The sequence below is a fragment of the Eucyclogobius newberryi genome, unplaced genomic scaffold, assembly GCF_026437365.1.
Source record: "Eucyclogobius newberryi isolate DKJ021-1_F unplaced genomic scaffold, fEucNew1.0.hap1 SCAF_6, whole genome shotgun sequence".
Lineage (NCBI taxonomy): Eukaryota > Metazoa > Chordata > Actinopteri > Gobiiformes > Gobiidae > Eucyclogobius > Eucyclogobius newberryi.
This window is the reverse complement of record NW_027316278.1, coordinates 3,221,900-3,358,227: the sequence shown is the minus strand read 5'-3', so window position 1 is coordinate 3,358,227 and position 136,328 is coordinate 3,221,900. Positions and strand designations below refer to the sequence as shown.

Below are 136,328 nucleotides of genomic sequence, written 5' to 3'. Positions count from 1 at the left end.
CGGATCGTACGGTTTTATCGACGGCACAGAATAAAAGCTTTGACTTCCTGATCAAACTGTCAAAATAAAACTACCACTAAACACTTTTCCGTCACCAGATTCTCCACGACAACAGCCTCATAACAACATAATCATAATATTAAAATCAAATTGAACGTATCATTTTCAACATGTCGTTCTCTTGTTAATTGTCATTTTTTTTGGCTGTTATAATCGTGCACGCCCCCTGCCTTCCCGTGCACGCCCCCTGCAGCCTCGTGCACGCCCCCTGCAGCCTCGTGCACGCCCCCTGCCTTCCCGTGCACGCCCCCTGCAGCCTCGTGCACGCCCCCTGCCTTCCCGTACACGCCCCCTGCACCCTCGTACACGCCCCCGCCGCCTCGTACACGCCCCCGCCGCCTCGTGCACGCCCCCGCCGCCTCGTGCACGCCTCCGCCGCCTCGTACACGCCCCCGCCGCCTCGTGCACGCCCCCGCCGCCTCGTGCACGCCCCCGCCGCCTCGTGCACGCCTCCGCCGCCTCGTGCACGCCCCCGCCGCCTCGTGCACGCCCCCGCCGCCTCGTGCACGCCCCCGCCGCCTCGTGCACGCCCCCGCCGCCTCGTGCACGCCTCCGCCGCCTCGTGCACGCCTCCGCCGCCTCGTGCACGCCCCCTGCACGCCCCCGCCGCCTCGTGCACGCCCCCTGCCGCCTCGTGCACGCCCCCTGCCGCCTCGTGCACGCCCCCGCCGCCTCGTGCACGCCCGCGCCGCCTCGTACACGCCCCCTGCCGCCTCGTGCACGCCCCCTGCACCCTCGTGCACGCCCCCTGCACCCTCGTGCACGCCCCCTGCACCCTCGTGCACGCCCCCTGCACCCTCGTGCACGCCCCCTGCACCCTCGTGCACGCCCCCGCCGCCTCGTGCACGCCCCCGCAGCCTCGTGCACGCCCCCTGCCTTCCCGTGCACGCCCCCGCCGCCTCGTGCACGCCCCCTGCAGCCTCGTACACGCCTCCGCCGCCTCGTAAACGCCTCCGCCGCCTCGTGCACGCCCCCTGCATGCCCCCTGCCGCCTCGTGCACGCCCCCTGCCGCCTCGTGCACGCCCCCTGCCGCCTCGTGCACGCCCCCGCCGCCTCGTACACGCCCCCGCCGCCTCGTGCACGCCTCCGCCGCCTCGTGCACGCCCCCGCAGCCTCGTACACGCCTCCGCCGCCTCGTACACGCCCCCGCCGCCTCGTGCACGCCTCCGCCGCCTCGTGCACGCCCCCTGCAGCCTCGTACACGCCTCCGCCGCCTCGTACACGCCTCCGCCGCCTCGTGCATGCCCCCTGCCGCCTCGTGCACGCCCCCGCCGCCTCGTGCACGCCCCCTGCCGCCTCGTGCACGCCCCCTGCCGCCTCGTGCACGCCCCCGCCGCCTCGTACACGCCCCCTGCCGCCTCGTGCACGCCCCCTGCACCCTCGTGCACGCCCCCGCCGCCTCGTGCACGCCCCCGCAGCCTCGTGCACGCCCCCTGCCTTCCCGTGCACGCCCCCGCCGCCTCGTGCACGCCCCCTGCAGCCTCGTACACGCCTCCGCCGCCTCGTAAACGCCTCCGCCGCCTCGTGCACGCCCCCTGCATGCCCCCTGCCGCCTCGTGCACGCCCCCGCCGCCTCGTGCACACCCCCTGCCGCCTCGTGCACGCCCCCGCCGCCTCGTACACGCCCCCGCCGCCTCGTGCACGCCTCCGCCGCCTCGTGCACGCCCCCGCAGCCTCGTACACGCCTCCGCCGCCTCGTACACGCCTCCGCCGCCTCGTGCACGCCCCCTGCATGCCCCCTGCCGCCTCGTGCACGCCCCCGCCGCCTCGTGCACGCCCCCTGCCGCCTCGTGCACGCCCCCTGCCGCCTCGTGCACGCCCCCGCCGCCTCGTACACGCCCCCTGCACCCTCGTGCACGCCCCCGTGAGCGCTCGCTGTGATTACAGTTGTTCCTAATGGTTCCATCTGTTTGAGCTCGATATGAATAAATGATAAAGATCATGAGCTCAGCTGCTGCCGTTTGGATGATGAATTATGGATTTACTGTTGGAGCCGCCGCGAGCGCCCGGAGCATTACTCACACATGTGCACCTGCTGGGGTCGGGGCCACCTGGGGGCGGGGCCCCGCACAGAGGCTTTACCTGAAACCAGAACGCCGTGAGAGCCAGTTTCACCTGCAAGCGGCGATGACGGGAAAGCCCCGCCCCTCACGACGATGTCACGGAGTCAGAGGTGTGATTGACAGGTGGATCAGCCAATCGCGCAGGTTTACGCAGAAACACCGGAGTCATTCATCTGAGGCGAGTTTGATACGTTCTAATCGACATCAAAGGAACTCTACTGATTGCACGGTTGTCTGGGGGGGAGGAGCTTGTGGAGGCCATGTGACCAGACAAGGAACATATGACCACAGACTTCTGAGGATGATTTAAAAATGCAAATATATTTAGGTTTGATAAATAATAAAGAAATGTATGAAAAGATGAGACAAAAGAAAAAGCTCTGTGCTCAGAGGTTGAGTCAGGTCTGTGGAGAGGCCACAAAAATACTTTATACTTTGTATTTAAGCGACGCAGTATCTCATCAGCTCCAAACCGAACGTCCAACACTTGTCGCTGCAATTTTGCTCTCGCTGCGTTCATGGCGAGACATGCTCCTCCCACAGAGACATGCTCCTCCCAGAGACATGCTCCTCCCAGAGACATGCTCCTCCCACAGAGACATGCTCCTCCCACAGAGACATGCTCCTCCCACAGAGACATGCTCCTCCCAGAGACATGCTCCTCCCACAGAGACATGCTCCTCCCACAGAGACATGCTCCTCCCAGAGACATGCTCCTCCCACAGAGACATGCTCCTCCCACAGAGACATAAGGAAACACCAGAGTAATGGAAGAAGAACTTCTAAAGAACACAACAAAGTCTGAAGAATAAAGTCTGGCGGTGATGCAACCAACATAAAACAACAAGATCAGACCCTAAAGTAGCTCCTCCCACAGACATACAGATCAGGCCCTAAAGTAGCTCCTCCCACACTCTCAAGTCTGATAAATGAAGCCAGTTTCACTCACATCGAGTTTAATCACAAACTCAATCAGAAATCCTCTGTAAATGTGTTTGTGTCTAAAATATGATGAAATTTAAGACGTTTAAACTGCTCTGTCCATTTTTCACGTTCAAACGTCCCAAATATGAGACGTTTGGACCGTTTTCACTCTGAAAATGTCTTAAAATGTCTTAAGTTAATACAACAGTTTACGTGAGGAAACGACAGAAGATTCACATTGACTTTAGTCCTGTTCTTCTGCAGCACTTTGAAGCTGCTTCACTCCTCAGCGCACACATGGGTCCTTGCACCCTCTGCTGGTCGCACACGGGTCCTTGCGCCCTCTGCTGGTGGCAGAAGCTCTGCAGACGTGGGCCTGTGGTGGAAAGCGTGAGTGGTTGATCTGGACGTCCCCCCGGAGCCCGCGCTCCGTCTCTGTGTGTGATATGACTGCGAGTGGAGGATAAAAGCTCCCGTCCCCACAGACCGGCCCATATCGGCCCATAAAGTCCAGGAAGTGTAAGCACTCTTGTGATTAAAGATTCAGCTGATGGATCTGGAGCGGGGCCAAATGTAGTGACCGCGTGAGCCTTGTGGTCCTGCCCCGCCCGCGCGGGCCTCCCCGGGCACGGCGGCCCAGACTGGACCACCAATGGACCAGATCGAGGCTCAGACGGCCCACGACACGTTCTTTAGATACGGAGATGGAACCTGTGCCAAACGTCACAGAAGAAGCACGTCTGTGATGTCATCTGTAAGCGACGGCCCACTGGGAACACGAAGATGATGGGCCCTTTTCCCCGCGAAGGGCCCTTTTCCCCGCGAAGGGCCCTTTTCCCCGCGAAGGGCCCTTTTCCCCGCGAAGGGCCCTTTTCCCCGCGAAGGGCCCTTTTCCCCGCGATGGGCCCTTTTCCCCGCGATGGGCCCTTTTCGAAGGGCCCTTTTCCCCGCGAAGGGCCCTTTTCCCCGTGGGCCCTGAAAACATCCGCTAAATTAGATTTGAGTTGTATTTTTAATCTGAACTCATTTTGTTTTTTGGAATGGATTTGTGTTTTATGCTGAGCTGATCTTTGTCTTTGTCACGGTTCGTGTTCTGCAGGAGCTGAATCTGGAGATCAATGTTTTTGGACCCGACAAAGACGGAACATGAAACTAAAACTTCACGTCTCGTTCTGTTCAGTCTCAGAGCGAGTTCTAGAGCGATAATCTCTGCAGCAGGTTCAGACTTTTACGTCCTGTAAATATGTGAGCGGAGGAAACCTCTGTGTTTTTAAAGTGTTTTTGTTTTAAAGCTAAAGGCTAACACAAATTAGCTTGAATATAAAACACACAAACTTGATTAAAGTTCATATTATGTAACGATATTTGAACATTATTGATGACTTTATTGCTGCAGTCGAGGCTCGTGTGATGGACCCGGTTTACGAGGACCCGGGGCCCGTGTGTGGACGAGAGGACCAGAAGTTCCATTTCAAGCAAATTGAAGTGTGGATGGTTTAAATGTGTTCGGTTCCTTTACAGAGTTCAGAGTAAATGCTCGTGATGGTCCATCGTTCACTCGTTAAAATCTTTAGACAAAATAACAAACGGTCTGGATCCTCGAAGACTCAAAGTACAGAACAGGTCGAGCTGGACTGTAGCTGGACTATAATATATATATATTTAGACTTCATGCTCGCTACAGTGCGCAGCAGTAAACTATAATCCGGAATAGATCTTTTCTTTATCTTCAGTAAAGACAGATCTAAATCTCTGAAGCAGATTTAGGCCCAATAGTTGTAAATGATCCTGCTCCTCATTTGTGTCGATTTGGAAAAATGTAAAAACACAGTTGTATCAATGCTACGTCCTGAAGGGACGATAAATATGCCTCATACAGGGTCGCACTTTCCTCCAAGGACGGTTTATAGTAACTTTCCAATGGTACATGCACCATAAACACACTATTACACGGTGTATAAGTCTAAACACACTATTACATGGTGTATAAGCCTTAAAAACACTATTACATGGTGTATAAGCCTAAACATTCTATTACATACTATTACATGGTGTATAAGCCTAAACATACTATTACATGGTGTATAAGCCTTAAAAACACTATTACATGGTGTATAAGCCTAAACATTCTATTACATACTATTACATGGTGTATAAGCCTAAACATTCTATTACATACTATTACATGGTGTATAAGCCTAAACATACTATTACATAATGTATAAGCCTAAACACACTATTACATGGTGTATAAGCCTAAACACACTATTACATGGTGTATAAGACTAAACACACTATTACATGGTGTATAAGCCTTAAAAACACTATTACATGGTGTATAAGCCTAAACATACTATTACATGGTGTATAAGCCTAAACACACTATTACATGGTGTATAAGCCTAAAAACACTATTACATGGTTTATAGGCCTAAACATACTATTACATGGTGTATAAGCCTAAACATTCTATTACATAATGTATAGGCCTAAACATACTATTACATGGTGTATAGGCCTAAACACACTATTACATGGTGTATAAGTCTAAACATTCTATTACATAATGTATAGGCCTAAACATACTATTACATGGTGTATAGGCCTAAACACACTATTACATGGTGTATAAGTCTAAACATTCTATTACATACTATTACATGGTGTATAAGTCTAAAAACACTATTACATGGTGTATAGGCCTAAACACACTATTACATGGTGTATAAGCCTAAACATTCTATTACATACTATTACATGGTGTATAAGTCTAAAAACACTATTACATGGTGTATAAGTCTAAACACACTATTACATGGTGTATAAGTCTAAACACACTATTACATGTGTATAAGCCTAAACATACTATTACATGGTGTATAAGTCTAAAACAATCTAGTACATACCAATGAAATTTCCCCATGTGGGACAATAAAGGAATATCTTATCTTATCTTATCTTACTATTACATGGTGTATAAGCCTAAACATAATATAACATACTATTACATGGTTTATAGGCCTAAACATACTATTACATGGTGTATAAGCCTAAAAACACTTACATGGTGTATAGGTCTAAACATACTATTACATGGTGTATAAGCCTAAACATACTATTACATGGTGTATGAGCCTAAACATATTACATGGTGTATAAGCCTAAAAACACTATTACATGGTGTATAAGCCTAAAAAATCTATTACATACTATTACATGGTGTATAAGCCTAAGAACACTATTACATGGTGTATAAGCCTAAACATACTATTACATGGTGTATAAGCCTAAACATATTACATGGTGTATAAGTCTAAACACACTATTACATGGTGTATAAGTCTAAACACACTATTACATGGTGTATAAGCCTAAACATACTATTACCTGGTGTATAAGCCTAAACACACTATCACATGGTGTATAAGCCTAAACATACTATTACCTGGTGTATAAGTCTAAACGTACTATTACATGGTGTATAAGCCTAAAAACACTATTACATGGTGTATAGGCCTAAACATACTATAACATACTATTACATGGTTTATAGGCCTAAACATACTATTACATGGTGTATAAGCCTAAACACACTATTACATGGTGTATAAGCCTAAAAACACTTACATGGTGTATAGGTCTAAACACACTATTACATGGTGTATAAGCCTAAACATACTATTACATGGTGTATAAGCCTAAACATACTATTACATGGTGTATAAGTCTAAACACACTATTACATGGTGTATAAGCCTAAACATACTATTACATGGTGTATAAGCCTAAACATACTATTACATGGTGTATAAGCCTAAACATACTATTACATAGTGTATAAGTCTAAACACACTATTACATGGTGTATAGGTCTAAACACACTATTACATGGTGTATAAGCCTAAACACACTATTACATGGTGTATAAGCCTAAACATACTATTACATGGTGTATAAGTCTAAACACACTATTACATGGTGTATAAGCCTAAACATACTATTACGTACTATAACATGGTTTATAGGCCTAAACATTCTATTACATACTATTACATGGTTTATAGGCCTAAACATACTATTACATGGTGTATAAGACTAAACAAACTATTACATGGTGTATAAGCCTAAACACACTATTACATGGTGTATAAGCCTAAACACACTATTACATGGTGTATAAGCCTAAACACACTATTACATGGTGTATAAGCCTAAACACACTATTACATGGTGTATAAGCCTAAACACACTATTACATGGTGTATAAGCCTAAACACACTATTACATGGTGTATAAGCCTAAACACACTATTACATGGTGTATAAGCCTAAACACACTATTACATGGTGTATAAGCCTAAAAACACTATTACATGGTGTATAAGCCTAAACATACTATTACATGTGTATAAGCCTAAACATACTATTACGTACTATAACATGGTTTATAGGCCTAAACATTCTATTACATACTATTACATGGTTTATAGGCCTAAACATACTATTACATGGTGTATACGCTTAAACATACTATTACATACTATTACATGGTGTATACGCTTAAACATACTATTACATGGTGTATAAGCCTAAACATACTATTACATGGTGTATAGGCCTAAACATACTATTACATGGTGTATAAGCCAAAAACAATCTATTACATACTATTATATGGTGTATAAGCCTAAAAACACTATTACATGGTGTATAAGCCTAAACATACTATTAAATACTATTACATGGTGTATAAGCCTAAACGTACTATTACATGGTGTATAGGCCTAAACATACTATTACATGGTGTATAAGCCTAAACATACTATTACATGGTGTATAAGTCTAAACATACTATTACATGGTGTATAAGTCTAAACACACTATTACATGGTGTATAAGCCTAAACATACTATTACATGGTGTATAAGTCTAAACACACTATTACATGGTGTATAAGCCTAAACATACTATTACATGGTGTATAAGCCTAAACATACTATTACATGGTGTATAAGTCTAAACACACTATTACATGGTGTATAAGCCTAAACATACTATTACGTACTATAACATGGTTTATAGGCCTAAACATTCTATTACATACTATTACATGGTTTATAGGCCTAAACATACTATTACATGGTGTATACGCTTAAACATACTATTACATGGTGTATAAGCCAACAACAATCTATTACATACTATTATATGGTGTATAAGCCTAAAAACACTATTACATGGTGTATAAGCCTAAACATACTATTACATACTATTACATGGTTTATAGGCCTAAACATACTATTACATGGTGTATAAGTCTAAACACACTATTACATGGTGTATAAGCCTAAACATACTATTACGTACTATAACATGGTGTATACGCTTAAACATACTATTACATAGTGTATAAGCATAAACATTCTATTACATGGTGTAAAAGCCTAAACATTCTATTACATACTATTACATGGTTTATAGGCCTAAACATACTATTACATGGTGTATACGCTTAAACATACTATTACATAGTGTATAAGACTAAAACTATTACATGGTGTATAAGCCTAAACACACTATTACATGGTGTATAAGCCTAAACACACTATTACATGGTGTATAAGCCTAAACACACTATTACATGGTGTATAAGCCTAAACACACTATTACATGGTGTATAAGCCTAAAAACACTATTACATGGTGTATAAGCCTAAACATACTATAACATACTATTACATGGTTTATAGGCCTAAACATACTATTACATGGTGTATAAGCCTAAACACACTATTACATGGTGTATAAGCCTAAAAACAGTATTACATGGTGTATAAGCCTAAAAACACTATTACATGGTGTATAAGTCTAAACACACTATTACATGGTGTATAAGTCTAAACACACTATTACATGGTGTATAAGTCTAAACACACTATTACATGGTGTATAAGCCTTAAAACACTGTTACATGGTGTATAAGCCTAAAAAATCTATTAAATACTATTACATGGTGTATAAGCCTAAACACACTATTACATGGTGTATAAGCCTAAAAACACTATTACATGGTTTATAAGCCTAAACACACTATTACATGGTGTATAAGTCTAAACACACTATCACATGGTGTATAAGCCTAAAAACACTTACATGGTGTATAGGTCTAAACAAACTATTACATGGTGTATAAGCCTAAACATACTATTACATGGTGTATAAGCCTAAACATACTATTACATGGTGTATAAGTCTAAACACACTATTACATGGTGTATACGCTTAAACATACTATTACATGGTGTATAAGCCTAAAACAATCTATTACATACTATTATATGGTGTATAAGCCTAAAAACACTATTACATGGTGTATAAGCCTAAACATACTGTTAAATACTATTACATGGTGTATAAGCCTAAAAACACTATTACATGGTGCATAAGCCAAAAAAAGCCTAAACACACTATTACATGGTGTATAAGCCTAAAAACACTTACATGGTGTATAAGTCTAAACACACTATTACATGGTGTATAAGCCTAAACATACTATTACATGGTGTATAAGTCTAAACACACTATCACATGGTGTATAAGCCTAAAAACACTTACATGGTGTATAGGTCTAAACAAACTATTACATGGTGTATAAGCCTAAACATACTATTACATTGTGTATAAGTCTAAACACACTATTACATGGTGTATAAGCCTAAACATACTATTACATGGTGTATAAGCCTAAACATACTATTACATGGTGTATAAGTCTAAACACACTATTACATGGTGTATAAGCCTAAACATACTATTACATGGTGTATAAGCCTAAACATACTGTTAAATACTATTACATGGTGTATAAGCCTAAAAACACTATTACATGGTGCATAAGCCAAAAAAAGCCTAAACACACTATTACATGGTGTATAAGCCTAAAAACACTTACATGGTGTATAAGTCTAAACACACTATTACATGGTGTATAAGCCTAAACATACTTTTACATGGTGTATAAGCCTAAACATACTATTACATGGTGTATAAGCCTAAACATACTATTACATACTATTACATGGTGTATAAGCCTAAAAACACTATTACATGGTGTATAAGCCAAAAAAAGCCTAAACACACTATTACATGGTGTATAAGCCTAAAAACACTTACATGGTGTATAAGTCTAAACACACTATTACATGGTGTATAAGCCTAAACATACTATTACATGGTGTATAAGCCTAAACACACTATTACATGGTGTATAAGTCTAAACACACTATTACATGGTGTATAAGCCTAAACATACTATTACATGGTGTATAAGTCTAAACACACTATTACATGGTGTATAAGCCTAAACATACTATTACGTACTATAACATGGTTTATAGGCCTAAACATTCTATTACATACTATTACATGGTTTATAGGCCTAAACATACTATTACATGGTGTATAAGCCTAAAAACACTATTACATGGTGTATAAGCCAAAAAAAGCCTAAACACACTATTACATGGTGTATAAGCCTAAAAACACTTACATGGTGTATAAGTCTAAACACACTATTACATGGTGTATAAGCCTTAACATAATATCACATGGTTTATAGGCCTAAACATACTATTACATGGTGTATAAGCCTAAACACACTATTACATGGTGTATAAGCCTAAACATACTATTACATGGTGTATAAGCCTAAACATACTATTACATGGTGTATAAGCCTAAACATACTATTACATGGTGTATAAGCCTAAACATACTATTACGTACTATAACATGGTTTATAGGCCTAAACATTCTATTACATACTATTACATGGTTTATAGGCCTAAACATACTATTACATGGTGTATACGCTTAAACATACTATTACATACTATTACATGGTGTATAAGCCTAAACATACTATTACATGGTGTATAAGCATAAAAACACTATCACATGGTTTATAAGCCTAAACATACTATTACATGGTGTATGAGCCTAAACATACTATTACATGGTGTATAAGCCAAAAACAATCTATTACATACTATTATATGGTGTATAAGCCTAAAAACACTATTACATGGTGTATAAGCCTAAACATACTATTACATACTATTACATGGTTTATAGGCCTAAACATACTATTACATGGTGTATAAGGCTAAACACACTATTACATGGTGTATAAGTCTAAACACACTATTACATGGTGTATAAGCCTAATCATACTATTACATACTATTACATGGTGTATAAGCCTAAACACACTATTACATGGTGTATAAGCCTAAAAACACTATTACATGGTGTATAAGCCTAAACACACTATTACATGGTGTATAAGTCTAAACACACTATTACATGGTGTATAGGCCTAAACATACTATTACGTGGTGTATAAGCCAAAAACAATCTATTACATACTATTACATGGTGTATAAGCCTAAAAACACTATTACATGGTGTATAAGCCTAAACATACTATTACATACTATTACATGGTTTATAGGCCTAGACATACTATTACATGGTGTATAAGCCTAAACATTCTATTACATACTATTACATGGTGTATAAGTCTAAAAACACTTACATGGTGTATAGGTCTAAACAAACTATTACATGGTGTATAAGCCTAAAAACACTATTACATGGTGTATAAGTCTAAACACACTATTACATGGTGTATAAGCCTAAACATACTATTACATGGTGTATAAGTCTAAACACACTATTACATGGTGTATAAGCCTAAACATACTATTACATGGTGTATAAGCCTAAACATACTATTACATGGTGTATGAGCCTAAACACACTATTACATGGTGTATAAGTCTAAACACACTATTACATGGTGTATAAGCCTAAAAATACTATTAAATGGTGTATAAGCCTAAACATACTATTACATGGTGTATAGGCCTAAACACACTATTACATGGTGTATAAGCCTAAACATACTATTACATGGTGTATAAGCCTAAACATACTATTACATGGTGTATGAGCCTAAACACACTATTACATGGTGTATAAGTCTAAACACACTATTACATGGTGTATAAGCCTAAAAACACTATTAAATGTTGTATAAGCCTAAACATACTATTACATTGTGTTTGAGCTTAAACACACTATTACATGGTGTATAAGCCTAAACATACTATTAACATGGTGTATGAGCTTAAAAACACTATTACATGGTGTATAGGCCTAAACAATCTATTACACACTATTACATGGTGTATAAGCCTAAACACACCATTACATGGTGTATAAGCCTAAAAAATCTATTACATACTATTACATGGTGTATAAGCCTAAAAACACTATTACATGGTGTATAAGCCTAAACATAATATCACATGGTTTATAGGCCTAAACATACTATTACATGGTGTATAAGCCTAAAAACACTATTACATGGTGTATAAGTCTAAACATACTATTACATGGTGTATAAGCCTAAACATACTATTACATGGTGTTTAAGTCTAAACACACTATTACATGGTGTATAAGCCTAAACATACTATTACATGGTGTATAAGCCTAAACATACTATTACATGGTGTATAAGTCTAAACACACTATTACATGGTGTATACGCTTAAACATACTATTACATGGTGTATAAGCCTAAACATACTTTTACATGGTGTATAAGCATAAAAACACTATTACATGGTGTATAAGCCTAAACATACTATTACATACTATTACATGGTGTATGAGCCTAAACATACTATTACATGGTGTATAAGCCAAAAACAATCTATTACATACTATTATATGGTGTATAAGCCTAAAAACACTATTACATGGTGTATAAGCCTAAACATACTATTAAATACTATTACATGGTGTATAAGCCTAAAAACACTATTACATGGTGTATAAGCCAAAAAAAGCCTAAACACACTATTACATGGTGTATAAGCCTAAACATACTTTTACATGGTGTATAAGCCTAAACATACTATTACATGGTGTATAAGCCTAAACATACTATTATATGGTGTATACGCCTAAAAACACTATTACATGGTGTATAAGCCTAAACATACTATTACATACTATTACATGGTGTATAAGCCTAAAAACACTATTACATGGTGTATAAGCCTAAAAACACTTACATGGTGTATAAGTCTAAACACACTATTACATGGTGTTTAAGCCTAAACATACTATTACATGGTGTATAAGTCTAAACACACTATTACATGGTGTATAAGCCTAAAAATACTATTAAATGGTGTATAAGCCTAAACATACTATTACATGGTGTATAGGCCTAAACACACTATTACATGGTGTATAAGCCTAAAAACACTATTAAATGTTGTATAAGCCTAAACATACTATTACATTGTGTTTGAGCTTAAACACACTATTACATGGTGTATAAGCCTAAACATACTATTAACATGGTGTATGAGCTTAAAAACACTATTACATGGTGTATAGGCCTAAACAATCTATTACACACTATTACATGGTGTATAAGCCTAAACACACCATTACATGGTGTATAAGCCTAAAAAATCTATTACATACTATTACATGGTGTATAAGCCTAAAAACACTATTACATGGTGTATAAGCCTAAACATAATATCACATGGTTTATAGGCCTAAACATACTATTACATGGTGTATAAGCCTAAAAACACTATTACATGGTGTATAAGTCTAAACATACTATTACATGGTGTATAAGCCTAAACATACTATTACATGGTGTTTAAGTCTAAACACACTATTACATGGTGTATAAGCCTAAACATACTATTACATGGTGTATAAGTCTAAACACACTATTACATGGTGTATACGCTTAAACATACTATTACATGGTGTATAAGCCTAAACATACTTTTACATGGTGTATAAGCATAAAAACACTATTACATGGTGTATAAGCCTAAACATACTATTGCATACTATTACATGGTTTATAGGCCTAAACATACTATTACATGGTGTATGAGCCTAAACATACTATTACATGGTGTATAAGCCAAAAACAATCTATTACATACTATTATATGGTGTATAAGCCTAAAAACACTATTACATGGTGTATAAGCCTAAACATACTATTAAATACTATTACATGGTGTATAAGCCTAAAAACACTATTACATGGTGTATAAGCCAAAAAAAGCCTAAACACACTATTACATGGTGTATAAGCCTAAACATACTTTTACATGGTGTATAAGCCTAAACATACTATTACATGGTGTATAAGCCTAAACATACTATTATATGGTGTATACGCCTAAAAACACTATTACATGGTGTATAAGCCTAAACATACTATTACATACTATTACATGGTGTATAAGCCTAAAAACACTATTACATGGTGTATAAGCCTAAAAACACTTACATGGTGTATAAGTCTAAACACACTATTACATGGTGTTTAAGCCTAAACATACTATTACATGGTGTATAAGTCTAAACACACTATTACATGGTGTATAAGCCTAAACATACTATTACATGGTGTATAAGCCTAAACACACTATTACATGGTGTATAAGTCTAAACATACTATTACATGGTGTATAAGCCTAAACATACTATTACATGGTGTATAAGTCTAAACACACTATTACATGGTGTATAAGCCTAAACATACTATTACGTACTATAACATGGTTTATAGGCCTAAACATTCTATTACATACTATTACATGGTTTATAGGCCTAAACATACTATTACATGGTGTATAAGCCTAAAAACACTTACATGGTGTATAAGTCTAAACACACTATTACATGGTGTATAAGCCTAAACACACTATTACATGGTGTATAAGCCTAAACGTACTATTACATGGTGTATAAGTCTAAACACACTATTACATGGTGTATAAGCCTAAACATACTATTACGTACTATAACATGGTTTATAGGCCTAAACATTCTATTACATACTATTACATGGTTTATAGGCCTAAACATACTATTACATGGTGTATACGCTTAAACATACTATTACATACTATTACATGGTGTATAAGCCTAAACATACTATTACATGGTGTATAAGCCTACACATACTTTTACATGGTGTATAAGCATAAAAACACTATCACATGGTTTATAAGCCTAAACATACTATTACATGGTGTATGAGCCTAAACATACTATTACATGGTGTATAAGCCAAAAACAATCTATTACATACTATTATATGGTGTATAAGCCTAAAAACACTATTACATGGTGTATAAGCCTAAACATACTATTACATACTATTACATGGTTTATAGGCCTAAACATACTATTACATGGTGTATAAGCCTAAACACACTATTACATGGTGTATAAGCCTAATCATACTATTACATACTATTACATGGTGTATAAGCCTAAACACACTATTACATGGTGTATAAGCCTAAAAACACTATTACATGGTGTATAAGCCTAAACATACTATTACATGGTGTATAAGCCTAATCATACTATTACATACTATTACATGGTGTATAAGTCTAAAAACAGTATTACATGGTGTATAGGCCTAAACATACTATTACGTACTATAACATGGTTTATAGGCCTAAACATACTATTACATACTATTACATGGTGTATACGCTTAAACATACTATTACATAGTGTATAAGCATAAACATTCTATTACATGGTGTAAAAGCCTAAACATTCTATTACATACTATTACATGGTTTATAGGCCTAAACATACTATTACATACTATTACATGGTGTATACGCTTAAACATACTATTACATAGTGTATAAGCATAAACATACTATTACATGGTGTATAAGACTAAACAAACTATTACATGGTGTATAAGCCTAAACACACTATTACATGGTGTATAAGCCTAAACACACTATTATATGGTGTATAAGCCTAAAAACACTATTACATGGTGTATAAGCCTAAACATACTATTACATACTATTACATGGTTTATAGGCCTAAACATACTATTACATGGTGTATAAGCCTAAACACACTATTACATGGTGTATAAGTCTAAACACACTATTACATGGTGTATAAGCCTAAACATACTATTACATGGTGTATAAGCCTAAACATACTATTACATGGTGTATAAGTCTAAACACACTATTACATGGTGTATAAGCCTAAACATTCTATTACATACTATTACATGGTGTATAAGTCTAAACACACTATTACATGGTGTATAAGCCTAATCATACTATTACATGGTGTATAAGCCTAAACATACTATTACATGGTGTATAAGCCTAATCATACTATTACATACTATTACATGGTGTATAAGTCTAAAAACAGTATTACATGGTGTATAGGCCTAAACATACTGTTACATGGTGTATAAGCCTAAAAACACTATTACATGGTGTATAAGCCTAAACATACTATTACATGGTGTATAAGCCTAAACATACTATTACATACTATTACATGGTGTATAAGCCTAAAAACACTATTACATGGTGTATAAGCCTAAACATACTATTACGTACTATAACATGGTTTGTAGGCCTAAAAATACTATTACATACTATTACATGGTGTATAAGCCTAAACATACTATTACATGGTGTATAAGCCTAAACATACTATTACATGGTGTATAAGCCTAAACATACTATTACATGTGTATAAGCCTAAACATACTATTACGTACTATAACATGGTTTATAGGCCTAAACATTCTATTACATACTATTACATGGTGTATAAGCCTAAAAACACTATTACATGGTGTATAAGCCTTAACATACTATTACCTGGTGTATAAGCCTAAACACACTATTACATGGTGTATAAGCCTAAACATACTATTACGTACTATAACATGGTTTATAGGCCTAAACATTCTATTACATACTATTACATGGTGTATAAGCCTAAACATACTATTACATGGTGTATAGGCCTAAACATACTATTACATGGTGTATAAGCCTAAACATACTATTACATGGTGTATAGGCCTAAACATACTATTACATGGTGTATAAGCCAAAAACAATCTATTACATACTATTATATGGTGTATAAGCCTAAAAATACTATTACATGGTGTATAAGCCTAAACGTACTATTACATGGTGTATAGGCCTAAACATACTATTACATGGTGTATAAGCCTAAACATACTATTACATGGTGTATAAGCCTAAAAACACTTACATGGTGTATAAGTCTAAACACACTATTACATGGTGTATAAGCCTAAACATACTATTACATGGTGTATAAGTCTAAACACACTATTACATGGTGTATAAGCCTAAACATACTATTACATGGTGTATAAGTCTAAACACACTATTACATGGTGTATAAGCCTAAACATACTATTACATGGTGTATAAGCCTTAACATACTATTACATGGTGTATAAGTCTAAACACACTATTACATGGTGTATAAGCCTAAACATTCTATTACATACTATTACATGGTTTATAGGCCTAAACATACTATTACATGGTGTATGAGCCTAAACATACTATTACATGGTGTATAAGCCAACAACAATCTATTACATACTATTATATGGTGTATAAGCCTAAAAACACTATTACATGGTGTATAAGCCTAAACATACTATTACATACTATTACATGGTGTATAAGCCTAAAACACTATTACATGGTGTATAAGCCAAAAACAACCTATTACATACTATTACATGGTGTATAAGCCTAAAAACACTATTACATGGTGTATAAGCCTAAACATACTATTACATACTATTACATGGTTTATAGGCCTAAACATACTATTACATGGTGTATAAGTCTAAACACACTATTACATGGTGTATAAGCCTAAACATACTGTTACATGGTTTATAGGCCTAAACATACTATTACATGGTGTATAAGTCTAAACACACTATTACATGGTGTATAAGCCTAAACATACTATTACATGGTGTATAAGCCTAAACATACTATTACGTACTATAACATGGTGTATACGCTTAAACATACTATTACATAGTGTATAAGCATAAACATTCTATTACATGGTGTAAAAGCCTAAACATTCTATTACATACTATTACATGGTGTATACGCTTAAACATACTATTACATAGTGTATAAGCATAAACATACTATTACATGGTGTATAAGCCTAAACACACTATTACATGGTGTATAAGCCTAAACACACTATTACATGGTGTATAAGCCTAAACACACTATTACATGGTGTATAAGCCTAAACACACTATTACATGGTGTATAAGCCTAAACACACTATTACATGGTGTATAAGCCTAAACATACTATTACATGGTGTATAAGCCTAAACATAATATCACATGGTTTATAGGCCTAAACATACTATTACATGGTGTATAAGCCTAAAAACACTATTACATGGTGTATAAGTCTAAACACACTATTACATGGTGTATAGGCCTAAACATACTATTACATGCTGTATAAGCCAAAAACAATCTATTACATACTATTACATGGTGTATAAGCCTAAAAACACTATTACATGGTGTATAAGCCTAAACATACTATTACATACTATTACATGGTTTATAAGACTAAAACTATTACATGGTGTATAAGCCTAAACACACTATTACATGGTGTATAAGACTAAAACTATTACATGGTGTATAAGCCTAAACACACTATTACATGGTGTATAAGCCTAAACACACTATTACATGGTGTATAAGCCTAAACACACTATTACATGGTGTATAAGCCTAAACACACTATTACATGGTGTATAAGCCTAAAAACACTATTACATGGTGTATAAGCCTAAACACACTATTACATGGTGTATAAGTCTAAACACACTATTACATGGTGTATAGGCCTAAACATACTATTACGTGGTGTATAAGCCAAAAACAATCTATTACATACTATTACATGGTGTATAAGCCTAAAAACACTATTACATGGTGTATAAGCCTAAACATACTATTACATGGTTTATAGGCCTAGACATACTATTACATGGTGTATAAGCCTAAACATTCTATTACATACTATTACATGGTGTATAAGCCTAAACATACTATTACATGGTGTATAAGTCTAAACACACTATTACATGGTGTATAAGCCTAAACATACTATTACATGGTGTATGAGCCTAAACATAATATTACATGGTGTATAAGTCTAAACACACTATTACATGGTGTATAAGCCTAAAAATACTATTAAATGGTGTATAAGCCTAAACACACTATTACATGGTGTATAAGCCTAAAAACACTATTAAATGTTGTATAAGCCTAAACATACTATTACATGGTGTATGAGCTTAAAAACACTATAACATGGTGTATAGGCCTAAACAATCTATTACACACTATTACATGGTGTATAAGCCTAAACACACCATTACATGGTGTATAAGCCTAAAAAATCTATTACATACTATTACATGGTGTATAAGCCTAAAAACACTATTACATGGTGTATAAGCCTAAACACACTATTAAATGGTGTATAAGCCTGAACACACCATTACATGGTGTATGAGCCTAAACATAATATCACATGGTTTATATGCCTAAACATACTATTACATGGTGTATAAGCCTAAAAACACTATTACATGGTGTATAAGTCTAAACACACTATTACATGGTGTATGAGCCTAAACATAATATTACATGGTGTATAAGTCTAAAAACACTATTACATGGTGTATAAGCCTAAACATACAATAACATACTATTACATGGTTTATAGGCCTAAACATACTATTACATGGTGTATAAGTCTAAACATACTATTACATGGTGTATAAGCCTAAAAACACTATTACATGGTGTATAAGCCTAAACATACTATAACATACTATTACATGGTTTATAGGCCTAAACATACTATTACATGGTGTATAAGCCTAAACACACTATTACATGGTGTATAAGCCTAAAAACAGTATTACATGGTGTATAAGCCTAAAAACACTATTACATGGTGTATAAGTCTAAACACACTATTACATGGTGTATAAGTCTAAACACACTATTACATAGTGTATAAGTCTAAACACACTATTACATGGTGTATAAGCCTTAAAACACTATTACATGGTGTATAAGCCTAAAAAATCTATTAAATACTATTACATGGTGTATAAGCCTAAACACACTATTACATGGTGTATAAGCCTAAAAACACTATTACATGGTTTATAAGCCTAAACATACTATTACATGGTGTATAAGTCTAAACACACTATTACATGGTGTATAAGCCTAAACATACTATTACATGGTGTATAAGCCTAAACATACTATTACATGGTGTACAAGTCTAAACACACTATCACATGGTGTATAAGCCTAAAAACACTTACATGGTGTATAGGTCTAAACAAACTATTACATGGTGTATAAGCCTAAACATACTATTACATGGTGTATAAGTCTAAACACACTATTACATGGTGTATAAGTCTAAACACACTATTACATGGTGTATAAGCCTAAACATACTATTACATGGTGTATAAGCCTAAACATACTATTACATGGTGTATAAGCCTAAACATACTATTACATGGTGTATAAGTCTAAACACACTATTACATGGTGTATACGCTTAAACATACTATTACATGGTGTATAAGCCTAAACATACTATTACATGGTGTATAAGCCTAAAACAATCTATTACATACTATTATATGGTGTATAAGCCTAAAAACACTATTACATGGTGTATAAGCCTAAACATACTGTTAAATACTATTACATGGTGTATAAGCCTAAAAACACTATTACATGGTGCATAAGCCAAAAAAAGCCTAAACACACTATTACATGGTGTATAAGCCTAAAAACACTTACATGGTGTATAAGTCTAAACACACTATTACATGGTGTTTAAGCCTAAACATACTATTACATGGTGTATAAGCCTAAACATACTTTTACATGGTGTATAAGCCTAAAAACACTATTACATGGTGTATAAGCCTAAACATACTATTACATGGTGTATAAGCCTAAACATACTATTACGTACTATAACATGGTTTATAGGCCTAAACATTCTATTACATACTATTACATGGTTTATAGGCCTAAACATACTATTACATGGTGTATAAGCCTAAAAACACTATTACATGGTGTATAAGCCAAAAAAAGCCTAAACACACTATTACATGGTGTATAAGCCAAAAAAAGCCTAAACATTCTATTACATACTATTACATGGTGTATAAGCCTAAAAACACTTACATGGTGTATAAGTCTAAACACACTATTACATGGTGTATAAGCCTTAACATAATATCACATGGTTTATAGGCCTAAACATACTATTACATGGTGTATAAGCCTAAACACACTATTACATGGTGTATAAGCCTAAACATACTATTACATGGTGTATAAGCCTAAACATACTATTACATGGTGTATAAGCCTAAACATACTATTACATGGTGTATAAGCCTAAACATACTATTACATGGTGTATAAGTCTAAACACACTATTACATGGTGTATAAGCCTAAACATACTATTACGTACTATAACATGGTTTATAGGCCTAAACATTCTATTACATACTATTACATGGTTTATAGGCCTAAACATACTATTACATGGTGTATACGCTTAAACATACTATTACATACTATTACATGGTGTATAAGCCTAAACATACTATTACATGGTGTATAAGCATAAAAACACTATCACATGGTTTATAAGCCTAAACATACTATTACATGGTGTATGAGCCTAAACATACTATTACATGGTGTATAAGCCAAAAACAATCTATTACATACTATTATATGGTGTATAAGCCTAAAAACACTATTACATGGTGTATAAGCCAAAAAAAGCCTAAACATTCTATTACATACTATTACATGGTGTATAAGCCTAAAAACACTTACATGGTGTATAAGTCTAAACACACTATTACATGGTGTATAAGCCTTAACATAATATCACATGGTTTATAGGCCTAAACATACTATTACATGGTGTATAAGCCTAAACACACTATTACATGGTGTATAAGCCTAAACATACTATTACATGGTGTATAAGCCTAAACATACTATTACATGGTGTATAAGCCTAAACATACTATTACATGGTGTATAAGTCTAAACACACTATTACATGGTGTATAAGCCTAAACATACTATTACGTACTATAACATGGTTTATAGGCCTAAACATTCTATTACATACTATTACATGGTTTATAGGCCTAAACATACTATTACATGGTGTATACGCTTAAACATACTATTACATACTATTACATGGTGTATAAGCCTAAACATACTATTACATGGTGTATAAGCATAAAAACACTATCACATGGTTTATAAGCCTAAACATACTATTACATGGTGTAAAAGCCTAAACATACTATTACATACTATTACATGGTTTATAGGCCTAAACATACTATTACATGGTGTATAAGGCTAAACACACTATTACATGGTGTATAAGTCTAAACACACTATTACATGGTGTATAAGCCTAATCATACTATTACATACTATTACATGGTGTATAAGCCTAAACACACTATTACATGGTGTATAAGCCTAAAAACACTCTTACATGGTGTATAAGCCTAAACACACTATTACATGGTGTATAAGTCTAAACACACTATTACATGGTGTATAGGCCTAAACATACTATTACGTGGTGTATAAGCCAAAAACAATCTATTACATACTATTACATGGTGTATAAGCCTAAAAACACTATTACATGGTGTATAAGCCTAAACATACTATTACATACTATTACATGGTTTATAGGCCTAGACATACTATTACATGGTGTATAAGCCTAAACATTCTATTACATACTATTACATGGTGTATAAGTCTAAAAACACTTACATGGTGTATAGGTCTAAACAAACTATTACATGGTGTATAAGCCTAAAAACACTATTACATGGTGTATAAGTCTAAACACACTATTACATGGTGTATAAGCCTAAACATACTATTACATGGTGTATAAGTCTAAACACACTATTACATGGTGTATAAGCCTAAACATACTATTACATGGTGTATAAGCCTAAACATACTATTACATGGTGTATGAGCCTAAACACACTATTACATGGTGTATAAGTCTAAACACACTATTACATGGTGTATAAGCCTAAAAATACTATTAAATGGTGTATAAGCCTAAACATACTATTACATGGTGTATAGGCCTAAACACACTATTACATGGTGTATAAGCCTAAAAACACTATTAAATGTTGTATAAGCCTAAACATACTATTACATTGTGTTTGAGCTTAAAAACACTATTACATGGTGTATAGGCCTAAACAATCTATTACACACTATTACATGGTGTATAAGCCTAAACATACTATTAACATGGTGTATGAGCTTAAAAACACTATTACATGGTGTATAGGCCTAAACAATCTATTACACACTATTACATGGTGTATAAGCCTAAACACACTATTACATGGTGTATAAGCCTAAAAAATCTATTACATACTATTACATGGTGTATAAGCCTAAAAACACTATTACATGGTGTATAAGCCTAAACATAATATCACATGGTTTATAGGCCTAAACATACTATTACATGGTGTATAAGCCTAAAAACACTATTACATGGTGTATAAGTCTAAACATACTATTACATGGTGTATAAGCCTAAACATACTATTACATGGTGTTTAAGTCTAAACACATTACATGGTGTATAAGCCTAAACATACTATTACATGGTGTATAAGTCTAAACACACTATTACATGGTGTATACGCTTAAACATACTATTACATGGTGTATAAGCCTAAACATACTTTTACATGGTGTATAAGCATAAAAACACTATTACATGGTGTATAAGCCTAAACATACTATTACATACTATTACATGGTTTATAGGCCTAAACATACTATTACATGGTGTATGAGCCTAAACATACTATTACATGGTGTATAAGCCTAAAAACACTATTACATGGTGTATAAGCCTAAACATACTATTAAATACTATTACATGGTGTATAAGCCTAAAAACACTATTACATGGTGTATAAGCCAAAAAAAGCCTAAACACACTATTACATGGTGTATAAGTCTAAACACACTATTACATGGTGTATAAGCCTAAACATACTTTTACATGGTGTATAAGCCTAAACATACTATTACATGGTGTATAAGCCTAAACATACTATTATATGGTGTATACGCCTAAAAACACTATTACATGGTGTATAAGCCTAAACATACTATTACATACTATTACATGGTGTATAAGCCTAAAAACACTATTACATGGTGTATAAGCCTAAAAACACTTACATGGTGTATAAGTCTAAACACACTATTACATGGTGTTTAAGCCTAAACATACTATTACATGGTGTATAAGTCTAAACACACTATTACATGGTGTATAAGCCTAAACATACTATTACATGGTGTATAAGCCTAAACACACTATTACATGGTGTATAAGTCTAAACATACTATTACATGGTGTATAAGCCTAAACATACTATTACATGGTGTATAAGTCTAAACACACTATTACATGGTGTATAAGCCTAAACATACTATTACGTACTATAACATGGTTTATAGGCCTAAACATTCTATTACATACTATTACATGGTTTATAGGCCTAAACATACTATTACATGGTGTATAAGCCTAAAAACACTTACATGGTGTATAAGTCTAAACACACTATTACATGGTGTATAAGCCTAAACACACTATTACATGGTGTATAAGCCTAAACGTACTATTACATGGTGTATAAGTCTAAACACACTATTACATGGTGTATAAGCCTAAACATACTATTACATGGTGTATAAGCCTAAACATACTATTACATGGTGTATAAGTCTAAACACACTATTACATGGTGTATAAGCCTAAACATACTATTACGTACTATAACATGGTTTATAGGCCTAAACATTCTATTACATACTATTACATGGTTTATAGGCCTAAACATACTATTACATGGTGTATACGCTTAAACATACTATTACATACTATTACATGGTGTATAAGCCTAAACATACTATTACATGGTGTATAAGCCTACACATACTTTTACATGGTGTATAAGCATAAAAACACTATCACATGGTTTATAAGCCTAAACATACTATTACATGGTGTATGAGCCTAAACACACTATTACATGGTGTATAAGCCAAAAACAATCTATTACATACTATTATATGGTGTATAAGCCTAAAAACACTATTACATGGTTAATAAGCCTAAACATACTATTACATACTATTACATGGTTTATAAGCCTAAACACACTATTAAATGGTGTATAAGTCTAAACACACTATTACATGGTGTATAAGCCTAATCATACTATTACATACTATTACATGGTGTATAAGCCTAAACACACTATTACATGGTGTATAAGCCTAAAAACACTATTACATGGTGTATAAGCCTAAACATACTATTACATGGTGTATAAGCCTAATCATACTATTACATACTATTACATGGTGTATAAGTCTAAAAACAGTATTACATGGTGTATAGGCCTAAACATACTGTTACATGGTGTATAAGCCTAAAAACACTATTACATGGTGTATAAGCCTAAACATACTATTACATGGTGTATAAGCCTAAACAATCTATTACATGGTGTATAAGCCTAAACATACTATTACATACTATTACATGGTGTATAAGCCTAAAAACACTATTACATGGTGTATAAGCCTAAACATACTATTACGTACTATAACATGGTTTATAGGCCTAAACATACTATTACATACTATTACATGGTGTATACGCTTAAACATACTATTACATAGTGTATAAGCATAAACATTCTATTACATGGTGTAAAAGCCTAAACATTCTATTACATACTATTACATGGTTTATAGGCCTAAACATACTATTACATACTATTACATGGTGTATACGCTTAAACATACTATTACATAGTGTATAAGCATAAACATACTATTACATGGTGTATAAGACTAAACAAACTATTACATGGTGTATAAGCCTAAACACACTATTACATGGTGTATAAGCCTAAACACACTATTACATGGTGTATAAGCCTAAACACACTATTACATGGTGTATAAGCCTAAACACACTATTATATGGTGTATAAGCCTAAAAACACTATTACATGGTGTATAAGCCTAAACATACTATTACATACTATTACATGGTTTATAGGCCTAAACATACTATTACATGGTGTATAAGCCTAAACACACTATTACATGGTGTATAAGTCTAAACACACTATTACATGGTGTATAAGCCTAAACATACTATTACATGGTGTATAAGCCTAAACATACTATTACATGGTGTATAAGTCTAAACACACTATTACATGGTGTATAAGCCTAAACATTCTATTACATACTATTACATGGTGTATAAGTCTAAACACACTATTACATGGTGTATAAGCCTAATCATACTATTACATACTATTACATGGTGTATAAGCCTAAACACACTATTACATGGTGTATAAGCCTAAAAACACTATTACATGGTGTATAAGCCTAAACATACTATTACATGGTGTATAAGCCTAATCATACTATTACATACTATTACATGGTGTATAAGTCTAAAAACAGTATTACATGGTGTATAGGCCTAAACATACTGTTACATGGTGTATAAGCCTAAAAACACTATTACATGGTGTATAAGCCTAAACATACTATTACATGGTGTATAAGCCTAAACAATCTATTACATGGTGTATAAGCCTAAACATACTATTACATACTATTACATGGTGTATAAGCCTAAAAACACTATTACATGGTGTATAAGCCTAAACATACTATTACGTACTATAACATGGTTTGTAGGCCTAAAAATACTATTACATACTATTACATGGTGTATACGCTTAAACATACTATTACATAGTGTATAAGCATAAACATTCTATTACATGGTGTAAAAGCCTAAACATTCTATTACATACTATTACATGGTTTATAGGCCTAAACATACTATTACATACTATTACATGGTGTATACGCTTAAACATACTATTACATAGTGTATAAGCATAAACATACTATTACATGGTGTAAAAGCCTAAACACACTATTACATGGTGTATAAGCCTAAACACACTATTACATGGTGTATAAGCCTAAACACACTATTACATGGTGTATAAGCCTAAACATACTATTACATGGTGTATAAGCCTAAACATAATATCACATGGTTTATAGGCCTAAACATACTATTACATGGTGTATAAGCCTAAAAACACTATTACATGGTGTATAAGTCTAAACACACTATTACATGGTGTATAGGCCTAAACATACTATTACATGGTGTATAAGCCTAAACAAACTATTACATACTATTACATGGTTTATAGGCCTAAACATACTATTACATGGTGTATAAGCCTAAACATTCTATTACATACTATTACATGGTGTATAAGCCTAAACATACTATTACATACTATTACATGGTTTATAGGCCTAAACATACTATTACATGGTGTATAAGCCTAAACATTCTATTACATACTATTACATGGTGTATAAGCCTAAAAACACTTACATGGTGTATAGGTCTAAACATACTATTACATGGTGTATAAGCCTAAACATACTATTACATGGTGTATGAGCCTAATCATAATATTACATGGTGTATAAGTCCAAAAACACTATTACATGGTGTATAAGCCTAAACATACTATCACATGGTTTATAGGCCTAAACATACTATTACAAGGTGTATAAGACTAAACACACTATTACATGGTGTATAAGTCTAAACACACTATTACATGGTGTATAAGCCTAAACATACTATTACAAGGTGTATAAGACTAAACACACTATTACATGGTGTATAAGTCTAAACACACTATTACATGGTGTATAAGTCTAAACATACTATTACATGGTGTATAAGCCTAAAAATACTATTAAATGGTGTATAAGCCTAAACATACTATTACATGGTGTATAGGCCTAAACACACTATTACATGGTGTATAAGCCTAAAAAATCTATTACATACTATTACATGGTGTATAAGCCTAAAAACACTATTACATGGTGTACAAGCCTAAACACACTATTACATGGTGTATAAGCCTTAACATAATATCACATGGTGTATAAGTCTAAACACACTATTACATGGTGTATAAGCCTAAAAACACTATTACATGGTGTATAAGTCTAAACACACTATTACATGGTGTATAAGCCTAAACATACTATTACATTGTGTATAAGCCTAAACATACTATTACATGGTGTCTGAGCCTAAACATAATATTACATGGTGTATAAGTCTAAACACACTATTACATGGTGTATAAGCCTAAAAACACTATTACATGGTGTATAAGCCTTAACATACTATTACCTGGTGTATAAGTCTAAACACACTATTGCATGGTGTATAGGCCTAAACATACTATTACATGGTGTATAAGCTTAATCATACTATTACATACTATTACATGGTGTATAAGTCTAAACACACTATTGCATGGTGTATAGGCCTAAACATACTATTACATGGTGTATAAGCTTAATCATACTATTACATACTATTACATGGTGTATAAGCCTAAACACACTATTACATGGTGTATAAGCCTAAAAACACTATTACATGGTGTATAAGCCTAAACATACTATTACATGGTGTATAAGCCTAAACAATCTATTACATGGTGTATAAGCCTAAACATACTATTACATACTATTACATGGTGTATAAGCCAAAAAACACTATTACATGGTGTATAAGCCTAAACATACTATTACGTACTATAACATGGTGTAAAAGCCTAAACATTCTATTACATACTATTACATGGTGTATACGCTTAAACATACTATTACATAGTGTATAAGCATAAACATACTATTACATGGTGTATAAGACTAAACAAACTATTACATGGTGTACAAGCCTAAACAAACTATTACATGGTGTATAAGCCTGAACATACTATTACATGGTGTATAAGCCTAAACACACTATTACATGGTGTATAAGCCTAAACACACTATTACATGGTGTATAAGCCTAAACACACTATTACATGGTGTATAAGTCCAAACACACTATTACATGGTGTATAGGCCTAAACATACTATTACATGGTGTATAAGCCAAAAACAATCTATTACATACTATTACATGGTGTATAAGCCTAAAAACACTATTACATGGTGTATAAGCCTAAACATACTATTACGTACTATAACATGGTTTATAGGCCTAAACATACTATTACATACTATTACATGGTGTATACGCTTAAACATACTATTACATAGTGTATAAGCATAAACATACTATTACATGGTGTATAAGCCTAAACACACTATTACATGGTGTATAAGCCTAAACACACTATTACATGGTGTATAAGCCTAAACACACTATTACATGGTGTATAAGCCTAAACACACTATTACATGGTGTATAAGCCTAAACACACTATTACATGGTGTATAAGCCTAAACATACTATTACATGGTGTATAAGCCTAAACATAATATCACATGGTTTATAGGCCTAAACATACTATTACATGGTGTATAAGCCTAAAAACACTATTACATGGTGTATAAGTCTAAACACACTATTACATGGTGTATAGGCCTAAACATACTATTACATGCTGTATAAGCCAAAAACAATCTATTACATACTATTACATGGTGTATAAGCCTAAAAACACTATTACATGGTGTATAAGCCTAAACATACTATTACATACTATTACATGGTTTATAGGCCTAAACATACTATTACATGGTGTATAAGCCTAAACATTCTATTACATACTATTACATGGTGTATAAGCCTAAACACACTATTACATGGTGTATAAGCCTAAACATACTATTACATACTATTACATGGTTTATAGGCCTAAACATACTATTACATGGTGTATAAGCCTAAACATTCTATTACATACTATTACATGGTGTATAAGTCTAAACACACTATTACATGGTGTATAGGCCTAAACATACTATTACATGCTGTATAAGCCAAAAACAATCTATTACATACTATTACATGGTGTATAAGCCTAAAAACACTATTACATGGTGTATAAGCCTAAACATACTATTACATACTATTACATGGTTTATAGGCCTAAACATACTATTACATGGTGTATGAGCCTAATCATAATATTACATGGTGTATAAGTCTAAAAACACTATTACATGGTGTATAAGCCTAAACATACTATCACATGGTTTATAGGCCTAAACATACTATTACATGGTGTATAAGTCTAAACACACTATTACATGGTGTATAAGCCTAAACATACTATTACAAGGTGTATAAGACTAAACACACTATTACATGGTGTATAAGTCTAAACACACTATTACATGGTGTATAAGTCTAAACATACTATTACATGGTGTATAAGCCTAAAAATACTATTAAATGGTGTATAAGCCTAAACATACTATTACATACTATTACATGGTGTATAAGCCTAAACATACTATTACATACTATTACATGGTTTATAGGCCTAAACACACTATTACATGGTGTATACGCCTAAACACACCATTACATGGTGTATAAGCCTAAAAAATCTATTACATACTATTACATGGTGTATAAGCCTAAAAACACTATTACATGGTGTATAAGCCTAAACATTCTATTACATACTATTACATGGTGTATAAGCCTAAACATACTATTACATACTATTACATGGTTTATAGGCCTAAACATACTATTACATGGTGTATAAGCCTAAACCTTCTATTACATACTATTACATGGTGTATAAGCCTAAAAACACTTACATGGTGTATAGGTCTAAACATACTATTACATGGTGTATAAGCCTAAACATACTATTACATGGTGTATGAGCCTAATCATAATATTACATGGTGTATAAGTCCAAAAACACTATTACATGGTGTATAAGCCTAAACATACTATCACATGGTTTATAGGCCTAAACATACTATTACAAGGTGTATAAGACTAAACACACTATTACATGGTGTATAAGTCTAAACACACTATTACATGGTGTATAAGTCTAAACATACTATTACATGGTGTATAAGTCTAAACACACTATTACATGGTGTATAAGTCTAAACATACTATTACATGGTGTATAAGCCTAAAAATACTATTAAATGGTGTATAAGCCTAAACATACTATTACATGGTGTATAGGCCTAAACACACTATTACATGGTGTATAAGCCTAAAAAATCTATTACATACTATTACATGGTGTATAAGCCTAAAAACACTATTACATGGTGTACAAGCCTAAACACACTATTACATGGTGTATAAGCCTTAACATAATATCACATGGTGTATAAGTCTAAACACACTATTACATGGTGTATAAGCCTAAAAACACTATTACATGGTGTATAAGTCTAAACACACTATTACATGGTGTATAAGCCTAAACACACTATTACATGGTGTATAAGCCTAAAAACACTATTACATGGTGTATAAGCCTTAACATACTATTACCTGGTGTATAAGTCTAAACACACTATTGCATGGTGTATAGGCCTAAACATACTATTACATGGTGTATAAGCTTAATCATACTATTACATACTATTACATGGTGTATAAGCCTAAACACACTATTACATGGTGTATAAGCCTAAAAACACTATTACATGGTGTATAAGCCTAAACATACTATTACATGGTGTATAAGCCTAAACAATCTATTACATGGTGTATAAGCCTAAACATACTATTACATACTATTACATGGTGTATAAGCCAAAAAACACTATTACATGGTGTATAAGCCTAAACATACTATTACGTACTATAACATGGTGTAAAAGCCTAAACATTCTATTACATACTATTACATGGTGTATACGCTTAAACATACTATTACATAGTGTATAAGCATAAACATACTATTACATGGTGTATAAGACTAAACAAACTATTACATGGTGTACAAGCCTAAACAAACTATTACATGGTGTATAAGCCTGAACATACTATTACATGGTGTATAAGCCTAAACACACTATTACATGGTGTATAAGCCTAAACACACTATTACATGGTGTATAAGCCTAAACACACTATTACATGGTGTATAAGTCCAAACACACTATTACATGGTGTATAGGCCTAAACATACTATTACATGGTGTATAAGCCAAAAACAATCTATTACATACTATTACATGGTGTATAAGCCTAAACATACTATTACGTACTATAACATGGTTTATAGGCCTAAACATACTATTACATACTATTACATGGTGTATACGCTTAAACATACTATTACATAGTGTATAAGCATAAACATTCTATTACATGGTGTAAAAGCCTAAACATTCTATTACATACTATTACATGGTTTATAGGCCTAAACATACTATTACATACTATTACATGGTGTATACGCTTAAACATACTATTACATAGTGTATAAGCATAAACATACTATTACATGGTGTATAAGCCTAAACACACTATTACATGGTGTATAAGCCTAAACACACTATTACATGGTGTATAAGCCTAAACACACTATTACATGGTGTATAAGCCTAAACATACTATTACATGGTGTATAAGCCTAAACATAATATCACATGGTTTATAGGCCTAAACATACTATTACATGGTGTATAAGCCTAAAAACACTATTACATGGTGTATAAGTCTAAACACACTATTACATGGTGTATAGGCCTAAACATACTATTACATGCTGTATAAGCCAAAAACAATCTATTACATACTATTACATGGTGTATAAGCCTAAAAACACTATTACATGGTGTATAAGCCTAAACATACTATTACATACTATTACATGGTTTATAGGCCTAAACATACTATTACATGGTGTATAAGCCTAAACATTCTATTACATACTATTACATGGTGTATAAGCCTAAACACACTATTACATGGTGTAAAAGCCTAAACATACTATTACATACTATTACATGGTTTATAGGCCTAAACATACTATTACATGGTGTATAAGCCTAAACATTCTATTACATACTATTACATGGTGTATAAGCCTAAAAACACTTACATGGTGTATAAGCCTAAACATACTATTACATGGTGTATGAGCCTAATCATAATATTACATGGTGTATAAGTCTAAAAACACTATTACATGGTGTATAAGCCTAAACATACTATCACATGGTTTATAGGCCTAAACATACTATTACATGGTCTATGAGCCTAAAAACACTATTACATGGTGTATAAGTCTAAACACACTATTACATGGTGTATAAGCCTAAACATACTATTACAAGGTGTATAAGACTAAACACACTATTACATGGTGTATAAGTCTAAACACACTATTACATGGTGTATAAGTCTAAACATACTATTACATGGTGTATAAGCCTAAAAATACTATTAAATGGTGTATAAGCCTAAACATACTATTACATGGTGTATAGGCCTAAACATACTATTACATGGTGTATAAGCCTAAAAATACTATTAAATGGTGTATAAGCCTAAACACACTATTACATGGTGTATAAGTCTAAACATACTATTACATGGTGTATAAGCCTAAAAATACTATTAAATGGTGTATAAGCCTAAACATACTATTACATGGTGTATAAGCCTAAAAATACTATTAAATGGTGTATAAGCCTAAACATACTATTACATGGTGTATAGGCCTAAACACACTATTACATGGTGTATACGCCTAAACACACCATTACATGGTGTATAAGCCTAAAAAATCTATTACATACTATTACATGGTGTATAAGCCTAAAAACACTATTACATGGTGTATAAGCCTAAACACACTATTACATGGTGTATAAGCCTTAACATAATATCACATGGTTTATAGGCCTAAACATACTATTACATGGTGTATAAGCCTAAAAACACTATTACATGGTGTATAAGCCTAAACATACTATTACATGGTGTATAAGTCTAAACACACTATTACATGGTGTATAAGCCTAAACATACTATTACATTGTGTATAAGCCTAAACATATTATTACATGGTGTCTGAGCCTAAACATAATATTACATGGTGTATAAGTCTAAACACACTATTACATGGTGTATAAGCCTAAAAACACTATTACATGGTGTATAAGTCTAAACACACTATTACATGGTGTATAAGCCTAAACATACTATTACATTGTGTATAAGCCTAAACATACTATTACATGGTGTCTGAGCCTAAACATAATATTACATGGTGTATAAGTCTAAACACACTATTACATGGTGTATAAGCCTAAAAACACTATTACATGGTGTATAAGCCTTAACATACTATTACCTGGTGTATAAGTCTAAACACACTATTGCATGGTGTATAGGCCTAAACATACTATTACATGGTGTATACGCCTAAACATTCTATTACATACTATTACATGGTGTATAAGCCTAAACATACTATTACATGGTGTATAAGCTTAATCATACTATTACATACTATTACATGGTGTATAAGCCTAAACACACTATTACATGGTGTATAAGCCTAAAAACACTATTACATGGTGTATAAGCCTAAACATACTATTACATGGTGTATAAGCCTAAACAATCTATTACATGGTGTATAAGCCTAAACATACTATTACATACTATTACATGGTGTATAAGCCTAAACATACTATTACATGGTGTATAAGCCTAAACAATCTATAACATGGTGTAAAAGCCTAAACATTCTATTACATACTATTACATGGTGTATACGCTTAAACATACTATTACATAGTGTATAAGCATAAACATACTATTACATGGTGTATAAGACTAAACAAACTATTACATGGTGTACAAGCCTAAACAAACTATTACATGGTGTATAAGCCTGAACATACTATTACATGGTGTATAAGCCTAAACACACTATTACATGGTGTATAAGCCTAAACACACTATTACATGGTGTATAAGCCTAAACACACTATTACATGGTATATAAGCCTAAACATAATATCACATGGTTTATAGGCCTAAACATACTATTACATGGTGTATAAGCCTAAAAACAATCTATTACATACTATTACATGGTGTATAAGCCTAAACATACTATTACATACTATTACATGGTTTATAGGCCTAAACATACTATTACATGGTGTATAAGCCTAAACATTCTATTACATACTATTACATGGTGTATAAGCCTAAACACACTATTACATGGTGTATAAGCCTAAAAACACTTACATGGTGTATAGGTCTAAACATACTATTACATGGTGTATAAGCCTAAACATACTATTACATGGTGTATAAGTCTAAACACACTATTACATGGTGTATAAGCCTAAACATACTATTACATGGTGTATAAGTCTAAACACACTATTACATGGTGTATAAGCCTAAACATACTATTACATGGTGTATAAGCCTAAACATACTATTACATGGTGTATAAGTCTAAACACACTATTACATGGTGTATACGCTTAAACATACTATTACATGGTGTATAAGCCTAAACATACTTTTACATGGTGTATAAATATAAAAACACTATCACATGGTTTATAAGCCTAAAAACACTATTACATGGTGTATAAGCCTAAACATACTATTAAATACTATTACATGGTGTATAAGCCTAAAAACACTATTACATGGTGTATAAGCCAAAAAAAGCCTAAACACACTATTACATGGTGTATAAGCCTAAAAACACTTACATGGTGTATAAGTCTAAACACACTATTACATGGTGTATAAGCCTAAACATACTTTTACATGGTGTATAAGTCTAAACACACTATTACATGGTGTATAAGCCTAAACATACTATTACATGGTGTATAAGCCTAAACATACTATTATATGGTGTATACGCCTAAAAACACTATTACATGGTGTATAAGCCTAAACATACTATTACATACTATTACATGGTGTATAAGCCTAAAAACACTATTACATGGTGTATAAGCCTAAACATACTATTACGTACTATAACATGGTTTATAGGCCTAAACATTCTATTACATACTTTTACATGGTTTATAGGCCTAAACATACTATTACATGGTGTATAAGCCTAAAAACACTATTACATGGTGTATAAGCCAAAAAAAGCCTAAACACACTATTACATGGTGTATAAGCCTAAAAACACTTACATGGTGTATAAGTCTAAACACACTATTACATGGTGTATAAGCCTAAACACACTATTACATGGTGTATAAGTCTAAACACACTATTACATGGTGTATAAGCCTAAACATACTATTACATGGTGTATAAGCCTAAACATACTATTACATGGTGTATAAGTCTAAACACACTATTACATGGTGTATAAGCCTAAACATACTATTACGTACTATAACATGGTTTATAGGCCTAAACATTCTATTACATACTATTACATGGTTTATAGGCCTAAACATACTATTACATGGTGTATACGCCTAAACATACTATTACATGGTGTATAAGCCTACACATACTTTTACATGGTGTATAAGCATAAAAACACTATCACATGGTTTATAAGCCTAAACATACTATTACATGGTGTATAAGCCAAAAACAATCTATTACATACTATTATATGGTGTATAAGCCTAAAAACACTATTACATGGTGTATAAGCCTAAACATACTATTACATACTATTACATGGTTTATAGGCCTAAACATACTATTACATGGTGTATAAGCCTAAACACACTATTACATGGTGTATAAGTCTAAACACACTATTACATGGTGTATAAGCCTAAACATACTATTACATGGTGTATAAGCCTAAACATACTATTACATGGTGTATAAGCCTAAAAACACTATTACATGGTGTATAAGCCTAAACATACTATTACATACTATTACATGGTTTATAGGCCTAAACATACTATTACATGGTGTATAAGCCTAAACACACTATTACATGGTGTATAAGTCTAAACACACTATTACATGGTGTATAAGCCTAAACATACTATTACATGGTGTATAAGCCTAAACATACTATTACATGGTTTATAGGCCTAAACATACTATTACATGGTGTATACGCCTAAACATACTATTACATGGTGTATAAGCCTACACATACTTTTACATGGTGTATAAGCATAAAAACACTATCACATGGTTTATAAGCCTAAACATACTATTACATGGTGTATAAGCCAAAAACAATCTATTACATACTATTATATGGTGTATAAGCCTAAAAACACTATTACATGGTGTATAAGCCTAAACATACTATTACATACTATTACATGGTTTATAGGCCTAAACATACTATTACATGGTGTATAAGCCTAAACACACTATTACATGGTGTATAAGCCTAAACATACTATTACATGGTGTATAAGCCTAATCATACTATTACATACTATTACATGGTGTATAAGCCTAAACACACTATTACATGGTGTATAAGCCGAAAAACACTATTACATGGTGTATAAGCCTAAACATACTATTACATGGTGTATAAGCCTAATCATACTATTACATACTATTACATGGTGTATAAGCCTAAACAATCTATTACATGGTGTATAAGCCTAAACATACTATTACATACTATTACATGGTTTATAGGCCTAAACATACTATTACATACTATTACATGGTGTATACGCTTAAACATACTATTACATAGTGTATAAGCATAAACATTCTATTACATGGTGTAAAAGCCTAAACATTCTATTACATACTATTACATGGTTTATAGGCCTAAACATACTATTACATACTATTACATGGTGTATAAGCATAAACATACTATTACATGGTGTATAAGACTAAACAAACTATTACATGGTGTATAAGCCTAAACACACTATTACATGGTGTATAAGCCTAAACACACTATTACATGGTGTATAAGCCTAAACACACTATTACATGGTGTATAAGCCTAAACACACTATTACATGGTGTATAAGCCTAAACATAATATCACATGGTTTATAGGCCTAAACATACTATTACATGGTGTATAAGCCTAAAACAATCTATTACATACTATTACATGGTGTATAAGCCTAAACACACTATTACATGGTGTATAGGCCTAAACATACTATTACATGCTGTATAAGCCAAAAACAATCTATTACATACTATTACATGGTGTATAAGCCTAAAAACACTATTACATGGTGTATAAGCCTAAACATACTATTACATACTATTACATGGTTTATAGGCCTAAACATACTATTACATGGTGTATAAGCCTAAACATTCTATTACATACTAATAGATGGTGTATAAGCCTAAACACACTATTACATGGTGTATAAGCCTAAAAACACTTACATGGTGTATAGGTCTAAACAAACTATTACATGGTGTATAAGCCTAATCATAATATTACATGGTCTATGAGCCTCAAAACACTATTACATGGTGTATAAGTCTAAACACACTATTACATGGTGTATAAGCCTAAACATACTATTACAAGGTGTATAAGACTAAACACACTATTACATGGTGTATAAGTCTAAACATACTATTACATGGTCTATGAGCCTAAAAACACTATTACATGGTGTATAAGTCTAAACACACTATTACATGGTGTATAAGCCTAAACATACTATTACAAGGTGTATAAGACTAAACACACTATTACATGGTGTATAAGTCTAAACACACTATTACATGGTGTATAAGTCTAAACATACTATTACATGGTGTATAAGCCTAAAAATACTATTAAATGGTGTATAAGCCTAAACATACTATTACATGGTGTATAAGCCTAAAAATACTATTAAATGGTGTAAAAGCCTAAACATACTATTACATGGTGTATAAGCCTAAACACACCATTACATGGTGTATAAGCCTAAAAAATCTATTACATACTATTACATGGTGTATAAGCCTAAAAACACTATTACATGGTGTATAAGCCTAAAAACACTATTACATGGTGTATAAGCCTTAACATAATATCACATGGTTTATAGGCCTAAACATACTATTACATGGTGTATAAGCCTAAAAACACTATTACATGGTGTATAAGTCTAAACACACTATTACATGGTGTATAAGCCTAAACATACTATTACATTGTGTATAAGCCTAAACATACTATTACATGGTGTCTGAGCCTAAACATAATATTACATGGTGTATAAGTCTAAACACACTATTACATGGTGTATAAGCCTAAAAACACTATTACATGGTGTATAAGCCTTAACATACTATTACCTGGTGTATAAGTCTAAACACACTATTACATGGTGTATAAGCCTAAACATACTATTACATGGTGTATAAGCCTAAACACACTATTACATGGTGTATAAGTCTAAACACACTATTACATGGTGTATAAGCCTAAACATACTATTACATGGTGTATAAGCCTAAACATACTATTACATGGTGTATAAGCCTAAACATACTATTACATGGTGTATAAGTCTAAACACACTATTACATGGTGTATAAGCCTAAACATACTATTACGTACTATAACATGGTTTATAGGCCTAAACATTCTATTACATGGTGTATAAGCCTAAAAACACTATTACATGGTGTATAAGCCAAAAAAAGCCTAAACACACTATTACATGGTGTATAAGCCTAAAAACACTTACATGGTGTATAAGTCTAAACACACTATTACATGGTGTATAAGCCTAAACACACTATTACATGGTGTATAAGTCTAAACACGCTATTACATGGTGTATAAGCCTAAACATACTATTACATGGTGTATAGGCCTAAACACACTATTACATGGTGTATAAGCCTAAAAATACTATTAAATGGTGTATAAGCCTAAACATACTATTACATGGTGTATAAGCCTAAAAATACTATTAAATGGTGTATAAGCCTAAACATACTATTACATGGTGTATAAGCCTAAACACACCATTACATGGTGTATAAGCCTAAAAAATCTATTACATACTATTACATGGTGTATAAGCCTAAAAACACTATTACATGGTGTATAAGCCTAAAAACACTATTACATGGTGTATAAGCCTAAACACACTATTACATGGTGTATAAGCCTTAACATAATATCACATGGTTTATAGGCCTAAACATACTATTACATGGTGTATAAGCCTAAAAACACTATTACATGGTGTATAAGTCTAAACACACTATTACATGGTGTATAAGCCTAAACATACTATTACATTGTGTATAAGCCTAAACATACTATTACATGGTGTCTGAGCCTAAACATAATATTACATGGTGTATAAGTCTAAACACACTATTACATGGTGTATAAGCCTAAAAACACTATTACATGGTGTATAAGCCTAAACATACTATTACATGGTGTATAAGCCTAAACACACTATTACATGGTGTATAAGTCTAAACACACTATTACATGGTGTATAAGCCTAAACATACTATTACATGGTGTATAAGCCTAAACATACTATTACATGGTGTATAAGCCTAAACATACTATTACATGGTGTATAAGTCTAAACACACTATTACATGGTGTATAAGCCTAAACATACTATTACATGGTGTATAAGCCTAAACATACTATTACGTACTATAACATGGTTTATAGGCCTGAACATTCTATTACATACTATTACATGGTTTATAGGCCTAAACATACTATTACATGGTGTATAAGCCTAAAAACACTATTACATGGTGTATAAGCCAAAAAAAGCCTAAACACACTATTACATGGTGTATAAGCCTAAAAACACTATTACATGGTGTATAAGTCTAAACATACTATTACATGGTGTATAAGCCTAAACACACTATTACATGGTGTATAAGTCTAAACATACTATTACATGGTGTATAAGCCTAAACATACTATTACGTACTATAACATGGTTTATAGGCCTAAACATTCTATTACATGGTGTATACGCCTAAACATACTATTACATGGTGTATAAGCCTACACATACTATTACATGGTGTCTGAGCCTAAACATAATATTACATGGTGTATAAGTCTAAACACACTATTACATGGTGTATAAGCCTAAAAACACTATTACATGGTGTATAAGTCTAAACATACTATTACATGGTGTATAAGCCTAAACATAATATAACATGGTTTATAGGCCTGAACATTCTATTACATACTATTACATGGTTTATAGGCCTAAACATACTATTACATGGTGTATACGCCTAAACATACTATTACATGGTGTATAAGCCTACACATACTTTTACATGGTGTATAAGCATAAAAACACTATCACATGGTTTATAAGCCTAAACATACTATTACATGGTGTATAAGCCAAAAACAATCTATTACATACTATTATATGGTGTATAAGCCTAAAAACACTATTACATGGTGTATAAGCCTAAACATACTATTACATACTATTACATGGTTTATAGGCCTAAACATACTATTACATGGTGTATAAGCCTAAACACACTATTACATGGTGTATAAGTCTAAACACACTATTACATGGTGTATAAGCCTAAACATACTATTACATGGTGTATAAGTCTAAACACACTATTACATGGTGTATAAGCCTAATCATACTATTACATACTATTACATGGTGTATAAGCCTAAACACACTATTACATGGTGTATAAGCCTAAAAACACTATTACATGGTGTATAAGCCTAAACATACTATTACATGGTGTATAAGCCTAATCATACTATTACATACTATTACATGGTGTATAAGTCTAAAAACAATATTACATGGTGTATAGGCCTAAACATACTGTTACATGGTGTATAAGCCTAAAAACACTATTACATGGTGTATAAGCCTAAACATACTATTACATGGTGTATAAACCTAAACAATCTATTACATGGTGTATAAGCCTAAACATACTATTACATACTATTACATGGTGTATAAGCCTAAAAACACTATTACATGGTGTATAAGCCTAAACATACTATTACGTACTATAACATGGTTTATAGGCCTAAACATACTATTACATACTATTACATGGTGTATACGCTTAAACATACTATTACATAGTGTATAAGCATAAACATACTATTACATGGTGTATAAGACTAAACAAACTATTACATTGTGTATAAGCCTAAACACACTATTACATGGTGTATAAGCCTAAACACACTATTACATGGTGTATAAGCCTAAACACACTATTACATGGTGTATAAGCCTAAACACACTATTACATGGTGTATAAGCCTAAAAACACTATTACATGGTGTATAAGCCTAAACACACTATTACATGGTGTATAAGCCTAAACATAATATCACATGGTTTATAGGCCTAAACATACTATTACATGGTGTATAAGCCTAAACATACTATTACATGGTGTATAAGCCTAAACATACTATTACATGGTGTATGAGCCTAATCATAATATTACATGGTGTATAAGTCTAAAAACACTATTACATGGTGTATAAGCCTAAACATACTATCACATGGTTTATAGGCCTAAACATACTATTACATGGTCTATGAGCCTAAAAACACTATTACATGGTGTATAAGTCTAAACACACTATTACATGGTGTATAAGCCTAAACATACTATTACAAGGTGTATAAGACTAAACACACTATTACATGGTGTATAAGTCTAAACACACTATTACATGGTGTATAAGTCTAAACATACTATTACATGGTGTATAAGCCTAAAAATACTATTAAATGGTGTATAAGCCTAAACATACTATTACATGGTGTATAGGCCTAAACACACTATTACATGGTGTATAAGCCTAAAAATACTATTAAATGGTGTATAAGCCTAAACATACTATTACATGGTGTATAAGCCTTAACATAATATCACATGGTTTATAGGCCTAAACATACTATTACATGGTGTATAAGCCTAAAAACACTATTACATGGTGTATAAGTCTAAACACACTATTACATGGTGTATAAGCCTAAACATACTATTACATGGTGTCTGAGCCTAAACATAATATTACATGGTGTATAAGTCTAAACACACTATTACATGGTGTATAAGCCTAAACATACTATTACATGGTGTATAAGCCTAAACACACTATTACATGGTGTATAAGCCTTAACATACTATTACCTGGTGTATAAGTCTAAACACACTATTACATGGTGTATAAGCCTAAACATACTATTACATGGTGTATAAGCCTAAACACACTATTACATGGTGTATAAGTCTAAACACACTATTACATGGTGTATAAGCCTAAACATACTATTACATGGTGTATAAGCCTAAACATACTTTTACATGGTGTATAAGTCTAAACACACTATTACATGGTGTATAAGCCTAAACATACTATTACGTACTATAACATGGTTTATAGGCCTAAACATTCTATTACATGGTGTATAAGCCTAAAAACACTATTACATGGTGTATAAGCCAAAAAAAGCCTAAACACACTATTACATGGTGTATAAGCCTAAACATACTATTACATGGTGTATAAGCCTAAACATACTATTACATGGTGTATAAGTCTAAACACACTATTACATGGTGTATAAGCCAAAAAAAGCCTAAACACACTATTACATGGTGTATAAGCCTAAAAACACTTACATGGTGTATAAGTCTAAACACACTATTACATGGTGTATAAGCCTAAACACACTATTACATGGTGTATAAGCCTAAAAACACTATTACATGGTGTATAAGCCTAAACATACTATTACGTACTATAACATGGTTTATAGGCCTAAACATTCTATTACATACTATTACATGGTTTATAGGCCTAAACATACTATTACATGGTGTATACGCTTAAACATACTATTACATGGTGTATAAGCCTACACATACTTTTACATGGTGTATAAGCATAAAAACACTATCACATGGTTTATAAGCCTAAACATACTATTACATGGTGTATGAGCCTAAACATACTATTACATGGTGTATAAGCCTAAACACACTATTACATGGTGTATAAGCCTAAAAACACTATTACATGGTGTATAAGCCTAAACATACTATTACATGGTGTATAAGCCTAAACAATCTATTACATGGTGTATAAGCCTAAACATACTATTACATACTATTACATGGTGTATAAGCCTAAAAACACTATTACATGGTGTATAAGCCTAAACATACTATTACATACTATTACATAGTGTATAAGCATAAACATACTATTACATGGTGTATAAGACTAAACAAACTATTACATGGTGTACAAGCCTAAACAAACTATTACATGGTGTATAAGCCTGAACATACTATTACATGGTGTATAGTCTAAACACACTATTACATGGTGTTCCCCACTCCAGCCCCGCCCCAGCCCCGCTCCCCGCTCCAGCCCCGCCCCAGCCCCGCCCCAGGCCCGCTCCCCGCTCCAGCCCCGCCCCAGCTCCTGATCTGGAGGAACATGAGACTCCGCCTCCAAGGCAGTGTTGAGAGGACACATTATAGACATAGCCTCAGCAAAAGAAACAAATGGAGAAAAAGCTAAAAGATCTGCAAGAAAAAAATAAAAACCATGCCAAGAGGGATGTTCCAAAAGCTACGATCAATTAAAAGACGAGAAATTAATGACTTCACAGGAAATATAAGTAGAAAATGCTCTTCACCAAACAAAGATCCAAATGTTCTAAATTCTTAAAAAGTAACAAACTGAAAGAACAATTTATAAAATATGGGACAAAATGACGTAATCTTAATTAAACTAGACCAAATTCTATCAACATTTGAATCCTTCTATAAAAAACATAAAACATTCCAGAAGATAAAGCACGTTTGGGTCAAAGGTCCATAATAAATACATTTCATAAATACTGAAAATACTTTAATTTCCCCAAAATGTAATTCTGTTACTTTTTCCTCAATATTACATAAAAAAAACCTTTAATGTCACAAATAAAGATTCTTTACATTTACAAAGGGCAAATATCAGGTAAAACACAAGGTTTAGCTGATCATGAAATACATTCACTTTAACTCGAGTCAAAGTGTTTCTCACGTGAGTAAATAAGATATAAAGATATAAAGATATAAAGTGTAATATAAAGAAGGCCGTTCTCCTTTTAAAGCTTCTAGATCAAACACTTGATTATGTCACAGAGCCACGCCCCCTCGGCCTGACCCGCGTGTGCGGTTCAGAAGGACAAATGTGGACGCGGCTAAACGCGGCTGAACGCGCCTCATTCTCTCTATGAATAATCTATGAGACAATGTTTTGTAAATGCTTTTCTATTGAGTCTAATGGAGCAATAACGAGGCCCCGCGCCCGTGGCGCCCGTGGCCCCCGCGCCCGTGGCGCCCGTGGCCCCCGCGCCCGTGGACCGGGGCTGGTGCCGGGCTCGGGCCGCGCGCGGGCCGCGCAGCTGCGCTCTGCGCCGCTCATCCGTTAAAAGCCTGTTAGCGGCACATTATTAGTGTCTGCGCGGCGCATGAATACTAATGACCCGCGGAACAATGCGTGCGCCGCTTGCGCTCGCTCCCGTCACGCGTGCCAGTCACCTGCCAGTCACCTGCCAGTCACCTGCCGCTCCCGCGTGAGCTCCAAAGCCCGTTAAAGCGTGACGCACGGCTCTGGCACCAAACGAGACAAAAACAGCGAAATAAAGAGAAGGAGCGTTATTAAAGCGCCATTATGGAGGGATTAGAGCACAAAGAGGGAGAGCAGCCGCCCGAGGAGCCGCCTGAGGAGCCTGAGGAGCCGCGAGGAGCCTGAGGAGCCGCCTGAGGAGCCTGAGGAGCCGCGAGGAGCCTGAGGAGCCGCGAGGAGCCTGAGGAGCCGCGAGGAGCCTGAGGAGCCGCCTGAGGAGCCGCCTGAGGAGCCGCGAGGAGCCTGAGGAGCCGCGAGGAGCCTGAGGAGCCGCCTGAGCCGGACACAGCAGCGGAGGCCCCGCCGCAACGCGCAACAGGCAACTCTGAATCTAAGCAGTCCTTACCCAGCATCCTCCTGGTCCTCAAGTTCTGCTTAGTCCCGGGATTGACGTGGTTAATTGATTGATTGATTGATTGATTGGAACGCTCTTGCCACGTGAGCTTCAGGTCACGCGCAGCGCGTGCACGAGCCTTTGTCAGGAGTATTTTCTTTGTGACTCTGTCCAGATCTGACCCTGGTCAAGTTCGACTATTAATGACCATGACGTCATCTCACGGGGTCATTAAAGACACAATAACAAATGTTATTATTATATTTGGGCCGTGTTCAGGTCAGATTAGAACTGTTATTATATTCAACTGTCATATTCACAATATATTTCAAATACACATTTCAAATATACATTTCAAATATATATTTATAATATATATTTGAAATATACATTTAAAATATACATTTTAAAATATACATTTAAAATATACATTTAAAATATACATTTAAAATATACATTTAAAATATATATTTTAATGGTTCTTTCGAGCATCAGACGCAGCACTTTTCTCTCTTGTGTTGAATACTAAAGAGGACATGAGAGACACGAGGGGACATTATAGACAACAGGGGCGGGGACATTAAAGACACGAGGGGACATGAGAGACATGCGGGGACATGAGAGACACGCGGGGACATGAGAGACACGCGGGGACATGAGAGACACGCGGGGACATGAGAGACAAGCGGGGACATTAAAGACACGAGGGGACATGAGAAACATGCGGGGACATGAGAGACACGCGGGGACATGAGAGACACACGGGGACATGAGAGACACGCGGGGACATGAGAGACACGCGGGGACATGAGAGACACGCGGGGACATGAGAGACACGCAGGGACATTATAGACACGAGGGGACATGAGAGACACGCGGGGACATGAGAGACACGCAGGGACATTATAGACACGAGGGGACATGAGAGACACGCGGGGACATGAGAGACACGCGGGGACATGAGAGACACGCGGGGACATGAGAGACACGCAGGGACATTATAGACACGAGGGGACATGAGAGACACGCGGGGACATGAGAGATACGCAGGGACATGAGAGACACACGGGGACATTAGAGCCTGAGAGAATGTTTAAGGCTCAAAGTGGCTCGTTTTTCCCTCTTTCTGTTTCTGAGAAAAAAGTTCAAATTGAAAACGCCCTCAAACAACAACAACATCATTATTACACACACTCTCACACACACACACACACACACACACACACACACACACACACACACACACACACACACACACACACACACACACACACACACACACACACACACACACACACTCTCACACACACACACACACACACACACACACACACACACAGACACACACACACACACACACACACACACACACACACACACACACACACACACACACACACACACACACACACACACACACACACACACACACACACACACACACAGACACACACACACACACACACACACACTCTCACACACACACACACACACACACACACACACACACACACACAGAGACACACACACACACAGAGACACACACACACACACAGACACACACACACACACACACACACTCTCACACACACACACACACACACACACACACACACACACACACACACACTCTCACACACACACACACACACACACACACACACACACACACACACACTCTCACACACACACACACACACACAGACACACACACACACACACACACACACTCTCACACACACACACACACACACACACACACACACACACACACACACACACACACTCTCACACACACACACACACACACACACACACACACACACACACACACACACACACACACACACACACACACACACACACACACACACACACACACACACACACACTCCTCCCTCAGGAGGAGGTGTGTCTTTATAAGGACCGCGGTGTCCGCGCGTCTATGTCACTTCTGAAGAAAACGTTCCAAAAAGCGCGTTTATTATTTTTATTGGAAGAATTTTTTGAGCTTTTATCACGTTGTTGTGGCCTTCAAAACCTGTCACACGTCCACCACCTCCAGCACCACCTCCAGCACCTCCAGCACCACCTCCAGCACCACCTCCAGCACCTCCAGCACCACCTCCAGCACCTCCAGCACCTCCAGCACCTCCAGCACCTCCAGCACCTCCAGAGCCCAAAACTCACCCTGAAGAGGAACCACTCGGCGCGCGTCTTTCCTCTCCTCGTCCCCGGCGCAGCTTCACCTCTTCCCCGGGCAAACCGCCGCGCTGACCCCGCTGTTTCGGTGCTCCACGCCGGCTCCACGCCGGGTCAGAAGGTCGGCCGTGCCTCAGCACTCTGCGGCCCGCGGAAGGCGCACCTGCTGCTGCTCCCGCGGGACTGACATCCATCACGCGCCACTCGAGCTCGTCACGCGGACAGGTTTGACTCCGTGACCTCGCGCCCGCGTCTCCCCCGCGCTTTCCCCGGGGGTCTTCACGGCGGCCGCGTGCCTCACACCGACGCCGCTCCACGCACCCAAGGCGTCCCCGGTCACGCCGCGATGGGCTCGGTTCTGCCCGGTTCCAGCCTCGGTCTCAAAACGCCCGGGTTCATGAAGCCGCAGCCGCAGCCCGTGGCCCCGCAGCTGTCCCTCGCTGACATCATCACGTCGGACGTCCTGCACAGTTTCCTGTACGGGCGCTGGCGGCACGTGCTGCACGGCGAACACCCGCAGCAGCACGAGGAGCGCGCCACGGCCCCGAGCGTGAGCCCCAAGACCGCGTTCACGGCGGAGGTCCTGGCGCAGTCGTTCTCCGGAGGTCAGTGTCCCGCACGAGCTCATTCTACAACTGCATCTCCTTTAGTCATATTTGAAACATTGTGACTAAAATGTTTGGTTTTGTGCGTGTTTATTTCACTCTGAATGCGGCACAAACACGTCAACAGGTGCTTTCCACGCGCGGCCTCACACACTGTTACTGTTATTGTCTTTAACTTTGCTTTTATTTGAATGTAAATTCATTATTTTTGTCTTCAACTTTGCTTTTATTTTAATGTAAAATTCAGTCTTTTATTATAAGACAATTAAACGAAATTCGTGTTCATAAGATGTCTCTCTGCGCGTTCAAAAAACACCGTTTGCGCCTTTTATTCCACAGACTTCATGAATGACGCAATGCGGTGGTTTAGCAGATGAAATGTGACAGAATATTTAAATGTGTAAATTGCTTTAAATAATCCGTTGCAATAATCATTTGTTGCTTTTTCCTCGCGGGGCCAGACTTTCCTTTTGGTCACGCGCGATCATAGAAGACAATTATTCCCTGATTACGATGACATTTTGACACCATTTTTCAACACACATTTTTAGCACAAAGAAAAGTAAAGACAATGCACCGTTTTTACATTTTTAAACACGGATCATTTCACCACGTTTGAGACGAAAGGCCGCGCGCGTTTGGGCCTCGGACGCGCGGTGCGGATTGGACAGAATCTTTGACCCGCGGGACAATATCCACTCGTGTGAATTAAAACACTTTTCTGAGGGTCTTGTGTCTGCGACGCGCGCGTGGGGGGGGGGGGGGGGGGCCGTGAAGGCCCCCGTGAAGGCCCCGCGCGCGCCTCTGACACACGCGATCATCTCAAACACATTTCACAGTCTGATTTTCACCTTTGAGTCAAAGTGCGCGCGAACATGACAACAACAACAACAATAATAACAATAATAATAATAATAACACGTAAACACCTGTTATTGCGGTTAATCGTTATAATCGTAGTTGTTGCTCACGTCGGGTTTGACGCAGTGAAATCGCGCACAGTTTTGCACATTCGTGTTCACACTTTTCTTGAAGTTAAATACAGAAGTCTAATCATAAAACACACTGTCTAAATTAAGAACATTTTATTCAATTAAAGTTAAATAAAGTATTAAAATTAAATTAAGCCCGTTTTCCAAGAGTTTCTCCTTTTAACTTAAACATTACATTCCGTGACCAGTGCTTTTCTGTCAAGATTCTTTTTCTTTTCTTTAAACATTTTTTTTTATTGTTTCATTGTTGCCACATAAATATATATTTTTAATGAGATTTTTTTTACAGAAAACACAACATATATTACATTTTATTACAAATAAAATCAGTCGCTTTTATTGGTTTAGGTGAAAAATCTGATCATGATTTTATACTTCTGTGACGTGAGTAATCTGATTTCCCTCTGATCGTTCACAAAGTGCAGTTTTGTCCAGGACGCTGGGGAAATGCACTAAAGTACATTTGTCTCTTGTACTTGTACTTGTACTTGTACTTGTACTTTCACACACCCGCGGGCCTCATTCCATCATGTCCCACGCGCTCATTCACACACGATGATTGGCTCTTAAACGCGCGCGCACCTGTTTGACCGCGGGGCTCATTTGGCTCCATTACCGCGTTAATCCCGTGTCCGCGCCCCCCTTTTAACCCCCGGCTTCTGATTATTTATGGCCTCTTAATGCGCGTGTGAAGGCCCCTCATGCCCGTGTGAAGGCCCCTCATGCGCGCGCGGCCCTGGCTCTTGTCTCGTGCTGCTTTTGTGCCACGTTTAATCTGCGTCTCGTTTACGTCGCGCCGGTTTCACGCTCGCGCGGGACCGTGAAATGCGCAGTGACGTTAAAAAGCTGTCGGCGGGAGGGGGTTTTTGTGTCGCGGGCCCCTCGCGGGCCCCTCACGGGCCTCGGCGCGGATTAACCTCGTGATAAGAATGTTTGAAATGATTTAGAGACGCGGGTCACGTGGTTCTCAGCGGGGCGCGGCGCGACCAGCTGCGTGACACAATCACGTGTTCACTCTTACAAGTTGTGGAGACAATGCCAACCGCCATAAAACAACAACAACAACAACAAAGAGGCTTTACGTGAGAGAACGTGAAGGAGAACGTGCACGTGATGGACAGCAGACTTCCGGCGGAGGGGGCGGGGCCTCATCTTTTACGTCATCATTTTACCAGAATTCAACTTTACGAAACTTCAGAGCGTCTTTTTTATCGACAAATAAATGAAGACGTTTCTATGGAAACATAATCAATGAAGAAATAAACTGTGAAAATTATTTATTTCTTTGATTCATGATGTTTTTCTCCTCCAGAAGTTCAGAAACTGTCCAGCCTCGTCCTGCCCAGTGAGGTCATCATCGCCCAGAGCTCCGTCCCAGGTACGAGGCTCCAACGAGGGTCCGGTTTAGACCCGGTTTAGACCCGGTTTGGACCTGGTTTAGACCCGGTTTAGACCCGGTTTAGACCCGGTTTGGACCCGGTTTAGACTCGGTTTAGACCCGGTTTAGACCCGGTTTAGACTCGGTTTAGACCCGGTTTAGACCTGGTTTGGACCCGGTTTAGACCTGGTTTAGACTCGGTTTAGACTCGGTTTAGACTCGGTTTAGACCCGGTTTGGACCTGGTTTAGACCCGGTTTAGACTCGGATTGGACCTGGTTTAGACCCGGTTTAGACCCGGTTTAGACCCGGTTTAGACCCGGTTTGGACCTGGTTTAGACCTGGTTTAGACCCGGTTTAGACCCGGTTTGGACCCGGGTCTCAGGTTCTGTTCTCTGTGGCAGGTGAAGGTCTGGGGATCTTCTCAAAGACCTGGATCAAGGCCGGAACTGAGATGGGCCCTTTTACCGGACGACTCGTGTCCCCTGAACACGTCGACCTGTTCAAGAACAACAGCCTGATGTGGGAGGTACGAGGGGCCCCGAGGGCCCTCAACGCACCTCACACACTGTCCTGGGGGCCAATGTACATCCTCATGGGCCACAGTAGATCCTCAGGGGCCACAGTAGATCCCCAGGGGCCACAGTAGATCCCCAAGGGCCACAGTAGATCCTCAGGGGCCACAGTAGATCCCCAAGGGCCACAGTAGATCCCCAAGGGCCACAGTAGATCCTCAGGGGCCACAGTAGATCCTCAGGGGCCACAGTAGATCCCCAGGGGCCACAGTAGATCCCCAGGGGCCACAGTAGATCCTCAGGGGCCACAGTAGATCCCCAGGGGCCACAGTAGATCCCCAAGGGCCACAGTAGATCCTCAGGGGCCACAGTAGATCCCCAAGGGCCACAGTAGATCCCCAAGGGCCACAGTAGATCCCCAGGGGCCACAGTAGATCCCCAGGGGCCACAGTAGATCCCCAGGGGATCTACTGTTTTACAGTTTGACTTAACAGAACGTTAAATCAAACTGTAAAAACTTAATTTAATGAAAAGACCAAATAAATGGATCAGATTTGGAAATAAACGCTCACGATAAAGACTGGACTTATTTAAAACAGGATTCTTGTTGTTGCTCAGGTGTTTAACGAGGACGGGACCGTGCGCTTCTTCATCGACGCCAGTCAAGAGGACCAGAGGAGCTGGATGACCTACATCAAATGTGCTCGAAACGAGCAGGAGCAGAACCTGGAGGTGGTTCAGGTCGGCTCCAGCATCTTCTACAAGGCAGTGGAGGTGAGCCCCGCCTTAGCCCCGCCTTAGCCCCACCTTAGCCCTGCCTCAGACCCGCCTCAGACCCGCCTTAGCCCCGCCTTAGCCCCACCTTAGCCCTGCCTCAGACCCGCCTCAGACCCGCCTTAGCCCCGCCTTAGCCCCGCCTTAGCCCCGCCTTAGCCCCGCCTCAGACCCGCCTTAGCCCCGCCTCAGACCCGCCTCAGACCCGCCTCAGACCCGCCTCAGCCCTGCCTCAGACCCGCCTCAGACCCGCCTCAGACCCGCCTCAGACCCGCCTCAGACCCGCCTCAGACCCGCCTCAGACCCGCCTCAGCCCTGCCTCAGACCCGCCTTAGCCCCGCCTCAGACCCGCCTTAGCCCCGCCTCAGACCCGCCTCAGACCCGCCTCAGACCCGCCTCAGACCCGCCTCAGACCCGCCTCAGACCCGCCTCAGCCCTGCCTCAGACCCGCCTTAGCCCCGCCTCAGACCCGCCTCAGCCCCGCCTTAGCCCCGCCTTAGCCCCGCCTCAGACCCGCCTCAGACCCGCCTCAGCCCCGCCTTAGCCCCGCCTCAGACCCGCCTTAACCCCGCCTTAGACCCGCCTTAGACCCGCCTTAGCCCCGCCTCAGACCCGCCTCAGCCCCGCCTTAGCCCCGCCTCAGACCCGCCTTAACCCCGCCTTAGCCCCGCCTTAGACCCGCCTTAGCCCCGCCTTAGACCCGCCTCAGACCCGCCTTAACCCCGCCTTAGCCCCGCCTCAGACCCGCCTCAGACCCGCCTTAGCCCCGCCTTAGACCCGCCTTAGCCCCGCCTTAGCCCCGCCTTAGACCCGCCTTAGCCCCGCCTCAGACCCGCCTCAGACCCGCCTTAGCCCCCCCTTAGACCCGCCTTAGACCCGCCTTAGCCCCGCTCTAGACCTGCGTTAGACCTGGTTTAGTCCTGTTTTGAAAGGAAACTGTAATGACAGGTGCACAGCTCCCTCTAGTGGATGAATATGAAAGTGACCTTGTTTTTCTATTTTAAATTACAATGACACTTTATATCACAAAAAGACAAATATTCAGAACTTTCGTTGGTATTTTTTAAATCCACGTTTTTGTCTCAGACGATTCCTCCGGATCAGGAGCTGCTCGTGTGGTACAGTAACTCACACACCACTTTCCTCGGGATCCCAGGGATTCCCGGAGGAGACGAGGACCACATCAAGAAGAGCAAGAGCGGTTAGTCCTGGTTTAGTCCTGGTTTATTAGTCCTTATTTAGTCCTGGTTTAGTCCTGGTTTAGTCCTGGTTTAGTCCTGGTTTAGTCCTGGTTTAGTCCTGGTTTAGTCCTGGTTTAGTCCTGGTTTATTAGTCCTTATTTAGTCCTGGTTTAGACCCGGTTTAGACCCGGTTTAGACCCAGTTTAGACCCGGTTTAGTCCCGGTTTAGTCCCGGTTTAGTCCCGGTTTAGACCCCTGTATAACCTCTGGTCTCCTGCAGATGAGTTCCACCTGGACCCGGCCACGCCCGGCTCCGCCCCGCTCCCGCCCGGTCTGAGCGTGGGCCGGATGCGCTGCGTGATCTGTCATCGTGGCTTTAACTCGCGCTCGAACCTTCGCTCGCACATGAGGATTCACACGCTGGACAAACCCTTCGTCTGCCGCTTCTGCAACCGCCGCTTCAGCCAGTCGTCCACGCTGCGCAACCACGTGAGGCTCCACACGGGGGAGCGGCCCTACAAGTGTGTGGTCTGCCAGTCCGCCTACTCACAGCTCGCAGGTACCGCTGTAGTCCTGTTTAGTCCTGTTTAGTCCTGTTTAGTCCTGTTTAGTCCTGTTTAGTCCTGTTTAGTCCTGTTTAGTCCTGTTTAGTCCTGTTTAGTCCTGTTTAGACCTGTTTAGTCCTGTTTAGACCTGTTTAGACCTGGTTTAGTCCTGTTTAGTCCTGTTTAGTCCTGTTTAGTCCTGTTTAGTCCTGTTTAGTCCTGTTTAGACCTGTTTAGACCTGGTTTAGTCCTGTTTAGACCTGGTTTAGTCCTGTTTGGACCTGTTTGGACCTGTTTGGACCTGTTTGGACCTGTTTAGTCCTGTTTAGACCTGGTTTAGTCCTGTTTAGTCCTGTTTAGTCCTGTTTAGTCCTGTTTAGACCTGTTTAGACCTGGTTTAGTCCTGTTTAGTCCTGTTTAGTCCTGTTTAGACCTGGTTTAGTCCTGTTTGGACCTGTTTGGACCTGTTTGGACCTGTTTGGACCTGTTTGGACCTGTTTAGTCCTGTTTAGTCCTGATTTAGTCCTGCTTTAGTCCTGTTTAGACCTGGTTTAGTCCTGTTTAGTCCTGTTTAGTCCTGTTTAGACCTGGTTTAGTCCTGTTTGGACCTGTTTGGACCTGTTTGGACCTGTTTGGACCTGTTTAGTCCTGTTTAGTCCTGATTTAGTCCTACACACCTCAGAGTGTATAAAGTTCTAAAGACACACTTACTCCTTTACTTTTATAAACCTTAAACTCGCCCTTAATAAAACTCCTCCCCTCCTCGTGTGAAGCTCCTCCCCTCCTCGTGTGAAGCTCCTCCCCTCCTCCTGTGAAGCTCCTCCCCCCCTCGTATGACAGAGGTCGTCATGTCCCTGAAGGAGCGACTGGACTGTGTCTCATAGAGACTATTTCTCTTCTGAATGTGCCGTTTATTCACCTCAATTATGTCCAAAAGAACGGAACAAATCCTCCCAAACTGAGTCCACAAAGACACAAGACGACATAAGACCATCTTTACACACAATGAGACACACACAAGACGACATAAGACCATCTTTACACACAATGAGACACACACAAGACAACATAAGACCATCTTCACACACAATGAGACACACACAAGACGACATAAGACCATCTTCACACACAATGAGACACACACAAGAGGACATAAGACCATCTTTACACACAATGAGACACACACAAGAGGACATAAGACCATCTTTACACACAATGAGACACACACAAGACGACATAAGACCATCTTTACACACAATGAGACACACACAAGACGACATAAGACCATCTTTACACACAATGAGACACACACAAGAGGACATAAGACCATCTTTACACACAATGGGACACACACAAGAGGACATAAGACCATCTTTACACACAATGAGACACACACAAGAGGACATAAGACCATCTTTACACACAATGAGACACACACAAGAGGACATAAGACCATCTTTACACACAATGAGACACACACAAGACGACATAAGACCATCTTTACACACAATGAGACACACACGAGGACATAAGACCATCTTTACACACAATGACACACACAAGACGACATAAGACCATCTTTACACACAATGAGACACACACAAGAGGACATAAGACCATCTTTACACACAATGAGACACACACAAGAGGACATAAGACCATCTTTACACACAATGAGACACACACAAGACGACATAAGACCATCTTTACACACAATGAGACACACACAAGACGACATAAGACCATCTTTACACACAATGAGACACACACAAGAGGACATAAGACCATCTTTACACACAATGAGACACACACAAGAGGACATAAGACCATCTTTACACACAATGGGACACACACAAGAGGACATAAGACCATCTTTACACACAATGACACACACAAGACGACATAAGACCATCTTTACACACAATGTGACACACACAAACACAACTAAACAAAGGGTTAGTCTGGACGAGGAGAAGGATTTAAATTCTGTAGCTGGACTTATTTATTTAAAGTGATAAACACATTTTAAATACACTATTTAACATTAAAACTCACTGACTTTGGAAAGAGGGGTCAGACAGGGTTGTGCTTGGTCCCCCCTGTTGTTCGCTTTGTACTTGGAACAATTGGCCCAGTTTATTAGACAATCGGAAACAATTTACGCCGTTTCAATCGATGGGGCGGAGCATGAACCTGCTGCTGATGATTAAGGGGCGGAGCATGAACCTGCTGCTGATGATTAAGGGGCGGAGCATGAACCTGCTGCTGATGATTAAGGGGCGGAGCATGAACCTGCTGCTGATGATGGGCGGAGCATGAACCTGCTGCTGATGGGCGGAGCATGAACCTGCTGCTGATGATTAAGGGGCGGAGCATGAACCTGCTGCTGATGATTAAGGGGCGGAGCATGAACCTGCTGCTGATGAATAAGGGGCGGAGCATGAACCTGCTGCAGATGATTAAGGGGCGGAGCATGAACCTGTTGCAGATGATTAAGGGGCGGAGAATGAACCTGCTGCAGATGATTAAGAGGCGGAGCATGAACCTGCTGCTGATGATTAAGGGGCGGAGCATGAACCTGTTGCAGATGATTAAGGGGCGGAGCATGAACCTGCTGCTGATGATTAAGGGGCGGAGCATGAACCTGCTGCAGATGATTAAGGGGCGGAGCATGAACCTGCTGCTGATGATTAAGGGGCGGAGCATGAACCTGCTGCAGATGATTAAGGGGCGGAGCATGAACCTGCTGCTGATGATGGGCGGAGCATGAACCTGCTGCAGATGATTAAGGGGCGGAGCATGAACCTGCTGCTGATGATGCGTTTCCTTCATGAAGTCGGTCCAATGTCTGATACAAAATGAACGTAAAAGACACTGAAGTTCTTTAGGAGGTCATAATAGCTTGACAGTTCTCAAAATGTGTGAAGTACTTTCATGTTTTATGCTTTAAGTACAAGTACTGCAAAACCTTTACTGATTTTGCACATGTTTCTGTGGTTTCTACGGTGACAAAAGTTCTTCTGGAGCAGCTTTGACTCTGTGTTTGTGTTTTTCAGGGCTCCGAGCGCACCAGAAGAGCGCCCGGCACCGCCCCACCTCAGAGGGGGGCCAGGGCGTGCACCTGGGGCCGGCGGGCGTGCACGTGAGCCACAGCACACCCCCGCCTCCTCCACACCCGGCTGTCCTGGCCCACCACCTCCCCACCATGGTCCTGTGAGAGGGGCCCGGTTTAGTCCTGGTTCAGACCCGGTTTAGACCCGGATTAGACCTGGTTTAGTCCTGGTTTAGACCTGGTTTGGACCCGGTTTAGACCTGGTTTAGACCTGGTTTAGACCTGGTTTAGACCTGGTTTGGACCCGGTTTAGTCCTGGTTCAGACCCGGTTTAGACCCGGATTAGACCTGGTTTAGTCCTGGTTTAGACCTGGTTTGGACCCGGTTTAGACCTGGTTTAGACCTGGTTTAGACCTGGTTTGGACCCGGTTTAGTCCTGGTTTAGACCTGGTTTAGTCCTGGTTTGGACCTGGTTTAGTCCTGGTTTAGACCTGGTTTAGACCTGGTTTAGACCTGGTTTAGACCTGGTTTAGACCTGGTTTGGACCTGGTTTGGACCCGGTTTAGACCTGGTTTAGACCTGGTTTAGACCTGGTTTAGACCTGGTTTGGACCTGGTTTGGACCTGGTTTAGACCCGGTTTAGACCCGGTTTAGACCTGGTTTAGACCTGGTTTAGACCTGGTTTAGTCCTGGTTTTTAGACCTGGTTTGGACCTGGTTTAGACCCGGTTTAGACCTGGTTTAGACCTGGTTTGGACCTGGTTTAGACCTGGTTTGGACCTGGTTTGGACCCGGTTTGGACCTGGTTTGGACCTGGTTTAGACCTGGTTTAGACCTGGTTTAGACCTGGTTTAGACCTGGTTTGGACCTGGTTTAGACCCGGTTTAGACCTGGTTTAGACCCGGTTTAGACCTGGTTTAGACCTGGTTTAGTCCTGGTTTTTAGACCTGGTTTGGACCTGGTTTAGACCCGGTTTAGACCTGGTTTAGACCCGGTTTAGACCTGGTTTGGACCCGGTTTAGTCCTGGTTTAGACCTGGTTTGGACCTGGTTTAGTCCTGGTTTAGACCTGGTTTGGACCTGGTTTAGACCTGGTTTAGACCTGGTTTGGACCTGGTTTGGACCTGGTTTGGACCTGGTTTAGACCCGGTTTAGACCTGGTTTAGACCTTTTTTAGACCTGGTTTGGACCTGGTTTAGACCCGGTTTAGACCTGGTTTAGACCTGGTTTAGTCCTGGTTTTTAGACCTGGTTTGGACCTGGTTTAGACCTGGTTTAGTCCTGGTTTAGACCTGGTTTAGACCTGGTTTAGACCTGGTTTAGACCTGGTTTGGACCTGGTTTAGACCTGGTTTGGACCTGGTTTAGTCCTGGTTTAGACCTGGTTTGGACCTGGTTTGGACCTGGTTTAGTCCTGGTTTAGACCTGGTTTAGACCTGGTTTAGTCCTGGTTTAGACCTGGTTTGGACCCGGTTTAGACCTGGTTTAGACCTGGTTTAGACCTGGTTTGGACCCGGTTTAGTCCTGGTTTAGACCTGGTTTGGACCTGGTTTAGACCTGGTTTAGACCTGGTTTAGACCTGGTTTGGACCTGGTTTGGACCTGGTTTAGACCCGGTTTAGACCTGGTTTAGACCTGGTTTAGTCCTGGTTTTTAGACCTGGTTTGGACCTGGTTTAGACCCGGTTTAGACCTGGTTTAGACCTGGTTTAGTCCTGGTTTTTAGACCTGGTTTGGACCTGGTTTAGACCTGGTTTAGTCCTGGTTTAGACCTGGTTTAGACCTGGTTTAGACCTGGTTTAGACCTGGTTTGGACCTGGTTTAGACCTGGTTTGGACCTGGTTTAGTCCTGGTTTAGACCTGGTTTGGACCTGGTTTGGACCTGGTTTAGTCCTGGTTTAGACCTGGTTTGGACCTGGTTTGGACCTGGTTTAGACCTGGTTTAGACCTGGTTCAGACCCGGATTAGACCTCAGTTTTGGTTCAAATGGTACGTGAAGTATTGTTGTGCCTCTGTGTGTACTCAGTGTACTGCATGTTTGAAGTACATTTGTCCGTTGCATGCTTCAGTGCTTCAGAAAAGTCATTTGTGACACTGCAACTAAAATGTTTCCATCATCACAGGGTCAAGTTTACATTTCAGCTGCAGCTCTAAAACATATTTCATTATTTAAAAGATTTTAAAACTTTTAAAAACTCCAGTGTTCTGAGTTTGAGGAGTAATACTGAGCTGGTCCAGCAGAGGGCGCACAACGCTCCCTGTGTTTAGACCTGGTTTAGACCTGGTTTAGTCCTGGTTTAGTCCTGGTTTAGACCTGGTTTAGACCTGGTTTAGTCCTGGTTTAGTCCTGGTTTGGACCTGGTTTAGACCTGGTTTAGTCCTGGTTTAGTCCTGGTTTAGACCTGGTTTAGTCCTGGTTTAGTCCTGGTTTAGTCCTGGTTTAGACCTGGTTTAGACCTGGTTTAGTCCTGGTTTAGTCCTGGTTTGGACCTGGTTTAGACCTGGTTTAGTCCTGGTTTAGTCCTGGTTTAGTCCTGGTTTGGACCTGGTTTGGTCCTGGTTTAGTCCTGGTTTAGACCCGGTTTAGTCCCGGTTTAGACCTGGTTTCGTCCTGGTTTCGTCCTGGTTTAGTCCTGGTTTAGACCTGGTTTAGACCTGGTTTAGTCCTGGTTTAGACCTGGTTTAGTCCTGGTTTCGTCCTGGTTTAGTCCTGGTTTGGACCTGGTTTAGTCCTGGTTTAGACACTTTCATGTTCTGATTTTTGTGACTAAATTATTGTCATGTTTTATCGTGACCTTTCACCCAAATTGGGCCTGAACAAACTAAAAGTTTCTGTTTTTTCTCCGTTAAACGATGACGTCGCCGCTGCACGTGTCACTCAAACTGTCATTTGTACATTTCAACATTGAAACATGTGAATAACAGAATGTGAACATCACTTTAATGTTTTACAGTGATTCACCATGAATGAAATATGTGTTATTGTATTAAAGATTATAATAATAGTAAAGTATTCAGTCTCTGGCGTGTTTTTGTGCGACTCAAACTGAGCCGACCAAAGACTTAATCACATCATCAATTTTATTACTTTAAAGAAAGTGTTTTGTCCAGATTTTTCTCTCTGTTCCAGACTCTGATGATGGAATAAAACTATCTCTAGATTTAGGTAAAGGGGGCGGGGTTTACCGTGTGGTGCCTGAGGTTCCTGTACAGGTCTTATACTGAGAGTCATGTGGTGCCTGAGGTTCCTGTACAGGTCTTATACTGAGAGTCATGTGGTGCCTGAGGTTCCTGTACAGGTCTTATACTAAGAGTCATGTGGTGCCGGGGGTTCCTGTACAGGTCTTATACTGAGAGTCATGTGGTGCCTGAGGTTCCTGTACAGGTCTTATACTGAGAGTCATGTGGTGCCTGAGGTTCCTGTACAGGTCTTATACTGAGAGTCATGTGGTGCCGGGGGTTCCTGTACAGGTCTTATACTGAGAGTCATGTGGTGCCGGGGGTTCCTGTACAGGTCTTATACTGAGAGTCATGTGGTGCCGGGGGTTCCTGTACAGGTCTGATACTGAGAGTCATGTGGTGCCTAAGGTTCCTGTACAGGTCTTATACTGAGAGTCATGTGGCGCCTGAGGTTCCTGTACAGGTCTTATACTGAGAGTCATGTGGTGCCTGAGGTTCCTGTACAGGTCTTATACTGAGAGTCATGTGGTGCCTGAGGTTCCTGTACAGGTCTTATACTGAGAGTCATGTGGTGCCTGAGGTTCCTGTACAGGTCTTATACTGAGAGTCCTGTGGTGCTGGGGGTTCCTGTACAGGTCTCATACTGAGAGTCATGTGGTGCCTGAGGTTCCTGTACAGGTCTTATACTGAGAGTCATGTGGTGCCTGAGGTTCCTGTACAGGTCTTATACTGAGAGTCATGTGGTGCCTGAGGTTCCTGTACAGGTCTTATACTGAGAGTCATGTGGTGCCGGGGGTTTCTGTACAGGTCTTATACTGAGAGTAATGTGGTGCCTGTAGTTCCTGTACAGGTCTTATACTGAGAGTCATGTGGTGCCGGGGGTTCCTGTACAGGTCTTATACTGAGAGTCATGTGGTGCCTGAGGTACCTGTACAGGTCTTATACTGAGAGTCATATGGTGCCTGAGGTTCCTGTACAGGTCTTATACTGAGAGTCATGTGGTGCCGGGGGTTCCTGTACAGGTCTTATACTTGGAGTCATGTGGTGCTTGAGGTTCCTGTACAGGTCTTATACTGAGAGTCATGTGGTGCCTGAGGTTCCTGTACAGGTCTTACACTGAGAGTCATGTGGTGCCTCAGGTTCCTGTACAGGTCTTATACTGAGAGTCATGTGGTGCCTCAGGTTCCTGTACAGGTCTTATACTGAGAGTCATGTGGTGCCTGGGGTTCCTGTACAGGTCTTACACTGAGAGTCATGTGGTGCCTGAGGTTCCTGTACAGGTCTTATACTGAGAGTCATGTGGTGCCTGAGGTTCCTGTACAGGTCTTATACTGAGAGTCATGTGGTGCCTGAGGTTCTGAAGTATCTGAACTTTACATTCTGTTCTATCTATCCCCCTCGGTTTGTTTAACTCTTCTACAAGTTGTTAGGAGTACTGAGGCCTGTTGTAATTTATTGCTAGGAGTAAGCAACAGGCAAAGCGATAGGCCGAAAAAGGAAATATAGGTCTGAGCAACTTTCCCCCACGTATGTTCTCATCCTGTAACTTTCCCCTGGTGCTACCCAAATAAGGATACCTTTACATCTTGTTCTCTCATTGGCTAATTCGTTGGTACATGGATAGGGTCATACCTGTCAGATATTGTTTATCGGTCTCTGTGCGGTTTCAGTATATAAGGCGAGGTACGCCCAGAGACAGGGTTCGTCTTCCTGATCACCAGCGGACCCAGGGCGCTGTTTTCTGCTGTCCTGTATTTGACACTGCTTTCTCTGTAAATAAACTAACTTGAAAAGTTGCAGAGCTTTGTCAGCGTGAATCCTTTGTCTACACCCTACGCCCCAAACGAGCATTGATCCAGCCACCACAGTTCCTGTACAGGTCTTATACTGAGAGTCATGTGGTGCCGGGGGTTCCTGTACAGGTCTTATACTGAGAGTCATGTGGTGCCGGGGGTTCCTGTACAGGTCTTATACTGAGAGTCATGTGGTGCCTGAGGTTCCTGTACAGGTCTTATACTGAGAGTCATGTGGTGCCGGGGGTTCCTGTACAGGTCTTATACTGAGAGTCATGTGGTGCCTGAGGTTCCTGTACAGGTCTTATACTGAGAGTCATGTGGTGCTGGGGGTTCCTGTACACTACTGAGGCCCAAATACGACTCCGTATCTGGGCCTCAGGACTCCGTATCTGGGCCTCAGGACTCCGTATCTGGGCCTCAGGACTCCGTATCTGGGCCTCAGGACTCCGTATCTGGGTCTCAGGATTCCGTATCTGGGTCTCAGGACTCCGTATTTGGGCCTCAGGACTCTGTATTTGGGCCTCAGGACTCTGTATTTGGGCCTCAGGACTCTGTGTTTGGGCCTCAGGACTCTGTGTTTGGGCCTCAGGACTCTGTATTTGGGCCTCAGGACTCTGTATTTGGGCCTCAGGACTCTGTATTTGGGCCTCAGGACTCTGTATTTGGGCCTCAGGACTCAGCAGTAAAAAAGACCCTCACAAAAAATGGACGACAAAAAAAGCACGGACGATCACGGACTGGACTGACATTCTGGACACACATAAAATGGAATAAAAATGCATTAAGACTTCAATTGAAAATGGACAAATTTGACGGATTTTGGTAAAATCCTGGGCCAGACCAACATCACATGATCTCTCTCGAGTTTGCATGTTCTCCCCGTGTTACCGGGGGTTCTCTGGCTCCTCCCACCGCTTAAACACACGTGTGAGATAGAAATGGCAAGTGTAAAATTGGCCAGAGTCAATGAATATGAGGGTCATGTCCCAGTGACTTTGGGCCTTAGGCGGGTGACTGGAGCCTGCCCCAGTGACTTTAGGCCTTAGGCAGGGCAAATCCTGGACAGGGGCCGGTTCGTCACAGGGTTTATCACAAAGACATAGACACGCTCCATTTTCAGGTTCAAAAGTTACTCTTCCATTTTGTAAATATCTAAAGTTCTCTCAGTCCAGTGCTTGACCGTCGCTCCGTCCCGTCGTCCACAGCCATCGATTCGATCAGAGATGAACCTTACGCTTTACACTTCATCACACGAGTCCAGACGACCCTCGGTCCTCCAGTCTGAAGACTCGCGTAAACTCTGCAGTGACCCACAAACGAAGGCGTGGTCAGTGACGAACATCTGCCATATGCACTGAGGAGTCTGCTACGTGTTTGTCCCTGAAATGTTCCACACTAAAGCATTAAACCTCTCTCCCTTTATGTGCTTTTATCGGCCCTCAGGCCAAACTCTGCACTCTTTGGCGTGTGGCTCTGGTCCAGGGCCTTTTGTCCCTCAGACGCTCTGCAAACACAGACCGGTCGATACACAGCACACACACCTTTGAACCTTTCATTTCCCGTATTCTGGACATTTACGGTAAAACCAAAAACCAATAGATAAAAACCCACAAATGCTCTTCATCTGAGGAGCTGAAACCAGGTCTGAAAAGAGCTCGAGCCAGATCTTAAACCGAGGCTAGAATAGGGTCTGGAGCAGGGTCTGGAGCAGGGTCTGGAGCAGGGTCTGGAGCAGGGTCTGGAGCAGGGTCTGGAACAGGGTCTGGAACAGGGTCTGGAACAGGGTCTGGAGCAGGGTCTGGAGCAGGGTCTGGAGCAGGGTCTGGAGCAGGGTCTGGAGCAGGGTCTGGAACAGGGTCTGGAGCAGGGTCTGGAGCAGGGTCTGGAACAGGGTCTGGAGCAGGGTCTGGAGCAGGGTCTGGAGCAGGGTCTGGAGGTCTAAAGCAGGACCTCATCGGGATCTGAACCAAACCAGGTCTGAAGCCCTCGCGGGCTCGTGGGTCCTGAAGCCCTCGCGGGTCCTGAAGCCCTCGCGGGTCCTGAAGCCCTCGTGGGTCCTGCAGAATGTCCGTGGTCCGGGTGAAGCTCTTGGTGCTGCTCCTCTTGGGCTGGATGAGTCCTGAAACTGAAGCGCAGAAGCAAACGTGAGTCTGAAGGTTTCATATCTCAACCTTTGTGTAGTATTTCTGTAAAATACCATGAAAACACACATATTTATCCAGAAAAAACACTACTCGGTGCATTAGAAGTCTAAAGGTACAAGTACTCCTTTAAAAAGGAACCTTTAGGAGTAAAAAGTTGAAGTAATTATTAAAGCGTCAAATATTGATTGTTTTCCTTTTCTCCTGATCATTTACGTCGCTTCATTTGCTCGGGACGTGAACGTGCAAAAACACAAACCCTTAAGGCATTTTCAGCCGCTCTGAACTTTTATTCTAGTTCAAAAATGTAGTTCAGAGTCCAAAGTCCAGCTTTCTGCCCCTGTCACCACCTCTGGCTGCAGGTTCCTGGTGGTGGCCCCGCTCTCCTTCAGGCTGGATGCCCTGGAGAAGGTGGTGGTCCAGTTATTTGGATTCTCAGAGCCAGAAACGGTCCATGTGTTTGTGAAGAAGACGATGGGCCACGAGCCGATCCTGCACCAGAGACTCACTGTGAGCGCCACCAGTGGACACATGGGGGAAGTGCAGCTGCAGGTCAGGACACACACACACACAGGACACACACACAGGACACACACACAGAGACACACACAGAGACACAGAGACACAGAGACACACAACACACACACACAACATACACAACATACACAACACACACACACACACAGAGACACAGAGACACAGAGACACACAACACACAACACACACACAGAGCATACAAGCATGTAATGCACTCAAAATAACAAAAGTGCCTGTCAGTGACCAGTATTCTTATCACTATTATCATTATCATTATCATTATTATTATTATATAAGTTATATTTATCCTTTATGAGAAGTACTCGTTGCAGGGCACTGTCCCAGCTGTCGTCATGGTAACAGTCAGTGATGTTTCTCCTCTTTCTGCTGCAGCTGACTCCACAGCAGGTGGACAACACTATGGACCATGTGATCCTCCACGTCCAATCAAACAGCTTAAACCAACACATGCGTGTGAGCCTGAGCCGCACCAACGGCTTCCTATTGGTCCAGACGGACAAGCCACTGTACACGCCCACACAACAAGGTGAGTACCACTGTACACGCCCACACAACAAGGTGAGTACCACTGTACACGCCCCAGCAGACAGGTGAGTGCCACTGCACACGCCCCAGCAGACAGGTGAGTATCACTGTACACGCCCCAGCAGACAGGTGAGTGCCACTGTAGACGCCCCAGCAGACAGGTGAGTGCCACTTTAAACGCCCCAGCAGACAGGTGAGTGCCACTGTAGACGCCCCAGCAGACAGGTGAGTGCCAATTTAAACGCCCCAGCAGACAGGTGAGTGCCACTGTACACGCCCACACAACAAGGTGAGTACCACTGTACACGCCCCAGCAGACAGGTGAGTGCCACTTTAAACGCCCCAGCAGACAGGTGAGTGCCACTGTAGACGCCCCAGCAGACAGGTGAATGCCACTTTAGACGCCCCAGCAGACAGGTGAATGCCACTTTACACGCCCCAGCAGACAGGTGAGTACCACTGTAGACGCCCCAGCAGACAGATGAGTGCCACTGTACACGCCCCAGCAGACAGGTGAGTGCCACTGCACACCCCCCAGCAGACAGGTGAGTACCACTTTACACGCCCCAGCAGACAGGAGAGAGCCACTGTACACGCCCCAGCAGTACACGCCCCAGCAGACAGGTGAGTGCCACTGTAGACGCCCCAGCAGACAGGTGAGTGCCACTGTAGACGCCCCAGCAGACAGGTGAGTGCCACTGTACACGCCCCAGCAGACCGGTGAGAGCCACTGTACACGCCCCAGCAGTACACGCCCCAGCTGACAGGTGAGTGCCACTCCACTTTACACGCCCCAGCCGACAGGTGAGTACCACTGTACACACCCCAGCAGACAGGTGAGTACCACTTTACACGCCCCAGCAGACAGGTGAGAGCCACTGTACATGCCCCAGCAGTACACGCCCCAGCTGACAGGTGAGTGCCACTCCACTGCACACGCCCCAGCAGACAGGTGAGTGCCACTGTAGACGCCCCAGCAGACAGGTGAGTGCCACTGTACACACCCCAGCAGTACACGCCCCAGCTGACAGGTGAGAGCCACTGTACACGCCCCAGCAGTACACGCCCCAGCTGACAGGTGAGTGCCACTTCACTGCACACGCCCCAGCAGACAGGTGAGTGCCCCTCCACTGCACACGCCCCAGCAGACAGGTGAGTACCACTGTACACACCCCAGCAGACAGGTGAGTACCACTGTACACGCCCCAGCAGACAGGTGAGAGCCACGGTACACGCCCCAGCAGTACACGCCCCAGCTGACAGGTGAGTGCCACTCCACTGCACACACCCCAGCAGACAGGTGAGTGCCACTCCACTGCACACGCCCCAGCAGACAGGTGAGTACCACTGTACACGCCCCAGCAGACAGGTGAGTACCACTGTACACGCCCCAGCAGACAGGTGAGTACCACTGTACACGCCCCAGCAGACAGGTGAGAGCCACGGTACACGCCCCAGCAGTACACGCCCCAGCTGACAGGTGAGTGCCACTCCACTGCACACGCCCCAGCAGACAGGTGAGTACCACTGTACACGCCCCAGCAGACAGGTGAGTACCACTGTACACGCCCCAACAGACAGGTGAAAGCCACTGTACACGCCCCAACAGACAGGTGAAAGCCACTGTACACGCCCCAGCAGACAGGTGAGTGCCACTGTACATGCCCCAGCGGACAGTTCTTATCATGTGGAGCGTAAGTCCAGGTGAGGGAGTGAGATGATCTGACAGGTGCTTTTGTCCACAGTTAAAGTGAGGGTCTTCTCCCTGAACCAGGAGCTCAGACCGGCCGACCGCAGTGTCTTCCTCACGTTCAGGGTGAGTGTGCCTCGGCGCTCCAGCAGGGGGCGTCACCACTTGCACATAATCCACTACTTTATGGGCCTTCTACCCCATGTCTGTGGAAGAACAGTCCATCTCTCACTGGGACAAAGTCTGCGAGACAATAACGGCCATTGAAGTAGAAGAAGTTGTAGTTGAAGCATTACTAATCGTATTATTATTTTCTAGGACCCGCAAAGTGAGAAGGTGGACGTGGTGGAAGTGAAGGACGTCAGTAACGGGATGCCATCGCTGCAGAATCCCTTCAAAATCCCCATCAACCCCAAGTACTGCTACAGCAACATACTGCAAATCCCTTCGTCGTGGTGAACGTCCCTAACTCTCCCCGTCTGCAGGTTGGGCGTGTGGACGATCGAGGCGTCGTACATGGAGGACTTTGACACAAAAGCCATGACCACGTTTGAAGTTCGAGAATACGGTCAGAACCAACAAATTAAACATTACAAGGACTCAACCTGAAGTAGCCGCACTGGCTCTCAGCTCCATGGAACTGACACAAATACTCAATAGCCAGGAATAGTGAATGTTTCTCGTCAGTGCTGCCCCCTTCTGGCGGTGAGTTGTCCCCTAAAGCACTTTACATCAAGGACCTATTCACCCAATCACACGCCTGATGTTCACAGACACTGGGGGCGAGTTGGTTTAAGTGGCAGTGAGCTGTGAGTTTAAGTGCTTTCTCTCCTCAGTGCTGCCCCTTGTGGCGGTGAGTTGAAATGCTTTCTCTCCTCAGTGCTGCCCCTAGTGGCGGTGAGTTGAAGTGCTTTCTCTCCTCAGTGCTGCCCCTAGTGGCGGTGAGTTGAAGTGCTTTCTCTCCACAGTGCTGCCGAGCTTCACCATCCTGATCGAGCCAAGCCAAACCTACGTGAGCCACAACAATTTCAGACGCTTCAGCTTCAAAGTGTCGGCCAAGTGAGTATCACAACTGTCCGTCCTAGTGTCACCGCTCACTGTGAGTCTCTGCTCAAGCACTAGAGCACTAGAGAGATGCAACCTGAGGAATCTTTCCTCAGGTTGCATCTGGAGCAGTTCTGGATCTTACACACTCTCTCCTCAGGGTTTGTCTGGAGCAGTTCTGGTTCTTAAACAATCTCTCCTCAGGTTGCATCTGGAGCAGTTCTGGTTCTTACACAATCTCTCCTCAGGTTGCATCTGGAGCAGTTCTGGTTCTTACAGAGTCTCTCCTCAGGTTGCATCTGGAGCAGTTCTGGTTCTTACACAGTCTCTCCTCAGGTTGCATCTGGAGCAGTTCTGGTTCTTACACAGTCTCTCCTCAGGGTTTGTCTGAAGCAGTTCTGGTTCTTACACAGTCTCTCCTCAGGTTGCATCTGGAGCAGTTCTGGTTCTTACACAGTCTCTCCTCAGGGTTTGTCTGGAGCAGTTCTGGTTCTTACACAGTCTCTCCTCAGGGTTTGTCTGGAGCAGTTCTGCTTCTTAAACAGTCTCTCCTCAGGTTGCATCTGGAGCAGTTCTGGTTCTTACACAGTCACTCCTCAGGTTGCATCTGGAGCAGTTCTGGTTCTTACACAGTCTCTCCTCAGGGTTTGTCTGGAGCAGTTCTGGTTCTTACACAGTCTCTCCTCAGGTTGCATCTGGAGCAGTTCAGGTTCTTACACAGTCTCTCCTCAGGTTGCATCTGGAGCAGTTCTGGTTCTTACACAGTCTCTCCTCAGGGTTTGTCTGGAGCAGTTCTGGTTCTTACACAGTCTCTCCTCAGGTTGCATCTGGAGCAGTTCTGGTTCTTACACAGTCTCTCCTCAGGGTTTGTTTGGAGCAGTTCTGGTTCTTACACAGTCTCTCCTCAGGTTGCATCAGGAGCAGTTCTGGTTCTTACAGAGTCTCTCCTCAGGTTGCATCTTGAGCAGTTCTGGTTCTTACACAGTCTCTCCTCAGGTTGCATCTGGAGCAGTTCTGGTTCTTACAGTCTCTCCTCAGGTTGCATCTGGAGCAGTTCTGGTTCTTACACAGTCTCTCCTCAGGTTGCATCTGGAGCAGTTCTGGTTCTTACAGAGTCTCTCCTCAGGTTGCATCTGGAGCAGTTCTGGTTCTTACACAGTCTCTCCTCAGGTTGCATCTGGAGCAGTTCTGGATCTTACACACTCTCTCCTCAGGGTTTGTCTGGAGCAGTTCTGGTTCTTACAGTCTCTCCTCAGGTTGCATCTGGAGCAGTTCTGGTTCTTACACAGTCACTCCTCAGGTTGCATCTGGAGCAGTTCTGGTTCTTACACACTCTCTCCTCAGGGTTTGTCTGGAGCAGTTCTGGTTCTTACAGTCTCTCCTCAGGTTGCATCTGGAGCAGTTCTGGTTCTTACAGAGTCTCTCCTCAGGTTGCATCTGGAGCAGTTCTGGTTCTTACACAGTCTCTCCTCAGGTTGCATCTGGAGCAGTTCTGGTTCTTACACACTCTCTCCTCAGGGTTTGTCTGGAGCAGTTCTGGTTCTTACACAGTCTCTCCTCAGGTATCTTCACGGCGCTCCGGTGGTGTTAGGAGAGACGTTCCTCCGTTACGGTTTCGTGAGTCCCAGGGCGTCTCCAGTGATCTTCCCGAGCTCCGTCCAACGATTCCACGTAAGACAAACCGCTCACCAAAGATTCGTTGGGATCTTTTTATTTACCGTGATTGTTTCTCGTCCAAACTCAACACAAACATTTCCGGAAATTAACCCTAATCTTAATTTGGAACCAGGTCCTTCAGGTGTAGGACTTCACCTTCTTGTATCGTTTCCATCGAACAGAAGGATTTCCTGATATTTCGTTGTAAGTCGAATAAATGTTTCTACAAAAACATTTAAAACTCAAATTTTTCAGATTTAAATGTCCCGAATATGTGACATTTTGGCTCTTTTTACATGAAATATTGTATGATGAAAAACCTCCAATAATTTGTATACATCTCAAATGTTTGTAAGTTAAGTACAAAAAAGGTCAAATTATTATTTATGAAATTATTACTTATTTGGTAAAAAAAAGTAACATTTGTGGGCGTGTAGTAATTTGCTGGCAGAAAGTATAAAGTGTATTGTTGCTGACAAAAAGAGTCAAAGAGCATGAGATGTTCTTCTGAGATGCTCCTCTGAGATGTTCTTCTGAGATGTTCTTCTGAGATGCTCCTCTGAGATGCTCCTCTGAGATGTTCTTCTGAAATGTTTTTCTGAGATGTTCTTCTGAGATGCTCCGCTGAGATGTTCCTCTGAGATGTTCCTCTGAGATGCTCTTCTGAGATGTTCTTCTGAGATGTTCCTCTGAGATGTTCTTCTGAGATGTTCTTCTGAGATGTTCTTCTGAGACGTTCTTCTGAGACGTTCTTCTGAGATGTTCCTCTGAGATGTTCCTCTGAGATGTTCTTCTGAGATGTTCTTCTGAGATGTTCCTCTGAGATGTTCTTCTGAGATGATCTTCTGAGATGTTCTTCTGAGACGTTCTTCTGAGACGTTCTTCTGAGATGTTCCTCTGAGATGTTCCACTGAGATGTTCCTCTGAGATGTTCTTCTGAGACGTTCTTCTGAGACGTTCTTCTGAGATGTTCTTCTGAGATGTTCTTCTGAGATGTTCTTCTGAGATGTTCTTCTTACTCATGTATCGATATGTTTGCTGGCTTCAAAGCTTCATATCATGTTAAATCTTGTAATTACAGCTGTCGTCTGAAGGAACGCTGGAGGTCACTGAGGACCTGGAGAAGGTTTTCTCCAAACAAGACGGCCTCAGGACTCTGAACGAGCTCAAGGGCAAGTTCCTCTACATCGCTGTCCTGCTGCAGGAAAACACCGGTGAGACACCTGCATCTGAGGGCGGGGCTAAGAACTCAGGTTATAACACACAGAAACAGGTTATAACACATAGAAGCAGGTTATAACACGCAGAAGAAGGTTATAACACGCAGAAGCAGGTTATAACACGCAGAAGCAGGTTACAACACGCAGAAGCAGGTTATAACAAGCAGAAGCAGGTTATAACACGCAGAAGCAGGTTATAACAAGCAGAAGCAGGTTATAACAAGCAGAAGCAGGTTATAACACGCAGAAGCAGGTTATAACACGCAGAAGCAGGTTATAACAGGCAGAAGCAGGTTATAACAAGCAGAAGCAGGTTATAACAAGCAGAAGCAGGTTATAACAGGCAGAAGCAGGTTATAACAAGCAGAAGCAGTGGGTCTCAAACTTATCACATCAAGTACATCCAAGAAAAGATGTGGTTGAGGACCACCAGCTCTAAAACTGGTTCTGTGATCTGAAAACGTGCAGATATAAGGACTTTAAAAACACGGAGGAGCTCCATGGGTCAAAGACGTGAGGCGGAGCTCCTGTGTTCGTGTTTGCAGCTCGAGCTGGAGAGACCTTTAATGAAGAGTCATGAGTTTCCTTTTAGTGGCGAAGCAGTGCTCAGCGGTCACTACTTTGACCCGTGTGTCCTGCAGGGGGCATCAGTCAGGAGGCGGAGCTTGCATCAGTGAAGTTCGTGAAGAGTCCGTACACTCTGGGTCTGGTCTCCACGCCGCTCTTCATCAAACCGGCGCTGCCTTACTACATCCAGGTACCTCCGCGTCTGTGCTGGACTCCGCTCAGATCCAGACATCCCTCACTCGCCGCGGGGGACGTGCTCGTCTTTACACCGGCGTGTGTTTCAGGTGCTGGTGAAGGACCACCAGGGGGCGCCGGTGAGCGGGGTGCCCGTGCGTCTGGTGAACACGCAGATGCGCAGATCCGGCGGAGATCCAGAAAACCTCTACTGTTCAGACAAGACCACGAGCTCCGCGGAGGGCATCGCCGACCACGTCTGCAACATCCAGGCGGGGGCGCTGTCCGTGGCTCTGCAGGTACAGGGGCGTGGAGGCGATCCGTGCAGGGCGTGTCTGTTTCAAATCCTCAAACTGTGCGGGCGGAGTTCAGCGGAGTTCTTTGTGAAACGTCTCGTCTCGCGGTGTTTGCAGATCCAGACGGAGGACCCTTCGCTCCCCGCCGAGAGCCAGGCGTCTCTGTCCCTGAACGCCCAGTCCTACGAGTCCCCCAACGCCCGCTACCTGTACATCAACCCCAACCCCATCCGGGCCGGCGTGGGGGCCCACACCCAGGTCACAGTGCACTCTGTGGGCCCGCCCTACCTGTCCGTCAAGTCCCTCAACTACCTGGTGAGCGCGCGGCAGGAAAACACCGTTACAATCATTCCTACTGCAGAGAATACTACGACACGTGTCAGTGAAATGCTCGTCGTGCTGCTCGTCGACGTGAGCACATGATCCAAACGTCGATCGTAAAGTGAATGTTTTGAAGATGTGCAAACGTTTAATAGAGAGTATACCATTTATAATCAAAACATGCGGCAAAAACAGCTAATAATGAATGAAAATTGGATAGTTTTATATTGTGATTTTGATCATTTCTGTATATTTGACATCATGTGGTCTGGAGTGGGCCAGATCCGGACTCATGTGAAATGTGCTCCCTGCTGCCCCTGGTGGCCGTGTGCAGATCATGTCGAAGGGTAAAATCATAAAGTACGGCTGGATCCCGTTCGGCGAGCAGCAGGGGAACAACCTCAAGCTGCCGTTCCAGGTCAGCGCGGAGATGGTGCCCTCTATCAGGCTCCTGGTGTACTACATGCCCTACGGGGAACGGACCACGGAGCTGGTGGCCGACGCCGTGTGGCTCAACATCCAGGGCGAGTGTGTCAACGGACTGAAGGTACCAAACACCCAGGCTGGACCGGGATCAAACGAGGGTTCGAACTGGGGCCCAGGGTTAACCGGGAGTGAACAATGACTAAACCAGGTCTGAAGGTCGAGTAGTCCCGGGTTAAGTCCTAGTTAAGTCCTAATTTTGATGTGGTGAGTTAAGACTATATATAACAAGCAAAGCAGGTTACAACAGGAAGAAGCAGGTTATAACAGGCAGAAACAGGTTATAACACGCAGAAGCAGGTTATGACAGGCAGAAACAGGTTATAACACGCAGAAGCAGGTTATGACAGGCAGAAGCAGGTCATAACAAGCAGAAGCAGGTTATAACACACAGAAGCAGGTTATAACACACAGAAGCAGGTTATAATACGCAGAAGCAGGTTATAACACGCAGAAGCAGGTTATAACACGCAGAAGCAGGTTATAACACGCAGAAGCAGGTTATAACACACAGAAGCAGGTTATAACACACAGAAGCAGGTTATAACAGGCAGAAGCAGGTTATAACAGGCAGAAGCAGGTTATAACAGGCAGAAGCAGGTCATAACAAGCAGAAGCAGGTTATAACACACAGAAGCAGGTTATAACACACAGAAGCAGGTTATAATACGCAGAAGCAGGTTATAACACGCAGAAGCAGGTTATAACACGCAGAAGCAGGTTATAACACACAGAAGCAGGTTATAACACACAGAAGCAGGTTATAACACGCAGAAGCAGGTTATAACACGCAGACTGGACAGGGAGTAAACCAGGGTTACAACACATACAACAAAACCAGGACTCAACAAAAGCCCTCAAAGAAAACCGAGCCAGGACCAAACTCGGACTAAACCAGGACTTCTGAACAGGATTGAATGAACTCTGCATGTGGATATTGTGCTGAGGAGGAAGTGTCTGGGGAGAGTGACGCGTGGGCTGTTTACAGACGGAGCTGAAGACTCGAGCGACAAACTACAAACCTCAGCAGGACCTGGAGATGGAGGTGAAGGTCAATCAGGACGGCTACATCGCCATGACAGCGGTGGACACGGGCATCTACAGCCTACGGCCCAACTACAAGGACCCAGTCAACTCGGTGAGAGACGTTTCACCTGAGCATGTGTGTGGATGTCAGAGACGTTTCACCTGAGCATGTGTGCGGATGTCAGAGACGTTTCACCTGAGCATGTGTGCGGATGTCAGAGACGTTTCACCTGAGCGTGTGTGTATGTCAGAGACGTTTCACCTGAGCGTGTGTGTATGTCAGAGACGTTTCACCTGAGCGTGTGTGTATGTCAGAGACGTTTCACCTGAGCATGTGTGTGGATGTCAGAGAAGTTTCACCTGAGCATGTGTGTGTATGTCAGAGACGTTTCACCTGAGCGTGTGTGTATGTCAGAGACGTTTCACCTGAGCGTGTGTGTATGTCAGAGACGTTTCACCTGAGCATGTGTGTGTATGTCAGAGACGTTTCACCTGAGCGTGTGTGTATGTCAGAGACGTTTCACCTGAGCGTGTGTGTGGATGTCAGAGACGTTTCACCTGAGCGTGTGTGGATGTCAGAGACGTTTCACCTGAGCATGTGTGTGGATGTCAGAGACGTTTCACCTGAGCGTGTGTGTGTGTGTGTGTGGATGTCAGCAGGGCCGGCCCAAGCCTTCAGGGGGCCCTAAGCGAAAACATTTTTGGGGGCCCCTCACCACGTCATCAGAATCAGTTTTATTGCCATTGTCAGTAAACAATTCACATATAGGAACTTTCTTCAACACAAACAAAGCACCAAAACTCCAGGGCATCCGTTTGCCAGTTAGTTTATTCTCAACACCTCACAAGCTCAAATATGGATAACTTATATCCCACAATATAACTTGGTATTCCGCTGACATCACCTCTACTCCCTGTACAAATAACACACGTCCCAGATATGTTTTTGGGTGTATTTGTGGGCGTTAAGAGTCGACAGCCACATTAGCAGTTTAAATTAATAAACAGGGGGGGGCACTCCCCCAGAGATTGTCAGACCTTTTTTGGGTCTGGTGCATTTTAATGTGGTCCAGCCGCTAAAGTAAGAGTAAAATGTTGAGGTTGTAATGCTATAAAATGATGATGTGATGAAACTGTGCCAGGAGAAAGTGATTAAAGCCAGTTATTAATACATTAGTGTACTTAATTACTCAATACAATATTGGCTATGAAAAATAATTATGGTCAAATTGATTCATTTTAACTGAAAATGTAAAAGTAATAGTTATCCTTACTAATTTATCTTTTACAGCTCCCAACTGTTCCTTCTTGCCAAAGTGACAAAACAATTTATATTAAATTAAACAAATGGCATAAGCATTGCTTGATAACACTCATAAAACTAGACAGTGCAAACATGTTATTCCCAGAGAATGATCAGAACGAGAAGTGAAGGTCCAAACCTCGCTTTAGTGAAGAGACTGTGTTTCTGCAACTTTGCCACTTTTGTATAAAAAATATATAGTATTATTCTATAACAGACGTAATTATAATATGTCTGGTTATTTTTCAATATCAATTTATTATAATTTATAACAAACAGTCTAATGATGCTTTTTAAATAAATTGAAATGTTTTATTGCTCTATTAAAAGTGAATTACAATATAAATGTTTGTTCTGATCAGAACATCACACACTGGACTCTGTGTGAAACAATGCTGCGATGTGATTGGCTGATGGACCTGACGTGCATAAACCTTTACGTTCCTCTTATTGCACGTTAAGAAGTAAAACAGACATCACGAGTCACGATTGATCTCACACATGGTGATGTGAGAGAGAGGGACGCAAACTCAAACCCGCTCATCTCTGAGTGAGGCTGCACAGGGGCCCGGGACAGGGGCCCGGGACAGGGGCCCGGGACAGGGGCCCGGGACAGACAGGGGCCCGGGACAGGGGCCCGGGACAGGGGCCGCACACTGTTCACTCCAAAGTCTCATGTCAGAGGTTCTGGACGAGACGGCGCTCGTCCGGACCGGATCTCCGCCTCTTAGTGACCCGGGGCACAGACGCCCCTCACCGGCCTCACCTGCAGCTCACACTACAGGGCTGGTGTGAATGTGAAGCTCATTATCTTTCATTCAGACATATTATTGTGCGCGGGGCAGAGCTCTCGTCTCCTCCAGCCTGAGCGAACTAACGTGACAGAATCGTGTTGTTTCAAACAGCAGCATTAACCGTCTCTTTGTAAGATAAGTTCAATACCTGGAGAGTGTTGTTGAGTTTGCAGTTTCTTTACATCGTCAAGAAGTTTCTTCTTTCGTTTTTCGGCATCAGGAGATATATTCCTCTGGACATGAGGACCACGTTCTGTTGTGTTTATGTTTCGCTCTCGTTCTGCTCGCGCACAATGAAGTTGCTCAATCAGCGCAGGTTTGGTGTCTCGGTTGCCAGATTGTCATTACAAATAAATGCGGTTTGTGCGTCATGTTCCCGCTGTGAGCGCTGCCGCGCTGCTACACTAGTGGCTGCGCTTGCACTTCGCATAAGACAGGTTGCCAGATTGGGGGCCCTATTAACGCCTCGGGGCCCTACGCGGCTGCTTAGTTCGCTTATAGGCTGGGCCGGCCCTGGATGTCAGAGACGTTTCACCTGAGCATGTGTGTGGATGTCAGAGACGTTTCACCTGAGCGTGTGTGTGTTGATGTTAGAGACGTTTCACCTGAGCGTGTGTGTGTGTGTGTATGTCAGAGACGTTCCACCTGAGCATGTGTGTGGATGTCAGAGACGTTTCACCTGAGCGTGTGTGGATGTCAGAGACGTTTCACCTGAGCGTGTGTGTGTGTATGTCAGAGACGTTTCACCTGAGCGTGTGTGTGTGTGTGGTCAGAGACGTTTCACGTGTGTGTGTGTGTGTTGATGTCAGAGACGTTTCACCTGAGCGTGTGTGTGTGTGTGTGTGTGTGTATGGTCAGAGACGTTTCACCTGAGCGTGTGTGAGGACATATGGAGCTTTGCCTGTCTTCTCTCAGGTTCTCCGTCACATTGAGGGGGCGGACCAGGGCTGTGGAGGGGGCGGGGGCAGGAACGCCGCTGAAGTCTTCAAACTGGCCGGACTGAGCTTCATGACCAACGCTGAGGCCGGACTCTCGTTGCCCGGTGCGTAACGCTGACACCAGCACTTCACATAATAATAACCTATCACACGTTTTCATTAGGACTTTTTTCAAATATAATGTATAAATATATCATTATTATAACAGTTATTCAAAGAATAGCTTTGCTCTGGGCCAAAAGGTAAAAACGTAATAACAGTGTTATCTCAGTGTTATCTCAGTGCTAACTCAGTGTTATCTCAGTGCTAGCTCAGTGTTCTCAGTGTTATCTCAGTGCTAGCTCAGTGTTATTTCAGTGTTATCTCAGTGCTAGCTCAGTGCTAGCTCAGTGTTATCTCAGTGTTATCTCAGTGCTAGCTCAGTGCTAGCTCAGTGCTAGCTCAGTGTTATCTCAGTGTTAACTCAGTGCTAGCTCAGTGTTATCTCAGTGTTATCTCAGTGCTAGCTCAGTGCTAGCTCAGTGTTATCTCAGTGCTAGCTCAGTGCTAGCTCAGTATTATCTCAGTGCTAGCTCAGTGCTAGCTCAGTGCTAGCTCAGTGTTATCTCAGTGTTATCTCAGTGCTAGCTCAGTGCTAGCTCAGTGTTATCTCAGTGTTAACTCAGTGCTAGCTCAGTGTTATCTCAGTGTTATCTCAGTGCTAGCTCAGTGTTATCTCAGTGTTATCTCAGTGCTAGCTCAGTGCTAGCTCAGTATTATCTCAGTGCTAGCTCAGTGCTAGCTCAGTGCTAGCTCAGTGTTATCTCAGTGTTATCTCAGTGCTAGCTCAGTGTTATCTCAGTGCTAGCTCAGTGTTAGCGTTTTCGCTAAGTCAGTCAAAGATGATTAAACACTCTAACATCGGCAGTGAACAGTAAGTTGTGCTTGATGTCTCACCGTGTTAAAGTCTTTTCTTCACTTTGCATCTCAATGCTAACGCTAACGCTAATCCTACTGTTGAGGCGTGAAAGGTAAAAAATTAAAGGTAAAAAAACCCACAATAAAATAACAAACTGAAATCGTCACATAAAAACAATCTGACATTCTTCAGTTTAAAAATCATTATTTCATATTTTGAAAAACATTAGCATCAGCGTCGAGACACAATTAGCTAGCGCGCGTTTTGCACCGTCACTCTGCGGGAAAGTCACTGTTTTTGAAAGAAATATATAAACTATAAATCCACTTCATTACGTGTTTGTGATTAACTCTATAAATCACTCCAAATGACATCGCCGCTTTGTCTTTGGTTTATTTATGTTAGCGCTAACAAAGGAGCTAACGCTAACAAAGGAGCTAATGCTAACAAAAGAGCTAACGCTAACAAAGGAGCTAACGCTAACAAAGGAGCTAACGCTAACAAAAGAGCTAACGCTAACAAAGGAGCTAAAGCTAACAAAGGAGCTAACGCTAACAAAGGAGCTAACGCTAACAAAAGAGCTAACGCTAACAAAGGAGCTAACGCTAACAAAAGAGCTAATGCTAACAAAGGAGCTAACGCTAACAAGATAGTTAACGCTAACAAAGGAGACGTTTCATTTTGAAGATAAGAACCATAAACAGGAAGTCTTTTCCTCCGGCTCGATTTTAAACCGTGGACTCATCTCCGATTCGTCCAATCACAGCAGGCCTGAGAAGTCACATGATCTTTCTCCCACAGTCGAGCCGTGCGCCGCCATCGTCCGACCCAAACGAGCCATTTCTGAAGATGAAAAAGCAAAGATGTGTAAGACTCTGAGCGCCTCCTCTGCACCCTCTGCCCTCACGCCCACGTCCTCCTCCTCTGCACCCTCTGCCCTCACGCCCACCTCCTCCTCCTCTGCACCCTCTGCCCTCACGCCCACCTCCTCCTCCTCTGCACCCTCTGCCCTCACGCCCACCTCCTCCTCCTCTGCACCCTCTGCCTTCACGCCCACCTCCTCTGTTCTTCTGCTCTTCTGCAGGATTGTGAGCTTTCTTCATCTTCGTCACCTTCAGATCTTCCTCTCTGTCCTCCTCTTCCTCTCTGTCCTCCTCTTCCTCTCTGTCCTCCTCTTCCTCTCTGTCCTCCTCTTCCTCTCTGTCCTCCTCTTCCTCTCTGTCATCCTCTTCCTCTCTGTCCACGTCCTCCTCTCTGTCCTCCTCTTCCTCTCTGTCCTCCTCTTCCTCTCTGTCCTCCTCTTCCTCTCTGCCCCCTCTTCCTCTCTGTCCTCCTCTTCCTCTCTGCCCCCTCTTCCTCTCTGTCATCCTCTTCCTCTCTGTCCTCCCCTTCCTCTCTGTCCACCTCTTCCTCTCTGTCCTCCCCTTCCTCTCTGTCCACCTCTTCCTCTCTGTCCTCTTTTTCCTCTCTGTTATCCTCTTCCTCTCTGTCTTCCTCTCTGCCCTCCTCTTCCTCTCTGTCATCCTCTTCCTCTCTGTCTACAGTGGCCCAGTACAGACACCCGAAGGTGAAGGAGTGCTGCCTGCTCGGGATGGGGTACTCGCCCACCTTCCAGACGTGTGCACAGTACGCTCACAACAGATACTGGCGATATCCAAACTGTGGCGACGCCTACAGAGACTGCTGCCTCTACCTGCAGAGAGTCCTCAACGAAGACCTAGTCCTGGGAAGGGCAGGTCAGCGCGCCCACGCTCGCGCTAACAAGGAACGCTAGAAGAGCTTTGTTAGCTTCAATGTGGAGAACTGTACCACGGCTATGTGCAGCTGCTCATGAAGAGGGAGTAGAAGTACTCTAGTAGAAGTACTCTAGTAGAAGTGCTCTAGAGAAGTACTCTAGTAAAATTATTCTAGAATAAGAACTCTAGTAGAAGTACTCTAGAGAAATACTCTAGTAGAAGTGCTCTAGAGAAGTACTCTAGTAGGAGTATTCTAGAGAAGTACTCTAGTAGCAGTACTCTAGTAGAAATACTCTAGTAAAAGTACTTTAGAGAAGTACTCTAGTAAAATTACTCTAGAAGAAGAACTCTAGTAGAAGTACTCTAGAGAAATACTCTAGTAGAAGTGTTCTAGATAAGTACTCTAGTAGAAATACTCTAATAGAAGTACTCTAGTAGAAGTACTCTAGAGAAGTACTCTAGCAGAAGTACTCTAGCAGAAGTACTCTAGTAGAAGTACTCTAGAGAAGTACTCTAGTAGTAGTGCTTTAGAGAAGTACTCTAGAGAAGTACTCTAGTAGAAGTACTCTAGTAAAAGTACTCTAGTAGAAGTACTCTAGAGAAGTACTCTAGTAGTAGTGCTTTAGAGAAGTACTCTAGTAGAAGTGCTCTAGAGTACTCTAGGAGAAGTATTCTAGAGAAGTACTCTAGTAGAAGTACTCTAGTAGAAGTACTCTAGAGAAGTACTCTAGAAGAAGAACTCTAGTAGAAGTACTCTAGAGAAATACTCTAGTAGAAGTGCTCTAGAGAAGTACTCTAGAGAAGTACTCTAGTAGAAGTACTCTAGAGAAGTACTCTAGTAGAAGTACTCTAGTAGAAGTACTCTAGAGAAGTGCTCTAGTAGAAGTACTCTAGAGAAGTACTCTAGTAGAAGTACTCTAGTAGAAGTACTCTAGTAAAAGTGCTCTAATAGAAGTACTCTAGAGAAGTACTCTAGAGAAGTACTCTAGTAGAAGTACTCTAGAAGTAGTGCTCTCGTAGAAGTGCTCTAGTAGAAGTACTCTAGAGAAGTACTTTAGTAGAAGTACTCTAGTAGAAGTACACTAGTAGAAGTACTCTAGAGAAGTACTCTAGTAGAAGTACTCTAGAGAAGTACTCTAGTAGTAGTGCTCTAGTAGAAGTGCTCTAGTAGAAGTACTCTAGTAGAAGTGCTCTAGTAGAGGTACTCTAGAGAAGTACTCTAGTAGAAGTACTCTAGTAGAAGTACACTAGTAGAAGTACACTAGTAGAAGTACTCTAGTAGAAGTACACTAGTAGAAGTACACTAGTAGAAGTACTCTAGTAGAAGTACTCTAGTAGAAGTACACTAGTAGAAGTACACTAGTAGAAGTACTCTAGTAGAAGTACACTAGTAGAAGTACACTAGTAGAAGTACTCTAGTAGAAGTACTCTAGTAGAAGTACTCTAGTAGAAGTGCTCTAGTAGAGGTACTCTAGAGAAGTACTCTAGTAGAAGTACTCTAGTAGAAGTACACTAGTAGAAGTACACTAGTAGAAGTACTCTAGTAGAAGTACACTAGTAGAAGTACACTAGTAGAAGTACTCTAGTAGAAGTACACTAGTAGAAGTACACTAGTAGAAGTACTCTAGTAGAAGTACTCTAGTAGAAGTACACACAGTGGTGCAGGACCTAAAGACGATGACTTTAATAAGAGCTTTTCACGACTTTCTTAAGCCAGAGCAAGTTTTGTCGTCATGGCAATGCTAACAACAACTAGCAAGCTAACAGCGCTTACTGGTTTTCAGAGATATATATTTACAATATCTCTGAATATATTTACAATATCTCTGAATGAAGAATATATCCACATTTACAACATCTAAGAGGAAAATATGGTTCTGAAAAATATCATTTTTTTTCTCATTCGGCAGAAATGGGAGGAATTTTTGAAAAAGCCCCGACTCTGGTGAGAAGCTCCTTCCCAGAGAGCTGGCTCTGGCAGGTCCAGAGGGTCAGGTGAGTCCTGGTTTAGTCCTGGTTTAGTCCTGGTTTAGACCTGGTTTAGAGCTGGTTTAGACCTGGTTTAGTCCTGGTTTAGACCTGGTTTAGACCTGGTTTAGTCCTGGTTTAGTCCTGGTTTAGTCCTGGTTTAGTCCTGGTTTAGACCTGGTTTAGACCTGGTTTAGACCTGGTTTAGTCCTGGTTTAGACCTGGTTTAGACCTGGTTTAGACCTGGTTTAGTCCTGGTTTAGTCCTGGTTTAGACCTGGTTTAGACCTGGTTTAGTCCTGGTTTAGTCCTGGTTTAGACCTGGTTTAGTCCTGGTTTAGTCCTGGTTTCGTCCTGGTTTCGTCCTGGTTTAGACCTGGTTTAGTCCTGGTTTAGTCCTGGTTTAGTCCTGGTTTAGACCTGGTTTAGTCCTGGTTTAGTCCTGGTTTAGTCCTGGTTTAGACCTGGTTTAGTCCTGGTTTAGTCCTGGTTTAGTCCTGGTTTAGACCTGGTTTAGACCTGGTTTAGTCCTGGTTTAGTCCTGGTTTAGACCTGGTTTAGACCTTGTTTAGTCCTTGTTTAGTCCTTGTTTAGTCCTTGTTTAGTTCTGGTTTAGACCTGGTTTAGTCCTGGTTTAGACCTGGTTTAGTCCTGGTTTAGTCCTGGTTTAGACCTGGTTTAGACCTGGTTTAGACCTGGTCTAGTCCTGGTTTAGTCCTGGTTTAGACCTGGTTTAGTCCTGGTTTAGTCCTGGTTTAGACCTGGTTTAGTCCTGGTTTAGTCCTGGTTTAGACCTGGTTTAGACCTGGTTTAGTCCTGGTTTAGTCCTGGTTTAGACCTGGTTTAGACCTGGTTTAGTCCTGGTTTAGTCCTGGTTTAGACCTGGTTTAGTCCTGGTTTGGACCTGGTTTAGACCTGGTTCAGTCCTGGTTTAGTCCTGGTTTAGTCCTGGTTTAGACCTGGTTTAGTCCTGGTGTAGTCCTGGTTTAGACCTGGTTTAGACCTGGTTTAGACCTGGTTTAGTCCTGGTTTAGTCCTGGTTTAGACCTGGTTTAGTCCTGATTTAGTCCTGATTTAGTCCTGGTTTAGACCTGGTTTAGTCCTGGTTTAGACCTGGTTTAGTCCTGGTTTAGACCTGGTTTAGACCTGGTTTAGACCTGGTTTAGTCCTGGTTTAGACCTGGTTTAGACCTGGTTTAGACCTGGTTTAGTCCTGGTTTAGTCCTGGTTTAGACCTGGTTTAGACCTGGTTTAGTCCTGGTTTAGTCCTGGTTTAGACCTGGTTTAGTCCTGGTTTGGACCTGGTTTAGACCTGGTTCAGTCCTGGTTCAGTCCTGGTTTAGTCCTGGTTTAGACCTGGTTTAGTCCTGGTGTAGTCCTGGTTTAGACCTGGTTTAGACCTGGTTTAGACCTGGTTTAGTCCTGGTTTAGTCCTGGTTTAGACCTGGTTTAGTCCTGATTTAGTCCTGATTTAGTCCTGGTTTAGACCTGGTTTAGTCCTGGTTTAGACCTGGTTTAGTCCTGGTTTAGACCTGGTTTAGACCTGGTTTAGACCTGGTTTAGTCCTGGTTTAGACCTGGTTTAGACCTGGTTTAGACCTGGTTTAGTCCTGGTTTCGTCCTGGTTTAGACCTGGTTTAGTCCTGGTTTAGACCTGGTTTAGACCTGGTTTAGTCCTGGTTTAGTCCTGGTTTAGTCCTGGTTTAGACCTGGTTTAGTCCTGGTTTAGTCCTGGTTTAGACCTGGTTTAGTCCTGGTTTAGTCCTGGTTTAGTCCTGGTTTAGTCCTGGTTTAGACCTGGTTTAGTCCTGGTTTGGACCTGGTTTAGACCTGGTTTAGTCCTTGTTTAGTCCTTGTTTAGTTCTGGTTTAGACCTGGTTTAGTCCTGGTTTAGACCTGGTTTAGTCCTGGTTTAGTCCTGGTTTAGTCCTGGTTTAGTCCTGGTCTAGTCCTGGTTTAGACCTGGTTTAGTCCTGGTTTAGTCCTGGTTTAGTCCTGGTTTAGACCTGGTTTAGTCCTGGTTTAGTCCTGGTTTAGTCCTGGTTTAGACCTGGTTTAGACCTGGTTTAGACCTGGTTTAGTCCTGGTTTAGTCCTGGTTTAGACCTGGTTTAGTCCTGGTTTAGACCTGGTTTAGACCTGGTTCAGTCCTGGTTTAGACCTGGTTTAGTCCTGGTTTAGACCTGGTTTAGACCTGGTTTAGTCCTGGTTTAGTCCTGGTTTAGTCCTGGTTTAGTCCTGCTTTAGACCTGGTTTAGTCCTGGTTTAGTCCTGGTTTAGACCTGGTTTAGTCCTGGTTTAGTCCTGGTTTAGACCTGGTTTAGACCTGGTTTAGTCCTGGTTTAGTCCTGGTTTAGTCCTGGTTTAGACCTGGTTTAGACCTGGTTTAGACCTGGTTTAGTCCTGGTTTAGTCCTGGTTTAGTCCTGGTTTAGACCTGGTTTAGTCCTGGTTTAGTCCTGGTTTAGTCCTGGTTTAGACCTGGTTTAGTCCTGGTTTAGACCTGGTTTAGACCTGGTTTAGACCTGGTTTAGTCCTGGTTTAGTCCTGGTTTAGTCCTGGTTCTGACCTGGTTTAGACCTGGTTTAGACCTGGTTTAGTCCTGGTTTAGACCTGGTTTAGTCCTGGTTTAGACCTGGTTTAGACCTGGTTTAGTCCTGGTTTAGACCTGGTTTAGTCCTGGTTTAGACCTGGTTTAGCCCTGGTTTAGTCCTGGTTTTGTTCTGGTTTAGTCCTGGTTTAGACCTGGTTTAGACCTGGTTTAGACCTGGTTTAGACCTGGTTTAGTCCTGGTTTAGTCCTGGTTTAGACCTGGTTTAGACCTGGTTTAGACCTGGTTTAGTCCTGGTTTAGACCTGGTTTAGACCTGGTTTAGACCTGGTTTAGTCCTGGTTTAGTCCTGGTTTAGACCTGGTTTAGACCTGGTTTAGTCCTGGTTTAGTCCTGGTTTAGACCTGGTTTAGTCCTGGTTTAGTCCTGGTTTCGTCCTGGTTTCGTCCTGGTTTAGACCTGGTTTAGTCCTGGTTTAGTCCTGGTTTAGTCCTGGTTTAGACCTGGTTTAGTCCTGGTTTAGTCCTGGTTTAGTCCTGGTTTAGACCTGGTTTAGTCCTGGTTTAGTCCTGGTTTAGTCCTGGTTTAGACCTGGTTTAGACCTGGTTTAGTCCTGGTTTAGTCCTGGTTTAGACCTGGTTTAGACCTTGTTTAGTCCTTGTTTAGTCCTTGTTTAGTCCTTGTTTAGTTCTGGTTTAGACCTGGTTTAGTCCTGGTTTAGACCTGGTTTAGTCCTGGTTTAGTCCTGGTTTAGACCTGGTTTAGACCTGGTTTAGACCTGGTCTAGTCCTGGTTTAGTCCTGGTTTAGACCTGGTTTAGTCCTGGTTTAGTCCTGGTTTAGACCTGGTTTAGTCCTGGTTTAGTCCTGGTTTAGACCTGGTTTAGACCTGGTTTAGTCCTGGTTTAGTCCTGGTTTAGTCCTGGTTTAGACCTGGTTTAGACCTGGTTTAGTCCTGGTTTAGTCCTGGTTTAGACCTGGTTTAGTCCTGGTTTGGACCTGGTTTAGACCTGGTTCAGTCCTGGTTTAGTCCTGGTTTAGTCCTGGTTTAGACCTGGTTTAGTCCTGGTTTAGTCCTGGTGTAGTCCTGGTTTAGACCTGGTTTAGACCTGGTTTAGACCTGGTTTAGTCCTGGTTTAGTCCTGGTTTAGACCTGGTTTAGTCCTGATTTAGTCCTGATTTAGTCCTGGTTTAGACCTGGTTTAGTCCTGGTTTAGACCTGGTTTAGTCCTGGTTTAGACCTGGTTTAGACCTGGTTTAGACCTGGTTTAGTCCTGGTTTAGACCTGGTTTAGACCTGGTTTAGACCTGGTTTAGTCCTGGTTTAGTCCTGGTTTAGTCCTGGTTTAGACCTGGTTTAGTCCTGGTTTAGTCCTGGTTTAGTCCTGGTTTAGACCTGGTTTAGTCCTGGTTTGGACCTGGTTTAGACCTGGTTCAGTCCTGGTTTAGTCCTGGTTTAGTCCTGGTTTAGACCTGGTTTAGTCCTGGTGTAGTCCTGGTTTAGACCTGGTTTAGACCTGGTTTAGACCTGGTTTAGTCCTGGTTTAGTCCTGGTTTAGACCTGGTTTAGTCCTGATTTAGTCCTGATTTAGTCCTGGTTTAGACCTGGTTTAGTCCTGGTTTAGACCTGGTTTAGTCCTGGTTTAGACCTGGTTTAGTCCTGGTTTAGACCTGGTTTAGACCTGGTTTAGACCTGGTTTAGTCCTGGTTTCGTCCTGGTTTAGACCTGGTTTAGTCCTGGTTTAGACCTGGTTTAGACCTGGTTTAGTCCTGGTTTAGTCCTGGTTTAGTCCTGGTTTAGACCTGGTTTAGACCTGGTTTAGTCCTGGTTTAGTCCTGGTTTAGACCTGGTTTAGTCCTGGTTTAGTCCTGGTTTAGTCCTGGTTTAGTCCTGGTTTAGACCTGGTTTAGTCCTGGTTTGGACCTGGTTTAGACCTGGTTTAGTCCTTGTTTAGTCCTTGTTTAGTTCTGGTTTAGACCTGGTTTAGTCCTGGTTTAGACCTGGTTTAGTCCTGGTTTAGTCCTGGTTTAGTCCTGGTTTAGTCCTGGTCTAGTCCTGGTTTAGACCTGGTTTAGTCCTGGTTTAGTCCTGGTTTAGACCTGGTTTAGTCCTGGTTTAGTCCTGGTTTAGTCCTGGTTTAGACCTGGTTTAGTCCTGGTTTAGTCCTGGTTTAGTCCTGGTTTAGACCTGGTTTAGACCTGGTTTAGACCTGGTTTAGTCCTGGTTTAGTCCTGGTTTAGACCTGGTTTAGTCCTGGTTTAGACCTGGTTTAGACCTGGTTCAGTCCTGGTTTAGACCTGGTTTAGTCCTGGTTTAGACCTGGTTTAGACCTGGTTTAGTCCTGGTTTAGTCCTGGTTTAGTCCTGGTTTAGTCCTGCTTTAGACCTGGTTTAGTCCTGGTTTAGTCCTGGTTTAGACCTGGTTTAGACCTGGTTTAGACCTGGTTTAGTCCTGGTTTAGACCTGGTTTAGACCTGGTTTAGTCCTGGTTTAGTCCTGGTTTAGTCCTGGTTTAGACCTGGTTTAGACCTGGTTTAGACCTGGTTTAGTCCTGGTTTAGTCCTGGTTTAGTCCTGGTTTAGACCTGGTTTAGTCCTGGTTTAGTCCTGGTTTAGTCCTGGTTTAGACCTGGTTTAGTCCTGGTTTAGACCTGGTTTAGACCTGGTTTAGACCTGGTTTAGTCCTGGTTTAGTCCTGGTTTAGTCCTGGTTCTGACCTGGTTTAGTCCTGGTTTAGACCTGGTTTAGTCCTGGTTTAGACCTGGTTTAGCCCTGGTTTAGTCCTGGTTTTGTTCTGGTTTAGTCCTGGTTTAGTCCTGGTTTAGACCTGGTTTAGACCTGGTTTAGACCTGGTTTAGTCCTGGTTTAGACCTGGTTTAGTCCTGGTTTAGACCTGGTTTAGACCTGGTTTAGACCTGGTTTAGTCCTTGTTTAGTCCTGGTTTAGACCTGGTTTAGTCCTGGTTTAGTCCTGGTTTAGACCTGGTTTAGTCCTGGTTTAGTCCTGGTTTAGTCCTGGTTTAGACCTGGTTTAGTCCTGGTTTAGACCTGGTTTAGTCCTGGTTTAGACCTGGTTTAGACCTGGTTTAGACCTGGTTTAGTCCTGGTTTAGACCTGGTTTAGACCTGGTTTAGTCCTGGTTTAGTCCTGGTTTAGACCTGGTTTAGACCTGGTTTAGTCCTGTTTTAGTCCGGGTTTAGACCTGGTTTAGTCCTGGTTTAGTCCTGGTTTAGTCCTGGTTTAGACCTGGTTTAGACCTGGTTTAGTCCTGGTTTAGACCTGGTTTAGTCCTGGTTTAGACCTGGTTTAGACCTGGTTTAGACCTGGTTTAGTCCTGGTTTAGTCCTGGTTTAGTCCTGGTTTAGTCCTGGTTTAGACCTGGTTTAGTCCTGGTTTAGTCCTGGTTTAGTCCTGTTTTAGTCCTGGTTTAGACCTGGTTTAGTCCTGGTTTAGTCCTGGTTTAGTCCTGGTTTAGACCTGGTTTAGACCTGGTTTAGTCCTGGTTTAGACCTGGTTTAGTCCTGGTTTAGACCTGGTTTAGACCTGGTTTAGACCTGGTTTAGTCCTGCTTTAGTCCTGGTTTAGTCCTGGTTTAGTCCTGGTTTAGACCTGGTTTAGACCTGGTTTAGACCTGGTTTAGTCCTGGTTTAGTCCTGGTTTAGACCTGGTTTAGTCCTGGTTTAGACCTGGTTTAGACCTGGTTCAGTCCTGGTTTAGACCTGGTTTAGTCCTGGTTTAGACCTGGTTTAGACCTGGTTTAGTCCTGGTTTAGTCCTGGTTTAGTCCTGGTTTAGTCCTGCTTTAGACCTGGTTTAGTCCTGGTTTAGTCCTGGTTTAGACCTGGTTTAGACCTGGTTTAGACCTGGTTTAGTCCTGGTTTAGACCTGGTTTAGACCTGGTTTAGTCCTGGTTTAGTCCTGGTTTAGTCCTGGTTTAGACCTGGTTTAGACCTGGTTTAGACCTGGTTTAGTCCTGGTTTAGTCCTGGTTTAGTCCTGGTTTAGACCTGGTTTAGTCCTGGTTTAGTCCTGGTTTAGTCCTGGTTTAGACCTGGTTTAGTCCTGGTTTAGACCTGGTTTAGACCTGGTTTAGACCTGGTTTAGTCCTGGTTTAGTCCTGGTTTAGTCCTGGTTCTGACCTGGTTTAGTCCTGGTTTAGACCTGGTTTAGTCCTGGTTTAGACCTGGTTTAGCCCTGGTTTAGTCCTGGTTTTGTTCTGGTTTAGTCCTGGTTTAGTCCTGGTTTAGACCTGGTTTAGACCTGGTTTAGACCTGGTTTAGTCCTGGTTTAGACCTGGTTTAGTCCTGGTTTAGACCTGGTTTAGACCTGGTTTAGACCTGGTTTAGTCCTTGTTTAGTCCTGGTTTAGACCTGGTTTAGTCCTGGTTTAGTCCTGGTTTAGACCTGGTTTAGTCCTGGTTTAGTCCTGGTTTAGTCCTGGTTTAGACCTGGTTTAGTCCTGGTTTAGACCTGGTTTAGTCCTGGTTTAGACCTGGTTTAGACCTGGTTTAGACCTGGTTTAGTCCTGGTTTAGACCTGGTTTAGTCCTGGTTTAGACCTGGTTTAGACCTGGTTTAGTCCTGTTTTAGTCCGGGTTTAGACCTGGTTTAGTCCTGGTTTAGTCCTGGTTTAGTCCTGGTTTAGACCTGGTTTAGACCTGGTTTAGTCCTGGTTTAGACCTGGTTTAGTCCTGGTTTAGACCTGGTTTAGACCTGGTTTAGACCTGGTTTAGTCCTGGTTTAGTCCTGGTTTAGTCCTGGTTTAGTCCTGGTTTAGACCTGGTTTAGTCCTGGTTTAGTCCTGGTTTAGTCCTGTTTTAGTCCTGGTTTAGACCTGGTTTAGTCCTGGTTTAGTCCTGGTTTAGTCCTGGTTTAGACCTGGTTTAGACCTGGTTTAGTCCTGGTTTAGACCTGGTTTAGTCCTGGTTTAGACCTGGTTTAGACCTGGTTTAGACCTGGTTTAGTCCTGGTTTAGTCCTGGTTTAGTCCTGGTTTAGACCTGGTTTAGTCCTGGTTTAGTCCTGGTTTAGTCCTGGTTTAGACCTGGTTTAGACCTGGTTTAGTCCTGGTTTAGACCTGGTTTAGTCCTGGTTTAGACCTGGTTTAGTCCTGGTTTAGACCTGGTTTAGACCTGGTTTAGTCCTGGTTTAGTCCTGGTTTAGTCCTGGTTTAGACCTGGTTTAGACCTGGTTTAGACCTGGTTTAGACCTGGTTTAGACCTGGTTTAGACCTGGTTTAACCTCTCTGTAGTCGGGGGTCCCAGTCCCTGTCACAGAAGCTTCCGGACTCCCTGACCACGTGGAACATACAAACTGTGGGGATGTTCGAGAACGGTGAGTCATTACTACAAAGTACTTTACTCTGGCCCGTGGAAAGTACTGCAGTATTTGTGTACTTTGTCAGGTATCTGCGTGTCCAAAGCGGCGGCGGTGTCGGTGCACCTGCCGCTGTGGCTGGACGTCCCGCTGCCGTACCAGATGGTCCGGGGGGAGCAGGTGGAGCTGAGGGGCTCCGTCTACAACCATTTCAGTGACACCATCAAGGTACCGTCCCCTGAGCCTGAGTGACAGCTGCATCAGCCAATCGCAGACACATACGGGCCGGCCGTATCCAAGCCAACGTGGAAAAGACGAGGACAGAGAAAGTCACATCACGGCAGGGTGTTTGGGTCAGGACACGCCCACCAGGACACGCCCATCAGGACACACGCACTAGGACACGCCCACCAGGACACACGCACTAGGACACGCCCATCAGGACACACCCTTTAGGACACGCCCACCAGGACACGCGCTCTAGGACACACCCCATAGGACACGCCCACCAGGACACACGCACTAGGACACGCCCATCAGGACACACGCACTAGGACACACCCATCAGGACACACCGTATAGGACACGCCCACCAGGACACGCGCACCAGGACACACCCCATAGGACACGCCCACCAGGACACACGCACTAGGACACGCCCATCAGGACACAACCCATAGGACACGCCCACCAGGACACACGTACCAGGACACACCCCATAGGACACGCCCACCAGGACACACACGCACTAGGACACTCCCATCAGGACACACCCTATAGGACACGCCCACCAGGACACACGCACCAGGACACACCCCATAGGACACACCCACCAGGACACGCCCACCAGGACATACGCACCAGGACACATCCCATAGGACACGCCCACCAGGACACGCCCATCAGGACACACCCTATAGGACACGCCTACCAGGACACACGCACCAGGACACACCCCATAGGACACGCCCACCAGGACACATGCACTAGGACACGCCCATCAGGACACAGGCACTAGGACACACCCCATAGGACACGCCCACCATGACACGCCCACTAGGACACACCCATCAGGACACACCGTATAGGACACGCCCACCAGGACACGCGCACTAGGACACGCCCATCAGGACACACCCTATAGGACATGCCCACCAGGGCATGCCCATCAGGACACACGCACTAGGCCACGCCCACCAGGACACACGCACTAGGACACACCCATCAGGACACACCGTATAGGACACGCCCACCAGGACACGCGCACCAGGACACACCCCATAGGACACGCCCACCAGGACACACGCACTAGGACACGCCCATCAGGACACAACCCATAGGACACGCCCACCAGGACACACGTACCAGGACACACCCCATAGGACACGCCCACCAGGACACACGCACTAGGACACGCCCATCAGGACACACCCTATAGGACATGCCCACCAGGGCATGCCCATCAGGACACACGCACTAGGACACGCCCACCAGGACACACGCACTAGGACACACCCATCAGGACACACCGTATAGGACACGCCCACCAGGACACGCGCACCAGGACACACCCCATAGGACACGCCCACCAGGACACACGCACTAGGACACGCCCATCAGGACACACCCTATAGGACATGCCCACCAGGGCATGCCCATCAGGACACACGCACTAGGACACGCCCACCAGGACACACGCACTAGGACACACCCATCAGGACACACCGTATAGGACACGCCCACCAGGACACGCGCACCAGGACACACCCCATAGGACACGCCCACCAGGACACACGCACTAGGACACGCCCATCAGGACACAACCCATAGGACACGCCCACCAGGACACACGTACCAGGACACACCCCATAGGACACGCCCACCAGGACACACACGCACTAGGACACGCCCATCAGGACACACCCTATAGGACACGCCCACCAGGACACACGCACCAGGACACACCCCATAGGACACACCCACCAGGACATACGCACCAGGACACATCCCATAGGACACGCCCACCAGGACACACGCACTAGGACACGCCCATCAGGACACACCCTATAGGACACGCCTACCAGGACACACGCACCAGGACACACCCCATAGGACACGCCCACCAGGACACATGCACTAGGACACGCCCATCAGGACACACGCACTAGGACACGCCCATCAGGACACAGGCACTAGGACACACCCCATAGGACACGCCCACCATGACACGCCCACCATGACACGCCCACTAGGACACGCCCACCATGACACGCCCACTAGGACACGCCCACTAGGACACTCCCCTTTCAGATGCTGGGAAGAGAACCCGATTATTATCATGATACAAAAATACAAATGAAAAAACTTTGGTTCAGATTTGAGTTGTTTAGGAAAATTAGCTGCTTCTGTTAAAATCTTTTGTTTACATCTCTCCTCCTCCCTCTCCCCCCCTCCCCCCTCCTCTCTTCTCCTCCTCCTCCCCCCTCCTCTCCTCCTCCTCCTCCCTCCTCTCCTCCCTCCCCCTCCTCCTCGCTCCTCTCCTCCCTCCCCCTCCTCCTCCCTCCCTCCTTTCCTCCTCCTCCCTCCTCCTCTCCTCTCCTCCCTCTTCCCCCCCTCTTTCCCCCCTCTTTCCCCCCCTCCTCCTCCCTCCTCCTCCCCCCTCCTCCCCCCCTCAGTTCTGCGTCACCCTCACCGTGGGCCCCGCCCTGTGCCTGGCCGACTCCCGCGCAGCCGCAGACGGCTCGCTGCTGCGCTCCACGGCGTGTGACCGGAGGACGCTCCTCAGGGGCCTCGTGGGGGAGGTGCGCTTCACGCTGATGGCCCTGGAGCCGGGCCAACACACGCTCACGTTCAGGCTGCTGGACGCCCCGGCCGGGTGGTCCGGGGCCCCGCTCCGGCCCCGGGACACGCTGGTCAAGACCCTCACTGTGGTGGTGCGTAAACCACACCCACAAACACAAACCACACCCACAAACACAAACCACACCCACAAACTCAAACCACAAATCACACCCACAACACAAACCACACCCACAAACCATACCCACAACACAAACCACACCCACAACACAAACCACACCCACAACACAAACCACACCCACAACGTCATACGTCATAAGGCGCTGGTACAGCTGGCAGCCCGGTGTAAACGCTCTCTCTTCTTTCTCACACTTATTGTGCTTTATCTCCTATATTTTGTAAATATAGTTTGTATATTTTTTCTATTTTACTGTACGATAGGGACACGCGCTGGAATAGTTTTTTAATTCAACTGTTTTTGACTTTTTTCGGCTGGATTTGAGCGTTTTTCGTTGCGTTCGTTGTGTTGTTGTGACGTGAGCTAGCTCCGAGTGAGCCCACCAGCCCCCCCCCCCCCGCGCTCCTCCGGCCGCGCTAAAGTACGGCGTGTCGTCGGTACACGTTTATATACACGTTTATATGAAAGAGGAACTTCACGAACGATCGGGACACGCACTGGAATCGCTTTAAATTAACTTGTTTTGACTTTATTCGGCTGGATTGAGTGTTTTCGTCGTGTCGTTGCGATGTGTCTTGGCTCTGAGTCCCCCGGCTCCGGCCCCGCCCCCCGGCTCCGGCCCCGCCCCCCGGCCGGCGCCGTACCGTGTTTACACAAAGGAGGCACTCATGAAACTGCGGAGAACTGTCGTCTTACCCGGAGATCGTCACGTTATCCCGGCGGATATCCTAAGGAAAACGCAACGAGGCAGACGGGCTGGACGTAAACTCCGAGAGAAGAGAGGAGAAAACAGGAAGTCGGTTCCCGCCGTAGTCATGGGTAACGTGAGGTTCCTTCAAAATAAAATGACGGAAATAGCGAGCCTCATGCGGTCCCAGGGGATTTATAGGGACAGCAGCGTCTTGATTTTCACAGAGACCTGGTTAACAGCAGAAATGCCAGACTCTATTGTAGGTTTGGACAATTTTTATCTGCTGCGGGCGACAGAACGAGAGAATCCGGGAAGAAAAGAGGAGGCGGTCTGGCGGTGTATGTGAACACGAGCTGGTCCAAACCCGAACACTGCACAGTGAGGGAGCAGCTATGTAACAAGGATATTGAACTATTGGCATGAGGCCATACTATCTGCCCCGGGAGTTCTCACATGTGATTTTAATCGCAGTCTATGTGACCCCGTCTGCCAATGCTGAAAATGCTTGTGAAGCACTGCTCTCCTGCACTTGTAGGCTGCAAACACAGCACCCACAGGCTCTCTTCCTCATCTCTGGTGACTTTAACCACGCTTCTCCCTCTTCTGTCCTACCAACATACACCCAGTATGTTACCTGCCCCACCAGAGAGAATAGAACATTGGACTTGTTTTTTGCCAACACCAAGGAGGCTTATTCTTCTTCCCCCCTCCCTCCCCTGGGCAGCTCGGACCACAACCTTGTACATCTGAGGCCTGTGTATGAACCCATCGTGCGCAGGCAGCCTGTGGTGTCCCGTGAGGTGAGGATGTGGTCTGCTGAGAGCGAGGAGGCTCTGAGGGACTGCTTCAGCACCACTGTCTGGACTGAGCTTTATGACCCACATGGGGAGGACATCAACACCATCACAGAGTGCATCACGGACTACATCAACTTCTGTTTTGAGAACATTGTTCCCTCCCGGACGGTGCGGTGTTTTCCAAACAACAAGCCATGGATTAACCGTGAACTGAAGGCTCTGCTGAAGGAGAAGAAGAGAGCCTTCAGGTCAGGGAACAAGGAGGAGCTGAGGAGGAAGATCAGGCAGGCTGAGGCCGGCTACAAGAGGAGGATGGAGGAGCAGCTGCAGCAAAAGAACATTCAGGGAGTGTGGAGGAGCCTGAAAACCATCTCGGGCTTCAAAATCCCCCCTGCCCAGACAGAGGGGGATCTACAGTGGGTGAATGATTTAAATGCTCACTTCTTGAGGTTTGATCGGTCACCCGCCCCTCCCCCTGCACAGCTGCATGCTCCCTCTTCCACAGCTGGACAATGCCCTGCATCTGTTCCTCTTCGCTTATCTGCCCCGGACCATCAGCTCCCCACTTCGCCTGGACTCACCCATCCCCCCAGCACACGGTCCCCCTGCCAACCACTGACTGTCACAGCAGCACAGGTGAGGAGTGAGCTGAAGAGGATTAAAGTGAGGAAGGCAGCAGGACCTGATGGCATCAGCCCCAGGCTCCTTAAGTCCTGCGCAGATGAACTGTGTGGAGTTATGGAGCATGTCTTCAACATGAGCCTGAAGCTGAGGGTGGTACCACAGGTCTGGAAGACCTCCTGTCTGGTACCTGTGCCTAAGACACCGCGCCCCAAAGACCTCAACAGCTTCAGGCCAGTGGCTCTCACGTCCCACCTGATGAAGACACTGGAGCGGCTAGTCCTGGACCACCTCCGCTCCACCGTGAGCTCAGCCATGGACCCGCTGCAGTTTGCATATCGGTCTGGCATCGGAGTGGAGGACGCCGTCATCTCCCTGCTGCACCGCTCTCTCTCTCACCTGGAAAAGCCTGGCAGCTCTATGAGGATCCTGTTCTTCGATCTCTCCAGTGCCTTCAACACCATCAGCCGCTGCTCCTGAGGGACAAGCTGGAGACGGCTGGTGTGGAGTATGACCTGGCAGAGTGGATCCTGGACTACCTCACAGACCGACCCCAGTTTGTGAGAGCCCGGAACTGTGTGTCTGACACTCGGACCTGCAGTGTGGGGGCGCCCCAGGGCACTGTCCTCGCGCCCTTTCTCTTCACCCTTTACACTGCAGACTTCAGACATGACACGGACAGCTGTGTCCTGCAGAAGTTCTCTGACAACTCTGCCATCATCGGACTCATCACGGACGACGATGACGCGGAATACAGAGGACTGGAGCAGGACTTTGTGGACTGGAGTCAGCGGAACCACCTCCTCATCAACGCGGGGAAGACCAAGGAGATGGTGGTGGATTTCCGCAGACGCCACCCCACTGCCCCCTCACCAGTGAACATCCAGGGACGGGACATTGAGAGAGTGGACTCATACAAATACCTGGGTGTTCATCTGAACCACAAACTGGACTGGACTCATAACACAGACGCACTGTACAGGAAGAGCCAGAGTCGGCTCTACCTCCTGAGGAGACTCAGGTCTTTTGGAGTGACAGGGCCACTCCTGAAGACCTTCTACGACTCTGTGGTGGCATCAGCTCCTGTACGGTGTGGTCTGCTGGAGCAGCAGCATCACAGAGAGGGAGAGGAAGAGGCTGGACAGAGTCATCAAGAAGTCCAGCTCCGTCCTGGGCTGTGCTCTGGACTCGGTGCAGGAGGTGGGGGACAGGAGGGTCCTGGCTAGATTCACATCTATGCTGGACCATGAGTGTCACCCCCTGCAGGACACTCTCGCTGCTCTGGAGAGCAGCTTCAGTGAGAGACTGATCCACCCTCGCTGTGTGAAGGAAAGGTTCCGTAGGTCTTTCCTTCCTGCTGCTGTCAGACTTTATAACAAAAACTGTTAGTACTGAACACTCGCAATACTGACCTAACCTAATACTGATGTGCAACTCTGTCATATGTGCAATTGCTGTTGGAATTCATGTGCAATCTATGTGCTGTCGTGACACATATTCATGTGCAATTACTGTCGTGATCACATGCAATGGTATTTATGTATTTATTTATTTGTCTATGGGAGTTTTTATTTATTTATAGGAGATCTTCTACTGAAAGTGTTTTTCAGACTTCCTATAAGTGATCTGTTCTTCTGGATCTACCTCTGTATCTTCCTGCGTTGCAACAATGAAATTTCCCCATGTGGGACAATAAAGGAATATCTTATCTTATCTTATCTTATCTTAACACAAACCACACCCACAACACAAACCACACCCACAACACAAACCACACCCACAACACAAACCACACCCACAACACAAACCACACCCACAAACACACACAGTGTTGGGAAAGTTCACTTTCCACATGAACTAGTTCAGTTCATAGTTCATAATTCAACATTTTGAACTAAGTTCACAGCTCCAACTAGTTCAGTTATTTTTTAAATATTATGCTATAATGTTTCTAAATTATTTCCACAGCCCAAATACAACCACAGCAGCAAATATTTCATAAGTTTAATGCTGAAAATATGTGTCAGATTCATCTTCATCCAATTTTGAATCTTTCCCCGGGATTTACATTCACACTGAAGGAACAGACTTCCCCATGTGCGGTTCAGCAGCAGCAGCAGTACTAGTACTAGTACTACTACTAATACTACTACTAGTACTACTACTAGTACTACTACTAGTACTACTACTACTACCTCTACCACTACTAGTACTAGTACTACTACTACTACCCCTACCACTACTAGTACTACTACTATTACTAGTACTAGTAGTAGTAGTAGCAGTAGCAGTAGCACTAGTAGTACTACTAGTACTAGTACTAGTAGTACTAGTAGTAGCAGTAGTACTAGTAGTACTAGTATTGCAGTATTGCTAGTATTACTACTACTACAGTAGTAGTAATAGTAGTAGTAGTATTAGTACTACTAGTAGTAGTAGTAGTAGCAGTAGCAGTAGCAGTAGCAGTAGCATTAGTAGTACTAGTAGTATTACTAGTAGTAGTAGTAGCAGTAGCAGTAGCACTAGCAGTACTGCTAGTGGTAGAGGTAGAGGTAGATGTAGTAGTAGTAGTAGTAGTAGTAGTAGTAGCAGTAGCAGTAGCAGTAGCAGTAGCAGTACTACTAGTAGTAGTAGTAGTAGTAGTAGTAGTAGTAGTAGTAGTAGTAGTAGTAGTAGTAGTAGCAGTAGCAACAGCAGCAGATGCAGCAGCAGCAGTAGCAGTAGTACTACTAGTAATAGTAGTAGTAGTAGTAGTAGTATTAGTAGTAGCAGTAGTGGTAGTAGCGGTAGTAGCGGTAGTAGCGGTAGCAGTAGCAGTAGCAGTAGTAGTAGCAGTAGTAGTAGTAGTAGTAGTAGTAGTAGTAGTAGTAGTAGTAGTAGTAGTAGTAGCAGCAGCAGTAGTAGTAGTAGTAGTAGTAGTAGCAGCAGTAGTAGTAGTAGCAGTAGCAGTAGCAGTAGTAGCAGTAGTGGTAGTAGTAGTAGTAGCAGTAGCAGTAGTAGTATTGTAGTACTAGTATTACTAGTAGTAGTAGTGGTAGTAGTGGTAGTAGTAGTAGTAGTAGTAGTAGTAGTAGCAGAAGCAGTAGCAGTAGCACTAGTAGTACTAGTAGTACTAGTAGTAGTAGTAGTAGTAGTAGTAGCAGTAGCAGTAGCAGTAGCAGTAGTAGTAGTAGTAGTAGTAGTAGTAGTAGCAGTAGTAGTAGTAGTAGTAGTAGTAGTAGCAGTAGTAATAGCAGCAGTAGTAGCGGTACTACTAGTAGTAGTAGTAGTAGTAGTAGTAGTAGCAGTAGCAGTAGTAGCAGTAGTAGTAGCGGTACTACTACTAGTAGTAGTAGTAGTAGTAGCAGTAGTAGCAGTAGTAGTAGCAGTAGTAGCAGTAGTAGCAGTAGCAGTAGCAGTAGCAGTAGCAGTAGCAGTAGTAGTAGCAGTAGTAGTAGCAGTAGTAGCAGTAGCAGTAGCAGTAGCACTAGTAGTACTAGTACTACTAGTAGTAGTAGTAGTAGTAGTAGTAGTAGCAGTATTAGTAGCAGTAGCAGTAGTAGCAGTAGCAGTAGTAGCAGTAGTAGTAGCAGTAGTAGCAGTAGTAGCAGTAGCAGTAGCAGTAGCAGTAGCAGTAGCAGTAGTAGTAGCAGTAGTAGCAGTAGCAGTAGCAGTAGCACTAGTAGTACTAGTACTACTAGTAGTACTACTAGTAGTACTACTAGTAGTAGTAGTAGTAGTAGTAGTAGTAGCAGTATTAGTAGCAGTAGCAGTAGTAGTAGTAGCAGTAGTAGTAGTAGTAGTAGCAGTAGTAGTAGTAGTTGTAGTAGCGGTAGTAGTAGTAGTAGTAGTAGTAGTAGCAGTAGTAGCAGTAGTAGTAGTAGTGGTAGTAGTAGCGGTAGTAGTAGCAGTAGTAGCAGTAGTAGTAGTAGTGGTAGTAGTAGCGGTAGTAGCAGTAGTGGCAGTAGCGGTAGTAGCAGTAGTAGTAACAGTAGTTGTAGCAGTAGTAGTAGTAGCAGTAGTAGCAGTAGTAGTAGTAGTAGCAGTAGTAGTAGTAGTAGTAGTAGTAGCAGTATTAGTAGCAGTAATAGTAGTAGTAGCAGTAGAAGCAGTAGTAGCAGTAGTAGTAGTAGTAGTAGTAGTAGTAGTAGTAGTAGTAGTAGTAGTAGTAGTAGTAGTAGTAGTAGTAGTAGTAGTAGTAGCAGCAGTATTAGTAGCAGTAGCAGTAGTAGTAGCAGTAGTAGTAGTAGTAGCAGTAGTAGTAGTAGTTGTAGTAGCGGTAGTAGTAGTAGTAGTCTAATAGACTACTAGACTAGTAGACTAATGTCAGATTGTTCTCATCACGACCTCATCATAAAAGTCACGTGACTGGTCCAAGTGCGACTCCTGCTGCTGTTTGTTTTGATGTGATCTATCCACAACCAGAGCTCTCACACTGACCACAGGTCCACTGACCGTCCACTGACCACAGGTCCACTGACCGTCCACTGACCATAGGTCCACTGACCACAGGTCCACTGACCGTCCACTGACCATAGGTCCACTGACCACAGGTCCACTGACCACAGGTCCACTGACCGTCCACTGACCACAGGTCCACTGACGGTCCACTGACCACAGGTCCACTGACCGTCCACTGACCACAGGTCCACTGACCACAGGTCCACTGACCGTCCACTGACCACAGGTCCACTGACCACAGGTCCACTGACCGTCCACTGACCACAGGTCCACTGACCACAGGTCCACTGACCACAGGCTCTTTTTGGGAAACTTAACGGTGTTTTTCACCTGGAAGTCTCTCGAAATCTGACACTTTAATGAACGAAAATAAAAAGAACGAAAGTGCCGTTCACAGACACTGACCACGTGTGTCACGTGTGTCACGTGTGTCACGTGTGTCACATGACGTGTGTCACGTGTGTGATAATAGTGTTGTTCCTGTTTCAGCCTGAGGGGGCGCTGAAGGAGGTGATGGTCGGGGGAACCCTGGACCCCAACGGCATCTATGGTAAAACCCACGCACCAGGTCTAAACCAGGACTAAACCAGGACTAAACCAGGTCTAAACCAGGACTAAACCAGGTCTAAACCAGGTCTAAACCAGGTCTAAACCAGGTCTAAACCAGGACTAAACCAGGACTAAACCAGGTCTAAACCAGGACTAAACCAGGTCTAAACCAGGACTAAACCAGGACTAAACCTCTAGTTCCTCCAGTTTGTAACCCGCCAAAATAAAGTGTAACGTGACAAAAACAACCGGATAAAATAAGGTTCTTTTATGTGTGTGTTTCCAGGTCGGGTGAAAAGGAAGGTGGTTCTGACCAGTTCACTTCCTCTGAACGTGGTTCCCAACACCGAGGTCCAGAGGATGCTGACCATCAGCGGTACGCGGTCCTCAGCTTTCACTTCACATCATCTGTGGCACGTTTAATGCCCGTTTAGACCCTAAAGATTATTACAGACCTGAACTAGTTCCTCTCATTGTCTCATGGTTCCTCACATGGTTCCTCACATGGTTCCTCACATGGTTCCTCACATGGTTCCTCACATGGTTCCTCACATGGTTCCTCTATTGGTTCCTCTATTGGTTCCTCACATGGTTCCTCACATGGTTCCTCACATGGTTCCCCACATGGTTCCTGACATGGTTCCTCTATTGGTTCCTCTATTGGTTCCTCACATGGTTCCTCACATGGTTCCTCACATGGTTCCTCTATTGGTTCCTCTATTGGTTCCTCACATGGTTCCTCACATGGTTCCTCACATGGTTCCCCACATGGTTCCTGACATGGTTCCTCTATTGGTTCCACTATTGGTTCCTCTCATGGTTCCTCTATGGTTCCTCACATGGTTCCTCACATGGTTCCTCACATGGTTCCTCACATAGTTCCTCTCATGGTTCCTCTCATGGTTCCTCACATGGTTCCTCACATGGTTCCTCACATAGTTCCTCTCATGGTTCCTCTCATGGTTCCTCTCATGGTTCCTCCAGGTGAGATCTTGGATGAGTGGGTGTCGGTGGTGGACGACCCTGAGGCCCTGAAGAAGGTTCTGTCCCTGAAGGACGGGACGGCGGCCTCTGAACTGGGCGCGGTCCTGCCCCTGCTCCACGTCTTCCAGTATCTGGAGACCACGGGACGATGGTTCGTCCTGGGCCCCGACAACCAGAAGAACTCCGACACCATCAAGCAGCGGATCAGAGAGGGTACGACACAGACGCACGTTTAACGGTCGTTTAACGGTCGTTTAACGGTCGTTTAACGGTCGTTTAACGCTCGTTTAACGGTCGTTTAACGGTCGTTTAACGGTCGTTTAACGGTCGTTTAACGCTTGTTTAACGCACGTTAAACGCACGTTTAGACTTTTTCTGGACACTCACAGAAATGTGGACACGCAACAGTTTTTAATGTATCTAAAGATGTATTACGGACCATTAGATGAAGCTCACGCTCTTGATGTAAAGAAACTGTTCCACTGTTTTGTTGCTCTGATCAGAACTGAACCATCTTCTTCCTCTTCTCCGGGTCGTGAAGGCTTCAGTCTAAGCAGGGACTCTCAGACTTCCTTCTCCCCAGTCACTTCTTCCAGCTCCTCCTCCTCCCGAGGTGTTCCCAGGCCAGCCGAGAGACATAGTCCCTCCAGTGTGTCCTGGGTCTTCCCGGGAGCCCAGGAGAAGCAGCAGCTCTACTCCGAGCTCCTCCCCCTATCTGTAAGGGAGCGCCCTGCCATCCGGAGGAGGAAACTCATTTCGACCGCTTGTATCCTCGATCTTGTCCTTTGGGTCATTAAAGCTCATGACCATAGGTGAGGTCAGAACGTAGAGTGACCCATAAATCCAGAGCTCTGTCTTTGGACTCAGCTCCTTCTGCACCACAACGGGACCCCCCACCCACCTGGAGAGAACAAGGACCCCCCACCCACCTGGAGAGAACAAGGACCCCCCACCCACCTGGAGAGAACAAGGACCCCCCACCCACCTGGAGAGAACAAGGACCCCCCACCCACCTGGAGAGAACAAGGACCCCCCACCCACCTGGAGAGAACAAGGACCCCCCACCCACCTGGAGAGAACAAGGACCCCCCACCCACCTGGAGAGGACAAGGACCCCCCACCCACCTGGAGAGAACAAGGACCCCCCACCCACCTGGAGAGAACAAGGACCCCCCACCCACCTGGAGAGGACAAGGACCCCCCACCCACCTGGAGAGAACAAGGACCCCCCACCCACCTGGAGAGAACAAGGACCCCCCACCCACCTGGAGAGGACAAGACACCTTTTTTCCAGTTGAGAACCATGACCTCTGATTTGAAGGCTCTGATTCTCATCCCCAGGACCTAAGGCGTCGGTCAGATGTAAAGTTTCCTCAGATTTACTTTGGCTTCGATGCAACGAGCGAAAAAGTCTGAGAATCAAAACAGTCAAAAGTGATTTAAAGGTAAAATATACATCAAGATCAGAACAAAAATGGGATTATGCCAAGTATTATTAAAAAGAGGCTTTATAATATAACTCTATGACTCTATGACTCTATAAGTCTATAAGTCTATAAGTCTGTGACTCTGTGACTGTGTTTCAGGTTTGACTGGAGTCAGTTCCTTCAGACAAAAGGACTTCAGCTACAGCATGTTCATAAACGACAGCCCCAGCACCTGGTCAGGACCTCTGACCTCTCCTCTGACCCCTCCTCTGACCTCTCCCCTGACCTCTCCTCCTCTCCTCTGACCTCTCCTCCTCTCCTCTGACCTCTCCTCTGACCCCTCCTCTGACCTCTCCTCTGACCTCTCCTCTGACCCCTCCTCCCTCCTCTGACCCCTCCTCTGACCTCTCCTCTGACCTCTCCTCTGACCTCTCCTCTGACCTCTCCCCTGACCTCTCCTCCTTTCCTCTGACCTCTCCTCTGACCTCTCCTCTGACCCCTCCTCTGACCTCTCCTCTGACCTCTCCTCTGACCTCTCCTCTGACCTCTCCCCTGACCTCTCCCCTGACCTCTCCTCTGACCTCTCCTCTGACCTCTCCTCTGACCTCTCCCCTGACCTCTCCCCTGACCTCTCCTCTGACCTCTCCTCTGACCTCTCCCCTGACCTCTCCCCTGACCTCTCCTCCTTTCCTCTGACCCCTCCTCTGACCTCTCCTCCTCTCCTCTGACCTCTCCTCTGACCCCTCCTCTGACCTCTCCTCTGACCTCTCCTCTGACCTCTCCCCTGACCTCTCCCCTGACCTCTCCTCCTTTCCTCTGACCCCTCCTCTGACCTCTCCTCCTCTCCTCTGACCCCTCCTCTGACCCCTCCTCTGACCTCTCCTCTGACCTCTCCCCTGACCTCTCCCCTGACCTCTCCCCTGACCTCTCCTCCTTTCCTCTGACCCCTCCTCTGACCTCTCCTCCTCTCCTCTGACCTCTCCTCTGACCCCTCCTCTGACCCCTCCTCTGACCTCTCCTCTGACCTCTCCCCTGACCTCTCCCCTGACCTCTCCCCTGACCTCTGACCTCTCCTCTGACCCCTCCTCTCTCTTCAGGGTGACCGCTCTGGCTGTGCAGACCTTGGCGATGCTGCATGAGATCGTTCCTGTGGATCTGGACTCTTTGGCGAGGTCAGTGAACTGGTTGACTCACTTCGCCGTGAACCTGGACGGCTCCTTCAAAGACGACGCCCTCTACAAACCCAACAAGATCATGGTCAGCACAGCCACGCCCTAAAGGTCAAACCGCCTCAGGTCAGACGTGCTCCGGCTGATCCGCTGTGTTTTCAGGCTCTGCCCAAAGACAACGTGGAGCGGTCAGTTTACCTCACGTCCTTTGTGGTCATCGCCCTCCACAAAGCAACGAGGATCCAAGCCAAAGAGCTGCAGCTGCAGGTCAGAAGGACTAAACCAGGACTAAACCAGGACTAAACCAGGACTAAACCAGGACTAAACCAGGTCTAAACCAGGACTAAACCAGGACTAAACCAGGTCTAAACCAGGACTAAACCAGGACTAAACCAAGACTAAACCAGGACTAAACCAGGTCTAAACCAGGACTAAACCAAGACTAAACCAGGACTAAACCAGGTCTTAACCAGGACTAAACCAGGTCTAAACCAGGACTAAACCAGGTCTAAACCAGGACTAAACCAGGTCTAAACCAGGACTAAACCAGGACTAAACCAGGTCTAAACCAGGACTAAACCAGGACTAAACCAGGTCTAAACCAGGACTAAACCAGGTCTAAACCAGGACTAAACCAGGACTAAACCAGGACTAAACCAGGACTAAACCAAGACTAAACCAGGACTAAACCAGGTCTAAACCAGGACTAAACCAAGACTAAACCAGGACTAAACCAGGTCTTAACCAGGACTAAACCAGGTCTAAACCAGGACTAAACCAGGTCTAAACCAGGACTAAACCAGGACTAAACCAGGTCTAAACCAGGACTAAACCAGGACTAAACCAGGTCTAAACCAGGACTAAACCAGGACTAAACCAGGACTAAACCAGGTCCAAACCAGGACTAAACCTGGTCTAAACCAGGACTAAACCAGGACTAAACCAGGACTAAACCAGGACTAAACCAGGTCTAAACCAGGTCTAAACCAGGTCTAAATCGGGACTAAACCAGGATTAAACCAGGACTAAACCTGGTCTAAACCAGGACTAAACCAGGACTAAACCAGGTCTAAACCAGGTCTAAACCAGGACTAAACCAGGACTAAACCAGGTCTAAACCAGGTCTAAACCAGGACTAAACCAGGTCTAAACCAGGTCTAAACCAGGTCTAAACCAGGACTAAACCAGGACTAAACCAGGTCTAAACCAGGACTAAACCAGGTCTAAACCAGGACTAAACCAGGACTAAACCAGGTCTAAACCAGGACTAAACCAGGTCTAAACCAGGACTAAACCAGGACTAAACCAGGACTAAACCAGGACTAAACCAGGTCTAAACCAGGTCTAAACCAGGACTAAACCAGGACTAAACCAGGTCTAAACCAGGTCTAAACCAGGACTAAACCAGGTCTAAACCAGGTCTAAACCAGGACTAAACCAGGACTAAACCAGGTCTAAACCAGGACTAAACCAGGACTAAACCAGGTCTAAACCAGGTCTAAACCAGGACTAAACCAGGACTAAACCAGGTCTAAACCAGGTCTAAACCAGGACTAAACCAGGTCTAAACCAGGTCTAAACCAGGTCTAAACCAGGACTAAACCAGGACTAAACCAGGTCTAAACCAGGTCTAAACCAGGACTAAACCAGGTCTAAACCAGGTCTAAACCAGGTCTAAACCAGGACTAAACCAGGTCTAAACCAGGTCTAAACCAGGACTAAACCAGGTCTAAACCAGGACTAAACCAGGACTAAACCAGGACTAAACCAGGTCTAAACCAGGACTAAACCAGGACTAAACCAGGTCTAAACCAGGTCTAAACCAGGACTAAACCAGGACTAAACCAGGTCTAAACCAGGTCTAAACCAGGACTAAACCAGGTCTAAACCAGGTCTAAACCAGGTCTAAACCAGGACTAAACCAGGTCTAAACCAGGACTAAACCAGGTCTAAACCAGGACTAAACCAGGACTAAACCAGGTCTAAACCAGGACTAAACCAGGTCTAAACCAGGACTAAACCAGGACTAAACCAGGACTAAACCAGGACTAAACCAGGTCTAAACCAGGACTAAACCAGGACTAAACCAGGACTAAACCAGGTCTAAACCAGGACTAAACCAGGACTAAACCAGGTCTAAACCAGGACTAAACCAAGACTAAACCAGGACTAAACCAGGACTAAACCAGGTCTAAACCAGGTCTAAACCAGGACTAAACCAGGACTAAACCAGGACTAAACCAGGTCCAAACCAGGACTAAACCTGGTCTAAACCTGGTCTAAACCAGGACTAAACCAGGACTAAACCAGGACTAAACCAGGTCTAAACCAGGTCTAAACCAGGACTAAACCAGGACTAAACCAGGTCTTAACCAGGACTAAACCAGGACTAAACCAGGACTAAACCAGGACTAAACCAGGTCTAAACCAGGACTAAACCAGGTCTAAACCAGGACTAAACCAGGACTAAACCAGGACTAAACCAGGACTAAACCAGGTCCAAACCAGGACTAAACCTGGTCTAAACCAGGACTAAACCAGGACTAAACCAGGACTAAACCAGGTCTAAACCAGGTCTAAACCAGGACTAAACCAGGACTAAACCAGGTCTTAACCAGGACTAAACCAGGACTAAACCAGGACTAAACCAGGTCTAAACCAGGACTAAACCAGGTCTAAACCAGGACTAAACCAGGACTAAACCAGGACTAAACCAGGTCTAAACCAGGACTAAACCAGGACTAAACCAGGACTAAACCAGGACTAAACCAGGTCTAAACCAGGTCTAAACCAGGACTAAACCAGGTCTAAACCAGGACTAAACCAGGACTAAACCAGGTCTTAACCAGGACTAAACCAGGTCTAAACCAGGACTAAACCAGGTCTAAACCAGCACTAAACCAGGTCTAAACCAGGACTAAACCAGGACTAAACCAGGTCTAAACCAGGACTAAACCAGGACTAAACCAGGTCTAAACCAGGACTAAACCAGGACTAAACCTGGTCTAAACCAGGACTAAACCAGGACTAAACCAGGACTAAACCAGGACTAAACCAGGTCTAAACCAGGTCTAAACCAGGTCTAAATCAGGACTAAACCAGGTCTAAACCAGGTCTAAACCAGGTCTAAATCAGGACTAAACCAGGACTAAACCAGGACTAAACCAGGACTAAACCAGGTCTAAACCAGGTCTAAACCAGGTCTAAACCAGGACTAAACCTGGTCTAAACCAGGACTAAACCAGGACTAAACCAGGACTAAACCAGGTCTAAACCAGGACTAAACCAGGACTAAACCAGGTCTAAACCAGGTCTAAACCAGGACTAAACCAGGACTAAACCAGGTCTAAACCAGGTCTAAACCAGGACTAAACCAGGTCTAAACCAGGTCTAAACCAGGTCTAAACCAGGACTAAACCAGGTCTAAACCAGGACTAAACCAGGACTAAACCAGGTCTAAACCAGGACTAAACCAGGTCTAAAACAGGACTAAACCAGGACTAAACCAGGACTAAACCAGGACTAAACCAGGACTAAACCAGGTCTAAACCAGGACTAAACCAGGACTAAACCAGGACTAAACCAGGTCTAAACCAGGACTAAACCAGGACTAAACCAGGACTAAACCAGGTCTAAACCAGGACTAAACCAGGACTAAACCAGGTCTAAACCAGGACTAAACCAAGACTAAACCAGGACTAAACCAGGTCTAAACCAGGTCTAAACCAGGTCTAAACCAGGACTAAACCAGGACTAAACCAGGACTAAACCAGGTCCAAACCAGGACTAAACCTGGTCTAAACCTGGTCTAAACCAGGACTAAACCAGGACTAAACCAGGACTAAACCAGGTCTAAACCAGGTCTAAACCAGGACTAAACCAGGACTAAACCAGGTCTTAACCAGGACTAAACCAGGACTAAACCAGGACTAAACCAGGACTAAACCAGGTCTAAACCAGGACTAAACCAGGTCTAAACCAGGACTAAACCAGGACTAAACCAGGTCTAAACCAGGACTAAACCAGGACTAAACCAGGACTAAACCAGGTCCAAACCAGGACTAAACCTGGTCTAAACCAGGACTAAACCAGGACTAAACCAGGACTAAACCAGGTCTAAACCAGGTCTAAACCAGGACTAAACCAGGACTAAACCAGGTCTTAACCAGGACTAAACCAGGTCTAAACCAGGACTAAACCAGGTCTAAACCAGGACTAAACCAGGACTAAACCAGGACTAAACCAGGACTAAACCAGGACTAAACCAGGTCTAAACCAGGTCTAAACCAGGACTAAACCAGGACTAAACCAGGTCTAAACCAGGTCTAAACCAGGACTAAACCAGGTCTAAACCAGGATTAAACCAGGTCTAAACCAGGACTAAACCAAGACCAAACCAGGACCAAACCAGGTCCAAACCAGGACTAAACCAAGACTAAACCAAGACTAAACCAGGACTAAACCCGGACTAAACCAGGACTAAACCAGGACTAAACCAGGTCTAAACCAGGACTAAACCTGGTCTAAACCAGGACTAAACCAGGTCTAAACCAGGTCTAAACCAGGACTAAACCAAGACTAAACCAGGTCTAAACCAGGACTAAACCAGGACTAAACCAGGACTAAACCAGGTCTAAACCAGGACTAAACCAGGACTAAACCAGGACTAAACCAGGTCTAAACCAGGACTAAACCAGGACTAAACCAGGACTAAACCAGGACTAAACCAGGTCTAAACCAGGTCTAAACCAGGACTAAACCAGGTCTAAACCAGGACTAAACCAGGACTAAACCAGGTCTAAACCAGGACTAAACCAGGACTAAACCAGGTCTAAACCAGGTCTAAACCAGGTCTAAACCAGGTCTAAACCAGGACTAAACCATGTCTAAACCAGGACTAAACCAGGTCTAAACCAGGTCCAAACCAGGTCCAAACCAGGTCTAAACCAGGTCTAAACCAGGTCTAAACCAGGACTAAACCAGGACTAAACCAGGACTAAACCAGGTCCAAACCAGGACTAAACCTGGTCTAAACCAGGACTAAACCAGGACTAAACCAGGACTAAACCAGGTCTAAACCAGGTCTAAACCAGGACTAAACCAGGACTAAACCAGGTCTTAACCAGGACTAAACCAGGACTAAACCAGGACTAAACCAGGTCTAAACCAGGACTAAACCAGGTCTAAACCAGGACTAAACCAGGACTAAACCAGGACTAAACCAGGTCTAAACCAGGACTAAACCAGGACTAAACCAGGACTAAACCAGGACTAAACCAGGTCTAAACCAGGTCTAAACCAGGACTAAACCAGGTCTAAACCAGGACTAAACCAGGACTAAACCAGGTCTTAACCAGGACTAAACCAGGTCTAAACCAGGACTAAACCAGGTCTAAACCAGCACTAAACCAGGTCTAAACCAGGACTAAACCAGGACTAAACCAGGTCTAAACCAGGACTAAACCAGGACTAAACCAGGTCTAAACCAGGACTAAACCAGGACTAAACCTGGTCTAAACCAGGACTAAACCAGGACTAAACCAGGACTAAACCAGGACTAAACCAGGTCTAAACCAGGTCTAAACCAGGTCTAAATCAGGACTAAACCAGGTCTAAACCAGGTCTAAACCAGGTCTAAATCAGGACTAAACCAGGACTAAACCAGGACTAAACCAGGACTAAACCAGGTCTAAACCAGGTCTAAACCAGGTCTAAACCAGGACTAAACCTGGTCTAAACCAGGACTAAACCAGGACTAAACCAGGACTAAACCAGGTCTAAACCAGGACTAAACCAGGACTAAACCAGGTCTAAACCAGGTCTAAACCAGGACTAAACCAGGACTAAACCAGGTCTAAACCAGGTCTAAACCAGGACTAAACCAGGTCTAAACCAGGTCTAAACCAGGTCTAAACCAGGACTAAACCAGGTCTAAACCAGGACTAAACCAGGACTAAACCAGGTCTAAACCAGGACTAAACCAGGTCTAAAACAGGACTAAACCAGGACTAAACCAGGACTAAACCAGGACTAAACCAGGACTAAACCAGGTCTAAACCAGGACTAAACCAGGACTAAACCAGGACTAAACCAGGTCTAAACCAGGACTAAACCAGGACTAAACCAGGACTAAACCAGGTCTAAACCAGGACTAAACCAGGACTAAACCAGGTCTAAACCAGGACTAAACCAAGACTAAACCAGGACTAAACCAGGTCTAAACCAGGTCTAAACCAGGTCTAAACCAGGACTAAACCAGGACTAAACCAGGACTAAACCAGGTCCAAACCAGGACTAAACCTGGTCTAAACCTGGTCTAAACCAGGACTAAACCAGGACTAAACCAGGACTAAACCAGGTCTAAACCAGGTCTAAACCAGGACTAAACCAGGACTAAACCAGGTCTTAACCAGGACTAAACCAGGACTAAACCAGGACTAAACCAGGACTAAACCAGGTCTAAACCAGGACTAAACCAGGTCTAAACCAGGACTAAACCAGGACTAAACCAGGTCTAAACCAGGACTAAACCAGGACTAAACCAGGACTAAACCAGGTCCAAACCAGGACTAAACCTGGTCTAAACCAGGACTAAACCAGGACTAAACCAGGACTAAACCAGGTCTAAACCAGGTCTAAACCAGGACTAAACCAGGACTAAACCAGGTCTTAACCAGGACTAAACCAGGTCTAAACCAGGACTAAACCAGGTCTAAACCAGGACTAAACCAGGACTAAACCAGGACTAAACCAGGACTAAACCAGGACTAAACCAGGTCTAAACCAGGTCTAAACCAGGACTAAACCAGGACTAAACCAGGTCTAAACCAGGTCTAAACCAGGACTAAACCAGGTCTAAACCAGGATTAAACCAGGTCTAAACCAGGACTAAACCAAGACCAAACCAGGACCAAACCAGGTCCAAACCAGGACTAAACCAAGACTAAACCAAGACTAAACCAGGACTAAACCCGGACTAAACCAGGACTAAACCAGGACTAAACCAGGTCTAAACCAGGACTAAACCTGGTCTAAACCAGGACTAAACCAGGTCTAAACCAGGTCTAAACCAGGACTAAACCAAGACTAAACCAGGTCTAAACCAGGACTAAACCAGGACTAAACCAGGACTAAACCAGGTCTAAACCAGGACTAAACCAGGACTAAACCAGGACTAAACCAGGTCTAAACCAGGACTAAACCAGGACTAAACCAGGACTAAACCAGGACTAAACCAGGTCTAAACCAGGTCTAAACCAGGACTAAACCAGGTCTAAACCAGGACTAAACCAGGACTAAACCAGGTCTAAACCAGGACTAAACCAGGACTAAACCAGGTCTAAACCAGGTCTAAACCAGGTCTAAACCAGGTCTAAACCAGGACTAAACCATGTCTAAACCAGGACTAAACCAGGTCTAAACCAGGTCCAAACCAGGTCCAAACCAGGTCTAAACCAGGTCTAAACCAGGTCTAAACCAGGACTAAACCAGGACTAAACCAGGTCTAAACCAGGTCTAAACCAGGACTAAACCAGGACTAAACCAGGACTAAACCAGGACTAAACCAGGACTAAACCAGGTCTAAACCAGGTCTAAACCAGGTCTAAACCAGGACTAAACCAGGACTAAACCAGGTCTAAACCAGGACTAAACCAGGACTAAACCAGGTCTAAACCAGGTCTAAACCAGGTCTAAACCAGGACTAAACCAGGTCTAAACCAGGACTAAACCAGGACTAAACCAGGTCTAAACCAGGACTAAACCAGGACTAAACCAGGACTAAACCAGGTCTAAACCAGGTCTAAACCAGGACTAAACCAGGTCTAAACCAGGACTAAACCAGGACTAAACCATGTCTAAACCAGGACTAAACCAGGTCCAAACCAGGTCCAAACCAGGTCCAAACCAGGTCTAAACCAGGTCTAAACCAGGACTAAACCAGGACTAAACCATGTCTAAACCAGGACTAAACCAGATCTAAACCAGGTCTAAACCAGGACTAAACCAGGACTAAACCAGGACTAAACCAGGTCTAAACCAGGACTAAACCAGGTCTAAACCAGGACTAAACCAGGACTAAACCATGTCTAAACCAGGACTAAACCAGGTCTAAACCAGGACTAAACCAGGACTAAACCAGGTCTAAACCAGGTCTAAACCAGGTCTAAACCAGGTCTAAACCAGGACTAAACCAGGACTAAACCATGTCTAAACCAGGACTAAACCAGGACGAAACCAGGTCTAAACCAGGACTAAACCAGGACTAAACCAGGACTAAACCAGGTCTAAACCAGGTCTAAACCAGGACTAAACCAGGATTAAACCAGGACTAAACCAGGTCTAAACCAGGTCTAAACCAGGACTAAACCAGGTCTAAACCAGGTCTAAACCAGGACTAAACCAGGACTAAACCAGGACTAAACCAGGACTAAACCTGGTCTAAACCAGGACTAAACCAGGACTAAACCAGGTCTAAACCAGGATTAAACCAGGACTGACGCTGCACCTGTCCCTTGCAGAGTCAGGAGGACGCCATCCAGGCCGCCATACAGTTCGTCCATAAGAACATGGCGTCGGTGCAGAAGGTTTACATCCTGTCTGTGGCGGCTTACGCCCTCACGCTCCACGACCCGCAAGGACTCACCACCAGCAACCTCCTGGACCGCCTGGAGGGCCTCGCCAAGCAGAAGGGTGCGCCCCGCCGGTATTTAGCGTCCACCGCGTCTGAACGTGGTGGCGCCACAGCAGAGGACGAGAGGCCCCGCCCCTTACCTTGTGTTGGTGCCCTTCAGGAAACCCTCCCGAGCTGAGGTACTGGCAGGAGCGCCACGTGCAGACGGAGTGGCTCAGGCCCGACCAGAGCAGCGGTCAGACGGTGGAGACCACGGCGTACGCACTGCTCAGCTTCCTCCGCCAGGTCCGGCCCCGCCCCCCGCCCCCCGCCCCTCCCCCTTGGCCCGTTCAGACGCGGCCTCTCGTGGCTGATGTTTGCTTGTTTACAGGGCCGGTTTCAGTACGTCAACCCCATCGTGACATGGCTGACCCAGGACCAGCACTACGGAGGAGGGCACTTCACCATGCAGGTAACTATAGCAACGCCGCAGCGCTCTGACCACCACGGGCTCGGACCTCTGCTGACCCTGGACCTTCTGTGTGTGAGGACATGCTGGTGACGCTGGAGGCCGTGACGCTCTACAGTAACCGTGTTCCCCGGGCAACGCTCGACCAGCACGTCCAGGTCCACTTCAGCCGCCAGCCCGACCTGGACCGGCAGGTGCACCTGAGCAGGCGGGCACCGGTGGCCTCCCCGGTGCAGGTGAGGGCCGCTCCGGACAACACGATGGCAAATGTGATGTCTTTGAAAGAAAGATCCACAAATGTTTGTTTTGTGGATTTGGCTCCACAAACTCGTCTTATTCATCTTCTTCAAGTCTTTTCAGTTGAATATTGACACTTTCAGAGGCTGTTGTGAACAATACGTCTTTTCTGGCTTACTCCCGGTATAACCCCGGTATAGCCCCGGTATAGTCCCGGTATAGTCCAGGTATAGTCCCGGTATAGTCCAGGTATAGTCCCGGTATAGTCCCGGTATAGCCCCGGTATAGTCCCGGTTTAGTCCAGGTATAGTCCCGGTATAGTCCAGGTATAGTCCCGGTATAACCCCGATATAGTCCCGTTATAGTCCCGGTATAGTCCCGGTATAGTCCCGTTATAGTCCCGTTATAGTCCCGGTATAGTCCCGGTATAGCCCCGGTATAGCCCCGGTATAGCCCCGGTATAGTCCCGGTATAGTCCCGATATAGTCCCGTTATAGTCCCGGTATAGTCCCGGTATAGCCCCGGTATAGTCCCGATATAGCCCCGATATAGTCCCGTTATAGTCCCGGTATAGTCCCGGTATAGTCCCGGTATAGCCCCGGTATAGCCCCGGTATAGCCCCGGTATAGTCCCGGTATAGTCCCGGTATAGTCCCGGTATAGCCCCGGTATAGCCCCGGTATAGCCCCGGTATAGCCCCGGTATAGTCCCGGTCTGAAGCTGATTTGGTTTGTTCCAGATGACTAAGAACACTGGAGTGACCGCGACCACAGCCTTTGGTCAGGGAGTGTCTCACGTCAAGGCGAGTCCACACTACATTACCCACAATGCACTGCAAGAGATAAAATGACAAAGTGTTGGATTTGACCCGTGGTCAGAAAGTGACCGCGCCTCGTGTTGTGGTCAGAAAGTGACCGCGCCTCGTGTTGTGGTCAGAAAGTGACCGCGCCTCGTGTTGTGGTCATCAGCTCAAGACGGTTTATTACGAGACGGTTCCACTTCAGGAAAACTGCAACTTCGACATCAAAATTGAGATCCTGAAGTCCGGCTCCAGCGGTGAGTCCAAGGGTCAAGCACCCTGACCCGAGTACCATGAGCCTTTGTGTCCTTGGGCAAGACACTTCACCAGAGACGCCCCATACCCAAGTACTGTTATACTGTTATAACCAAGTACTGTTATAACCAAGTACTGTTATAACCAAGTACTGTTATACTGTAATAACCAAGTACTGTTATAACCAAGTACTGTTGTACTGTAATAACAAAGTACTGTTATAACCAAGTACTGTTATAACCAAGTACGGTTATAACCAAGTACTGTTATAACCAAGTACTGTTATAACCAAGTACTGTTATACTGTAATAACAAAGTACTGTTATAACCAAGTACTGTTATAACCAAGTACTGTTATAACCAAGTACTGTTATAACCAAGTACTGTTATCACCAAGTACTGTTATACTGTAATAACCAAGTACTGTTATAACCAAGTACTGTTGTACTGTAATAACAAAGTACTGTTATATTCAAGTACTGTTATAACCAAGTACTGTTATAACCAAGTACTGTTATAACCAAGTACTGTTATAACCAAGTACTGTTATAACCAAGTACTGTTATAACCAAGTACTGTTGTAACCAAGTACTGTTGTAACCAAGTACTGTTGTAACCAAGTACTGTTGTAACCAAGTACTGTTGTAACCAAGTACTGTTATAACCAAGTACTGTTATAACCAAGTACTGTTATAACCAAGTACTGTTGTAACCAAGTACTGTTGTAACCAAGTACTGTTATATTGTTATAACCAAGTACTGTTATATTGTTATAACCAAGTACTGTTCTAATCAAGTACTGTTATAACCAAGTACTGTTATAACCAAGTACTGTTATACTGTAATAACCAAGTACTGTTATAACCAAGTACTGTTGTACTGTAATAACAAAGTACTGTTATAACCAAGTACTGTTATAACCAAGTACTGTTATAACCAAGTACGGTTATAACCAAGTACTGTTATAACCAAGTACTGTTATAACCAAGTACTGTTATACTGTAATAACAAAGTACTGTTATAACCAAGTACTGTTATAACCAAGTACTGTTATAACCAAGTACTGTTATAACCAAGTACTGTTATAACCAAGTACTGTTATAACCAAGTACTGTTATCACCAAGTACTGTTATACTGTAATAACCAAGTACTGTTATAACCAAGTACTGTTGTACTGTAATAACAAAGTACTGTTATATTCAAGTACTGTTATAACCAAGTACTGTTATAACCAAGTACTGTTATAACCAAGTACTGTTGTAACCAAGTACTGTTGTAACCAAGTACTGTTGTAACCAAGTACTGTTGTAACCAAGTACTGTTGTAACCAAGTACTGTTGTAACCAAGTACTGTTGTAACCAAGTACTGTTATAACCAAGTACTGTTATAACCAAGTACTGTTATAACCAAGTACTGTTGTAACCAAGTACTGTTGTAACCAAGTACTGTTATAACCAAGTACTGTTATACTGTAATAACCAAGTACTGTTATAACCAAGTACTGTTATAACAAAATACTGTTATAACCAAGTACTGTTATAATGTTATAACCAAGTAAGTACTGGTATAACCAAGTACTGTTATAACCAAGTACTGTTATAACCAAGTACTGTTATATTGTTATAACCAAGTACTGTTATAACCAAGTACTGTTATATTGTTATAACCGAGTACTGTTATAACCAAATACTGTAATACTGTTATAACCAAGTACTGTTATATTGTTATAACCACGTACTGTTATAACCAAGTACTGTTATACTGTAATAACCAAGTACTGTTAGATTGTTAAAACCAAGTACTGTTATAACTAAGTACTGTTATATTGTTATAACCAAGTACTGTTATATTGTTATAACCAAGTACTGTTATAACCACATACTGTAATACTGTTATAACCAAGTACTGTAATACTGTTATAACCAAGTACTGTTATAACCAAGTACTGTTATAATCAAGTCCTGTTATAACCAAGTACTGTTATAACCAAGTATTGTAATAACTGTTATTACTGTTATAACTGTTATAACTGTAATAACTGTTATTACTGTAAGGATGAAATGATAAAACCAAAAAATAATTGTATTTCGTCTGTGCAGTTGTTTTTTACTATTTGGTGGATAATATTTGTTGTAAATGTAAATTATAGTTTATAGTTTTATCAAGCAAGTAGAATATTTGACTATTTATATGTTGGAAATGACAGAAAATAGATTAATAAAACACTAAAGTAACTTTATTATTTGGAAAATATTTGGCTCAATTTGAAAAAAAAAAAAACATTTTTTTTGACACTCAAAATATTTTTTTTTCTCACATATGTTTATTTGTCAAATAGTTATTTCTTTGACATTAGACATGGTTGCTAAGCAACAACCTAAATGTCTCTAATCGTCCTTACTGTCCGTCTGGTCAGTTCAGACGTGGTCAATAAATGCAGTTGTTGTTGTATTTCAGACGTCAAACTCAGAGCGCCGCATCTTGTCGCCTGTGCTCAGTAAGACTGGACACTATCATTCTGGACACTGTCATTCTGGACATTATCATTCTGGACACTAACATTCTGACCATTATCATTCTGGACACTATCATTCTGGACACTATTATTCTGGACATTATCATTCTGGACAGTAAGACCTTCTGGACAGTAAGACTTTCTGGACATTATCATTCTGGACACTGTCATTCTGGACATTATCATTCTGGACACTGTCATTCTGGACATTATCATTCTTGACATTATCATTCTGGACATTATCATTCTGGACACTATCATTCTGGACACTATCATTCTGGACACTATCATTCTGGACATTATCATTCTGGACATTAACATTCTGGACACTATCATTCTGGACACTATCATTCTGGACATTATCATTCTTGACATTATCATTCTGGACATCATCATTCTGAACATTATCATTCTGGACAGTAAGACTTTCTGGACATGATCATTCTGGACAGTAAGACTTTCTGGACAGTAAGACCTTCTGGAGAGTAAGACTTTCTGGACATTATCATTCTGGACATGATCATTCTGGACAGTAAGACCTTCTGGACAGTAAGACTTTCTGGACATTATCATTCTGGACATTATCATTCTGGACACTGTCATTCTGGACACTGTCATTCTGGATATTATCATTCTGGACACTGTCATTCTGGACACCATCATTCTTGACACTATCATTCTGGACACTATCATTCTGGACATTATCATTCTGGACACTAACATTCTGAACATTATCATTCTGGACACTATCATTCCGGACACTATCATTCTGGACAGTAAGACTTTCTGGACATTATCATTCTGGACAGTGTCATTCTGGACATTGTCATTCTGGACATTGTCATTCTGGACACTGTCATTCTGGACACTGTCATTCTGGACATTATCATTCTGGACATTATCATTCTGGACATTATCATTCTGGACACTGTAATTCTGGACACTGTCATTCTGGACATTATCATTCTGGACACTATCATTCTGGACATGATCATTCTGGACATGATCATTCTGGACATGATCATTCTGGACAGTAAGACTTTCTGGACATGATCATTCTGGACAGTAAGACTTTCTGGACATAGGAAAGACTGAACAGTAAGACTTTCTGGACATTATCATTCTGGACACTGTCATTCTGCACATGATCATTCTGGACAGTAAGACTTTCTGGACATACGAAAGTCAATATATATATATATACATGTATATAGATGTATATGTATATATATATATATAATATATATATATATATATATATATAATATATATATAATATATATATATATATATATATATCCGCGTATGTGAAGCGACAGACGCTGAGTGTGAGCGTGTGTTCAGGTACAAGCCGCCCCCAAACGAGGTGGCACAAGAGTCTCTCCTCACCGTGATGGAGATCCAGCTGCCCACCGGCATCGAGCCCGTCCTGGATGACCTCCGACCCCTGAGAGAGGGAGACAGTCCCATCGTCGCCTCCTACAGGCTGAAAGGGAGAACTGTGCTGATCAACCTCTACGCCGTGAGTTTACAGAGTCGGAAGAGCAGAGGAGGAGAGGCGGAGCAGAGGAGGAGCAGAGGAGGAGGAGGAGAGGGGCAGAGGAGGGGTAGAGGAGGAGGAGAGGAGGAGCAGAGGCAGAGGAGGAGGGGCAGAAGAGGTGGAGAGGAGGGGCAGAAGAGGAGCAGAGTCAGAGGTGGAGGAGAGGAGGAGGAGAAGAGGGAGGAGAGGAGGAGGAGAAGAGGAAGGAGGAGAAGAGGGAGGAGAGGAGTCCAGTTCAGAGATGCAGTAGAAAGTACAGTCCCTGCTCTCAGATGAAGTACAAGTCAAAAGTATTCGCTGTAAAACGATTGAAGTAAAGCGTCACATGTGATCGAAGTCGGTTCCAGACCTGGTCAGCATACGTGTCCAGAGATGTCCAGAGGAGCCACATTGACTCTCCTCTTGTCCAGGTGCCGTCCCAACAGTTCCTGTGTGTGGGATTCCGGATCAGAAGTGCCTTTGTTGTGGGCGGAGCCAGTGACGTGGTCTTCACCGTGTACGAGGATCAGGACCAAGGTCAAGTCCCACGCTCACGTGCAGAACAAGCACATTCACATAAGTATTGATGGTAACACAGGAAGCACTGATGCTAACACATGGAGTACTGATGCTAACACATGGAGTACTGATGCTAACACAGGAAGTACTGATGCTGACACTGGAAGTACTGATGCTGACACAGGAAGTACTGATGCTGACACAGAAAGTACTGATGCTGACACAGAAAGTACTGATGCTAACACAGGAAGTACTGATGCTAACACTTGAAGTATTGATGGTAACACAGGAAGTACTGATGCTAACACAGGAAGTACTGATGCTAACACAGGAAGTACTGATGCTAACACTGCGAGTGCTGATGCTGACACTGGGAGTACTGATGCTAACACTGGAAGTACTGATGCTAACACTGGAAGTACTGATGCTAACACTGGAAGTACTGATGCTAACACTGGAAGTTGTTGTTGTTGTTGTTTTATGGCGGTTGGCATCCGAGTGTTGCATTACCGCCAGACTTTATTCCTCAGACGTTTCGTAGTCCTCAGACTCTGTCGTAGTCCGTAAAAGTACTCCTCCCATTGCTTTGGTGTTACAAAGCCCATGAGGTCATGATATGTCTTTGTGACTAGAATAGTTGTTGTGTTGTTGTTGTTGTTGTTGTTGTTGTTGTTTTTTTATGGCGGTTGGCATCCAAGTGTTGCATTACCGCCAGACTTTATTCCTCAGACTTTGTCGTAGTCCGTAAAAGTACTCCTTCCATTGCTTTGGTGTTACAAAGCCCATGAGGTCATGATATGTCTTTGTGACTAGAATAGTTGTTGTTGTTTCAGAGACCAACCGGCTTTATTCCAGGGAGACTCTTCTTCATCTTCCTCTCCTTCTTTGACGTTCGGTGCTTCCACCGTACAGCTTTATTCTTTAGGCTTCATTCTTCAGGCTTTAATATTTCCACTGATGTCGCTGCTTGGTAGCCGTGCGTCTACGAGACTGGGCGAGGACAGGAGACCACCCCCACCCCCATCTCGTCACTCTGATCACTCTGACTCCCCACAAGCAGACCCCCATAACTCCGACTCCCATTTAGCGCCTTTAGCCTGTTTTCTATATCTGCCCAATCAAGCTCCTTTGTTCCAAGGAATCTCCCTGCAGCTTTAGCAATGATCCTGATCCTTTCAGTTCTGCTTTGAGTCTGAGCAGCACAGTTTACAACATCCACCATAAAGAGTACAAAATCCTCTCTATCCACAACCAGGGTATTCTCATTAATTCTGGAACCTGCACACTTGGGACCTCCACTCTTGAAACCTTCACACTTCTTGGGAGCCACGCTGGCCTTTCTCATTTCGCCCTGGCTGGGAGCAGCGCTGGCTCCTCTCTCTGTATTTACTCTAAACCCGTTACTTGAAACTTTCTTGACTGCATCTGCATAGGATATACCTTGAGAGACCTTTATTTTCTGCACCTCAGCAGCTCTTTTGCTAAACCTGCATCCCCCGTAGGCAGAGCTATGTTCTTCCCCACAGTTACAGCACTTCAGTTTTGCTCCCACGTCACACTTCCCATACTCATGATCTCCTGCACATTTACCACACCTTTGCCTCCCTCTACAGACCGCTGCAATATGCCCAAAGCGCTGGCACTTAAAGCAACGCAGGGGCGGCGGAACATATGGCCCAACGCTATAGCACATGTACCCAATGAACACCTTACTAGGCAGGCACCTCCCTTCAAGTGTTACCATTACCGACAAGCTGTCACATCTCACCCCAAACCGGGTCACCTTCAAACGCCTAGCGTCCACCACCGTAACTCCCGTCAAATTCTCCTTAACTTCATCCACAGACGTCGCCGTAGGGACACCTATGATAACTCCTCTGACCGTGTTTCTTTCAGCATCAGACACAAGAATGTCCTTTCCACCCAGATGTTTAGTTCCAATCGCCTTCCGTTGCTGAGCCGCGTCCTTGCACACGACCAGCAGCGAGCCATCTCTAAGGACACTCGCACTCTTGATCACTCCCACAGCTACAGTTAGGCTCTTTGACAATGCCACTGAATTCCACTCCTTAAAGAATGCACTATCCTGTGCAAGCTTTATGATCACCTTACAGTCTCTGCTCTCACCCCGGATATCAATAGCTTCAGCCTCATCCTGCTGCTCATTCCCAGAACCCTCGGACGAGCTAAGGGACTTTTTACGTTTCCGGGCACGTGCAGGCAGAAAAGGCTGCTCCTCCACGCCGTCCAGAACATCTTCCATCCCCGATCCACTCTCCTCCGCCATCTCCCGTCTCTCCAGACCGGGTGTTGAGCAAGACCAACCGGCTTTATTCCAGGGAGACTCTTCTTCATCTTCCTCTCCCTCGTTCTTTGGAAGTACAAAGCCCATGAGGTCATGGGACGTCTTTGTTGTTTTACAAAGCCCATGAGGTCATGGGACGTCTTTGTCGTTTTATCCTTTAGAAGTCCTTCTTCCATCACTTTGGTGTTTCTAGGCCCATGAAGTCAAAGCGCGTTAGAACATCCTCTTGCTCCTCATCCTCGGCTCAGTCTCCAACACCCCCCACCTCTATAAACGTTTACCCAGCCCTGTGCTACATAAGTAAGCAACCACAGCCTGACACAAACCCTGTGACTGAATCGCCAGAACGTTCCGCAGATTGAACTCCCGCCCATTATTCCGAAACCACAAGGCCAACCCGGCCCTTTCTCTATCATAAGCCTCACAGCAAATCAGCACATGCTCGACAGTCTCTGGCACCCGACAGTGACCACACAGACCGGTCGGTTGTTTGCCTATCCTACTCAGTGACCAATTGAGTCCAGTATGGCCAATCCTCATGCGGGCGAAGGCCCTTTCCTCCCACGCGTTCCTGCCCATAGACCCGCAAGGACCCACACTACCCTGTACGTGATAGAGATGCCGTCCAGTAACACAGTGGCTCCAAAATTCCTGCCAAAGGCCGACCACATGACTCTTGATAACGGGCTTGATTTCAGATTTGCTTAACTCAACCGCCACATCAATTGATGGCCGCCTAAGGGAACGTTTAGCCAGTGCATCAGCCATTTCGTTACCATCCACCCCCACATGCGCAGGGACCCAAAAGAAGGAAACCCTCACATCCTTCCTGGACAGGGAGAGCATCAGACAGAAGATGCCATTCAACACATCCTGTCTGCAATCCGATTTCCCAGATTTAATGCTTTGCAATGCAGAAAGGCTGTCAGAGGCCACCACAATGCCGCAACACTGCAAAGCAGATTCCGCCCATTCCAATGCCAACCGTATCGCTATGAGTTCCGACGTGAAAACAGAAAGGCGATCTGTCAACCTCTTCTTGACCGCCAGCCCCAGGTCAGGCACAAAATAAGCGGCGCCAGTACGCCCACTCTCAGGATCCCTAGACCCGTCGGTATAAATAAACACATTACCTGAGTGCTTATCGATGAGCGCTTGAACGGCAAACTGCGGTGCCCTCCCAGCGACTCCTCTAAGCTTGCCATGCAAGCTAACATCAACAGGAGCCGGGACAAACTTCCACGGAGCTATAGCAGACAAAGCCACCGACGGGCTCACACGCAGATCACCAACCCCTGCAAGCCGCGCCTTCGCATTTCCTACCTGGCTAAAAACCATACCGCCAGCCTCACTCTGCCCCCCATCAACCCTGAGAAAGTCCCTCACCGGGTGAGAGCTCGTATGACCTTGCACATTCACCCAGTAAGCCAACAGAAGTTCTAGCCTCCGGAGCCGTAACGGCAATTCCCCCAACTCAACCTGCAGCGCCGAGACAGGGGAGGTCCTAAAAGCCCTACAGCAGATGCGCAAGGCCTGGGCTTGCTCCACATCAAGCTTCTTTAAGTTAGTCTTAGCCGCAGACATGTAGGCTATACAGCCCACTCTGGTTTGGATACGCCGGCCAGACAGAAAGCTCCGGACCCAGTTAAACAGTTTACCCTTCACACCACACTTCCGCAGCTTAATGAGGAGCCCATCCTTCCAAACCATATCGTACGCCTTCTCCACATCGAAGAGCACCGCAATAACCTTTTCTTTCTGAGCCCTGGCCAGCTAGATATCAGATTCCAAACACAACACGGAATCCATGGTGTTCCTACCCCTACGGAAACCACTCTGGTGCGCGGGAAGCAAACCCTGACTCTCCAAGAAGTAATCCAACCGCTCGGTAACCATGCGCTCCATCGTTTTCCCGAGCTGCGACGTCAAGGCAATCGGCCTATAACTTGAAGGGTCAGACGCTGGCCTACCCGGCTTCAGAACCGGCACCACCGTAGACTGTTTCCACGCAGATGGAACACAACCTGAATCCCAAACACGGTTGAAAAGACCCAGGACTAGCCCAAGCGTGTCATCAGTCAAATGAGAGAGCATGTCATAGCACACCTCATCTTTACCCGGGGCTGTCTGTTTCGCCTTAGAAAGTGCTCTCCTTAGCTCAAACAAACTAAACGGAAGGTCAAGGTCATCTTGAGTCGAAGGCTGGTGCCCAATCAGCTCAGAATTCTGGGCCAGAGTACTCTCCCTGTAGTGCCTTTCCGCAGGTGAGAGATTGTCAGAGCTGTGCACCGACACAAAGGTGCTGGCCAACAGTTCAGCTTTGTCAACGTCGCTGACTGCTTCAACACCATTCAGTATTAGGACCGGGGTCCCATGACGGCGCTCAACCCCATGCATCCGCTTAATCATCCCCCAAACATCCCCGAGACGCGTTTCCCTCCCAATTTTGGAACAATACCGCCTCCAATAGGCACTCTTGGCCGTTCTTACAGTTTTCCGCACAACAGCGCGGGCCCTCTTGTAGTCAATGAGGGCACCCTCAGTGTGGGTAACCCTTAGCCGGCGAAACGCCGCATTTCTCGCCCTAACAGCATGACCACATGCTTCATTCCACCACGGCACCCGCTTCCTATGTCCACTACCACCACTCTTAGGAATCGTGCCTACCGCTGACTGCGTGATGAGCGAGACAATTGCACTATTGAGATCATCCACCTGAGTCAATCCTCCTTCCTGCAGAACCCTAGAACCATCATCAGCTTTCCTCAGGAAAGCCCCCCAGTTCGCCCTTGCCAACTGCCACCTCTGGATCCTCGTCCCCCTGACCACACAGCTCCCAAAGCCAATCTCGGTGCGGACTAGATAGTGATCGCTACCAAAAGAAAGATTACCAAGAACCTCCCAACTACAAACACCAGCTAACTCCTTGGACACAAGCGTAAGATCTATTGCACTTTCCGTACCGGTCCCCATATCATATGTCCCACTCCCATCATTCAGACAAACCAACTCCCTTTGATTGATAAAACCCTCTACCACCTGCCCATACCTATCGGTACCACTACCGCCCCACAAAGCGCTATGCGCATTAAAATCCCCACACCACACGGCCTTTCCCCGAACATCCTTACCGATACTATGTAAGGACTCTAACGTTAACTCACCACACGGATTATAAAGGTTAACCACAGTAACAGCTTCACCACCCAGCCAGACTCTCACCGCCAGAGCCTCCGGCGCTTTACTCACACTGACAACAACGTAATTTAGGTCATCTCGGACAAACACAGCCACACCTCCGCCTCTACCCTGCTCCCTATCATTCCTAACACACACATACCCTTGTATCCCAAAACCCCACCTAGGTCGTAACCAAGTCTCCTGCACGCACATAACGTGAGGCTTGTTCAACAAGGTAGAGACAAAATGCTTAAATTCCTGGCCATTAGCACGAAGACTACGCGCATTCCATTGCAAGACAACCACCGCCATTATGAGCCCCCGGAACCTGACGGCGCATCGGGAGCCCCCCCACTCCCACTGCCAGAATGGGGCAGGGTGCCTTCCCGCAGCGCATCCTCTATCTCCGTCCACTCGGGGCCCCCAGCTCCAAAGTACTTCCCTGCAGCCTTAGCGATGATCTTAGTCTTTTCGGATCTCTTCTTGGTTTGACCAGTACAGTTACACTTCCACCATAAAGAGGAAAAAATCTTTCCTCTTCACAACCAGTACATCCTCCGCACCCACAGGGCCTCTGCCCGTGGAAGCCACACTCACAGGCATCCCAGTGGGGACCTCCCCCTGGCCGCGGGCAACGCTGCCCCCTCCCCTGTCGCCTACGACACCAACAGCACTGGCAGCCCCCACTGCATCCACCTTCACCTGACTACCAGACACCTTCTTGACCGCATCCGCGTAGGATATGCCTTGAGAGGCTCTAACTTTTTGCACCTCAGCAGCCCTCTTGCTGAACACGCATCCCCCGTAGGCAGAGCTATGCTCTCCCCCACAGTTACAGCACTTGAGTTTTGCTCCGTCGTCACACTTCCCATACTCGTGGTCTCCTGCACATTTACCACACTTCTGCTTCCCTCTACAGACCGCTGCAATATGCCCAAAGCGCTGGCACTTGAAGCAACGCAGGGGCGGCAGAACATATGGGCGTACGCCATAGCGCATGTACCCAACGCACACCACACGAGGCAGGATCCCACCTTCAAATCGAATCATTATCGACAGGCTGTCACACCTTACCCCATCCCCCGGGTCATCTTCAACCGCCTAGCATCCACCACCTTAGCTCCAGTCAAATTCTCCTTTATGTCATCCACAGATGTCGTCGTAGGGACGCCTACGATAACTCCCCTGACCGTGCCTCTTACAGCATCAGACACAAGAATGTCCTTCCCCCCCAGACACTTAGCTTCAATCGCCTTCCTTTGCTGAGCCACGTCCTTGCACACGACCAGCAGCGAGCCATCCCTAAGGACACTCGCATGCTTGACCACTCCCACAGCTACAGTCAGGCTCCTTGTCAACGCCATCGGATCCCACCCCTTAAAGGACGCATTATCCTGCGCGAGCTTTATGAACACCTTACACTCTGAACTCACATCCCCGATATCTGCAACCCCCCCGCCCTGCTCCTCACTGAGAGAGCCCTCCATAGACGAGCAAGAAGACGCCCTACGCTGCACAGGATCAGTGGCTCCAGGGGAGTCCTCCCCGCTGTTCATATCGTCACCGACCAGGTCACGCTTCCTCTTCCTCTTCCCCGTCATACGGACCGAGGCGTTCCTCTATGTTGCCGTAATATCCAAACAACGCTCAATAATCCACCGTCAGCGATGTTGTTATTGGCAGAGGCCCAGGGAGTCAAAAATACCCGAGTTGTTGTTGTTGTTCCAGAGACCAACCGGCATTTTCACACTGGAAGTACTGACGCTAACACTGGAAGTACTGATGCTAACACAGGAAGTACTGATGCTAACACAGGAAGTACTGATGCTAACACTGGAAGTACTGATGCTAACACAGGAAGTACTGATGCTAACACTGGAAGTACTGATGCTAACACAGGAAGTACTGATGCTAACACAGGAAGTACTGATGCTAACACTGGAAGTACTGATGCTAACACAGGAAGTACTGATGCTAACACAGAAAGTACTGATGCTAACACTGGAAGTACTGATGCTAACACATGAAGTACTGATGCTAACACATGAAGTACTGATGCTAACACTGCGAGTACTGATGCTAACACAGGAAGTACTGATGCTAACACAGGAAGTACTGATGCTAACACTGGAAGTACTGATGCTAACACTGGAAGTACTGATGCTAACACTGGAAGTACTGATGCTAACACTGGAAGTACTGATGCTAACACAGGAAGTACTGATGCTAACACAGAAAGTACTGATGCTAACACAGAAAGTACTGATGCTAACACTGGAAGTACTGATGCTAACACATGAAGTACTGATGCTAACACAGGAAGTACTGATGCTAACACTGCGAGTACTGATGCTAACACAGGAAGTACTGATGCTAACACAGGAAGTACTGATGCTAACACTGGAAGTACTGATGCTAACACTGGAAGTACTGATGCTAACACTGGAAGTACTGATGCTAACACTGGAAGTACTGATGCTAACACAGGAAGTACTGATGCTAACACAGGAAGTACTGATGCTAACACTGGAAGTACTGATGCTAACACAGGAAGTACTGATGCTAACACAGGAAGTACTGATGCTAACACTGGAAGTACTGATGCTAACACAGGAAGTACTGATGCTAACACAGAAAGTACTGATGCTAACACTGGAAGTACTGATGCTAACACATGAAGTACTGATGCTAACACTGCGAGTACTGATGCTAACACTGCGAGTACTGATGCTAACACAGGAAGTACTGATGCTAACACAGGAAGTACTGATGCTAACACTGGAAGTACTGATGCTAACACTGGAAGTACTGATGCTAACACTGGAAGTACTGATGCTAACACAGGAAGTACTGATGCTAACACAGGAAGTACTGATGCTAACATAGCTAGCCTCTTTCTGTCATCCGTTTTCATTTAGAAGAACCAAACTGACATAATTGGAGCTGTAATTATGCTGCAGTTTTCACCAAAGTATTTTAAGAGCCGTAAATATGTGGAATATCTCAAAAATATATGAAGAATGTGATTTTTTTTTGCGTTTTCAGGCTCTAAATGCACAAAGGAAGTTTCAGATCAGGAGCAGAAAGTCCAAAGACTCTGTCAGTTTGACCAGTGCCAGTGCGTCACCGGTGAGTTTAGAGTCTCATGTGTGTCTCATGTGTTTGTGTCTTGTGTGTGTGTGTGTCTTGTGTGTGTGTCATGTGTGTCTCATGTGTTTGTGTCTCATGTGTGTGTGTCTCGTGTGTGTGTGTGTGTCATGTGTGTCTCATGTGTGTGTGTCTTGTGTGTGTGTGTGTCTTGTGTGTGTGTCATGTGTGTCTCATGTGTTTGTGTCTCATGTGTGTGTGTCTCGTGTGTGTGTGTGTGTCATGTGTGTCTCATGTGTTTGTGTCTCATGTGTGTGTGTCTCGTGTGTGTGTGTGTCTCATGTGTGTATGTGTGTGTCATGTGTGTCTCATGTGTGTGTCATGTGTGTCTCATGTGTGTGTGTCTCATGTGTGTGTGTCTTGTGTGTGTGTGTGTCTTGTGTGTGTCTCATGTGTGTCTCATGTGTGTGTGTCGCATGTGTGTGTGTCGCATGTGTGTCTCCTGTGTGTCGTGTGTGTGTCATGTGTGTGTGTGTCTTATGTGTCTTGTGTGTCTCATGTGTCTCATGTGTGTCTCGTGTGTGTCTCGTGTGTGTCTCGTGTGTGTCTCGTGTGTGTCTCATGTGTGTGTCTCATGTGTGTGTCTCATGTGTGTGTCTCATGTGTGTGTCTTATGTGTGTGTCTTATGTGTGTGTCTTATGTGTGAGTCTTATGTGTGTGTCTTATGTGTGAGTCTTATGTGTGTGTCTTATGTGTGTGTCTTATGTGTGTGTGTCTCATGTGTGTCTGTCTCATGTGTCTTATGTGTGTGTCTCGTGTGCGTGTCTTATGTGTGTCTTATGTGTGTCTTATGTGTGTGTGTCTCATGTGTGTCTCGTGTGTGTGTCTCATGTGTCTCATGTGTGTCATGTGTGTCTCATGTGTGTGTGTCTCATGTGTGTGTGTCTCATGTGTGTCTTATATGTGTGTGTCTCATGTGTCTCATGTGTCTCTCATGTGTGTGTGTCTCATGTGTCTCATGTGTCTGTGTCTCATGTGTGTCTTATATGTGTGTGTGTCTCATGTGTGTCTCATGTGTGTCTTATATGCGTGTGTGTCTCATGTGTGTCTCATGTGTGTCTTATATGTGTGTGTGTCTCATGTGTGTCTTATATGTGTGTGTGTCTCATGTGTGTCTTATATTTGTGTGTGTCTCATGTGTGTCTCATGTGTGTCTTATATATGTGTGTGTGTCTCATGTGTGTCTCATGTGTGTGTCTCATGTGTGTGCAGCCGTGTGTGCGTCCTTCAGAGGACATGTGGACTCGTCCCTCACTCAGGACGTGCTCACGCAGCAGATCTGCCGCCCGGAGGTCAAATACGGTACAACAGCTTTAATTTGACTTTAAACTTGGAGAGTTTTGACACGTTTGTGTTTCACAGCGTTTAAAGTGACAGTGACGGACATCGTGTCCGAGGGAGACTTCCTGACCCTGAGGTCAGAGGTCAAAGAGGTCATCAAGAGCCAGAGCCGTGAGTGCCACGCCCACACCACGCTTTGTGTTACCAAGGATACTAAACCAGGACTAAACCAGGACTAAACCAGGACTAAACCAGGACTAAACCAGGACTAAACCAGGACTAAACCAGGACTAAACCAGGACTAAACCAGGTCCAAACCAGGACTAAACCAGGACTAAACCAGGTCTAAACCAGGTCCAAACCAGGTCTAAACCAGGACTAAACCAGGTCTAAACCAGGTCCAAACCAGGTCTAAACCAGGACTAAACCAGGACTAAACCAGGTCTAAACCAGGACTAAACCAGGTCTAAACCAGGTCTAAACCAGGTCTAAACCAGGACTAAACCAGGTCTAAACCAGGACTAAACCAGGACTAAACCAGGACTAAACCAGGTCTAAACCAGGTCTAAACCAGGTCTAAACCAGGACTAAACCAGGTCTAGTCCTGGTTTAGACCTGGTTTAGTCCTGGTTTAGTCCTGGTTTAAACTAACCCATGAATTGCTGGTGTTCTGGACTGTGGCTTTGCAGAGTTCGATGCTGTGAGTGGAGGGTCTGAAGTGGACTTCATAAAGAAAACCACCTGTAACTCTGTGGACGTCCAGAAGAACCAGCAGTACCTGATCTATGGCTCCTCTGGTCTCGAGGTGGTCAACAACCAGGACTACAGGTGAGGTCAGGACGGGGACTACAAGTGAGGGGTCAGGACCTGGACTACAGGTGAGGTCAGGACCGGGACTACAGGTGAGGTCAGGACGGGGACTACAGGTGAGGTCAGGACCGGGACTACAGGTGAGGTCAGGACGGGGACTACAGGTGAGGTCAGGACAGGGACTACAGGTGAGGGGTCAGGACGGGGACTACAGGTGAGGTCAGGACCGGGACTACAGGTGAGGTCAGGACGGGGACTACAGGTGAGGTCAGGACAGGGACTACAGGTGAGGGGTCAGGACCTGGACTACGGGTGAGGTCAGGACCAGGACTGACCCTCTGGTCTCTTGCAGGTTCCGGTTTCCTCTGGACTCTGAGGCTCTGGTCCAGGCGTGGCCCTTAAACTGTGGAGACGAGTGTCTGGAACTGCGAAAGTTCATCCTCCTCGTTCAGCTAACAGGGGCCTGCTAGTGTCCTCTAGTCTCTGCTAGTGTCCTCTGGTCTGTGCTTGTGTCCCCCTGGTCTCTGCTTGTGCCCCCCTGGTTTCTGCTTGTGTCCTCCTGGTCTCTGCTTGTGTCCTCCTGGTCTCTGCTAGTGTCCTCTGGTCTGTGCTTGTGTCCCCCTGGTCTCTGCTTGTGTCCTCCTGGTCTCTGCTTGTGTCCCCCTGGTCTCTGCTTGTGTCCTCCTGGTCTCTGCTTGTGTCCTCCTGGTCTCTGCTTTTGTCCTCCTGGTCTCTGCTTGTGTCCTCCTGGTCTCTGCTTGTGTCCTCCTGGTCTCTGCTTGTGTCCTCCTGGTCCCTCCTGGTCTCTGCTTGTGCTTTATGGTCTTCATGTGAAGTCTTCATAGTCCAGCCCATGAACCATGAGACATTAGGCCTGTTGCCGTGGAGATGAACTTAAAACAAAACATTGTATGTTTTGACTGTAAAATGACTTCATAAAATATAATTGTTTGAAGCGTGTTTAAAATGGGACAAAAGAACGATAACGGTTTAAACTCGTTTCACGCGATAAAACTGAATAAAATATATTTGCGGCTGAACTGAGCAAGTGTCGTTTCTTGTGTCATTCAAACGGGGGCGTGTCCGGGGGCGTGGCCGGAGGCGTGGCCGAGTGGCCGCGCCTCCTGAGTTGAAGGAGAACCTGACCAAGAGGAGGAACTGTCCATCACGGTTCATCCGGACGCTTTTGTGGGAGGAGTCACATCTGCACAGGTCAGTCCCGGGCGTGGCAGACAGGGCGACCTCTGACCTCTGACCTCAGGTGAACATGCCTCTTAACCCGCCATGGTCACGTTCATACAGCGTTTTTCCTTCACGTTTCACGCACAGATCTCGACATCTCAGAAGTTCTGGTGTTCGGGCCTCGTGCAGAAGCGTTGCCGCGACGACGTTTTGTCGAGCGAGAAAATCCAACATTTTACACAAATCACTCGACTTCACGCCTCGTTTCAGCGGCGAAACTTTCCACTCGAGTGAAAGTGCCACAAGGACGAAAGATCCGATCCATAACAGACTCTTTAATAATAATACCTTTTATTTATATAGCGCTTTTAAATGAGGACGTAGCTAAGCCGCTAGTGATCGTAGCTAAGCCGCTAGTGATCGTAGCTAAGCCGCTAGTGATCGTAGCTAAGCCGCTAGTGATCGTAGCTAAGCCGCTAGTGATCGTAGCTAAGCCGCTAGTGATCGTAGCTAAGCCGCTAGTGTAGTGGACGTAGCTAAGCCGTTAGTGTAGTGGACGTAGCTAAGCCGTTAGTGTAGTGGACGTAGCTAAGCCGCTAGTGTAGTGGACGTAGCTAAGCCGCTAGTGTAGTGGACGTAGCTAAGCCGCTAGTGTAGTGGATGTAGCTAAGCCGCTAGTGTAGTGGACGTAGCTAAGCCGCTAGTGTAGTGGACGTAGCTAAGCCGCTAGTGTAGTGGATGTAGCTAAGCCGCTAGTGTAGTGGAAGACTCCACATTAGCCGCTAAACCTGCTAGCATCGACTCAACGGCTCGTTTGTACAGTCCACGACGGCAAAGGATAATTCCCCAACGTAAGCAACAATACGGCGTCGCTTGCGCCACCTTCAGACACACGGCAGGAGAACCGGGTCATGAGAAGAACCGGGTCACGAGTAGAACCTGGTCACGAGTAGAACCTGGTCACGAGTAGAACCTGGTCACGAGTAGAACCTGGTCACGAGTAGAACCTGGTCACGAGTAGAACCTGGTCACGAGTAGAACCTGGTCACGAGCGGCGAAACGTATTCACGTTTGAAGCATTTGTCCAGAGACGGAATGCAACACGAAATAAGACCAACATAAGTAAATTACACATTCCTGTCGACTTTTATAACAATTCACTGCAGTCATTTCATTCAATATGAGCAGAGCAGAGAAGGTCCTTCAGAGTCTTTCCTCGTCTCTAGAGAAGGTCCTTCAGAGTCTTTCCTCGTCTCTAGAGAAGGTCCTTCAGAGTCTTTCCTCGTCTCTAGAGAAGGTCCTTCAGAGTCTTCTCCTCTCGTTCATCTCCAGGTGAGACCAAGACAAACGAGCTCTGGAGAAAATCATCCGTTGCTTAGAAAAAGGTGACCCGGGTGTAGCTCCGCCCGCTCATGAACTCGAGACCTTTGCAGGGCGTGTCCATCAGGTCATCCAAGGGTCAGATTTACTGTCCAAACCGTTCTCTAAAACTGAGAAGATATTTAAGATTTGGCCGAGAATCTTTTTTAAATTCCCAGTTAGATCTTTTTTTACGTTTTGACTTTCACTTCCTGGTTGTAAAGGATGACATCACACCTGACCAGCTGTAGAGGCGGGGCAAACCAGAGCATGACATCACACCTGACCAGCTGTGGAGGCGGGGCAAACCAGAGCATGACATCACACCTGACCAGCTGTGGAGGCGGGGCAAACCAGAGCATGACATCACACCTGACCAGCTGTGGAGGCGGGGCAAACCAGAGCATGACATCACACCTGACCAGCTGTAGAGGCGGGGCAAACCAGAGCATGACATCACACCTGACCAGCTGTGGAGGCGGGGCAAACCAGAGCTCCCAAAGTTGAATGTTTAAAGGGTCAAAGTTCTCACAGTGTGATGTCATCGCGGGTCGTTTTATTTAGTTTTATCTCACCAAAAAACACCACAAATCAGAAAAAATCCCCAAAAGCCCTTTATTTACCACCTTTAATCTTTAAACTTAATTAAAAAAAATAAAATACATATAAAAGTGCAGAATGTTCTAGAGCTGCTTTTAGAACGTTCCAGAGCGCCGCATGAAACGCACAGGTGCTTTTATTGCTGGGAAAACCTGCTTTCTTACAGTGAGCGGACTCGCCTCTCCACAGATCTGACCTGGAACGTGCCCACTCAGCCCCGCCTCTTTCAGGCAAAGCAAAAGGGCGGAGTTGGTTCTCCAAAGCCACGCCCTCTGGACCAACGAGTCGCACGGAAACGAGTCGCACGATCTGGCATTTTTAAAACGTTAAAATGGCCAAAAACTCGAGTCGAACTGAAGCGAGTTTAAGATTCAGCGAAGAACGTGGAGAACACAGTGGAGAACACAGAAGAACGTTGTGAACACAGAAGAACACAGTGGAGAACACAGTGGAGAACACAGTGGAGAACACAGTGGAGAACACAGTGGAGAACACAGAACACAGTGGAGAACACAGTGGAGAACACAGTGGAGAACACAGAACACAGTGGAGAACACAGTGGAGAACACAGAAGAACGTTGTGAACACAGAAGAACACAGTGGAGAACACAGTGGAGAACACAGTGGAGAACACAGTGGAGAACACAGTGGAGAACACAGAACACAGTGGAGAACACAGTGGAGAACACAGTGGAGAACACAGAACACAGTGGAGAACACAGTGGAGAACACAGTGGAGAACACAGTGGAGAACACAGTGGAGAACACAGTGGAGAACACAGTGGAGAACACAGAACACAGTGGAGAACACAGTGGAGAACACAGTGGAGAACACAGAACACAGTGGAGAACACAGTGGAGAACACAGTGGAGAACACAGTGGAGAACACAGTGGAGAACACAGTGGAGAACACAGTGGAGAACACAGAACACAGTGGAGAACGTGGAGAACACAGAAGAACACAGGAGAACACAGTGGAGAACGTGGAGAACACAGTGGAGAACACAGTGGAGAACACAGTGGAGAACGTGGAGAACACAGTGGAGAACACAGTGGAGAACACAGTGGAGAACACAGTGGAGAACGTGGAGAACACAGTGGAGAACACAGTGGAGAACACAGTGGAGAACGTGGAGAACACAGTGGAGAACACAGTGGAGAACACAGTGGAGAATGTGGAGAACACAGTGGCGCACGTGGACAACACTAGAACGTGGAGAACACTAGAACGTGGAGAACACTAGAACGTGGAGAACATGAGAACGTGGAGAAGACAGGAGAACGTGGGGAAGAAAGGAGAACGTGGAGAACACATGAGAACGTGGAGAACACAGGAGAACGTGGAGAAGACAGGAGAACATGAAGACATGAGAACGTGGAGAACACATGAGAACGTGGAGAACACAGGAGAACGTGGAGAAGACAGGAGAACATGAAGACATGAGAACGTGGAGAACACATGAGAACGTGGAGAACACAGGAGAACGTGGAGAACACAGTGGCGCACGTGGACAACACTAGAACGTGGGGAAGAAAGGAGAACGTGGAGAAGACATGAGAACGTGGAGAAGACATGAGAACGTGGAGAAGACATGAGAACGTGGAGAAGACATGAGAACGTGGAGAAGACATGAGAACGTGGAGAAGACATGAGAACGTGGAGAACACAGGAGAACGTGGAGAACACAGGAGAACGTGGAGAACACAGGAGAACGTGGAGAACACAGGAGAACGTGGAGAAGACATGAGAACGTGGAGAACACAGGAGAACGTGGAGAACACAGGAGAACGTGGAGAACACAGGAGAACGTGGAGAACACAGGAGAACGTGGAGAAGACATGAGAACGTGGAGAAGACATGAGAACGTGGAGAACACAGGAGAACGTGGAGAACACAGGAGAACGTGGAGAACACAGGAGAACGTGGAGAACACAGGAGAACGTGGAGAAGACATGAGAACGTGGAGAAGACATGAGAACGTGGAGAACACATGAGAACGTGGAGAACACAGGAGAACGTGGAGAACACAGGAGAACGTGGAGAACACAGGAGAACGTGGAGAACACAGGAGAACGTGGAGAACACAGGAGAACGTGGAGAAGACAGGAGAACATGGAGAAGACATGAGAACGTGGAGAACACATGAGAACGTGGAGAACACATGAGAACGTGGAGAACACAGTGGCGCACGTGGACAACACTAGAACGTGGAGAACACAGGAGAACGTGGAGAACACAGGAGAACGTGGAGAAGACAGGAGAACATGGAGAAGACAGGAGAACATGGAGAAGACATGAGAACGTGGAGAACACATGAGAACGTGGAGAACACATGAGAACGTGGAGAACACATGAGAACGTGGAGAACACAGTGGCGCACGTGGACAACACTAGAACGTGGAGAACACAGGAGAACGTGGAGAACACAGGAGAACGTGGAGAAGACAGGAGAACATGGAGAAGACAGGAGAACATGGAGAAGACATGAGAACGTGGAGAACACATGAGAACGTGGAGAACACATGAGAACGTGGAGAACACATGAGAACGTGGAGAACACAGTGGCGCACGTGGACAACACTAGAACGTGGAGAACACAGGAGAGCGTGGAGAAGACAGGAGAACGTGGAGAACACAGGAGAACGTGGAGAACACAGGAGAACGTGGAGAAGACATGAGAACGTGGAGAACACAGTGGAGAACACTGAGCAAACGTCAACAAAAGCAGATTCACTCTGAAACGATGGATAAACGAGCTTCAGTGGAACTTTCATAATCATGAATGATCATAATCCACGTTTGTTTGAATAAAGTCACCGTTTCATATTTAAGAAGAAGAGATTGACCTTTGTTTATTCATTAAGACCTTGAACTTTGTACCAGTCTTTGTTTCATGTGGACAGTTGCAGTCATTACATGAACCAGGCCAACGCGTCGCCACGACGACACTTATGACTTGTACCATGACATTCGGACTTCAGTCTCTTTCGTCCACAAACCTCACGTCAAACGTTAATATTTCATTTCTGTCACATATGAAATAATAACACTGAACAAAACCGTTATATTTTGTCATATTTCTGCTGAAAAAAGGAATTAAAGTGATAATGATAAAGGACTAAATCAGACAATTGAAATGTCAAAAAACAAAAAAACGTTTCAGTCAAATTAATTATTTAAATAAATCTAGAGCATTTCAGCATTCACACTTATTTACCCTAGTTTCATTTAGGTTTAGACCTGATTTAGTCCTGGTTTAGACCTGGTTTAGACCTGGTTTAGTCCTGGTTTAGTCCTGGTTTAGTCCTGGTTTAGTCCTGGTTTAGTCCTGGTTTAGACCTGGTTTAGACCTGGTTTAGACCTGGTTTAGTCCTGGTTTAGTCCTGGTTTAGTCCTGGTTTAGACCTGATTTAGACCTGATTTAGACCTGGTTTAGACCTGGTTTAGACCTGGTTTAGACCTGGTTTAGTCCTGGTTTAGACCTGGTTTAGTCCTGGTTTAGTCCTGGTTTAGACCTGGTTTAGACCTGATTTAGACCTGATTTAGACCTGATTTAGACCTGGTTTAGACCTGGTTTAGACCTGGTTTAGTCCTGGTTTAGACCTGGTTTAGTCCTGGTTTAGTCCTGGTTTAGACCTGGTTTAGACCTGATTTAGACCTGATTTAGACCTGGTTTAGACCTGGTTTAGACCTGGTTTAGTCCTGGTTTAGTCCTGGTTTAGTCCTGGTTTAGTCCTGGTTTAGACCTGGTTTAGACCTGGTTTAGACCTGGTTTAGTTCTAGGAGAATTAAGACTAAATCAGGACAAAACTGGGTATAAAACAGCCTAAAACAGAATTCCACCTTCGTCAAATGAAACTAAATTAAAACAAATCCAACACAAAATTGACTTGATCTGATACAATGTGAGTAAAGTTCATCTTAAATTTCCCCAAAATGGTTAAAATAAAGTTAAATACAAATATAAAGTCCACACTCACTCAAACTCGTCTTCCGTTGTGGACGAGTAAATCTGTCCCAGTTCAGACGCTTTCCCAGAAGGCTTTGCACGTCCCTCTGCCATTCGCAAAAATACAATCCCTGCAGCGAGGTGGGCGTGGCCTTGTGTCAGTCATGTGATCAGTCAGGTGACCCACAGACGTCAGCAACGAGCTCAAGTTTGACCCGGTTTGACTTTTTAAAAGCCGCTTCTCAATGACCTTTATTTGAATTTCTGCCTAAACCTAAACTAAACCTGACCTAAACCCGACCTAAACCTGACTTAAACCCAACCTAAACCTGACCTAAACCCGACTTAAACCTGACCTAAACCTGACTTAAACCTGACCTAAACCTGACCTAAACCCGACTTAAACCTGACCTAAACCCGACTTAAACCCGACTTAAGCCTGACT

General features: G+C 43.7%; 2 protein-coding genes across 2 annotated transcripts; both read left to right on the top strand.

Annotated features, from left to right (window-relative positions):
• The first annotated feature begins 48,631 nt into the window (after positions 1-48,631).
• LOC140347093 (PR domain zinc finger protein 12-like) lies at positions 48,632-58,630 on the top strand. Its single transcript, XM_072433430.1, has 7 exons — positions 48,632-48,891; positions 51,196-51,261; positions 51,665-51,789; positions 52,394-52,549; positions 53,636-53,750; positions 54,011-54,289; positions 57,332-58,630. Exons 1-7 carry the CDS (start codon positions 48,633-48,635, stop codon positions 57,490-57,492), a joined length of 1,161 nt encoding a protein of 386 aa, XP_072289531.1. The 5' UTR covers position 48,632; the 3' UTR covers positions 57,493-58,630.
• A 5,711-nt stretch (positions 58,631-64,341) lies between these two features.
• c5 (complement component 5) lies at positions 64,342-129,284 on the top strand. The gene is made up of 41 exons (XM_072433440.1): positions 64,342-64,441; positions 64,801-64,990; positions 65,369-65,522; positions 67,267-67,337; positions 67,530-67,627; positions 67,697-67,779; positions 68,180-68,270; positions 69,818-69,926; positions 70,993-71,125; positions 71,773-71,888; positions 71,983-72,171; positions 72,286-72,483; positions 72,824-73,036; positions 73,961-74,110; positions 77,011-77,137; positions 78,733-78,798; positions 79,476-79,667; positions 81,578-81,662; positions 89,423-89,505; positions 89,576-89,715; positions 92,163-92,420; positions 99,503-99,563; positions 99,849-99,938; positions 100,547-100,759; positions 102,133-102,208; positions 103,071-103,230; positions 103,305-103,409; positions 111,662-111,833; positions 111,935-112,059; positions 112,145-112,225; positions 112,303-112,458; positions 113,198-113,260; positions 113,427-113,514; positions 115,972-116,011; positions 117,374-117,551; positions 117,980-118,085; positions 126,598-126,681; positions 127,913-128,002; positions 128,063-128,152; positions 128,671-128,809; positions 129,144-129,284. The coding sequence occupies exons 1-41, from the start codon at positions 64,362-64,364 to the stop codon at positions 129,259-129,261; spliced, it is 5,061 nt and encodes a 1,686-aa protein (XP_072289541.1). The 5' UTR covers positions 64,342-64,361; the 3' UTR covers positions 129,262-129,284.
• The last annotated feature ends 7,044 nt before the right edge of the window (positions 129,285-136,328 follow it).

What these genes read in the sequence shown, in the direction of transcription:
- LOC140347093 (XM_072433430.1), top strand. Translation starts at nt 48,633, where the DNA reads ATGGGCTCGGTTCTGCCCGGTTCCAGCCTCGGTCTCAAAACGCCCGGG. An exon ending in CGCCCAGAGCTCCGTCCCAG is followed by an intron (nt 51,262 to 51,664) that starts GTACGAGGCTCC and finishes TCTCTGTGGCAG; the next exon opens with GTGAAGGTCTGGGGATCTTC. An exon ending in CATCAAGAAGAGCAAGAGCG is followed by an intron (nt 53,751 to 54,010) that starts GTTAGTCCTGGT and finishes GGTCTCCTGCAG; the next exon opens with ATGAGTTCCACCTGGACCCG.
- c5 (XM_072433440.1), top strand. Translation starts at nt 64,362, where the DNA reads ATGTCCGTGGTCCGGGTGAAGCTCTTGGTGCTGCTCCTCTTGGGCTGG. An exon ending in TCAAGTCCCTCAACTACCTG is followed by an intron (nt 72,484 to 72,823) that starts GTGAGCGCGCGG and finishes GGCCGTGTGCAG; the next exon opens with ATCATGTCGAAGGGTAAAAT. An exon ending in CATCTTGTCGCCTGTGCTCA is followed by an intron (nt 116,012 to 117,373) that starts GTAAGACTGGAC and finishes GCGTGTGTTCAG; the next exon opens with GTACAAGCCGCCCCCAAACG.